Source organism: Scomber scombrus, chromosome 20, assembly GCF_963691925.1.
Source record: "Scomber scombrus chromosome 20, fScoSco1.1, whole genome shotgun sequence".
In the NCBI taxonomy this organism is placed as follows: Eukaryota; Metazoa; Chordata; class Actinopteri; order Scombriformes; family Scombridae; genus Scomber; species Scomber scombrus.
Window position 1 is genome coordinate 19,069,359 of NC_084989.1, and position 121,704 is coordinate 19,191,062.

A 121,704-nucleotide genomic window follows, 5' to 3' on the forward strand; every position below is an offset into this window, starting at 1 on the left:
GAAAGGATGGCCAAATGTCCAGAGGCAGATGCACACAATGGCCGTGGTGAAGTGTAGGGTTTGACAATGGCTTGGAGGCAGGAAGAAGCTGCTCTTCACTGCTCTGTGGGCAGGCACCCACAGAAGAAGAGTGTGGGAGAACTTGGAGAGGTTTAGCACCAGATGAGGCAGCAGCATCATGGTCCAGAGGCAATCCTGTCTCCTAAAATGTATGTTTCGAAGGAAACACAATGCCGGAAAAACATTTTCTATCAACATAATGAGAAAATGTTGAACATGTTTGTTACTAGTGCCTTTTTTTGTTGTTGTTGTTGTTGTTGTTGTTGTTATTTTAAAATCATGCTTCTCAGTGCACTTCCCCCCGAGCCTGATTGACCTAGTTGACTGTGAATCTTTACGGAATTAATGCAAATGCAGCTTTCCAAGATTATTTATCTATATTTATTCGTAAACTAGATATAGAAATCTGACATTATGACATTTTTTTTGCAGTGCAACATAATAATGAGATCAGAAACGTTCATGCCTCTCAGCTTCACCATCATCAATCATTTCAAAAAGAGAAATCAAAGTGCACTGATTGTTAAAAAAATGACCCGTACTCTGGAGTGTATGAACTTGACTAAGAGCCAAGGAAAGTCAAGCTACTATAAAGTTAGTGGAAGACTGGGACAAGAAATATAATAAAAATACTGACTAATATGGAAGGTAAACGTTTCCTTCAAAATCCCCTCATATTAATATTATGGACTATTCTTCAGTCTAATCCTGCAGATATAGAGCTTGTGTAAATCTGCCTCTGAAAATCGCTGACTCGGTGTTCCTCTGACCTCCTGATTGTTAGCAGAGATGAATCTACATATAGTGATGTATGCATGAGGCTCTTATATATCCAGTCACTTTTATTTTTGCTCTATTCTTTACTGTGTCTTCCTACTTTAGATCTTTGGTTAGACAAAATGTAAATACTACAAAAAAACGTTTGTTTCCACAAATTATTAAGTCTCATATTCAGCCTTCATGAATAACTTTGTGTCAAATCAATAAAACCAATGGATGAATAATTCCACTTTTAAAGTTACTCTTGTTAGAAGATTTTTTTTGGTGAGTCTCAGTGAAATATGACTGCTTTGATTCTTAGATGAATTTTTCTCAAAGAACAAATTTCTATCAGAAACAGATCTAATCTGAGCATCATTGCATGCTACATAACTAGAACGTCCTTGATTCAACTTTGCCTGGGGACCCTTGTTGCATGACATGCCCCTCTCTTCCTCCCCATTGTTTCCTGTCTGCTTATCTGTTGAATAAAAGCAAATATGCCACAACAAATATATATTTAAATAATAATTTACATTGAGGTGTTTGTCATTTGTTTCCTGACAGTAACATTAAATTATTTAAAATGAGATTCACGTCTTAACAGAAACCAACCAAATGTACCAATGTAAAGCATACATACATACATAGATATGTGACATTTCATGTATATTAAAATTGAGATTTTATTTTTTCTTATGTGTAAAAGTGTCTTTAGTGCCTTAAAAGCACAAGTCATACTCTTATATATGTCACTCATTACTTTTTAATACAGAAAAGATGCTTTGCTACTCATTTAATGCACTATTTTAAACAAGTATTACCCCTGCAACATCATTATCATCATGTTAAACTAAAATCAAATAAAACAAGTGAATTAATTTTTGATTTGAGTTTTCAGGGATTTATTGCCACATTGCTTTTGAAGGATGGGAGATGCCATATTTTTAAGGCTTCAGCAGGAAACCGTTGTGTACTCAGTTCTTGTCGTTGTGTATATGGATTATATTCACACCTGTTTTTAACACCCCTTCTGTCCATTATCTATTTAAATGTCCATTTGATTTGCTTTATGTTGCTTAGACAAACTTATTAATATAAATATTCCATTCTGAATCATAATAAGTCTCCTATAGTGAGCAGTTTGATTCAAAAAAGTTGCTACTTTTTATTTATAACCCTTATAATAATCTAATCTTTAATATCTTATTTTTGCTTTAATGACAACTGGCTTGAATTAAGGTTTTCTGTTCCTTTTTTTAATGAGTGTTGTTAATGATATGAGCCTTCTTACTGTTTTGTCTATATTGTTACACTTGTCACATCAATTCATATTCATCATGAAGCTCATCTGTGCTAAGTTGTCACACAGCTGCCTTTTTCCACACTGGCGAAGCATCTCCTCAGTGCAATGCATGAATAAACAATTTAAGTGGAATGCTTCTTAAGTGGAATGCTTCCCTACCTGAAGATTCAGCTCCCATCTATGCATGCTGGGATCGACGGTGTTCATTCATTAGCCTTTAAAAAATTACCACAATTTATAATAAAGGTGAGTTAGAACTGAATTTGGCAGAAGTTACTTTAATGGAAGTCACTGTAAAATTATTTATAACTAATATATGTTAGGTCTCTTTGAGGAAAGATTAAACTGATAAAAGAAGCCTTGAAGAAGTTTCATTGCTTTAAAAGGGCAATTATTCATCATATGTGACCTTTATCAACCTCTACTGCTGACCAAGTCACCACTAACATGCACAGATAATACAGTACATTTTGTTTCTGTGTGACGCGAATTATTTTCCTTTTTGACTTTTTTGAAGATTAAAGTGGATATACCAAACCTTTTCTCCTTCACTTCATGTCTTGTAAGCAATGACGTGCTGGAATATTCTTACACAACGAGACACTCAGTCAACTCGGCCTTTTAGCAAGACACCTGCTGAGTCTCTCTTTCACACCATTTTCCTCCCCTCCCCTTTCTCCTTTCTCCCCCATTCTCACCATCTTCTCTTCTGTCTTATTACCCTCTCTCCACCAATACCCCCCCCCCCCCCCCCCCCTCCCTTTTTTTCGTTGCTCATTCTTCCTTATCTGGACTCACTTCTTTTCTACTTTTTTCTATTTTGTAATTGGAAATACGAGCAGAAGTGGATCCCTGAGGGCTTCGTTCCTTCTTACCAGTTGCCAGCTCTGAAGAAAAGATGACAGAAGTAGCACCTTATTTTAGGTGATGCATCATGCTGACATACCATTACAGCTTGTGAATCATATCTTGCTGTCCATCATATGAATGATCTAGTCTTATAGGATTTCTCTTAAATTCTGTGGCAATTTAGTTACTAGAATCTATTTTCATTGTATTTTTAAGTGGCTAAAATTAAAGCTGTACCAATGATACCAACCTGACCTTGTTATGAGCTCCACTGAGGTGCAGTTTGACAAAAAAAAGTTCTGACAGGTTGACAGTTTTGGATCCTTTTTTAGAGCCATTTAGACAACAGAAATGTGGAAACTTTGGTTTGAGGAAGCCTCTTTATTTCATTTTAAATGTTTCCATCCACATTGCTGCTTTGTATTACATAAGAAATGAAGTGAAAACAAAACAAGACTAAAATCTTTCTCATTTCTGTCAGATCAGAGATCTATTTGTGTGCCGGCAGACATGGACCACATGATGAAGGAAAACTCAAGCCTACTGTGACCCTGTATTTTTCCCAAATTAAATTTTGGTATTAACTTTGATCACTGGCAGGAAACTGACTTGTAAAAAGCTGAACTCGAACAATTTAGATCTTATACCCTAAGTATCCCTTTGGTATTATTCAAAGTTTTACGATCAAACTGACTGGCTTAATAAACATGGATGAAAGTGATTTTTTGTCAGAGTTTACTGATGCCAGAATTCAAATAGAGACAATTCACATGCAAGAAAAGTACACTGAGTATTTAAGACAAGCTCCAAGCAACAAAGCGGGAAAAATGGCAGAGCTTCATTGTTGTTCTGATGGAAGCTGATGCGTAAAAATGTCAAGCTCAACATTAAAAAGCATTTATGAAACTAAAGGCCTTTTATAAAAGCCTGTTTCAAACAAAGGCCTGCTTCTGTCTGCACTGCACCACTGTTTGCAAATAGGGCTGCAACTGATGATGATATTCATTATCGATTAATCAACCATTTTCTTTATTGAGTGATAGTAAATGCACAGAGGAAGAGCACACACTGATGTATTTTGTTGTTTGTCTAACAGTTAAAAAAAAAACTTTAATATATTCGACTTTCTCTCATATGATAAAGAAAACCAGCAAAATCGTCACATTTGAGAAGCTGAAACCAAAGACCAGTTGTGCTCAAACTAAAAAATTAACCCATTATCAAAATATTACATGATAATCCTAATTTATACTTCACAAAAGTGCTTTAATGAAAACATAGTACTTAAATGTCTTAAATAATATAAAATACATTTTTAAAAAACAACAGCTTATCAGAGGACAGAAGTGTAGAGGACATGAAGTAATTAGCTTGACAGTGTAATCTATTGTTAGTCTTCGACAAAAAAATCAGCTTTTGAGTGTAGTTGACAGTGGCAGCAGTGACTGACATTCACCTCAACTCCACCCAAACGTCAGCAGCCACAAGGGGGAGTCCCAACTTTTTAATGTGCTGTGCTGTGCGTGTGTGTGTGTGTGTGTGTGTGTGTGTGTGTGTGTGTGTGTGTGTGTGTGTGTGTGTGTGTGTGTGTGTGTGTGTGTGTTTCAGACAGTGCAGGGGGTATGACTTTGTCAGCAGCTGGAGGCAAACTTACTCGGATATATTTAGGAGTGAGGATTTCTTTCTGTCACACACACACACACACACACACACACACACACACACACACACACACACACGCACACTAAGACACACACACACACACGCATACACAGATGAGACACTTGCCATCACTCACTTCTTCATCCACTTGGATGGAGATCGTCTCACGCTGTCTTCTCTTTGATTTACTCCTTTTTTACTGTCTTGTGCCCTGCAGGAGTCTGATCACAGGGGTAAAAACAGAGACCCCCCCCGACCCCCCACCCCACCCCAAAGCTTTTTCTTTTTACGGCGCTGTGTTCGTTTATTCTCTCTTTACAGTACTGTGTTTGAACCCTCTTTCTCTGACCCCTCCTTTAAAGGAAATGCAAGCCTAATCCATTTGTGCAAACACACATTTTAAACATCGTGACCACCATTAGTGTCATTGAATTTATCTTCATATGACGTTTTCTAAAGTTGTTACTGTAGTCTGGTCTAATTACAGCCTCATTATTCACAGTTTGCTTCTCACTGACTCTATGCTGCCCCTCAGTGTTGAATAGTGGACACAAAATGCCGTAATACAACAAGTTCAGGGTCACTTGAGCCAAATCACAGATGACTTTCTCATTTATCTCTCCAGTTTTTGAGTTGGAACATTATGTCAGAAATGTATTTTTTGGTTTGCTTTTTTCATTTATGGGTAGAAATCTCTAGAGTCTAATTATCAGTTCTTTCTGGTTGAGAACCGGTTCTTTGGTTTTGGAAACGCAAAGAACAGCTTCAAGATTAGGCCTTGACTCCACCTTGGTCGAAAAAGGGTAAGAGAGAGGTTGAAGATGTTGGTGAACACTTCTGCCAGTTGATCAGCGCCCTCCTTGAGAAGCCTGGCCTGAGATATGGATTGGTCCCAGAGATTTGCGGGTCCTTCTTTTGAAGGACTTTCTCACATTGACTATTTCTAGGCTCAACATGGCAGTCTCCCTGTGCTGTGTTGTCCAAATCAAACTGAGCCTAAACGATGTCGAGCTCCTCCGAGAGTGATGTGGTGGGCTGAACAATGTCCTGTTATTTCTCATTTCAGTGATGCAGCATTCACTCCACATGTAGCTGGGATCAGAGCTGTTGTAGTTGGACTCCCTGTAGACTCCTTTGAAATCCCTGATGGACTTCGGGGGTCATAACTGGCTGCTTTGTATGCGTCATGGTCCTCTGAGTAGAGGGCGGTGTCCACACTTTGAGTTTAATGTGGATCTCTTGGCTGATCCAGGGTTTGGGGTTGGGCCAGCTGCAGACGGTGACTTTTGGAACAACATTGTTGATGCACTCATTTATACAGTCTATAACAGAGTCTGTGTATTTACTGATGTTGCTATTGAATGCGTCCTCAACCATCTGCCAGTCAGTTGTCTCAAAGCAGTCACTTTCTTACATTTTCAAGATAAACCGCAGGCACTCGTGCTTTGTCAGATATCAGAAATGTAATTTCATAAAGACGCAATATCCTTTAGAACAAAAATAAAATCAGATAAAAGAAAGAGAAGAACAGAGACAATAACCAGCCCTGTGAACAAAAAGGGGGATAAATCAATAATGTGCCGTCATGAGTTCACTTGCAGTGGAAATTCTGTCAGGCCAAATCGACAGTTACTCCTTGGCATGAGGGGGTTTCCTACAAGAAAAAAAGCACAGTTCAAATGGAGCAACACAGTTCAAATGACCAGAGACATAATAACAACTTTGAAAACAAGAGCTACATTTAGTTTCTGCCCTTGCAGGTATATGATGAAAGAGCAGAATATAAACTGAAATCAACAATGACTCCACATTTCATGGGCATTTTGCCATCCACCACACAAACTGGCAAACCACTGACCATAAACCTGTTAACTAAATTTACTCCAACCAAACCTGCTCTTCAAACCTCCCTGGAACTGCTTTGCCTTAACATTAATTCTTAATATAAGTTATGACAAGTTGTTTCCTAACAAGTCTCATCTTTTCTGAATGATATAGCATTACTTAAATTACAAATGGAAGAGAAAATAAGTGTGGTCCATATGATTTGCTAAATGAATCATGACTTGAGCATGATTCATTTGAGTAAAACATGTGACTTGAGCGTCCACTTCTGTTTCTGCTCCACCAATGAGATGAAAAATAGCAGCGGATGAAAACATCAGTTCTGGGTGTAGCGATCAGGAGACTTTAACATTCCTCAAATGAATAATTACATGAAAAAACATATTCTCACCATAGTCATCTTGTTGAACCTTCATCTGCATTACTTTAATGGCCTCTGTCTTGACAGCAGTTCAAACATGCATTATTCAAATGTTCTTTCTTTTTTTTTACCACCAACATTTGGTTCATGTTGAATATTTTGTTATTGCAAATAGTGACCAGCATCTTTTATTTACTACTTAAATGTTATTTTTGAAGCATTATTTGTAGGTATTCTTTATTACATCTGTTTCTGTTACTTTTAACAAACTAACAAAGCTACAGTAGTTACAGTTACTGTTGATTTAGCAACTGTTTGGTGAATTGTCTTTTATTATGCTTTTATGAAGCCAGGTTTTTCGTTAATGTACTGATAAAGTTGGTAGTTTTTATAATGCCTTTTGTCTAACTATTGTTTATGGACTCATATTATTGTTCTCTACTGTGTCACTGAATTTTATCCAGTACTTTTTTCCTCAGGTTTTCAGTTGTTTTCAGTAAAAAGTTGAAAGACCAACTCCTCGTACTTGATTTTTTTTAGAAGTATGTTTACCACTTACATCCAGAGTGAGGACAGAAGACTGCAGGCTGCTGTGAGTGACGTGATGAGATAAGACAAACACAGAAAAACTAATATACACACAGACGATCAAATAAATCCTAACAAACACAGACAAAAATACACTTACTGGGAAATTTAGTTAATATTACTAAAAGCTAAAGCCTCATAAAAGGGGTTTGAAGTTTTATTTTGGAAATTAAAAGTATGCAGGAGTGACCATTACAAATCTATTACTGTTACTTCATGCTATTCTTTATAAAGGTGTCACTTTCAAAGAGTGAAGAGTTCCTGAAGGCTTTTATTAGACAATTGAAAAGCTAAATGTTTTTCCCATCTCCTAAAGGAAACTACCTCCAAAAAGAACGTATTGTTCCCATAAACTCAGAGCTTTTGTTTTTACCATTTTACCCATTTTTATTACCTGTCTAGGTGTGAAAACGTTTCTTTCTTGTTACAAACGTTGGTTATACTGTATTTTCAAGACACTAAAGAAAAGTTGGATCCCAGAATAAAATTAAAAAACCGTCCCTCTTATTATCAGTTGCTTAAAATATATTTTTTCATGTGTCAGATCTGACTTTTTTGAATTTCGTTATCTCAACTGCGTTAAAGGTTGGGCTGGCATTTGTGGGACTGAGCAAATTCTATCTCCAACATCGTAATAACCTCCAAATAGTTTTTACACTAACAAGTAAGACAAGAAAAAAAAAAGTTTGTTTATCAAGACACAAATAGGCCTTTTTTTGTAACAGTTGACATTTTAATTAAATTACATAAACTTATCTTTGGTAAAATTCCAGGTCTGACAGGCATTGAATAAGTTACCATTTTTTTTATCCGGCTTTGCAGAGTCCAATTTGATTATTAATTGTGTCCTTAAACAGCTTTCTATTATTTAGAGGAAAGTACCACACCCTACCTTATCTTCCCCTGTCTTATGTTTTTCTCCAGTACTGGTATATTCAAAAACCAATAAACAGTTTAAAGCTCAGCTTAGCTTTGGCAGAAATTACATTTTTATATAGATATTCACTGCTTTTTCCCTCTATTTTATCTCCTCTTTAACACCAATATGTAATGATACAAGAAGTATGAGGACATTTGAAACAACCAGCTGTCGATCTTTCAATAAACACATTTTTACACATTGCAATATTCAGTGAGATGGGAAATATCATATATCAATAATGTCCTCAGTAACCTCTCAAATTAAACCTAATCTAGAGACATATGTAGGCATCCTTCCATACCCAAATTAAATTCCAAACTTTAAATGAAAAAAGCTTCCCATCCTTACCTGTGTACCACATCATCACACTAATGTTCTTAAGGTGTTTTCAAAGTTGCATCTGGTTAAATTAACTTTAAATTAACTTTAATTTAACTGAGTTTGTTTTTCGTTCTTGGTACGATTCAGATTAGGCACATCTGAACACAGCAGTCCAAAACAACCACATCAAGCCCGGCTAGTTTAGTAGAGTGTATTTAGTGGGAGTGTCATCAGACCTCGATCTGACATGCAAGGCGTACTAAGCATTTTTCAAGCTAAATGGCTCCTGTAACTGGATGAACCTTGAATACATTGATACATTTTGATTCTCTTGAATTTTGTCTGTGTTAAAAGACACTGCACCAAGAGGAAAAAACAGCAAGTTTACCAACTCATCCACCGATTAAGAAGAGAGCAAACTACAGGTTTGAAAACACCCTTAATTACCAGTACCATCTGTTATCATTATAACTGAATTCTTTTTAAAGAAAACCAAAGTCCAAAGTTTTCAGTAACCATCTAAACACTAGAATAGCTTCCCTGTGGATGTCTGAATAGCTGCTGCTGTTAATGTGTCTGAGAGCTCTTGGATCAATAAGGTCGAGCCTCTGTTCTCTGTGTACCTCCTCATGCTGTGTATTTGAAGCTGGCTGAGAGAGCCAGCAGAGCTGAGGATCAAGTCAGAGGAGAGCAAAGAGAAACCCCTTTTAAAAACACTCACATTGCAGGCCTGTCCGTGGATGTTCAAATGTTTAAGATTTGGCTGACGGGCCAAGCTTAAACGTCTTGTTCCTGACATCACAATGTAAGAACTTTGAGATTAGACCTTAATATTGAATTGAGAAGAAGTTACTGCTGCATGGAGTTTCTGCTCTGGTTGCGTGCCAACTACTAGCTGCCAAGAAAAAGGGAGCGACCTCAACCCTAACCCTAACCCCCTGCGAAACAGCAAATTGTTTTGTTCTGTTTTTTTGTGTGTACACATTTTAATCAAATGGGATATAACACATTAAAGTTATCTATATGGAGGTGGTGGTATGCAGATTTATTTATTTTTTACCTTTGGAGAACAGCAGGCTAACTGTTACCATGCTAAGATAAGTTGCTGACTGCAGTCTTACATTTACTGCACAGATAGTAGTATTGATCTTCTAATCCTCCTTATCTGCTAAATGTCCTGTAAGAACCTGTAAGGACATGTTAATTTACCAGATAGGGCAGATCTATGAAGAAACAGGTTGATGGTTGCAATAGTAGGAAATCTAACCTGTCGCTTATGAATCGCTCAATAAGTATAATACCAACCAGCTGGATCTTTAATTACTGTCCTAAAAGTGGTGCTTCAACCAAAATCTGTCAGAAAGATATACCTTTTAACAAACCAATCATATTTTTATTATTGGAAGTAACCATTGTCTCACGTTGCTATAATGGATAATTGTGATTGTTGTGCCTAAATTAGGGGATTAAATAAATTAAATGCAAAAACAGCTTTCTAGAGCTTTTTATTAGAACATCCAAAATGAAAAAAAATATCTTTACATAATCCATCACAGACAAAAAGCAACAAACAAAGTAAAAAAAGGGGAGATGCATAGATACAGAAGCAAAGTTGAGGATTGAGAATTCATTACACTTTCGAGTGGTTTGAGGTGGAAACTGGAAAGCAATAGGCCAAAGCAACAGGTCTAAAGCAGCTAAAGAGATGAAAATATTGCTAGAACACACTCTTCTTTTTAAGCGTGCTCCTACAACTGGAAGTTAGGTATGAATGTAGGTGGAGAATTTAAAGACATCCTCTATGATTCGTTCATTGGGTCCATAGACTTATCCGGTCCCATATCTGGTCCAGTTTAGACTTTCTGTGCACTGCGTGAGATGATCAAGGGCTAAGCTACAAGAACGCACAGGACTGTGTATTCATGTCCATCTGCATGCATGTGTGTTAGCGTATTTATTTCTTGCGGTAGTCATCTCCATAAGCTCTTTGATCACCATGCTCAGGGAACTGGTCTCCATAGCGCCTCAGTATGTCCTGGATGCTGGGCATACCCTGTGAGAGTGGCTGGTAGGGCATGTGAGGCTCCTCCTGGCCACTCTGGAAGGGCTCCGCCTCATACTGCTCCTGTTCCTGCTGCTCTGGATGCTGCTGACTATCTGCTGCCCCCTGGTTGTGATCCTCCTCAGCATGATGCTCAGCCTGAGTCTCGGTACGACGCAGGCGGCAGTCGCGGTCATACTCGGGGTCGCAGTGTGGGTTGGAAGGCTCCATGACTCCATTGCGGGTGCCATCAGCATTCACATGGGGCTCATAGGCCTCTGCCTGGTAGGGAACACGGCGGTGAGCTCCAGAGCGAGGCTCGGTGGGTTTCACCGGGTAGCATTCACGATCGTAGCCGATGAAGCAGTCATAGCCTTCCTTGGTTTTACCTGGGGGACCCAGAGGGTGGCGCTCCTCTTGAGCAGGCTCCTCATAGTTGGGTTGGGAAAACGGGTACTGCTGCCTGGGGTTGGAAGGACCACGACGATGCATGGCAGCCACAGCCTCATGCATTGCAGAGAAAGGATCATTGGGGTTAGATTCTGGAGCAGCCTCCATGCGTGGAGTATGTGGGTCATTTTCTTGAGCTTGGGCAATGTATCGGCGCAGCATGGCATATGGATCATTAGCCGGAGGAGGAGTTGGAGCGCTAGCCTGGCGGTACATAGCATAAGGATCAGTAACTCTGTTAGCATTAGTATAAGCATCTCTAAACATGGCATAGGGGTCATTGTACTGTTGAGCATCTGAAGGGGCAGCACGAATGGCAGCAGCCTCCTCTTTTTCCTCAATTGTGTATGCCTCTGGGGGAGTGGAAAATCTGGTGGCTGTGAGAGGGTTGCAGTTATCCTCAAACAGAGGGTTGCAGGATCCAGGGCCAGCAGGGGCAGGGGGGTTAGGGGCACGGGGCGCCTGGAGGGACAGATTAAAATATACAGTCATGCCATAGATTCAAATAACATACAAAAAACAAGGATGCACATTTATTAGACTGAATCTATATAATAAATCAATCCTACCACAAGGGAGGCAGCATAGGCACAGAAGGGATCACGTGGATCACAGTTGGGGTACTGCAGGTAGACACCAGAGGGCGCTTTCTGCACCAGTTTGGGTTTGCAGTTGGGGTCTTTCTTTGGGTCACATCCGAGGTGGGCGTAGGAAGGGAGGGACCCGGCGGATGGTGCATGCCCGTAGGCAGCTCTCAGATGGTATTGCAGACACTCAGTGTCCTCAGAAGAGCAGATACGCAGCAGCTCAGCCTTCTGCTCCTGAAAAAGATTCCGAGATGGTACCATGGTGTCATTAAGGCTAGATACACAACTTTGCCTTGCAGTTTAAAGATACTTGTTTGAGACACATCTAGCCACCTAGAAGCAGCTGACACTCTACAATCCTCAGTAAAATATAGTAGCACATTATAAACCAATGCTGTCTAATGGCATACCTTGGAAAGGAAAGGTGCTGAAGATGGAGCGTAGTAGTGATACCCTGACTTTGGATCCTTTGCTGGAGCAGCAGAACGTACGTACATAGGGGCTGGGCCCTTAACTGGTGCAGGTGGGGGGGTGGCAACTGGGATTACCAGGGGCTGGTATGGGCTTTTGCCCTGGAGCAAAGCAGCATACAGGCAGTAAGGATCTTTGGTTGGGTCACAGGTTTTCACTGGTGCAGGTTTGGGTGGCTCAGGTTTAGGTTTGGGCCTGCTGGTGTATGATGACACGCAGTTGGGGTCATCAGAATCTGCGCAGGACTTGTAGATATCCCCCAGGTGGCTCAAGTAGGCTTTGTAGGAGCGACGTCCCTCAGCACGGTTCTTGTTCTGGAGGTAGGCCAGGTAGATGCGATCCATCTCCTGCACCTGAATTGTGGGGTTTTATTGGTGAGGCATTCAAATGAAGAATGGGCACATTTGGGAAACAAATAACAGAACAAAGACAAATATCCATTTTTGCCTTGAAAGGAGGTTGTTAAATATCTCCTTCTTAATGATGCCCAGCAGCTGTTGTCAGCTTGAATTCAGAGCTGTTAGTTGACTCCGATGATACGTTTTAGCAGCAGGATAAACATTGAAACATCTATAGTAACATTTAATGAAATTCCCGCTGCAATAATACTACAGAATAGCTAAAATACACTGCTTATTTGTCAAATACAATATTGCGGTGATTCCTTTGGGACATGCTAATAATAAAGATAGTGATTTGGGAAGTTCTAGAATCTTTACACCTGTACTAATTGATTCTTTGGGCACTTGGCAGGTGACATTGGCTGCTTAAAGTAGATAAAATGCTCTGTAGAGATTAGGGGAACTGTAAAATTGGGTGATGATTCTCTGCTGATTTGTCATATAAAAATAGAAAGGCATGATTTAAAAACTCATAACTGGAGTCAACTGTAACCTCTCTGAAAGGATCCAAGCCAATATGGTGAGTTTTTTTATACTACAAAGACAGATGTGAGGAGTGTCACTTTCAGACTTTCATTAGATAAAATAAGTAGTAAACTTAGTATTAATGAAAAAAATCCAAAGATAATAGTGTATACTCACTGCTTCCTGGTTGCCATTGTCAGTGAAGAATTTGTACCAGCCCCAGAAGTCAGAGTGCTGTTTGTACCAGCTGATGTTCCTGCGGTTGCGGATCAGCCTCCTGTGTAACTCTGCAGCCACCGCCCTCTCCTGGACATTTTCTCCCTCTAATGGTGGGAAAGAAAGGGAAGTCACTGCTGATCCTAAGGCTTCCAAACTTACTTCAACATCATATTCAAGGACTTTGGGGGCCATTTAAAGTTTATAACATTAAATTCAAGGACTTAAACTTATTAGGTTTTGAGGGTCAGACATTATTATATCACATTAGACACCTATCATAAGGTTAAGTGTTAATGCAACATTGAAGCAAGGTGAAGTGCAGTGATGAATGCAGGTGTTACTCTTGAATCAAAAAGTACTTTCATGGCTGTTGACACTCTTTTTTGAACAACAATACCAATGTGTTAAAAATCACATATTTACCTTTGGCCTTTTGTACAATTGGTCCAGCAGACAAAAATGCTACAAAAACAGACACAGAAAAACAAAAACAGATGTGAAAACTAAGTTGCTGAAGTTGGGGTAAAATCCTGGAAATTGCTTACTGACAATTCTGACTTTTTAAACGTGTCAGTAATACACAAGTGATAATATATGACATTAAACCTCAAACACTTTCAGGCAGATATCATTCATTAAATAGGGCAGGGGTAATTGGCTCTGCCTGAAGGGCTGGTGACTGCGGCTCTTTGTAGATTTTTATAGGAGCCTGTAACATCAAACCTCATGCTGTGTTTTCAAAGAGCTGTGTTTGCACTTGTATGTGTGTGTGTGTGTGTGTGTGTGTGTGTGTGTGTGTGTGTGCGTGTGTGTGTGTGTGTGTGTGTGTGTGTGTGTGTGTGTGTGTGTGTGTGTGTGTGTGTGTGTGTGTGTGTGTGTGTGTGTGTGTGTGTGTGTGTGTGCACAAATGTATGTGTACTGTTTGACCCCATGCGCTTGAGGGAACAGTGAATTCAGCTCTGCTCCCGGTTTCTTTCATCTCCACAGGGAAAAGGTGTTAATGCTTTAAAGAGGGAGAGGAAGAGGATGAGGAGGAGAAGGAGGAAGAATATGAGGGGGAACAGACGACAGGTTTAAAAAGAGAGATCCAGGGGGGATAATTCAGGGTTACGTGGCGCGTGTCGGAAGTGGGGGAAAAACATCAATCTCCTGATTTAAAAAAAAAAAGAGTTTTGATAAGCTTTGATGGAGTAATCAGAGAGTTGCTGGGTGCATTGGAGCGTTTAAGGTCACAGAGGAAGGATAACAAGCAAAGGTATGTATTTGCAGAGGAAGACAGAATTAAAAGAAAGCGGGAGAAGTGAAGGTGACCCGCGGTGATGGAGAGATGTGGAGGAGGAGGGTGGGCTAAATGATGCTGTCTCAGTGTATCCGCTGTTTTTACGAGCCTGTAAAAGGAAAGAAAAATCTGGCGGGCACATCTGGAAACAGCAGAGCTTTAAGAGGGCAAAGGAGGAGGTGATGCTGACAGGTACTAATTTTTTACAGAACCAGGAATGATGAAAGAAACTCCTCATCCTCCTCCTATTTTTTTTACCCACTAAGTGTCCTTTAGAAAACCATTTTTAAAGGAAAGGATGAGCCCTGCTCCTTTGTAAATATGCCAATCAAGTCTGAAGCAAACGGGAACCAGGTGGTGGAGGAGCAACCTGTCTTCACATTGCTGCATTAGATGATATATGACCATCACAGGCTGTGTCAGAAAGCCACATAATGATATATATGAAGCACATCTGAGTTACAACCACCTTTAGCAAGTGTGGCAATGACATGAGTCCATGTCCATGAACTAACATTGTGGCTAACCTTTAGCTTTAACAAACAAACCTTGAAAATGACTGCGAAGCTATAACTCAAGTCAAATTAGTTTTGAAAAAGCAGGTTCACAACGAGGATTTGAGCAAACAGAGGAGCAAATAAACAATGAAACTAAAGATTTTTTTTTAAAGTTGCTTGTAAGTTAAGTGACTAATTTTGTGGAAGATGAGGAAGAAACCCTGTTTGTGCATATGTAATAGAAATCTAATTATGTGTAGATATTATAAGATTTAATGGTTTCCCAAATGTATATAATTCAGCTTCGAAAAAGGAGAAAAGGAGACAGAAAACATACATGAATAGCTTCATCAAAATCATGATTACTGTCCACAAGGTTTGAATGATGTTTAATTACTTTTACGTAAGCTTTTTCATTATTCAGTGACTACAAAAATACCTTGTATCATTTTGCCATTTTATCAAATTGTAGCTATGTTGTCTTGGCATAAGAGCTCTAAATTATGACCATTAAAAAGAGGAAAATCACTGCTTTGTCTCCAGCTGACATTTTTCTTCAATGCATCCCTATAATAAGCAGGACTTGTGTGATTCATAGCTGGCCAAAGTAGAATGAGGTGATTTGGTATATTTCTCAACTTTTGTATGATTCATTCTCTATTCACTATGATCAAAACCTAACCAAAATGTATTTTCTTCTTTGATTTTGTTTCACAACAACTTACATCATTAGTTGTACTTTGATAAAAATGTTTTTTATTCCAACATAGTAACCACCTGGATCGCAGTAATGATATACTTAGACATGGCCTTGGTTATGTGATGAATGATCCATACCGATTCCCACATTGTACTCACCGGGCAGCAACATCACAGCCAGCAGAGTGGTGATGATCACACCAGAGAAACTGGTTCTCCGTCGTCCAGCCATGACTTCACCTCCTCTTCTACTGTCAATACCCAAAAAACTGGTGTCAAAAACAGCTTAAAATGACAACACAAAACATCTTTCTAACATTTTTATCTGCCACTGTGGCTAAATCAACACCTATTTTTTAAGTTTTACCATACAGTTGCATTTTATAACCGGATGCTCTTTTAAGAGGAGCTCCAAAATAGTTGGTTACCTGCAAGAGTGCTCAGCAGGCCTGAACATTTTTTTTTAAAAGGTGTTAAATTTCCACCCTGATCACAACCTGAGACCTGGAGAGCTGGAAGTGACCCCTGCAGCTTGGAAGTGAAGTCTGATTCTGAAGCTTTAAACAAACAAGTTGCCACAAGGCTCCCGGCTGTGTTGCAGCCACTGGTTTGTCATCATAAAACCAGAAACAGGTGTTTTTTGGTGGTCAAACTTGACTTCAACCTGAACTTGAATCCCTTGGTAAGTACCTAAATGTACCAAGCTGAACATGCAGGAGTGCAGATCTCACTGGTCACTTACCTGTGGTTAGTTTATCGGCGTGTTTGTCTGCGGATCCAAAGGGTGAATTTGCTGAAGCCGACTGGCCAGGTCCACCTGGGCTCAAACACTAAGTGTCTGTGTGTGTTTGTGTGTGTGTGTGTGTGTGTGTATGTGTGTTGTATAAAAGAGAATCCTGGTCCAACCTGTCCCTGCGGCCCTTCTGACAGACTGCCTTGATGAAGGGATCGGGCAAGGGTTTTAAACGGAACCCGTCATCTCTGACACGAAAACACACACCCAACAAGCATTCATTAACACTCACGCAGAAAAACGCAAGCAGAGACCACCTGAGGGGGTCAAGGGCCACATCAAGAAGACACCTGATTGGCTGAAAGTTTCTAAAAGATCGGACCAATTGGAGGCACCGTAATTAAAGGCAGGAAGAGAGGGAAGGTGGGAGGGTTTGAAGTAAATAGATGGAAACATGGAGAAATGGAGTGAGAGCAGTTTTTTTAATTTAAGAAATTTAATAATGGTAATTTATGCTTCAAGGTACATGTTTTAAATGAGTTTTTGTATCTGTTTTTGTGGATGTAACAATAACTCCTGAGCAGGTAAAAACCACGACAAAGCGGGAAAGATGAAGTAAAAACATAAGGAAATAATGAGGGGGAGCTGAGGTGCCACATAAGCATTTCTCAGAGACCACAACGAGGGCCAAACCACAGCTTCTGTCTTAATGTGAAAACCCACACACACACACACACACACACACAAAGGGACAGCTGGTCTACACATGAGGAATTTGATAATCTACAGTTTCCTCCTCAGTTTAACTGTGTTCAGGCATGCCAGCCTTCTAACACACACACACATGCACACATCGACAGCAGTTTCAGCAGGTCTCTGAAAAAGCTGTACAGTTGTGATAAATGTTGCAATATCAGTACATCTGACTGATTCTCTGTAACTCCTTTACGAGACTCAGTAGTCTTATGAGGTTCATGTCCAGGCCCCACTATATTAGATTAAGCAAAAAGTGAGATTTTGACTTTGAAAAACATCAGTTTTTATGCAATATAAATGATTTAACCCAAAATAAATCATGTTTTTTTAAGGGCCAAAATTACTTTTTAGACATAATTTCATTGCAGTTTAGACACATTTATTCTTTTATTTTTAGATGTATTGAATTCTGGATAATAACTGTAATCTGTGCAACGGCTCTTATGCAAGTGTTCATCTAAGCACACAAAAACACTGAGTAACCTTTATGTCCTTTATAAAAGTGAGGCACATTTTAAAGTATAGTTACTATACTTTTTGTGTGTGCCCCGCTACTGTCATGTGAAAAACCCACACACTAATCTATTACGTGAAACAACCAAAACTTTTCTAACTTCAGAAGAAAATGCTCTCCTCATGTAGGTTCCAGGTGCTCATACTACAAAGCCTTAAAGCTCTGTGGGTTCTGCTGCAAACTAAGGCTATTTCCTGTTTCAGTGTGACATTGCATGACTTGCTTATATCGCACATCGCAAAATAAAGACATGATTTTCCCAGTTTGGTGAGGAAAAACTGGACCCCAACTGCATCTGACACTTTTGAGATGAACACAGACTGCAAGCCAGGCTTTACCTCCCCCAACATCGTTAAATGTTGAGGCCATGAAATGTCAATTCTGTCACTGTGGTAAATGTTCCTTGCACAATTCTTCTATGTGTAGGCGGTATGTATGTCTACATGTATGTTAACTTTGTAGCTTTTAAGCCTACACATGCAGATGGTTTATGTGGGCCAGCATTATATAACAGAAAATGTAAAATGAATATATTAAAATGTGATTTGTTTTGATAGAAAAATCGTTCACATGACAGTTGATATAAACATCTGAGGTGCACAAGACGTGTTATAAACTAATAGTAGCATCAAATCACAGCTTTTCAAAGACTTCACTTGTTTATGAGAGCTGACTTCATCTCTGCAGACTTCGGATCAATTACTGCCGACCTGACAGCAAACTGTTTACCATCCAAACCTAAACGCTTCAATTGCTGTTTTTTTTTTTTTAAAAGCATTTCTACATCTTTGCAGTCCCCTTTTTTCCTGTCTCATCGTGCCCCAACTGAACATTTAGTGGTCATGTTAACACTGTATCTCATATGTAATTACGTTTGCTAACAGGTGTTTCGCACAGTCCACAAACCTACAATCCAGAGTCTGGAGCAGATTCAAACACGACAACGCCAAAACCATACTCATAATTTTCTCCAAAGCTGGAATGTAAATGATTCTCAGAATTCACAGACACCTGGTTCACCATGATGGGTTTTTTCGTTTTTTAAACAAAAAGGCTTTATTTTAACACAGTGTTGAGTGACATGTAGGGGTGGGGGAAGGAGGGGGGCTGTACAATAAAGAGAGAACTTAAAGTCAGAATACGGCGCCCAATTTTTATATGTACATGTTCACAGAAACGTTCACAGGTGTTTAAGGTGTTGTCATCACTGCAGGTCATCGTCATCAAACAGATCCTCGAAGTCTGCGGGTAGGAAAGAGAGAGAGAGAGGGGAAACGAAAAGAAAAAAGAAAGGAGATAAGAACAGAGAAAGCTTTATCTCAGCTGTTATTTATTTTTAATTATATATATTTCTTTCTTTTTGCCGCTGAGTAATCTTATCCTGATTAGTGGAGCATGTTTTGTGATTTTTTTCTATGTGCTGATATAAAAAAGATAAGTTTCTAAGCCTGCAGAATCCCATTAGAGAGCTCTGCGATGATGTACAAGAGTATTTCGGACACACTGTGTAAGTCTTTTTGACTACGTGTACTAGCTGTGCCCCACGGTGCACATCATATCAGTATGAAGAGCACTTGTGGATCTCAAATCCCACTTAGTGCCATGAGCTGGGATATGTCGTACGTGAGACGTGACTAACTCTGCTTGTGAAGTTACAGCCTGTCAGTCTTGCAGTGTTAACAACCCTAAGTGATCTAAATGAGAGTGTGTGTGTGTGTTTAAAGCAGCTGACTGGCGTGGTGTCCCGCTGCGTTTCCGTCTGACAGCAGCCATAAACTCACTTTACCAGCTTTTTTTTCTTTTTTTCTAGGTCATGTGCTGCTGAGCCAAAATTGTTTTTCCTGCAGCCAGCACTCCAAGACGGAAAACAGATTAGCTTGGTGCTTTTTTTTCTCTCTTTTTCGGCGTGTCCTCTGCATTTGTGTTCACGTGTACATAAATTGTTGTTTATAGGGGGACAACAGAGGGTTTTTGAGGGTTAATGTGAGAAGGCGATGTTGTTGACGTAAGAAACTGCACACACACAGTAAAGCTCCTCTCCTTCACTTAATTCAGATTAATAAAACAATATATTTTACATAAATTTAAGTTCATATGTTCCACAAGAAACCTTAATTTTTTAAATAGTTGGAGCATTTAGACTGACAACACAGTGAGAAGACAGGCTTTCATTTCACGTTTAATTATAGTCTATACAACCCTCTTACAGGGATATCGATCTGTGTTCATCAAGTTTCTGTTCATTCTTTAATTGTTAAGGGGGAACTGGTTTTCTCATTTAAATGATGTTGGATATATATCACATTACAGGAATGTTCAGATCACATAATGTAAGCAGGTAAACACAGCTATTCATGCCTAAAATCCCCTGTGTCTACTTCCAAGCAAATGGAAAGATGGAGACAAATTATAACGCAACTAGACACAAGAGGGCTTTTACTTCTTCTCGTAACACTTTTCTATCAGACGGGATAATTAAACGGACAATGTAGTGTTTGTAAGTGCCAGACTAAAGAAGATTACTGTTTCCTCTTAACTCTGCAAGCTTTCTTCCTCACCGCACACATTCCTGAATAGGTGCAAAGACCGACTCACCGTTAAAGAAATCAGAGTGCACCGCTTTTTCATTTGCTGCCAGGTCCATTAACAGGCCGCTGCTGCCCCCTGCCTGTCAACACACAACATTACAACCAGTTTAATGGCATGAGCAAAGAATACACGCATACACAAACACGGTATATCACATGTAATCAGTGTTGGGGAGTAAGTAGTTTCCTGTAAATTAATTACAAAATAAATGTAACTTTAATCTGTTAGTTACTGAGAAAAAAATGTGTCATTATATTACAGTTACTTGTGAAAATGTTGATGATTACAAAGAGGGTTACATCTGAATTCAGACCTTTAAGATTTTGCTACTGAACATGTTACTGAATACATATATTGCCTCTATTTCTTGTAATATTTACAGTTTATTTAGTAAATGAATCATGACGTGGGCTTATTTGGAGCACACATGGGCTTAAATGGTGTCACATTACCAATTAAGCCCATCCCAGACATTTGACTTTTTTCATACAATATCTTTATTTTATATTCCAAAATCTACATTAATTAATGAATATTTTCAAATGAGAGATGAATCTTGCTTTATAAGAAATTATCTCCCTTATAAATCATGTCAGTATCCATGAAAATAACCTGAACTTAGGTTTTGGTGCTTAATGGCTACACTTTCCCTAACAGTTGAAAACATTTGTTAAGAAATTAGAAAAGTAATGAAATGTAAAAAGTTACATTACTTTGATAAAGTAATTGAAATAGTTACATTACCTATTACATTTTAAGTAACTAGTAATCTGTAACCTATTATATTTCCAAAGTAACCTTCCCAACCCTGGATATGAATTAGTATAAGGCAGCATGAAATGGAAATACTGGAAATAAGTAAGGTACAAGTATCTTGAGTAAATGTACTTTAGTTTCACCACTGTTAAATGAAAACTACATATAAGACCAAGTTACATGGATAATACGGGAGTACTTAAACACACTGTAGGTGGATACAATATTTAATATTCATCATTCCTTTGTGTTGACAACATTTGACATCTTCAGGGGCTTTCAGTCTTAATTTGTGTTTTAAAAAATTGTGGAAATGTCATTTCAAAAGACCCAAACCAACAAGCTGCAATCAGAAAACTGGGACATTTATGTAACTCATAACGATTAAATTGATAATCAAAATTGTTGGCAATTAATTGATTAATCGATTAATCTGCAACTCCAGTATAAATTGGCTTGTAAATAAACATTTGAAAAAAACGTTAGGTGAGCTAGCTTGTTAGCATAAACCAGCATGTTAATAATTGAATATGGCTACTATTTTTTAATATAATCTGTAAACTGACCTCGTCCAGATCCACGTAGGGACCAGCTCCTTCAGGAAACATCTCGTCCACCGCAGGTTTCATGATGATTTAATATCAGCTGTGTAGTTTAAAAGATGTTGTAGTTTTTGAGGATGTGGCTAGCTGAAGTAGCTGTGCTCGTCTTGTAAACAAAACAGTGTGTGTGCAACATTAAACTGTGCCCGGGTAGACAACTTGTTTTCATAGGATGGCGAGGAAGTAATGACCAGCCCTACTCGTCTTCTGATTGGCTAGTACTAGCTGCCTTCACCGTCCTAGGTAAAGAATCCTCTACTTCGTTGGTTTTAGATTAGGTTTGCGCCCAAATTGCTGCATTACCGCCATCTACTGGGTTGAAATAAGATGATAATGAATTTATCGTTATGATACACTTTTCTGATTGCAGCTTCTTAAAGGTAAATATTTTCTGAGACCATGTCTGATTGTTTGTATATTCTTTGTTTATTCTATTGTATATTCTGTCCAACAAAGAATAAATAAATGTAATGGAATACAATTGTTCTAAATATTACATTTAATCTGGGGAATCATGTCAATCAGGAACAACTTCATTAAAAAAAAAGAAGTAATTATTTGTATATGTCCACTCAAATACACTGTAAGTGGATAACATATTTAATATTTATCATTATTTTGTGGTTACACCATTTGAAATTTTCAGGAGACTTCAGTCTTACTTTTGGTTAAAGAAATTGTGCAAATGTTATTTCAAATAAAAATACAAAATGTACATTTTAACAAACCTGTTGCTGCTTTTAAAAGATTTTTTTTAAAGATAGTTTTTAATTGTTCATGTTGCCAACCCTTATTTGTTACTGACCCACAGTGTAATATTGGTAGTTTTGTTTAATTATGAAATCACATTATAGACATAATTGCAAATTTGAAACATGTTTGATTTATTTATTACACATTACATGAAGATATGTTACATTCCTACAAAAAGGCTACCTCTATACTGGTTAAATTTGGCTATGCTATAATAACACACACAGTGTTATGCTTGAAAAGAAAAAAAACATCTTTCCTTTCCCTCATTTAATTTCCTGCTTTTTTAATTTTTTTTCAATTTAAGACATTTATTTACTTGAATATCTCTCCCTCAGCCCTTTTCCTCCCTCTACTGGCTCCTTCAACTCCCCTTTAGTGTTCATGCCCCATGTTGGTCTCGTATCCCAGGGTGTCTCCGAGGTGCTGGTGGGCGAAGAAGGCCCGGGCCATCTCGTTGATGTGGTTGTAGGCACCGATGGATTTGAAGTATTCAATGTAGTTCCAGAAGTCAGAGGTGGAGTAGGGCCAGTAGGGAACAGCTGGTGGTTCATCATATGGCACTAAATACACAGCAGTGAAGGGAAGGGAAGGTTAAATCCGCATTGAAACACTAGCACACTGTATTAGTATAACCTATCATCAGAGTGTGAGCTTCACTACATTCCGTGCATGATTTAATGATGTGTTACAATTTTTGATGCACTTATTTTCTCTAAATCTGCATGTGCTGCTTCATGTTAGTCAGCCTGTTGAATATTTCCCATACTGCCTTTACATAACCTTCAGTGAAAGGGTGTGAACTTGCAGCATATAGGAGAAAAGAGACTAGAAGCAGGTTTTTCCACTTAGAGTCACTCGTGCAGCTAAAAACACAACATGTACTGTGACTGCAGTACATACAACTCTACTGAAACCTTTGTTAAAGTATCTGTGTCTGTAACTATCGGCTTACGGCTCAGACAACAACCTTTATCTATATTGTTAAAATTAAACACACTGATGAGAAAATTAAAAAAATATGCAGTGCTTGAATTTTTGATAATATTATAATGTCTAATAGCAAAATAATGCCCTTGAAATTATCTTTGGGAACAATTTTGACTGTATTGTAATATCCATAAACAAGTTGAAAAAGCAGCACAGTTACTTTGAACTTTCATTTGATTACATTATGCATGTACTCACTGCTGATTAAGATCCTTTTCTGTATGTGCCCAGTATGATTAAAGCACTTTTTTTTTTTTTTTTTACGTGTAGCAGAAATTAAAGACTCAGCTAATCCATTTTTTAATGTTTTAAGGCTGTTTTTCTAATGAAAGGTTGTTCTGCCTTAAGGGTAGAATGACTAAGGAGTGGTTAAAAATTAAATAGTACAACAGTACAAAACACTATATGTGAAGCGTCTTTGGTTTTCTTTCAAAATATGAAGGTGTCTAAAAGGAGATGTGTTCATTTATATACTGTACCTCCCTCAGGGATGACTCTGGCCTCTGTGAGGTGGAGGAGGAGGAACGGAGAGAGGAAGAGAGAGAGAAAAAAAATTAGCATTCCCAAGCATTCCAAGGCCTCCTGTGTACAAAGACGGGATTCAGGTCCGGAAAACTGAGCTTTCTGCCAGGATACCTGCTCACTGCTCAAAATATTATTGCTGACCATTCATAAAGCGCACACACACACACTCACACACACACACACACACACACACACACACACACACAGTCCGAAGCAGAAGGAATTCATCATCGGACAGAGTCCCCTTTGTACACATGCAGTGGCCAAAAACAAATGCAGCACTGTCCCATCTTTGAGAATCAGACATGATTCACAGCTATTTTGATAAGCTCCTGTATATGCACATATAAAACTGGGTTCTATTACTTAACCAGTACATGTTTATACTATACAAACAAACTAAACATCTGTTAAGACGCATCAGCTGTTCCAATCAAGACAAACTAAAACTAAAATATGATTTACTGATTTAAACAAAAAAGAAAAACTCACCATTGCGATGACAAGCAAAGAGGCAAAGGAGAATACTGAGCCAGACCAAACACTTCATCTTGCCCTCCTAAACACACAAAAATACTCATAAACTCTAGATTGTAGTTCCGATAATCGTACAGTCTCCAGGTTTATGCAATATAATTGTTTCTAACTCTTAAAAAATGACTTTCTTTGTAACTAACTATACATTTGTGAGAGTAAAATTATATGAAGATAACTGAAATGTGCAATCTTATTTACCTGTAAATGGTTTGTGATGTCGTGCAGAGATGCTTCTGTTCATCTGCTGGTTCACTGTGGTCTGTGGTGTGTGGGGCTCAGTGGAGGAAGAGCCAGTGGACCTCCAGCACACACACACACACACACACACACACACACACACACACACACATACACACACACACACACACACACACACACACACACACACACACACATACATGCATATACACAGCCAAGCTCAGCCAAGCCTTGCCCAGTTTATACTGTATCAATACAGGAAAGTCCTTCCTTAAATCAGAACTTAATTTTCAGATGGTAAAAAGTAATTTTTTAAATGTCTGAGATAAAAGACGTTGCACATAGATGTAATTCTTTCAGTGACTTAAACTACACATTTCCTTCTATCTTCTTTTTCTCTCCTTAAGGCTCAATAAAGGATCATTAAGCTCATTTTTATTTCATTTGAGGCAGAGAGTAATTTAAAACATTTTACATAATGTGTAAAAAACTAATCTAAATCTAAATGTCAAAAGTGTTAAACCTAAATTAGTCATTGAGTGTAAATCTAAATATTTAGAAAATATACAAATAACCTCCACCAAGAGACTGTCAGCCAACATAAACCAGTCTACTCTACAGTAACTATCACATTTTCACTTCTTAAAAAAACGTTTTCCTCCTGCTTGCTGCATCAGTGAGGCACGCACCTACCGATCTAAGAGCAATATAATAGCCCCACCAAATAGGCCTATATTTATATGTTCTAATCACAATAAATAAATAAAAAATATATATATTTCGGTTCTTACACTAGTATAGGTCTCTACTAACCCTAACCCGGTGTGTCAATATATTCACAGGAGTGTGTGTGTGTGTGTGTGTGTGTTTGTGTGTGTGTGTGTGTGTGTGTGTGTGTGTGTGTGTGTGTGTGTGTGTGTGTGTGTGTGTGTGTGTGTGTGTGTGTGTGTGTGTGTGTGTGTGTGTGTGTGTGTGTGTGTGTGTGTGAGGTGAGAGGGGGCGGGAGGTGACGTCATAGAATATTATGACAGACACATAAAGCTTAATTCAGAGGCTTCAAGTGTAAAGAAAATGACGTTCTCTAGCCTAATACATGAAGGGTCAAAATGACCCTCTGTGGTGGTTCTAGTAGTTTTGGAATTCCGGTAGTTTAAGTGTTAAAAGGTTTGATTTGTGACATATGTATTTATCGTGAAGCTTAAGTTGAGTGTAAAAGCTTAAGCAAACAAATACTGATCATCTTGTTTGTTATCAGAGGAGATTTCACATACATTAACAATTAAAATACTATGGCTGAAACTCATTTTACAGAGACTCCATGTGTTCTCATAGTTCATCAAATAAAAACATATAAACCATCAGATCTGCTTATGAAAAAAGCTTTAATTTACATACTGAAAAACACACCTCCATGTTTTTTTCAATCACCAAGAATATGACGTTTAATGCAAGATAAAGTGTGGTATAACAATATGAAAAAAAGAAAATATTACATACTGTAATTGTAATATGTATTATTATATTACAACAATGAGAAACCTTAATTGAGCCCTTGTGTTGACCCCCCTCCATTTAAAGTATAGATCAGCTACTGCAGATAACATTAAAAAAATACATCAAAACAAAGACTGAGCTTGTTTTTGTGAATATTAACCTGTCAGAGATATGAGAAAGAGTTACAACATACAGATGATAATTAGATCATACTGTAAAAATTTAAAGCAAATTATACTGAGATTTGGTTATTAATGTAATTGCAGTATTGATTTAACACAAAATGAGTTACAAACACATTTTTATACCAAATAATCAAATATTCAGTGTGTTGATTTTATTAATATGATGAGTTTCCCTTCACATGATTTATCTTTTATCATCTGTAAAAATCAAAAAATTAAACCTTCTAATAGATATATTTTAAAAAATGAATGTGAGAAATTTCTGCAAGTTCCTGACCCAACTCTGCATCTTCTTGTACCAATATCAGGATAAAAACCCAATAAAACTGCACAATCAACTGCTCAGCCCTGTCACCTCTGCTGTGGCCAGTGGCTGAGAGTCTCCATAATCCCCTAGTTATCCTTACAGCCTGTCTGAACCGTGGCTTTCATCTTACACAGGTCGATTCCTTCGCTCTTCATCAGCTCTTTGGCGTACAGCACACTCTGTGTAGGCAGAAAGCGTGAGCGGCTGAGGATCCAGGCATAGTCAATGTGGAATATGCTGAGGATGTCAGTGCAGGAATACACAACGGCCATGCTGGTGTAGTCGGTGGTCAGAACCCAGTATGGGCTGTAGGGAGTAACTGGAAAATAAATTAAAATATTTTACTGTAAATCCTTTTTCTAAAGCAGAGTTGTAAATACATCAAAACATCACAGTAGTACACTACAGACACAGAAACAGAGGTATTATAAAGAAAGAAAAAGGAAAATTAGACTTGCATAAAGACTACCTTATGATTAATAAAATATGACAGATCACACTAAATTGTCTAACTTAATCTTAATCTAATTGTTTTCAGGTAAAACAGTCAAAATGCTCCTTGATTTTGTAATGATCCACTCATTGATTTCAAATATTCTACATTAAGTGTAATAAAGAACTATGCCAAAGTAGTATAGTATAGTATAGTAATCCAAAGTACCAAAAAGTCCAAAAAAACTGTATCAAACATTAAAGTAGGGTTATGAGTCTGTTTCCATGTTCTTTGACTTCTGAATGGAAATGTAAAAGCATTATTCTTCAACTGTTTATACTGTACATACTGTCAATGTTTTTAAGGCTATTTTAGGACTGAATATGTGTCATTGGTTTTATTTGTTGTTTATCTTACTTATTTTCTCTAGACAAGCAGCTACTGGGTTGCTTATAAGAAATCTCAAGTTGATGTAAATACATTCCACTCATGTTTTCACTCTGATGCTGTGATTTATTTTAGGGACATGTATTTCTGGTTTTTGCTGTTTGTCTTGTACTCATCATTGCTGCTGCCTTTCACAGCTGAAGACAATCTTGGAGGACTAAAACTTCTGCTGAGACATTCGAAGACCAGAAGAAATAATAATGATGATTCAAGGCTTTCACAGACACACAGACTTATTGTTATACACATTACAAATGCAGTGAGGCTGCTGCATCATGTGTCAGCCGTTATCATCATTCACGAGGTATGTGTCCCCTTGAATTACTTCAGCTATGTCCAATGCAAAGAAAGTTCATGTTGCTTTTCTGTCCAGTTTTCTGTCTCAATTCAACATTTTCGACAATAATTATTGGTGCTAAATGCTTGAAGCCAACTAATTTGAACAATAATAATCATAAGCACAAGAAGACTTTAAGGGAAAATTAAGAACAAGAACAGAAGTGAGGCAGTCGAAGGAGACAACAGTCAAAAAGGGCAAAGACTTACAATAGGAGAAGCTGACGCCCAGTTTAGCTGGTTCTCTTGGATCACGAATCACTGCCGTCCCTTCTGCCTTCCTTAGCTTGTCTTTACTGGGAGACACAGAGGAGGACAGACAATGAATAACAATTTTAAACACCCTTAACTGAACTGCTACAACCAAATCAGCAGAGGTACAGAGTCCATACAACTCAACTGCAACCAGAAGGACCAAATCAATTGTCTGTCTTCACCCAGAACACATGAATGTTTTTACTCCTGGCAGAGTCCAAAAAAATTCATAATTAAAAAAAGAAAAAAACTTGACAACAAACTTGATACGGTTTTTTTTTACCATCTTTTAGATTTTGTTACCTGCGGTCAGAGCCAGACTAGCTATTATTTCTAAGCTAAGCTAACTAGTTGCTGGTGCCAGTTTCATATATACCCTCCAGTGTCATCAATCTTCTAACCTAACTCTCGACATGAAAGCTTGAACTAGACAAGACAAAGAAGCTCTCACAAAAAGATAGCAAGATACGCTGAATTAAATTAAAACAATTAATAAATCAATAAAAAAAACAACTCAATACTCACTACAACTGAATGTTCAACACGTTGATGGTACCATCACCCCTAACGGCGTAGTTCGCCTCGATGCACTTTCCCCTCTCAAAGGAAGCAGGGAGCTTCTCAATCTCATACCACCTGCCCAGGTACTGTTGGCAGAAAGGGGAAATCATGCGAAAAGGTCAGGGGCCGACATGCTATGCAACTGCCTGGGGCCCCAACTAAATGGTTGATTTAATATAGCCCCCAAAACACTTTTTAAAAAAACGGTATACTCACTTCATAGGAAAACATTGTACTAGTACATTTATATGAAACTTAAATGTTACTGGTTATGTTATAGATTCAGAATTTAAGATATGGGGCATTACTAGTCATTAAAGTGTCCAGCATTATATAAAATACAATTAATAGTAGACTACTTCTTCTACCACTGACTGGGGCCCCTGAATCACTAAATCCGCCCCTGAAAGAGGTGACATTATGCTTGAATTGTGTAGTGTTTGTTTATGTGTTACCTGCTGAAGGTTGAAGCCGGGCTGCACCTTCGGAGTGGGACAGGGACCCCAGTGATAGGTCTGCGCTGAGACCAGAGGGAGCAGCAGGAAGAGGACGTATACGGCAGACATCTTTCCTTCTGGAGTGGAGGGCGGATTATAGAAACTGAAAATGACAGAAATTATAAGGTTGAACCTGTGAGGCAAATTAGTCAATGGCACAATCTTAAATCCTTTACTGTGTAATTGCAGTGTCAGAAGTAAGGGAGTAAAATGAAAATAATTTAGATTTTAAGTAAAGTTAGATGTAAATAGTTGAGTGTGGCAAGTAAAATTGCTGATTTAAAGTTCCCCTCTACTCAGAAATATGTTTTTCTTCTTGTTCCTTCAGTTGGATGTTTGAGCTTCACTGTGCAGAGTGATTTATGTTTGACACAACAAGGCTGTTTTCGCATTTATCTGCTGAAAGTGAAAAGTGTGCTGACCTTAAATCCATGATCTATGTGTACCTACGAGCATGATTTCTGACATCACAACTAGTTTGCAGCCAATCGTGGTTAACCCTTACATATTGTTCATATTCTGACTCATAATTAGCCTCTACACCAATTCACATTCATAAATTCCCTGTCAGTCATTAGTAAATGTTTGATTAATCCTTAATGAAGTGTATTCTATTCATTTATGAAAAAGGACATTCACAATAACTATTTTATGGTCCAGGAGAACATTTTATAGAATACGATGAATACAACAATGGTGTTTGTTGAATTTTGTACATTTGTATAATACAAAAATGTGTATCAGCTGCACACAAAAAAGAAAAAGAAAAAAAAGATGGATTTTATGTCCATTTCTGTATACTGTGGGCCACATTAGCACAAGTATGGGTAAAAGAAATGTGTATAGGGTGTTTTTACAGCTCTTAAATGTAAGAATGGATCAAATTTGACCTTTAATAGTATGTAAGGGTTAAGTATAAAGTGTAATGTGGAAACTTGAAGCCTTCAGTGCACAAACACTGAGAATGGACTTTTCATTAATTTAGGAGATATATTGTGTCGAGTAATTAAAGTTTAAACATATAATTACTCCACTAATGTAACCTTTTATTTCTTCACTTTTCACGAAGCTGTTGGACCTTTTTGTGGGGAAACATCGTTCCAATTGTATCAAATACAGTTGATTATTCCAAGCAGAGGATTTTTATTTGTTTATACATTTTGTTTATGATTTCAGAGGATTGTGAGGATTCTTGTCAAATGTTATGTATTGTGAAGATTTTCCCTAGAAAGTAATTTTTCATTTTGTAAAGTAAACTTTGAGATTTTTGAGTTTAAGTTTGATTTTTATTCGTGTGCAGGAACCAAATTAATAATTGCACATTTACATGGGTAGAGTTATTGATATTTTTAGGTGTTTTATTACATTTTCCAAAGGCCTGATTGTGGAGTGTGTTTTTGTTCACTTTGGAGGGTTAAACCTTAAAGCCCACATCATTCTTATCTAACTTAAATCCACGATAGGGGTTGAGGCGTTCCTATACATACCTGAAAGCATTTACATTTTAACTTCTATTGTCATGCAGACAGATGTAAAGAGGTTGACTGGGCGTAAATGGTTTTCACAAAACAAGATAATCGTGGAAAAACGTGACAGGAGAATCTTTCTTTCAGTGGGCATGCAGTCATCCTCTTTTTGTCTTGTGTAAATCACATGTCGTCACACCTGTTCTGCAGGTTTTACATAAGCTACTGCACCTGGACTCACATACCATTAGACTACTTCTTTAAACACATCAGCCTTCATACAGTAGATTTATTTGTCATTTGATTTCAGCATTTTGACGAAGAAAAAGCTGTTCAGTTACAATTTTATATTATTTTTTATTATTATAAAAATACAAATTTAGGAACACAGAACATAAACCCAACATGTATGTCCCCCTTAAAAAACTGCATAATATAATAAAAAACAATATATATTAATATTGCAATAAAACATAAACCAAAACATTTACCCCCAAATTATGTAATTCAGTCTAATTCCCATCAATATTAAGACAAAAAAAAAAACCTACCTCAGGTGTGTGAAGATGTCAGCTGAAGCAGGTCTTCACTCCTGCAGCTGTAGAAAAGAATCTGGCTCTGAGTCTTGAGCTCACCCGTCAAAATAAAGGCTGGGAGCTCGTTCATGTTACGTCACTCTGGCAGCACGAGGCAGCTCATTAGCCAAATTGTCATCATGAGCACATTCCCAACTTACCCAACTATTACCCATTGTAATTTGTGACTTAAATAATTTAAATATTTGTATATGAATTGCTTTCACATGGACATACAAATAATAATAATAGTTAATTAAAATAATGACAATAATAATGTTTTTAGATATGTTATGTCAGTATGCTGCATGTTTGGGAGCCACTTTAACTCATCTGGCTCGTATGGTCTCATAGAGCACACAGGTTATATGTATCATCTCAAAATTAGCCGAAACATTCAGAGTTTAACACTAAAAGTTTCACATTATGGTCTTATGTTACCTAAAACAGGAAAACTGAATTTTAACAGTTTGGGATAAATACAGGTCCAACTTAACCCAGAACACTCTCCACAAAATGTTTAAATATTTTAGTTTTTGCATTTTCTGGGTCAATTTAGGAACAGTTGTAAAATTCAGACTAAACAGGTGATGTTTGTGGTCATTTTGCTCTTCTTAAATGTAAACAAAAATTGGTGAAATTTGTAGTATTTAAGGTTTAATGTGTAACAGAAAAGGGTTATTTTATATACTTGTAATACTGTAAATTTTTGTGAGAAGCTGTAACCCACACTGTCCTAGATGTTTAACCTGCTGCCATCTAAGGTTGTCTACTAGCTCAGCGTATTATTAAAATCACCAGGAAAGAATACAGCAAGACCTTGACTGATGTATTCATTTGTTAATTAATACTCCAGTAAAAGCAGCAATACTACAATGTAAAAAAATGCTCAATTAAAAGTAACGATATGTATGTTGTGGTAAATTAAAGTTATATCATTTTATATTTGACATCACAAACAGCTGTCAACTTTCAGAGAGCCAACACTTTACTTGCATTTTAATTCAGGTTAATGTAGCAAGTAACTTACTTTGTGGCTCCTTATTAGTGAAAGGGAGAATATGTCATTAATACTTCTTCATTTTGGCATAAATTAGGAATAAATCATTTTGATGTCTATTATTCTTCTCAGCTGTGATTAGTAATATAAAACAATGAGACCAAACAGACACGACCATCTAATAAAGATTATTTATTTCCAGTGTTTGTTGAGGGAGGGCATTGCACCCATGTTCTGCTGTACACAGGCGAGATGTTGACTGTTCAGAAAACATTGTCTCGTGCAGTTTCAAAGACAAGTTTTTTTTGTCTCCCAGGTTTTAAGCGCCCATGCAGTTTACTGCACTTGTAAAATACAGATGGGGAGGGTAAAAATGACGTAAAACTACAATGAAAAAGACACTGATGTACATTTCAATGCTCTGATGTCGCGGTGAGAAACTAAAAAATAAAACAGAAAGGACCCCAAAACAAAGGGAAATCTCTGGAATGCCTGTGAGATTATGATCTTTGAAAAATGTATTTTTTTTATTTTTTATTTCCTTCTTATCTTGACAACTGTTGGTAAAAACAGTTTAAAAAAAGAAAAAAAAGAGGCACTTTTTTTCTATTTTGTGATAAAAACAATTCACACATATGTAAAAACTTACTTTTTTTGGACTATAACTGGACACAGTTTGGAAATAAAAACTACTGTACCAAGCATTACATACTATAGTATCAGCATTTCATTATGTTTTTCAGTCTTTATTTGATAAAACTATAATAATCCTCCAGTCCCTCAAGCTAATATCTGGCTGTTGTGACTGTGCTGTGAAAAAAAAACAAAAAAAACAACACAAACTTTCCACAGCACGCAGCTCAGAAAGCAGCCCTCGATTATATCAACATACTTCAAGTACAGGCAAAAAAACAAAATAAAACACATACATATTGTTTTGAAAATGACGAAACTGTCAACTAATGTTAGTCCAAATACGAAAGAGTTATACATTCTTCATACCGCTTATAATAGGAAGAACTGAATGATTCCTTTAAAAAAACAAAAGCTTCCTCCTGCAGAGTCGCTAACGGATTCTTCAGTAATAGTCAATTTATTAGTGCTGTAAAACATTCCACAGAGTTCATGTCTGTCCTATTAACATCGTCACATATCAACAGCAAAGTCACATTCTTGCATTAGGAGGAAGTCCCGTTGTTCTTTCCGTGTCTGTTCCAGTACGGCCGACAAGTCAGTGGAATTACATAAAACATCTCTTCAGCATTATTCCAGTAACAATCGAGTGAGCCTATACACAGTATGTACAGTAGATACATAAAGTATACTTTGTAGAAAAAATATTGTGCAGTAACCTTCGCTAAAATACCCACATTCGTACAATTACGCATTCATTCTCATGTTTATTCCCCCCACCCAAGCCCTCGCAGACATGCAAGACAAGACCGCTCTTGCCGTTTCACAGATACTGGTAGAACCGTGAGCGGACAACTTGTGTTCCAGAGAGTTTGTGTGGGTGCGCGTCCGCCCCGATGGAGGCTTTGCTTTTGCTTTGCAGCCCGCTACCATTAACGTGCTCCCCTGTTACCGGCTGAGCGCCCGGAGAGGCAGAGGGAGGGGGTCTTTCTCTTTCGGGAGGTACGTTCTGGGCTTCTGTGTGGTCGTCCTCTGGTACGGCTTTGGGAGCGACTTCGACGCTGGGCTCCGATCCTCCGCCCTTGCACCGCTCTCTGCTGATCCAGTCCCGGATGGAGAAGTCTTGAGAGGAGCATCTGGGCTTGAGTCGGTCCAGAGCCGACAGTTCGGCCGCCTGGTCCACTCCTCCTTGCTCTCTCCAGTCGTTGATGACCGCCAGCTCTGCGAAATCCCTCTGCCCGCCCATGGTGTGCCTCCGCCGGATGTTCTTCTTCTTGCCTCGAGCGTCAGGGGTTCGGCTCTTCTGGGTGAACATGTCGTCGGCAGATGTGCGTAACCTGAACTTGAGCCGCTCAGTGATCTTAAGGTGCCAGGCTGGTTCAGTACGCTCCGACTCGCTGCGTGAAGATGAGCTGAGGCTGCTTGTGGACCGCCCCTTCTTCATCACCTCCAGGACTCGAGACAGTCGGGTGGAAGACTCCGCCCTACCCTCAGTACGCTCCCCACTCGCAAGACCACCTTCCACCGATGATTCGCTGTCGGTTTTCTGTCTTAGGGACCACCGTCTGGAGAGGGTGTCGCACTCGATCATTCTGTGCGAGGGAAAAAGGCGCCTTGCTTCCAGTTTGGGTGTGGTGCTCGCCTCAGCTGCCCCACTCTTTGCTTCACTTTTTTCCTGACTCTGGTCTGGGCAGGGTGTGGACTGGCTGCTGCCACCTCCCGGGGCAAAAACCGGGAAGTCGCTCTCGCTGTCCGTCTCCATGGGTCGTCCCTCACTGATGAGCTCGCTGCGTTCGTCGTCTGCCTCCTCCCCACCCTGCAGCTCTGGGCTGAGCACGTTCGACTCCGCTCCGGTCAAGAAGGTGATGGAAGAAGTGGTGGAGTAGTCGGAGGTGATAGAGCTCACCTCCGCACCGGCCGACGCCCCCGCAGCTGCTCCCGGTCCCAAGCATGCTCCTGCTGGCAGGTCAGGGGAAACTCCTCCTGTCCACTTTTTCGGCCGTGACCTCTGCACTGATGCTCCGGAGCTCATGGTCCCGAGGTCTGAGGTGTTTTCATCCAGCTGGGACGGGGGATCCGATATGGAGGACTTCCCCCCTGTTGCTTTTTGGTATTTGATGTTGGGAGAGCAAGAGATTTTGGGGGATGGGGAGGGGGAAGGTGAGGGGTGTTTAGGCGGAGTTTTCTCCTTCAGGAATGAGGAGTTCCTATGATCTCTCTTGGCTTTAGGAGTCAGCTCAACAGTCCTTCCATTCTCTTTCCTCTCCTCTACTCGTACTTGCTGCTTCGGGTTGGGTTTTGTGTTGGGGCTAGGGCGAGTCTCGCTCTGCGCCTCGGTCTGCAGGCTGTGATGGTTCGGCTTCTGGCCAGGGATTTCCTTCTTGGAGAAAACTGAATCCAGATCATCATCTGAGCTGCTAGGCTGCGGCTTCTCCTTTGACTTCTTTCTTTTGCGGCTGGCTGCAGCAAAGATTGAGGAGACCAGGAGCTCTCGACTGCACTGGTCCTTCCCTGAGCCCCAGGAACCCTGCAGAGAGGGAGATTGAGATATACAAAAAGTACCAAAATGAGGATTTATGAAGCTGAGAGTCACAAATAGCACATCAGAGAAAAAAAGAACCCTTCACTGCTTTCTGAAAACTTAAGTCTGTACTCAACCTGCTCCCGAGAAGCACCACAAACCAGAAAAGTGGACAGAGAGAGGAACATTAAGAGGTGTGTCATTAACAGGGAGCACATTATTGAATCCATGCCAGCCTTAAAGCAGAAGCGAGAAGCAGTAGCACAGCATGAACTGATGAATCCCTGCAGGAGCCTGAGCTCTAAATAAAAAAAAAAGCAGCCAGACAGCAGCAGTGCAGTGATGTGAAGGCACCTGCTTTTGCTACTGACACATTCAGGTTTATTTATCCCTACATCTCATCACAAACAACTGTATAATCCTGAGCTTCTCAGCCACAAGTATTTAGTTTAATGTGTCACAAAGCAGCACTTCTGTGACAGATTTTTCAGAGTTTTAAAGGCATTAGTGACCTTTGACATGAAAGGCTGCGGCTCAATGGATGTACAGTAGGTTTTATTTTGTAGACTGTTCACAGCATAACCTCAGTTCACCCACATCACAAACAGATTGTCTCACTTAAACTCGAGTGCTTTGTAGCCATGCAGATAGTTTTATTTGTTTAGGAGATATCTGCTTCCACCCTAAAAAAATGTGTGTGAATGGATGTTTGTTTGTAGCATTCACAGCAATGAAAAATGAATCTTAATTACAATCAAACACAATAATCTGTTACTAGAAATAATGTACCTGTTAGTGGGAATAACCCACAGAACACACTATCAATAGTTTTTAGAGGGTTTTTTCTTCAATGAACAGTAATTTCAATTTCAATAAACACTGTTTTGATCTGATTTTGATGAGGATAAGGTTTGTCGTAGCAATGACATCATGAGAATTTGCTACTCAATATCTGACACACAGCTTATATTTGGGCGATCACTGTTTTGGTTTGAATGCTAAAAATTTCATCTAGTAAAGCCTAAAATCTCAAAGTGTATAAAGGGCTTTACTGGGACATTGTTTCTGAAAGGAGATAATGCTGCTGATTTCTTTTAAATGTACTTTATCAGTGCTGTGAGTACTACAATGCACCAACATTGTTTTGGGGTGGAAATAAACATCTCAAAATCTTAGCACATGTAACCGTAACTATCTGAAAGTTTACAGTATAGATACCACTAGAGGTTAATGAACAATTTTTCTTTAAAATTGTGTATTTAGGGTGAAACAACCTTTTAACTACGCGCTGTGATAAGTTCTCGATTGGAGGCTTCCTGCTGGTCACCTACCTCCTGTCATCCTACACTACCAGTGGCCCTGAGAGGGTTGACGCTTGGTGTGCACACTCACCTTTGACTTAGCTGAGTCACTAGTCGGTGAATCTGTAGGTAAAAGAGAAAAACAGGAGAACATGTTAGATGATTTTAAAGAAGACACACACATGAACACATCTACTACAGGAAGTGCAACACGGGAAAATGATTGGGGAGAAAAAAAGGAAAAGAGAACCATGTTGATGATTGTGAAAACACAGAGCAGACGAGACTGGCGACACACACACATACAGTACACGAACAGACAACAGGCCATGCTGCACACAAGGACAGATGAGCTCTATGTTACACTCAGGTCCACATCTACATCAAGGCATGGAGAGCGTTCTTTCCCAAACCTGACACCAACCAAAACATCTGAGTAAAATAAATGTATTGACAGGCTAAACAGAACCTGTGTAGTCGCAAAAACCCACGTCATTTCTTAAAGCTATTTGACACAAAAGATGTTATCAACAACTCCCAATCTTTCCGAGTGATACTGAGTGCAACTTTGGCAATGAACACACAAATGCATTTAACGGCAACGGCAGAGAGTGAGTAGTATGCCATGCAAAACAAGAACGGCAACTGACTAACTTTGTTTAAGTACAAGGATAAATATTTTTCTTATCGTCAACAAATGTCATGACAAGAGCCAGACTAGCAATTAACTGATTTTCTTACAATACTGTGTATGTATCCAAAGCCTGACATATTGTATTCCTCTGTGCCGTAGACCTCCGATGTTGCCCAAAAACGATTAAAAACAGTGAGCCAAACTATTGCACTGGTTGACATGTTTCTTCACCACTAAGTGTTTTGGGCTCCAAAGACTAATAACAGTAATCATGTTTTCGGTGTTGCAACATATCAAAACCTCCTAACTTTGTACTACATCTTAAATTTCTCAAAGAACTTACAAACTGTAAAAAGTACACTGGATCTCCTCATTGGCCGTCAACGTGACTCGATCCCAGCCAGATACTTTTGTTGAATGTCATACCAATCTTTCTCTCCCTTTGTTTCCTAACTGTCCACTATCCAATAAAGGCTAAAATGCCAGAAAGAAAACCCTTCAGAGGTTGTGTTATGTAGCACAGCAAGTCTTACACAGAACTAATCTCTAGAGAATGAAAATGTGAACATTATTAGTCTTTGGAGCTAATAATGTTTCGAAACAAACCATATTTGTAATATTCTTGTGAAGGAACATGTCAACCCAGTGCAGCTGTGTGGCTCACTGACATGTTTTTCATAGTTTTTGCACACAGATGTCTACGACACAGAGGAATAATAGCTTTGGAAACACACAGAATACTTGTTGGTTGGGATATTTTTCTTTGTAGACATGATCCCTGTGTCGAATGCTTAGTATTTTCTAATTTATAAATGAAATACAAATGCAGTTACATCTATATATAAAACAAAAAAGGCGAAGTTGGCTGGTTTTAATTTTTGTCAACTGTCAATATGATAACTCAGTTTTCTAACCAAAACTAAACATTTGACACTCAGATGTTCTTTTTTAATCAAGAAGTGTTTTTTTTATGTTACAAAAGATACCAACATACAATCAGTGGTAATCTGAAATAACACTGTCTGCAACATTTTTTATTTAAATCAGGAACCATCTGATTGAAGAAATTTCCATCTTCACCAGAAAAGTGAAATGTCCAGCCTCACAGATAGAGAAAAATCTAGATTTCTTTCTATATTGGACGATGCCGTTCAGCTGAACTGACGAAGCAGTGGCAACGTTGCAATATGTAGTGACATGAGCTGCCATGACAACAGTGACACGGTGATGACAGAAACGGCTATGGAGGAAAAAAAACAAAAAAAACAAAAGAGAAGTGACAGGGGAGTCACAGAGGGGCTAGCTATATGAAAAGAGAGGACACTACATGAGAAAGAGAAACACCTATAGTAAGTCCTCACCTGCTCTGTAAATCACATCTACTTCTATCATCCTTCGTTTCTAGCTAAAATTTGTTCTTGTCTGTTTGTGTGACATAGCCGAGCCCCCCTATACACCCCTTGCAATACAGATGATGGCACGATATGCAAGTGCACACTGACGGGTGACGTAGAAACCATACCATTGCTATCTCTCCTGTTGGCAAGCTTGCGAGACAGTGAGGAGAGACAGCGGAGAGCCTTTCAGACAGTAGCACCGGCCTGTGTAAGGTATGTTCTGATAGAAAACCCACAACACCGGACACCGTACAGTACCGTGCAGCCGCTTCACTTCCCTTTTTCGTCACGGTTTCTTTGTTTTACTGCTTTTTTTTTTTTCTTTCTCTTTGGCATTTCTTGCGCTTAAAAGAACTGCGGGTTCCTGCAGACTAGGCAGCTACACTGGGGGCAACAATCCTCCTTCTTCCTACAGTTCCAGCTGTCCATCACGGACATTATAGAGTCCATCAGTGACATCACGGTGTGATAGACTCCTCCCACCTGGCCTGTGTCAAGATCAGTATGTGTGAATGCTGGGAAAGCCTTTAGGACACCCGACAGAGCCTCACTAGAGACAGAGGAATCAGAGGTCGCCTTTCACTTTAAAAACATCTATTTTCTGATGTGGGAAAGAACATGCCGTATTAGTGCAACAGTAGGCAGGATAAAGGGGGAGAGTTTGATCAAAAAGGGGGTATTAAAAAGGGCAGAGGGATGATTAAAAAAGGAAAAGGGCATCTAAGTTTATCAAGTGTAATTAACATATACTGGGGGAGGGTAGATCTCTTAAGCAAATGAAGTAGCGTCACAATTTATTGCATCCCTTCAAGTTTCAGGGATGTAAATAAATTGCCCACTGAAACCCACACAGGCATTTGGAGTCATGGTTAGCCATAGACATTTCTATCTGATGGCAACAGCCAAAGAAGCAAAGGGGAAGCCTAGGGAAGAAGCAGCATTATCATCAACATTTGTTTCTAGTTCACACACACACACACACACACACACACACACACACACACACACACACACACATACATACATACATACACACACACACACACACACACACACACACACATACATACATACATACACACACACACACACACATCAGTCCTTCCTTGACCACAGTGCTCAGCAGCAGAAAGGTTAGAGAAAGGTTAACCCACCACAGAGCTGGTCTGCCAAAGGCAGCGTGTTACCTGATACTTCACCCTGCGATGTTCCCGTGCGACCGATGTTGGTGAGCAGGTGGTCGATGTTGGGAAGAGGCTGAGACTCCACCGCGCTCTCTTCATGGGACATAGTCTGTAGGAGCACAACGTTAACACATCAAGAGTCACTGAGACTGCATTTTGAAAGATAGCTTAAATACAATAACTTTGTTCAAAATACTGCAATTACAAAATGTCATGCCGGCCAGTGTACTCTGTGTCGTTTCATGTCGTATTCTGAAAGGTTTGTTTGTAGATGTGCATCGTAGCAGCAGTCACATTGAGAGAATTTGGTCTTACATTTCTGACACTGACACTAGAAGGCTGATTTTATATTCATCTGTTGAAAGTGGAAAGTTTCTCTGCTTCCCTTTTTCTCTGTTTCATAGATTCTGAATTTTTCTGTGAGGTAAAAGAAGGATTTTCAACTAGGTAATTAATCTTTTTTGTGGATAAAATAATTTAAGACACAAGCCTTTATTCCAAGAACACTTATTTTTTATGTCTTAAAGCCTGTCTGGAGGGCATCTTTAAGGTAAAATGTAAGACAGCAGAGAGCCAAATATAAAGAATTTTATGGCAGTGATGCCTGTACCCACCACTGGATCTCCGTTGCCAACTTCAGTGAAAAACCAGTCATACTGGAAAAACAGCAACAAAAAAAAAATTACGTTTTGTATTTTAATGGTTAAAAATTAGTTCAATTTTCAAGAAAACCCATGAAGGGAACACTTAAAAATCTGTTACTCACATTTTGAATGAGGGTCTCTACTATTTTGTACTGGTCGGGCATGTGAGTCACCATATGGGTCATGTTGTCCTCTGTGGTGCGCACCAGAGTTGGACCAAACACGATGGCCAGGTTCCTTGGTTCCATCTAAAACACAAGAAAACAAGTTTTAATTGTGCATTTGCAAAATACTCGAAACCAAAGTCTGATAAAAAAGAAAACATTACGTCACATACCTTATTCTTCTCTGAGCTGTCAGCGACAGTTTTAAGATGAGCTGACAGAAACTTGAGGGTTTCATAATGATGATCAGGTAACTCATGAAGCTGTAAGGAGATAGAACAGAAACAGACATTATATTACAAATGTAGACATGAAGGTTGGATTAACATGAAAAAGAAACGGCAAAGAAACTCACCAGCCTCTTGAGCACTTTCAGTCTCTCCACTGGATCATATATTCTGTTGGCCTCTATGAACTCTGTGTACTTATCTGCAGGTAACAATGAACAATTTAAAGCATAAGCTGGATGTAAAGCAAGCAACATGCTGCAAGGGTGTAGTTCTCATTTTTGGCCAGTAGATGGGGTCCAGGACCTTTGTAACAACAACTTACCATTTGTGAACAATGGCTCTGGAAGCTTTCTGAAGAAGGACTTCAGTAAACTGCTGATCACATTGAGATCCCTCCATTTCTGCAAAACATAATATTAGGGCATGATGAGAAAATGTGCAAAAAATGTGGACTTCTACTCAACATGTGTGACGATTTTGGGATCACAAGAACATTTTGTCACATTTCTAAGAGCGCTGTAGCTCTGATATATGGATTAAAAACGTTTAAAGATTGCTAAATGACAAATAAACAGGCTTTTATAGATCATTTAGCCTTGCACACACAGCTGCATTTATCCCAAACACATTAAAGGACAACACCTGAGAATGTGAAACTCCACCTCAGAGTTTAATTCAAGCAACAGTGGATCGATTAAGTGGCCACTCACATCATCCTGGATATCGATGTCATTCATGCCCTTGTTATTGAGCTCCTCCTGCATGTTAGAGATCGCTGCGTTGTTTCCAGGGACTCTGTAGATGCCTGTGTACTCCAGCCCTCTGTCCTCCACCAGCTTACAACACACCTCTACAATCAGAGGCACAAACTACAACACAGAAATACAAAAATGTTTAGCTCACAATGTTTGGACACAACAAAGGCCAAATCCAGAGCAAATAAAAAAACAGTCTCATAGCAGTAAAAATTAGCAGCAACATACATAAAACCCTGCTGGATTTTATATTTTATCTGCAGAAATCTACCTAATATTGTTTGTGTTTAATTACAAATCAAATCAGCACAAACCTTGTTATTGTGTGCAGGAGGACAGTCATCCAGTCTCACTCCAAACGTGACTCCAGGAGACGGCTTCTTCTCGAAAGGTTTCCTCATAAGCCCCGGGATGCCCTTCCTCCATGTCCCTTTATCCTTGGGAGGGCTGGTGTCATCTGTGCAGAGTGCAACATACCATGAGAATAATAAGAAAGATGTAATGCAATTCTTCATGCTCTGACAACTTTGAAGAGCTTTGAAGTAGCAAAATTGTATCAGACACATTTCTTTCCTCTTTCCTACCTTTGTGCATGTTCTTTCTCTCCTGCTCCGGTTTGGGCGAGTGTGGACTCACTGCTTTGGTCTCTCCTTTACCTCCCAGCAGCGTGTGTCTGATGCTTAGCGACTGCCGTGATGGTTTGGGCGACGGCTCTGTCTTGCTGCCCGTTGGGCTGGTAAAGACACACACGTAAGCAGAAAATGAACTTGAAGAAGAGCTGGAAGATATCCACTCAGATCTAACCTCTTTGCAGCACTGTGTCAAGTTGTCTAAAAGTGTGAGGGCCTTCCCCCCTCCTTTCTCCGCTTCACCCTTACCTCATTAAGGTGTTGTACTCCTTGATCTTCCGGCTGATGAGGTCATGGCTAGTAAAGGCTGCGTTCTAAAAAAAGAAAGGAAAACAAAGTGGGGGGAGGAAGGAAAGGGGAGCAGAGCAGAATGGACAGAAGACACAAAAGATTGGTGGTTAAAATATAAGATGCAGCAGCTACCCTCACCCCACCACACAGGCTATAACGGATCTTTATATAACCTGCTGCTATTAGGTGACACAGGTAAGACCATTGGAATGTCGTAGTATGAAAAAGAGAGGAAACACAGGATTCAATTACGAGTGGTAGGAGACCCGCCTAGGACACAGTCTAGAAAGCATATTCATATTGATACACCGACTATATTTTCTCATTATATGCTTAATAATGTTACATTTGTGATAGGTCTTAGTGTGAATAGTAATGGAAAATGCTAATCAATAGCAAATGAACTAAATCTAAACTTAATGCACCTAATGCAACATTTTAGTGCTCGTATCCTAAACTTTTCTTACTTTTTCTGTTAGGTGTTCCAGGTCAGATTCAGCAAAACCTCTATGGTGCACATTTTAACTTTATGAATGCATGAGTAGGTTGATCATTTGCACAATCAACACCCTTAAATTCATGTATGAGACAAGCTATAATCTGTTCTACTCCTTTAGTGGGTAATTTTCCTCCACAGAAAATGTTATCAAAAAGTAAAAAAGAAGAACGTCACACTGTGGAGCTTCAAGTCCTGCTGTTGGAAATCAGCAGATGATCACATAACACATTTAGCAGTGCCAGTAGTCGTATTAGGGGTATTAGGGGGATTCAAAACAATTAGGAAATATTAGTATTTCAGCTGCCAACAACTTGTCATCAGAGAAGTGCTGCACTGTGACAGAAATAAAATGGAAAGGGTTCAACATGAAACTAAAAAACATCTTGCTCAAGCAAAGTGGGCCATGACTTAAATGTGAGGAGGTCAAGAGGACGCACCAGTCAATGAAATGGACAATAGCCTATTGTACAGTAGGTGATGTTACACTATAACAGAGGATGTCCCTGAGGCTGAGCTGACAGAGTGAAATAATTTTTTCAAACAATTACTGAAATACATGAGGCTAAATATCTTGTGCCTATTTTCTGCCTCAACAGTAATGAATGTGTGATTCTTGCCTCCTCATCCAGGTTGCTGCTCTCCTGTATGACTCTGATCCAGGCCAGCATGTCCTCTCGGTCCTCAGCCTGGAACAGGTAGTCGCAGTCTGACGTGGTCAGCCGCAGCACGTTCTTTCGCTTCGTGTCGCTATAGGAGATGTCAATCAGACAGGCCTTGATGCTGATTGGCAGGGGCTCGTCTACTGCTTGACAGTTGGCATGAGCCTGCCCCTCCTTTTTGTCTTTATACAGACAGAGGTAGTGGCCTCGCAACACGGCGTACATCTGTTTCCAGGGGCGCATACCGCCTCCCACGCGCTGTGGAAACAGGTCACGAGGAACAAGTGAGTTTTGTAAAGCAAAATATGAGGAATTAACTGTGACTGTGACAACTGTCAGGTCAGAAATGTTTCTATTGTTGCCATCATAACACATAATCACTGCCTTGAGGACAATATGTGACCTCAAACAACAAAGTCAAACTGGTCAAAGTGAAACATACAGGAGGAAAATAAAACAAATTCTCTGCAAAACAAGGGCAGCCCTGCTAATGTTTAGAAAACCAAGTTAGTCAGTAGGTCACATTATACTTCCTTACTTCTATGAGTGTGGAAGCACTAAACCAATAAATCTGCTGTTATAAAGCTCTTTGTGGATATATCGGTGTATGTGTTGGCTAATCAGTAACAAGAAATTGCAGGTCTGGGATGCCAAATTAGGTTTCAGGTCATTTAGAAACACTGTCACAAGTACATAGTTTGCATTTTGGTCACAGTTCTTTGAAAACCACAAATCAAAGGGATCTGTGCTTAGACAATATCAATATTAGTATTCGCCTTAAAAATACATGATCTGTCAGGCTACAGTGTTTACACAGATGTTCAGGTGTGAGTTATATGTGAGGCTTTAGACACTACACACCTTGCCCTTGTCTGTGTTAAGATGCTTGAAATGCAGCAAACCCTCCTTGGTGGCGTCACAGAAGACGTCTGATGAAGAATCTCTCCTGGAGCCTGAGTCTTCTGACGACCTGTCTGTCGCCTGTGGCACATTAGAAAATGACACGAAACTTAGAAAACACTTGGAAAAGAAATTAAAATATTAAAAGAAATGGTGAATCTGTGAATATTTGGCACATTTTCTTTTCAATTATGGAAACCACACCCTTAAAAAATCAATTATTTACCAAAAAGACTGATTTTGTTAAAGTAAAGAGCCGCTCCTGTTTTCGATAATATATTCAAACTTCAAGAGGATGACTTTTTATCTTCTGGGTGTGAACTAATGAGCTGACAAACCTCAAAGTAGGAAATGCAGATAAACGAGGCATGTGGCAGGTGAGCACAGCTGGCACTGAGCTGGCAAGCATACTCATGTTTGATTAAAAATGCAGATTGTACTCACCTTCCTCAGACTTTTGAGACCAGGTATTAAGGACCTCCTAAATGAAAGAGACAAAATGTATTACAGTGCTGAAAAAGAGAGCAATGAAGTAGCTGAGAGATGAAAAGAAAAATACTTAAAAATTGCAGCTTCATTAATTTTTTAAGTGAGGAAATTGTTTTATCCCAAAAGCAAATATAAAGGGTTTTATACTTCCACTGCAATCACTCCACTGTGAGTACAACCTACCCTCTGCTTTCTTCCCGATAGTTATCCAGGCCTTCATCGTAGGACTTGGACCGCTCAGTTTTAGTACCAGAATCTGACTCAATAATTGTGAGACGGAGAGAATCTATTAAGAGAGGGTCATATCATTATTTGAAACTGTCCATCACCTGTAATGTATAATTCAGTTATTGACTTTACTGCCATAATATGAAAGAAAAAAAAAAAGAAAAACCTTGGTCATGTGACAGCTGGCGACGAATGAGAGGGCACGGAGAAGGGGGGCTGGGTGGGATGGTGGTGATGATAGGTGCTCCAGATATCACAGCTGAGGCAGGAATGTGTGCGATGTCCTGGTCAGTACTGGGACTAGATGGTTCATCTGAGGATAGAAACAGAAGAATTTAGATACAAAGCAGGAGAAGACGAGAATATTTTGGGTTACAACTGTGAATAAAGAATGAGAAGCTGAACAACTCCCAACTACTACACAAGTTTAGCCTTAAATGAGACGTATCGTTCACATTTGCAGGTGTTTATTTTTATTCTGGTGCATACTGGAATATCTGCATGAATTACACTTAAAAAAACCTCTTTATTTATCTTACATGGCCCTTTATTCAGTGCTTCAGTTCAGCCTCTGTCTGAAACAGGCAGTTTAAGCTCCTGTCTGTCTGTTTGTGAACGAACTATAATAGCAGGGTTTCACTTCTTTTTCTTGTTCTTTACTCAAAATGGAAACTTCACAAATACGTGTGATTACATTTGAGCCCAAATCCGATCTGAAACATGCGAGTGGATGGACCTTTTTGAGTGAGCTTGAACAATACGACGTCATCAGGTAGTTGAGGTAGCATTGCAAACAAAGCTTTGGACAATGATTAACACAGACATCTGAAAATTATGACAGAAAAACATGTCATGTCCCCTTTAGATCAGCTGTTGGCTACGTCAGGAAATTAATGTAAATGAAATCATCAAAAAAAACAACACCCAATTCATCTCTGCTATCTACACGTAAATAAGCATTTCAGCAAACAGCAATAAAACGCTGTGATAAAAGTGCATAGGCCTGAAGCAAAGTGGTGCAGACAGACATACAGTCACCCAGTCGATAAGTGTTTCTGTTCCCGTAGGCTGCTACACACCGTTCCCTTTAAATCAACATATGCATAGTCACCTAGCTAGCGTTACATCACCACAGACAAGTCTGTGTCATAACGTCTGATATGCAAGACGGCAAGCCCTAAAAACAAATTAAGAGAAACGTGCAATGAATCATATCTGCGACTGTGATGATGCAGGCATACAGGTGAGACCAAATGTGGTATTTGTAACATGAAGTCCCTTATCGCTGTTTTGACTATAAAGTAGAGCAACAACCAACTTGTCTAACACAGAACTTCATTTTTGCAGTTGTGTGATGCAATACCTTCATTGTAGTATGGTTTTAAATCACAATTGTAACAAATTAATATAAGTAAATATCATTTAACTTTAGGAAAAGCCCATATTCACCTTCATTTCCCATTACAAGGCAAAACGAATAATAGCAAAAAAAACATTTAAGCGATTAAATTCCTCAAGATGCCAATGCACTGATGCAAAACTTTTTCTTTCAATGGCACAACTTAATATGAACCATCTGACCTGCTTGTTAGTTGTGTAGAGATTACTGCTCTGAAATCCCCCCCACCCTTGCCCCCTCAAACCTCAAAAACATCTCCCATGGCAAATTCTTACCAAGCCAGGCATTTGTCTATTTCCCCCAATCATTTGTTTGTTTAACTCCATCCCAGTTGCTGGGAAAACAGCGGCAACCAGTGATGTCAGATAACTAACACCGTGCTGGAAATACACTTACTGTAATCCTTTATTTGAAGTTGAAGATTGCATTCTGACTAAATGTAAAACTTCAGCCGTCTTACATAACCAACATTCATGTTACAGAGACGATTACTGGCATTTACCGTAGAATAATGGGGCGTGGTAATGAATCTAATCCAACCTACAATCTAGATTCGGAGAACCAAAATGTGGGTAATGTTTGTGTATACACAGGGAAACTGTGCTGGAAAAGGTTATGACGAAACCCTGCAGGTTTTGGTGAAGTGAGAAACACATGAGCTGCTCTCATTGGTTGGTAATGAGTCACCAGTGAAGACACAACTAAGGATGGAAGGTCAAGTTCAAGCTTGTTAGGTTATGTCAGCTGATAAGTTGGCAGAGATGCGGAAAAACATACAAAAAGCTACTTAAAACAATTCTTAGCAACTTCACTCTCAACACTGCTAGTAAGTGAAGCACTCCTTTCTTCTCTTTTCTGAGAAAAACACACACACACACACACACACACACACACACACACACACACACACTTTCTTCTCATCATAAACAAGTGGGACGTGCCATTTTGCATGTACTTCAACAGTACCAGTTATATTCTCTTTCCAGCACAAAATGTTTTGGAGGCACTTAATATACAGCAGTTGTTCCACTTATTGTTTGGAACTGTACTATGAAATCTGATTGAAGCAAAATTCTACAGGAATGCTCTTATTTTCTCCATTATGTCACACTCCATTAGTACGATGTTCTTAAATTTCTCTTGCTGTACAGTGCCGAACACTGGGGGATATATGAGACATTTCAGGGAGTGGAGGTGGTGGGGGTGGAGGGGTGGAGGGTGTATTGAATTGGAGAGCAGCTCTGTGTGAGTGTGCATGTGTGTGTATCTAGTGACTGTATATTTCGGTGGTTTGAATACATCATGATTGCCTGCAGTGCAATGCCACGTAATCACACACCTGACACAATGTCATCCTGAGTTCAAAATAGCATAAAGAACCAATTTCTTTTACAGTTTAAATATCTCTATAACATGTCTGTTATGGCTGGAACCTGCGTCATGTACGGAGTGTATTAAATGACATCGTCTTCTTGACCTAAAACATGCGGTTTTACTGGGAATTACCCAGACGGATGACACCATTACCGTTACCTCTGATGACTGCCAGTATATACATGAATAGGCTTCCTTGTAGTTTCATTAGAGGGCAACAGTGGACATGCTTATACTTGATTTTAAATTACTTTTTTGTTATTGAATGCTCAAATGCTAGTCAGCATCAGTGTAGTTTTTGTTAAAGAGGCACTTCGGCAAATTAGCATTGCACTTCCATAATGAAGGTGGGACTTAAAAGCAACTGATCACACAAAGAGAAGCAGCAGAGGGTGAGATACCCTCACTTTTTAGTCCTTAGGTGTCATGACTTTTATATATCCTTACTTTCTGAGATACAGTATCTCAAATTTTAGTCAATAGAATGAGTTTAGCTCCAAAGGCATAGGATCCTACAACTCCCATTGTAAAACCAATATCATGTTTCATTAGATCTGCCTGGTGCTCATGTGTTTCAAACTCTAGTACAGTACCTAAGTTCATAACACAAGCTTAATTATCTATTAAAAAAAAAAAAAATCTTAAGCCCAGGTTGTGTTTTTTTCTCACTTAACAAAGCTCCTCCTTATCCACAGACATTATACGTCCCCACATACTGTAAGTAATATTGGATGATGGATAATTGTTGGAGACTACCTAACTGCCTCCAACCTGCTATACACACAGTATACACAGACACACACCCTTCACCTTTGCAATTGCAGCTAACTTACTCTTTCATATGACTGCTAAAACTATTAGAACATGTAAAACACCCCAATAAATTACAGAATTTCATATTATCTAACGATGGAAATGACACCCACTGGTCATATCTATCCAATGTATATAGAACTTTTTGGGGGGAACATTTTCATACTGGTGCCAATGACATGCTCTTTTATTTCCAATGTGTTAGTTTCAGGAACATAAATGTTGGATTAAAAACTTCTTAATGCATCAGCTATTCTTACCTTGGCACAAGGGGCCTGTAGGGAACTTCCCCTCAATAAAATAAAGACTAAAAATAGCCTACTTCCTGATATAGATAAGGAACTATCAGATCAAAAATCTATCCAAGCATTCAAAGTCTACTTCTGACTTTTGACTTTCTCTGGTACTGCTATAGACACATACTGTATTTATTTACTTTTTTTTTTTTTAAATAAAATGAACTGATACCCAGCCCCAATTGTATTTCAAAACATTAATTTATCAAGTGACCTGCCACAGTAAATTCAAAAGTGTGTATTTTATGCAATTTTTTATCTTGATGCCTCAAGAGTCAACCATGTTTTCATGCATAAACAGACACTACCCCCCTCACACAACAACATGCTGTGTCATTTGTTCAAAGCATCCACTCCCCACCCCTCCAATCACTGCTGTTGCTATAGAAACAGGCAAAGGTTCAAAGAAAGGTCATATAGAGATAAGGGAGGTCTTACCTATGAAGGGGATAGAATCCAGGGATTCATCCAAGTTGTCAGAGCCCGACTTATGTCGCGTGTCCCCCAGCCTCCTTACATGCATGTCCCTAAAGCTGTCATTCGACATCCAGCACATCGCTCCATCTTCAGAGCCGGCCTTCACCAGTGGTGGTGACTTATGAGTCACTCCTCCCCGGTTGTCATTGACGGCTAGAACGTAGGATGGAGGGCGAATGTGAAGGGGTGCAGAGTTTTTATCCCTTCTTAGGACCACTACTGTTGCATCAGGTCCTTCTACGCCCTCTGCAAGACCCCCATTAGTCCGTACGGGGGTGTTGGTGGAACTGGAGGCTTTTGGCTTTAGGGTCGTAGCTCCATTAGTGGTGGATGTACCAACTCCGCTTTGTAGTTGTCTCTGCGTGGGCAGTTTAGAGGAGGGACCAGAGCAAGAAGAGGATCTGGCTGCCAACCCAGCCTCTGACCTGCTCTCCATTTTCAGACTGTCAGCCCTGCCCCTGAGCTGCAAATGAAGAGGAGGGGTGTAGCCCAGGTGGTTGCCGATGATGTTAGCTCTTTGGTCTTTAAGAGGGTCTGTGGTTTTAGTGGCGGATAAGGCAGGTGAGGGGTCTGAGATGGCGTTTTTGACAGGCAGACGTGAAGGTCTCATAATGACACTGTCTGTCCTTAACGGTAGTGCAGAATCTGTCGTACCTTTAGTAAACACAGGAGCGGCTGAAGGTGAGTTATATAATCCTCGCCCTTCTTCCACCTGTCCAGTGAGACTCCTGTTCAGATGAGGTAAAGCTCTCAGGCCTGATCCCTGCCTGCTGGCTCTAGCTTCCTCTCCCCGGCACAGCATCAGGCTGTCATCCAACCCTGTCCTGTCTCCAGAGACAACACCACCCAGCTCTCCAGGCTGGTGGCCCAGGTAGTCACAAGACCGCGCCCGTGGTTTGGCGACCCCTGTGGGGGTAGAGAAAGGCAGAGCATCCTGGGAAGCACTCCGAGGCCAGTTCCTGGTTGGTGTCAGTCTCTCTGCACCACCTCCGAGCCTCTCCTGGGAGGCACTTCGTAGTGGAGTTACCACGGCAGTATCCTGGCTAATTGCATCAACCCCACGGTCATTGGATGTGCTCCTCCGTCTGACCTGAGAGCCCTCTGCCCCTCTCGGACTGGTACTAGGCAGAGGCGATGTACGTTGCTGGGTGTAGGCAGAGCTAGAACTGGCAGCGGCACGCAAGCTGTCCAAGCGCTCCTGAATGGTGCGGCAGCCGTAAGTGTGCAGCCTCTTAGCGTCAATGTAGTCCTTATAGGTGGTGTAGTTTCTCCAGTCAATGTTCTGGTGTGGAGAGGTGGAGGAAGCTGTTGGGGAGGGTGAGTAGTGGTTGGAGTTGGGGGAGACGGCAGTAGAGAATGCATCTGGTGAGGCAGGAGTGAGAGGTGTCCGTACAGGTGGAGTTAAGGTTTCAGGATAGATCCCGCCAGGTCTAGAACTTGAGGAGGGGGAGTAGACAGGGCTTTCTGTTGGGTGGGAAGAGGGATACTGCAACTGTGCACCCCCAGGTACTGATGGAATAAGGGGTCTTGGTCTAGCTGGACTTGCGTCTGCTTGAGGACTGTACCGGTTCTCCTCTGTCCTGTGGCTTGGGCCAGCCCGAGCCAACCGGGACCCCCTGTCTACTGGATCAGGGGGCATGGCTACTGTCCTCACATTCTCATTAAAGACACACACCACCGTCTGAGACTTTGACGTCTGTTGGGGTGGAGGAGACGGTGCAACAGGGATTTCCACCCGGTAGGTCTTTTCTGTTGAGCCCCCACGTATTCCTGGTCCCTGAGCCGGCCCTCGATGGGTCTCATCGACTGTGGCAGGCTCCGGTGACTGGGCCATGCCCGTAGCCTTGACTTCTATTCGAGGGTAGCATATGGGAGGGGGCTCGGGGATGTTCTGGGCATTTCCACTGTATGCCTCATTTCCCTTGAGGTATGCATCCTGGGAATAAGCCTGCAAGAGATAGGACATTATGTCACATTGGTTGCTGAGAGGTTGGCTCCCTAAAATCGTTCACCTGCGAGAACATCACATTCAACCAGGGACATTACACTTTTCTAAAAGACGTATGATGTATGAAACAGGCAGCGCTTCAGAGATGTTGTGAAATTTCAGACTTTAACAATGAAAACAACTGAAATTTCCCTGTTTGGAAACTACATTCGTCACCAGATGATGCATTTTCTCCCTCAGACATTACAACTATGAGTCTTACAATTCTAAAAATCCTCAACTGCATTGTTGCAATATTGTTGGTCACGTATTGAAAGTAGTGACACAGTGGTTATCCTTGGTGTCCTTTATTGACGACAGTCTTTGTGTGAGTTGATGAGATTATCAGCAAGGCAAACACTGTCATTGCATTCCCTCAAAGAACTGTAAGTGACAGATGGGCAGCTGGAATCAGCCCGTCTATAACAATAAAAACAACAGAAAGCTAAAAGTAGACACTTTCCCAGTATTATATCCCACAATCAAACACAACTCTGCTGACAGTTTCTCAAGCAAATGTTACAGTATGACATGATTCAATGAGAGGGGGAAAAAAAGGGAAAAGCAGGGAAGCAAATAAGTACAGAGAAGGCTGGGAAATCCGGAATAAACCCGCGGAGCCAGAAGAGAGGATTAAACGGGCAGGGATTTACCCACCTTTGGTACCGGAGAGTGTGCCCTGAGGCATGAAGAGAGGGTGAATGGGGGACGCCTCTTTCTGCCACTGGCAACTAACGCTACTTCAGTCAGCATGCCTCCACAACTCCACTCTTACTTTCACAACTATGATTCTTTCTTTGATTAAAACCTGGCAGGAAAATACTTATCCAAGTTGGTTATAACCCTGTTCGTTGTCCAGTAAATGATCTCCACGGACAGCTTTAGAGAAAACTCCTGTTTGCATATTGAACACGCCTCGTCCTTTCAGTGCGCGAGCTCTTGATGAAATGAAAGGGAGAGAGTTGTGGTGTAGGACTTAAATCGATAGCACTCTACCTAAGGTGTCAGGTTACAATTGCACTAGTAGCAGCAGCAGCAACACTTCTACAGCTTGGTGCCGCCCTCTAGATTTGCATACAGATAAATAGAAAACCAAACTCCTGAATTTTGGAAAGTACAGAGCAGAAATGTTTGAGTTGGAATCAAATATTTACCACTCATTTTTCTGTCTACCCGCCAATCAGGAAAAAAATAAAACAACAAACTGCGTAGGAAGTAGTTATGTTTGGGGATTTAAAGGGGTTTGCTGACTTCTAGATGTGCAAAAACAAGCTCTACACATCACAGTAATGCCAATAAGGAACAGAATTTAAAAGGAAAGAGATAAGTTAGTATAGTTTCCCTTCTTACCAGAGCAGTGATATCCCTGGAAAACTGCAGTCCACATGTTAAAGAAAGGCAAGCAGAGAGGAAAAAAAGGGGATAAAAGACAAGTAAACAGGTGATCATAAAGACACGAGCGGTACAACGCCACCGATGTAGTTGAGACAGGAAACTTCTATCACTTTAGCACAGACTAAAAATACATCTCGCTACAGGAGCGCTGAGCAGAGGCATCACAGGAGTCGGAATAGAAGAATAAAAGAAAGAACAGAAGAAAACTTCAGCAGTGTCCTTTTCAGAGCTGAACAGCTTCATGAGTTGCTGCTCATCCTTATTATTTCCTCCTCTTTCTCCTCATCTACCTCTAGTAATGCCACACACTGCTGTCAGAATACATTGTCAAATACACCCTGCTGGCTTTCTCTCTGTCTCTCTCTTGACATACTCAGTATTTCCTTCCTTTGCTCTGTCACTCTCACCTGCTCACTTTGGTCACTCCCCCTTTCTGTTTTTTCTCAAGCATGTCAATCACACTTGCCTACTCCTTTCCTCTCTCTCAGCCTTGCGCTCATCTGTTCAGACGCTGCTCTATCTTATGTTCCCTGTTGGACGAGCATAACAGCACGCCTGATCTGCACTGGCTTCCTCCCTCGCTCACTCCCGTAAATATACAGTGTACTGAAAGCAGTCAGCTGACTGCAGCTGCACTCCCTCTGGTAGTCTGTGGGCTCAATGTCTCCCAAAACAGAAAACACACAAACATGAGCGTGCTTAAAGAAACTGAAACACTATCTGTGTTTATGACCAACTCAATGCATGCCTCATTTCATTCTTATCAACCAATATAATGCAATTGTTTAATTTTGGACTCTGCCGTAATTATTTAATCATCGTTTTTGAACAGTGACACTAAAACCAAAATCTTCTGAATTTTCTTTATCTATGACGCAGATAAAAAAGGAGTTGTGGATAAAAATGTTCAAAGAGAGCAGGTACCTGGAGTATGGTAGATAAGGATTATGTGACTAAGTAATTATGTCATCTGATCATGTTGTTGTTCTTACATACAGTATGTGTCATCTGAGTATGCGGACAAATAGGACACATTAATGTACAAAGAAAAACATTTGTCAGTGAAATCACATCTCTACTATCCTTAAATTTACTTTGATGCACATATTCAGGAACATATTGCATCACGCCGCAGTTTGAACCCCTAAATCTGTCTCGCGGCACTGAGATTCTAAAGAGCCAAAACCAAAAAAAAACAACCCTTTAGCTGGAAAATCAAACAGAAATGAATTCTGACTCATGTTCCCTTCAATGGGAAGAAAGGGCTAATTGCTTCTTTCGAAAGCCGTCAGCCTTGTGAGCGCTCAGACTCATTCCAAAATGCCAAAAGCAAGTTTCTGTGGTTTTTCGTGAACTGCAGCCCAGCTAACTAGCTATGTGTGGAATTTAGCAACACAGTGGGAACTGACTCAGTTCTCTGCTTCAAGAGAGAATTTCCAAACGGAGGTGAATAACGTGTGGCAACTGGTTTTGACGTAGCCTGGCGCTGTTTTATCGTCTGTGGGGCTCTGGACCCTGACTGATGGCGTTAGCTGCTTGTTTGAATCTCTAAGCTCGTCGGTGTGACAGACAGAGGGGCTTTGGAGCTGTGGCATGAAGTCTGGGTCTGTGCCTCAGTTATTTTCACTGCCTGTAGAGGTTCACATTTTTGGCAGCGAGCCCCCACACTATAGTTAGATGATCAAGGCCGGGTCTCAATAGTCACGATTAGAAAAAGGGACATGACAGCGTCTCTATCCATCAGTCATATTCAAACTGTGCCCATCTTAACGATTAAATAAGTGTCTGCTCTTTTCAATGAACTCTTCATGGTTCACGTTCACTTATCAGTGAGCAGCTCATCTGTAAAGTGAAGGGACACTTTCTCTCTATCTTTATTGGGCAGGTGGTAGATATCTCTTAGTAAGAAGTTGTCTGGGCTGCTAGTGAAAAAAGTACTAGGGAAAATATGCTTATTTGCTTTCTTTCCTAGAGTGTCTTCAGAGGAAATGTCAGTCAAGCTCATGTCTAGGGCTGCAGCTAAAGATTATTTTCATTATGGATTCATCTGCTGATTATTTCCTAGATTAATCCTTTCGTCTATAAAATGTCAGAAAATATTGAAAAATGACTCTAGTCAAATTTGATGCTTTCAGACGTCTTGTACTGTTTGAACAACTGTCTCACACCTGAAGATATTCAGGTTCCTATCATTTGTGGCAAAGAAAATTATGATATCATCACATCTGAGAATCTGAAACCAATGATTACTTGATTATCAGAATAGTTGAAGGTTAATTTTGTGTTTCTTTTCAACTAATTGAATTTTTTTTGCAGCTCTACTCATGTCTGTGGAATAAGAACAAAACTGGAGTCATGATGTGTTTAACACGGTGAACTAGCTAGCCTGGCTCTGTCTGACTCCAATAAAGCTGATCAACTAACATGTTGTAACTTGTTTGTTTAACCTGTACACAAACAGAAATGTAAAAGTGACAATTTGTGGTTCTTAGGTGGCGTAGGGTGCAGCTGGGTGCAGTGAGGTTACCAGACTTGTTTGCATTGTGAAAACTAAAACCTGTGCTCACCAAACATATCTGACAACCTGCACTAATATAACAACAGACACTGCACAGATATACTGATGCTCACTGAGAAACAAATAAACCATGCAATTCCCCCTAATAACATAATTTGTGAATTTTCAATTTCCTGTTCTCATACAGGTTAAACAAACAAGATCTGCCCTTCATGGCCAGATAGAAAAGAGACATTTAATTCCAACGAGACCTGCTTTAAATAAACTACATTTTAAAAAAGGATATTCGTCCAGTGTTAAAACCAAAAACCAAAAAACTTTTAGGCGTGGTTTGCTTTGGATAAAAACAATGCATTTTTGAGAGCACTTGCAATATTTACTGATGAACGAATGCTTACCAGCTGCAAAATGTCCTCATCCTTTGGCATCACACAGAGTTCCAGTGAGGCATCACTGACGGATACAAGGGTGTCAGGGAAGAGAGAGAAAGTGAGAGAAAAAAAACAAGTGGACTCAAGTGTATAAAACATCATCAGATCATTAAATAGCTGCACTGTAATGGAGAGTGAAATAATGTTACATGCATGCTCGTCACTGATAAACAAACCAAATGTTTCTCCAGAAACGTTTCACAATGGCTTACTACTACTCTAATGACTTGGTCTCCATTATGTTGCTATTAGGATTGTTGGCAGGAAAGTGATTAGATGGAATCTCGGGCATTTGGGTCCAAATCAGTAGGGAATTTTTCACCCAACCGGAGCATATTTCTCTTAAAATGAAGCTTGAAATTACACGTAGAAAGCTGGCGGTCTCACCTGTTTTGGATCAAGGCTATGACCTGCGAGTAGGTCTTTCCGATGATGCTCTCTCCGTTCACCTTCACTATCCGATCCCCTGTGCAGAATTATAACATAAAAAAATGACCTCCCCTATGTTTATTTCTAACAGCAACATGATAAATCAACTATGCACAATTGTGTTTCTGCACCCAGCTGTTCTGAAAATAGGATCTGGAGTCCAGTCAATGTGGTTATTGAACAAGAAAACCACTTTGGAGCAACTGCTTCCAGCACAAACACATACCCGTGTTTAGATCAAAGAGGAAAAGTAACACCAATAGTTGTTTATTTGAAGGCCCCATGTTAGGACCTATCTCCATTCATGTTTTTTGGAGATCTTACAGGAAGAGAGGCGAGGTGACTTTAGGAGAGGAACTAGATAATTGTGGGAAAACAGTGTAGTCTCTTGTCCCAGGGGAGGAGAGGCGAGCGAACAGATAAAAGCAGACAGCTTTAGAGGGCTTGTCCAGGCCACTTAACATTTCCTGTAATACTGAGTGCTAACCTGGCAATAATGCTGACAGTGCATTGCACAAAGCTTCGTTTATCGCCTCAGTTTCGGGGAAATTCATAAGGAGCAGATTTTTTTTTTTTGTTCCAAGTATTTTTATCCTTGCGCTGCTTAAATTAGAAATGATTCACATGTTAATAAGAACAGAAATAAAGAGGGAGATTTGGAAATACAGGATCTCTGGCAGGTTGGAATAACAGTGTGCATATTACACTTTGTTCAACCTCCCACAAAGAGGCCATCTGTTATTTTGTAACTTGTATCTGTTTTGCCTGGCGGGTTACAAGGAAGTGGAATTACCTACAGACATGAAGAAATCTTGGCATCAAATGGCGCTCTTAAGGTCAGATGTGAAAGATGCAGAGTTAATCATAAGATCTATCAGTTATCAAAAGGAGTGCGGTGATCTTATCTGTGTGTGTGTGTGTGTGTGTGTGTGTGTGTGTGTTGGTGTATGTGTACCTGTACAGAGTCCAGCTCCGTGGGCGGGGCCTCCCTCCTTCACTTGCTTGACGAAAATGGTGTCCATTGGCTCCAGACGGTTGCGCTGTCTCCCTGGCAACGAGAGAGCACATGCACACAGGCGATTGGTCACACAGCGAGGAAGAGCAGAACTAGGCCATATTGCCCTGGAACGGCTGGGAAAAGTGCAACTGCAGCAACACTGTGCTGTCAGCGTATTTACTGAGTATTTTAATTGTGATGTGTGGGTTTGTATGGGCATGTTTCTCAATTTCTGTTGGTTGCACTGAAGCATTGATACAAAGGATTTTATTGGTTTTAAATAAGCAAAAATAGGCAATTTGAGGCTTATTTACATGATGTATCAAAAAAACCAACAACAATTGTATGCACAGTAAAGCTGCAACAATTGAATCTGTCTTTTATTCTCTCGATTGATCGATTAGTTGTTTGGTCTATAAAATGTCAAAAAACAGTGAAATGTGAATAACTGTTTCACAAAGTCCAAGATGACGTTCTTAAATGTCTTGTTTTACCCTGACCAAGAGCCCACAACCAAAAGATATTCAGTTTACCGTCAAGATTAAAGAAACCACAAAATATCCACAGAGAATTTGACAATTTTTAGTTGGCATAAAAGATCATGACAATCAACTAATCGTTGCAGCTGTATTTTATTTTGACCATACATGATAGTACATTAAATATTTATGTTTTGGGCTGTAAAAACCCACTTTTTTAAGGAGATCACTTTGGTTTCTGGGAAGTTGTGAAAGACGTTAGAACTTTTTTGATATTTTATAGACTAAACAATTAATCAAGACAATAATCGGCAGATTAAAAGATAATGACAATAATCATTAAATGCAGCCCTAATGCACAGCTATGCCCCTCTGAGCATGTAGTAAACATTTATTCATATGAGTAATCAGAGTAAAGCACAGGGGGAAAGTCATTATTTCCAGTAATTGAGAAAACGCAGGGAAAAAAAAGTTAGAACTGGAATTTGAATGAGCGGCAAACCTTTCTTATCTCATTTAGACTTACTATGCAGAGGATTTCTAATCATCACATTTGCTTTATTTTTAAATTGTTTGGATACTAAAAGAAAAAAAGTTGTTTATGAAACAGATGACACAAGAAAACAAATCCTTCCTGAAATACATCATTCAACTGTGGATGAGTCGTTTTCCTCTTTCTATCCCATCCCGTCCTTCCTGTCGCATCCTTCATCTGACTGTACTCTGCTGTCAGATGTGTCCTGAGCTCCAGAACAGCGAGGAGAGGTCACGGTGTGCTGACAGAGCTTCATGCGGCTGAACCACAAGGGGCTTCGATTTCATGTGGCAGAAAAAAGAGACGGCACGCCATGTTGTGTGAAGTGCACGGGGCTGGCTGGAGAACACCCACCAAATTAAGACAATGCTAAACTTAAATGCGTCAAATGTGTATTTAAAAATAGTGATTATGTGGAGCTACTGAGTCGGATTAAATTGAGAAATAGAGCAAAAACTGAAGATTTCAGGTAGTTTGAGCTGCCTCTTAGACGCCCCAGCTTGGAGGAAGTGCAATATCAGAGCATCCTTTCCTCAGGGAGTTGTGTACGCATGCTCTTTTCATGAATGCTCAATCTCACGTTTACACATCAGATTTGAGCATTTCAGACTCAGCTGTTTGTGTGTTCTGAAGAGCCTTTAACAGCTGGACTGCTGGAGCAGATGTGGGTTCAATGTGTTGTTGAAGACCAACTCAAAGGTGACTAGGGGAAAGAGCTTTTTAATCATCACTTTACTCAACAGTTACTGCTTACATTATAGCCTACAGCTGCTGTAAAGTACATATCAAATAAAAAAAATAAAATAAATCTCTCTATACTTTAAAATTAGTCAAACTATCAATAATCAGTTTTCCAGTGTCGGCTGTTGTACATTAAGCATGTCATTTGTCATTTTTCAGCATATCAAATACATTCACTAGTCCGGTCTACTAGCTCCCTCCTGTGGCTGAAAATGTTACTGCAAATGATTTTGAATTTATAAAACTACAATGTTTATACATATACAGATTAACTTTGCTTTAGGGCGTAATAGCTACAACATATCTAAAGGATGTGATATTAAATGATAAGTGATGCAATACTTTGATTCTCCTATTTGAACCTTACAGAACTGTTGTAATAACCCCTAAAAATGTAAGAAAAAATACTCTGAAAAGTGAAAGATGGCAGGTTTGATCCCCTCAAACAGCAAGTCTGTGCTTTTAAACTTGCTTTCTAACTTGCAGATTCATAGTTAAATCCACTACAGAGACAGCTGAGATGTCAACAAGACCTGCAGGCTTGTTTTTGATCCAGCAGAAGGCAGCACAGCACATTAAATGTCTGTTATCTCACTTACTGAGAAAAACTGTAAAAACGTGAAGGGCAGCACTGTATTTCCACTCATGCTCTTGCTGGTTATGATCTTACTGGATGCCCTGGTGGCCGATCACATGACAAGAAACATGACATATGAAAACAAGCCCAGAAATCTGGCTCTTCTGTAAACCTTTTCACAATTTGTACATAACATGTTGAGAAATTGGACTGATAGATTCATGTGTAAAAATGTAAAAACACCATGAACATGACCCTCCTCAGTGTGTGTGTGTGTGTGTGTGTGTGTGTGTGTGTGTGTGTGTGTGTGTGTGTGTGTGTGTGTGTGTGTGTGTGTGTGTGTGTGTGTGTGTATGTATGTGCACTGGGCAGATTCCCAATCCAAAGCCAATCTCACAGAGCTCCAACTCTGCAGCACAAATTGGATACTGAAAGTTTCCGTGCCCTGCAGCTGGATGAGCGGGATTAAATGTTTAAATCTAAAGCTTTGGATATTTTTAATGCTCCCAACTGTCTTACCAAAGCATAAACTACTGCGTGGATTAATGAAAATACATCAGACCGCCTCAAAATGATTTTAGTCGGTCCAAAACGCAGCGTTAAGAGTTGAGTAACCACAGCTCTTCCTGGGTGGTACTCACTGGGCAACATTTTACTAATGGACAAAACACTCAACACTCCATGTTTATAAGATTTTACACCACAGGAGAGGTTGTGCAACTAGAAAGTAAGGGCATGCTTGAGGCAGAACTTGGCATTGAAGTACATTGTGTTGGTGTTTTTTTGGATGGTTTACAGTTAACTATGTTTTGGTGGCTCTTTCAGCTGCTACATGAACTCATATGGCATATTTGATCCCATTCAAGCACCGACAGTACTCAAATAAACCAGAATGAGTATAATAATTTGGTTGTAATAACTGACACCTACCAACGTTTTAATGAGTGTAATGATTATTTTCAGAACCGACTCATCTGCCAATTATGTTGTAACCTTTTTGTTTTTAAATGTCAGAATATATATAATAATTTACCAGAGCTGAAAGGTAATATTCCCACATGTGTTGTTTCCTCCAACTATTAGCCCCAAACTCCCAGACTTTCAGATTATAAATGGCAAAATAAAGCACATCTGAGCAATTGTTTGGCTTGTGTATGAAAGATAATCGGTCAAAAATCTACATATCAGTATTGATAATAGAGCTGCAACGATAAGTTGATCAACAGAATATTAATTGCCAACTATTTTGATAACTGAATAATGATTTTAGTCATTTTTTAGCTAAAATGATTAAAGCTTTTCTGTATAATAGACAAAATGATTAATTGAGATAAAAATCTGCAGATTCATTAATAATAGAAACAATTATTGGGGCCTTAATTGGTAACTGCAGTTTCCAAGATGCAATGATAACACACTTAATTTCAATTTTGAGGCAGTTTTTCTAATCAAGTTTTTTTGCGGTTAATGAAAAAACAGCAGTCTTAAAAAACCACAAACTGACCAAATTTAAAGTATCTGTCAACTGCTCCCACATTTCTTTTATTTTACAGTCACAAAAATGTCTCAACTTATGTCAAATTACATATGAGGTAAAAAGACACTCTTCTTCTCCTTACTGTAAAGCCTGTGCACAATGAATGGCCATGTACCGCCGCGGCTGGGTGTCAGCACTGCTCTCTGGCCTCTATACAAGCTCTGGTTTGGCTGTGGTCCCTGGTTGCACAGCTGGGCCTGGTTGTGTGGGCCAGCTCCCCGCTCTCCCGTTGTTTTGGGTTAGATAATGTTATTCTACAGAGGGCTGGGCTCGCTGCCCACTGACTGCATTAACCCTGGCGTAATACCTCTCCATCCAACTCGCTGTTCTTTACCGTTTGTATCACTGTCACATTTACAAGCACCACGCCCACACACACATGTACGAGTATAACCTATGCAGATGTGTCGCTTGTTCTTCGTTCTCACGCGGACACAGAGGAAGTGGTGTTTTTCTACTACTTTCCCTCCAACTTTCCCAACACTTCAAACACTGTGTGTGTGTGTATTTAGATGGTTATCAATGTCAGGTCTGCTCCAGAAGAGAAAATATGAAAATGGGAGGCACATGATCCTGGCACAAGAAGATCCCCACAGAGTGTGGGAGGGTCAGAGCACAAGTACATTTTGCCTAAATCTATAAACTCCAACTTCCTTCAAAAGCACAGCGTGTTATATTGTCAAAATTCTGTTCAAAGCAACAGGATTGTGCTTGAAGATGGCATATGAAAATAAATACTTTAATTCTGTTTTTTTCCCCCTTTTCTATGAAGAACCACTGACTGTGTACAGGTTCACACACAAACTAGTCCAAACAAAACTTTGCTTTGAAAACCTAAACTCTGCTAGAACACCTGCGTCCCCCCGTCCTGACCTCCTCCAAACACTTTACAAACCCACATCCTTACGAACTGAGTCAATAGACTTTATCAGATGGTGGGAGGACTTGTAGGTAGGTGCCAGTCTCAGATGGACGGGTCTCATTTCAGTAATCGCTGCACTTTGCAAACAACTACAGCTTTATGTCAGAAGCCTCTGCACACACTGGGGGAGGGTATGTCAATACGCCTTAAAGCCCCTGTCATCACTTAATGTGTCGAAGTTCTAATTTTATACTTGAATGTAAGTAGATATCTTATATAACACTTCACTAAACAGTTATAACAAAGTGTTTCACAGAAACACTTCTGAACAAGCAGCTACTTCTGCTTCTGAAAAATGAAGCCAATGCTAAACTGCCAAAAAAACTGCAGTCCCTCCTCATAGATCTACATTATACACTATACTGAACTATGATAAACTATTCTAAATCGAGCAAGAACGTCCAAAACAAACAATCGTTTAGTGATTTTCTGGATTTTCATATGCCTATCCCAGTCTTTCTCAGGATGGACTTTGCTCAGTTGTCCTCGCATGACCCACAGAATGAAACTTCCAGTCACATCTGATGCCAAAAGCCGTCTCTGAACAAAGACGAGTATTACAGTCTCCACCCACACCACCACCTGTGATTGAAATTCCATACTCGGGTCACGTGATGAAGACGAGGCCAGCTTCTTTCTCCGTGGAAGAAATGTGCTTAAAAGCTTCAGGCTTTAAGTGGACCTGAAAGTAAAATCTATTGTTTTTCTGTATTAGCTCAAACATACTTCTGACATTTATGTACTGCTGTGTCTTTCTACTTACTGGCACGCAGATAGTGATAAAAACGTAGTAGGATATTTATCAGGCCGTAAAGAGGAAATAATAGAGACAGACAATACATAAAAACGTGGTGAGGTGTACAAATCACTAAAAAATGCCATGTGCATCTGTGTATGTGCTCGTAACACCCAGCAGGGCTAAATTCCTGAAGGACTGGGATCATTTTAAAGTCACTTCCATGTAGAAACACATGTCTGCCACCACTGCTACATCTGACCGCTCATCGCAGACAGACAACACACAGATACACACACAAACACAAAAACTCACACACACACATCTGGTGTTTTTTCCACCACAGACAGGAAGGTGATGAAGTACTTTCCATCACTTTTTTTTCCTTTAGGAATTTCAAATACCAAAATCCACCCAGGGGGAAAGAGGATATGTACTGACATTACTTTGACCACACAGCAAAAAAAAAAAATCTATGTTTTGTTATTTTTCTTCCTGTAAAACAAGCCAAACTTTTACCAGGGGAGGTTAACGGGACATTTGGGGACTTGGGGATTTAACCTGAAGCCTATTTTCCCATCGTTTTGTGTCAAAGTAACAAATGGGGACAACAATATTTGCAATCGTTCCAGTATTGACCGAGAGTGCTTCAGCTGACAGCCGTGAACAGGCTGCAAATGCGCCCTGTCAATGTACGTCCAATGAAAGTGCTTGTTTTTGCCACTTTCAGGCTCAGACTGTTATTGAACGACTTGAAATCTTCCGAGAGTTGAGTTGTTGTAGGAATGACGGAAACGTGATTGAGTTGGAAAGACGAGTGCAGGGAAGAATTTGTTGTGTTGGAGTAGAGAAAGTCGAGCCAGACATATACTGGTCAGCTGATGATGACCTATCACAGATATATCTTTATTAGCGTATCGTCGCATATGTGCCAATATTTCTTTAAATTTTGTATAGTTATATAGGCAGCATTTAAGCAGCATTGTAGCCTGAATGAGACAAAACAAGAGCAACAAGGTATTAAAACAACTAGATCTGGTGGTGGCTTTATTTGGTAGGGCATGTTGGTTAAAACATCAATCAGTTTCGACTTTACAAGGTCTTCATCAGCTCGGAGACCATTCCAAAGTATGCCGGAAGACATATTCTTTTCTGTAACCACTTTTTTCATCTATAAGAGCACATTAAGGTTTCCTGGTCTTAAGAGTTATTCACTGTGCGGCTGAGAATTAGGTGAGAACATTGAAACCATTCTCATATTTGTGGGGAAGATATGAAGCTACAGTCAGCAGCCAGTTAGCGTAGCTTAGCATACAGACTGGAAACAAGGGGAAACAGCTAGCCTGGCTCTGTTTAGAAGTGACATAATTGCCCTACCTGCACATCTGAAAGTAACCAATTAACACGTCATACCTCGTTTGTTTAATATGTGCAAAAATCAAAGTGTAACGATGTGTATCCATGCACTGGGGGTTATGGGCAGGACTATTTCTTAGGCGGACAGTAACTTCCTGAAGTTTTACCTTGTTTACATTTGAATACAGCAAGTCTAGTTATTTCTTCATGTTTCTAGTCTTTATACAAAGCAAATATATCTGTATCCTTAAAGAATAGACATACTCTCAGCAAAAAAAGTGAATAAGTGTATTTCTCAAATTGTCCAACTGTTGCTTTAAGAAGTCACAAAGTTGTTGTGGGTAGTTGGTAAACAGACACAGAGAGAAACAGAAAGAGGTGGACAGGGAGGGAAAGGATGTGAAATAGAGAAAGGATAAAAATCTAAATGAATATTTTGGGCACAGCTTTGTTAAAGAAGGTGTGGCGTTAAAAAGGCAGCTGGAGAATAGAGGGGAATTCTGTTTGTGCGTGCTTCATTCCCTTTGCAAACTTCATGGGAACAAACCAAAATGTCATTAGAAAAAAAAGAAGAGCTGGGAAATATAAAGCCGGTATCTGCAGAGAAAAGTGTTTCACGTTGAATGAAAAACAAATATTTGAACAGATGGAGACATTTTTTATGTTGCTTCTCTTGCAGCGCTGAGGTGCCGCAGCTTCATAAGCATAGCACAAAATGCCTCATTCGGATTTTACCCTTAAACAACTTGCTAAAATACACAACTGAAGAGAGACCGGAGACACTGAAAAAATAAAATAAAAAATGAAGACACAGACAGACAGACAGACAGACAGACAGACAGACAGACAGACAGACAGACAGACAGACAGACAGACAGACAGACAGACAGACAGACAGACAGACAGACAGACAGACAGACAGAAGAGGGAGGGAAGAAGAAGAAGAGAGGAAGTGAGATAGAGAGGAAGATTTGGGATAAAAGCTGCTTGGTATGTACACAACCGCTGTGAAAGGAAATAAACAGATCCATACTTGAGACACACACTGAGTAACTAATATCATGGTGTCTATGTTTCCACTGTGCATTTGTTTATCTGTGCATCGACGTCAGCGCATGCAGGACTGTCTGTATGTTTTCTGGAGGTTTGAAGTGTTTCCAGCGGCAACACCCAGCTAGTCAACATGCGGTCAGCAGCCCCCCACCTCCCCCCACCCCTTCACCTCCCTCCCTCGTCTCTCTCCAAACACCAACAGCCTCATCACACACTGGCCCTGAGTCAAACAAATAAACTGCAGTGCAGCGCGCTGGGGAGGCTGCACTGAACATCACAGACCTGACTGGGGCACTAAAAAGAAAGAAGAAAAAATGTAGAAAGCTGCAGAATGCAACTTTGTGTGTGTGTGTGTGTGTGTGTGTGTGTGTATGTGTGTGTGTCCACATTAAAATAACTCTGCACATGGGATGTATTATCTGTCTGTCAGTCTGAGACCCTGTGTGGTTTTTTCGATGATGTTATGAATGTTTTTTGGGGCGTGTGCCGTATGTGCTACACTTGAGAGTGGCGAGAGGCGAGTTCGGTTGTCACGTAGCAACAATAACAATTTGTAGACATGAGTACGAAATGTTAAATGTTAAAAAACACAGCTTAGATCTCTTTTATGCCTGTTTAACACCACTTTTTCTGTTGTTGGTTGCTTCAGTGTTTGTCTCTGTGCGATGTCATAACAGCATCTTCTCTCTCTCCCTCTCTTCTCTACAATCTTGTTTGTTCATTTGTCTTTGTTTTCACCCTCGCTGTAAAACATATTTTAAGAATGCAAGAAGTATGAATACTATCACATGTCAACCAAATGTACATCTATCTTGTGCATTCTTGTAATGAAGCATAATAAAACATAATGAAAGCCAGAGACAAAAAAAAGAAAGAAAAGCAAATACGGATGTCTTTCAAAAGGAGAAAAAAAAATAATTTGGTACTTGCTTTCCAGTAAAAAGGCTGCTTTTCATCAACTCAATGTCTGCTCGTGAAAGGAGGATGTTAACACGGAGAGAACAGAGCTATGTAACGCACATTTGCTTCTGCTTATACTCGAGTGAAAAATCCTACAGTAGTTCCAAGAAAATATTAAATAGGCCAGCAGGTACTACTTAGCTCACCTCCAATAACTACATTCACTAAATACTCCAAAAATAAACTAAATAAGATTATTTTTTATGCTTCATACTGTGTCACCTTCATTTCCAAGTGCAAAATATGCTTGAATATTTGAAATAACATCATCACATGGTGCTTATTAATATCATAATTTTGTGGCCCTTGTTTCAGCGCATTAGTTTTGGCCTTACAAGGAAATTCTTGCCGTTCCTGATATCCGTTTCTGACTGATGCCCGACTACCTGTTAGCGTCGTCACCACCGCTCGCTCTGAGCCTGCCGAGAAGCAAAGAAGGATTTATGATCAGCTGGAAGTGAGCCAAGTGACTTCCTGTGGCAGCCAGCAGCAGTGGGAGGGAGGTGGGCTTTGCTCTCCAGGCGAGGATCATTATTCACCTTCTACTCGAGTTTAGAGATGAATGCTTCTCATGCACTCACCACATACTATTTCATGACATCAGCGCAGATGAGTTTTACATGACTCCTCTCAGGCAGGGTCACATTAAGGAATTTGGAGTTCAGAAGAAGTGTAATAATGCCATGCAAGAATGTGTGGCCGCGAAAAATCCCCCTGAAGGGTTTTTCTCTTGCCGCAGCAGGAGCCCTGTGTGCGTTGTTTTATGTTCTGAGGCTTGTGTTGAATGAGGTTGGAGGACATGGAGGGGTTAAAAGGGGTAGGGGTGGAGGAGAGGAGGAGAGGAGTGAAGAGAGAGAGAGAGAAAGAGAGAGAGAGAGAGAGAGAGAGAGAGAGAGAGAGGGGAAGAAGAAGAAGAAGAGGGGGGGCAATCTGAGGAATGTGACACCAAGGGCCAAGAGGGATGATGATGATGAGGGACACTTACGGGAATCTCTCAATTTCCTGTTGAGAGCTGTTTAAGAGTCAAATTCATCACAAAGCGCTGCGTCCAGCCCTCCTTTAACACGGGATGCTTCACTTTCACTGTCCACTCATCCCATTACAATTCACTGAATCACAACTGGTAGGGGTTTGGGTGCATTTCAAGCCAAACATACAGCTTTCTCCATTCATTTCAAAACCAAAAGAAAAAGATGTTCATTTTGCTTTTTCACAGATAGATCCATGAAACACTGAGCTTCGATGAGAAACTAAAAAATCCTGCATGATGTAGTTTGACATCAACTTGAAAATGCATTTGATGGTCTTCCGAGACTTCGCTGTTGCTGTTTTTGGTTGCAATACGTCAAAAGGTGTTACCGTGTGTGTGTATGTATAAACAGACAATTAGATTGGCTGTTTGAGAAGGCTGCTGATGAAGCGCAGCAGCAGAGCGATCCTCCTGCATTCACGCTGGGCTGCAGACGTGAGCAGAATACTGAGGGCCTGGAACGACGAGCCGGATGCTCTGAGGAATGCTGAGGCCTCGCCAAGCTAACAGTGAGGCTCTGACTGCCACTCTGAAGAGCGAGGGCTAAAAGCTTAGAACCCACAGCAGACAGTATGCCTGACAGGCTGCAGAAAAGGCGATTTCACCTGCAACATGTGGTTTATACCACCGTTTATATCATCATTCTCAAAGCAAATCAGCTGGTGGATTCACACAGATGAACATTTAAGCCAATGAGAAAATATCCAGACACAAAGAATCATCAAAATGCATCTATTCCAATCTATAAGGAGTCAGAATAAATTAGAGTAATGGACTGTCAATTGTAATTTGATCTCTATTTTCTGTGCCAGTCTTTTTGCAATTCTCATCACACATCAACACCTGAGGTCCCAGCTCACAGTGCATGGCTCTAATGCATGCAGCAATTCAAACAAACGGTAAATGTTTCCACACTCACCTCGACTGCCATTGTCTTCATCCTAGAGGAGAAAAAGAGAAACAGTACATGTCAGAGGATTCGTTTCTTAGGATCATTTCTTTTTGCACGATGATATTTACAGGTAGATGCCAAACAGGTCACTTGAATATACCATGTCAAAATATGTTACATCACACTTTAAAAACCATCCCACTCCATCCTGCTCTCCAAAACCCATCCACTCCAAATGTAAGGATCGCTGCTTTTCCTTTTTTAATATCATTATTAATTGAATATTTTCAGGCTTTATTTCCACTTCACAGATCATTTCCTGCCATATTAAAAGCCGGACAAAAGCAGATTTTACTGAATAGTTCAAATTGATAACAGACATTGCCTCTTTTGAATCTCTAATGACAAGGGAAGTATTATTTTCTAATGCATATAAAGGAAAGAACCTAATAAGAAGTAATTATTCCTACAATGTACTTTTTTATTGTTTTTTGAAGGAAAATGTGCAATCCCATTTATTGATATATGATGCCCCATCATTTTTTTAAGTTTTTATTATAATACATGTATCTATGTCTGCCCAAATTTCCTTTCTTCTGTTTGTTCTGTCATCGTTTCACTGCAATAAATGGTCTTGTGTTTCATCATGTTGTGTATATATTGAAAAATGTCATTAAAAAAACTTCAATTACAAAACATATATGTACATTGGATGTTTTGGACTACTTTTGGCAAGTTAAAGATCACCTTGGGCTTTGAGACTTTGGGCTGTGACTTTTTAAACATTCTCTTTGCAATATTATTCTGTATTATTTACATTAAAACAAAACTAAATCATACAGAAAAGACACAATCGCGCCACAAATAAGAAAAGATACAATAAAAGAAGTAAGAGTCGCAAATTTCGGGCCCATGTCTACACTCAACCCTGCAACTTATTAGTGAAAACAGCAACCTGACAACAACAGCAACATGAGATAAATATAAAAGAACACTTCCATAACCATAAAAGGAAGAAGAACGTATCATTTATGCTATGACACTACAATCTGCTTATAATATGAACCTTCTATAAACACTTAATTATCTCAAAGAAACAAATTAAACATGTGTTATTGATACTCTAAGCCCTATTTTTAAAACTATTTTCTGACACTTTATAAACTGAACAATGAATCAATTCATTAAAACAAAAAGGAACAGATTAAATAAGTGTTAGTCACAGTCCTAAAATCATTTCTCAGCTTTGAAGGAGGTACAAGATGATCCACAGAGAAAAATAGTAGCCTCATTCTCATTAAACACATCTACATAATTGGAGCAGTTGTGGCAGAGGACAGATGGGGACAAGAGTGGTCCAGAGCGATCCCTGTGCCAATTTGGACAGAAAAAAGCCACTTCAAAGCCATGTTTGTGGGGGTTTTTTTCTACCCCGCCTCCACCCCATTTCCTCCACTCACAAAACCTTCATTTCCATCAGAGCTCCCCCGTTTAAAATCCACACTCCCGCTTTAATCCACACTCCCGTCAGTGACACATACTGCATGTTCTCCACGTATCCTTTAAGACTCCCTGCTCTCCCACTGCTTTCCTTAAGGCTGCCTGACCCTCTTCAGGCTAACCCCAATATCCTCAAACTGCGATTAGTCAAGAGCTTCAATCCAAGACCCTAAAAGTAATTACAATTGAATGTGATGATGAATGTACAAGGATTGAGGATTTCTCTTACCCTCCTGATGCCTGCCACGATTACGTAATGGGAGAACTGGTTAGGATCTACAGTGAGTGCGACCTGACTGATTTAATTCCAGGTTTTGAATATTTCCCAGAATCACGTCTTATGATAAGAAGGCAGCAGAAGAGCAAACACAGCCAGCTAAAAGCCAGACACACATTTTGCTGAGCAACAGCTTGTTTTAGTTGCGTAATTCTTTATATCAATGCCAACTGATAATGGCTAATGGATACAAAAAAAGGGACCTACCAGTTAATTAAGATGAATTTACTGCTTTAATTTTGTCTGGTATGCATCTTAAACCACTGAGCTCAGGTTTTTTTAAGATAACCAACTTGTCCACAAAACCTTCAAATCTCATTAAGTTACAGAGATCACAGAGGTGCATAGCGGTCCAAATTTACTTAAAAGTGTCCAAAACAACCCAAGAAGGCCTCTGGGAGAAAGTCTCTTTGGTTACACAAATATACACAAAAAGTTTAAACTGTCATGCCTTAGTTTGTCTTTCAACACGCAGAGCTAAAGCCAAAAGCTATAAACACAACGTACTATGCTAACTTTGAAGGAAAATCCTTCTGTGAAAACTGAAGAGGTTGTCAAAATACACTTCAGAGAAAAGTAAACTTAACTTATCCTGAATTATCACCTACAAAAACTAATACGAGGGAGGCCGTGATAAGCTTTTAGATTTAGACTCCAAACGCCAGCACATTTTCCTGTTTAAAAATATGATGTCGTATTTACCTAAAGCCCTTTAGTGTGTACTGCTCTGTGCCCATTAGGAGGCAGATGTGCTATAACGTCAGGATTAATACCAAAGGGCAGATCAGTGCAGATGTTATCCAGAGGACAGCTGGCAAACGTCCCAGGTGGGATCATAACCCGTTGCTGTAATAAAATTACTGTTGCATTACTGCTACAGGGTACTGCACCTCAGACTTGTTTCAATGATGGTCAGCAATAATTCTCATAAAATGTACTGTCTCAACTTCAAAGACATGCTTACATGATGTCTACAACAGTTACCGGTGAAATGACCTAAACTTTGTCCCAGTTCCACACAGGTTTTAGTATGTAAACACAAAATGACTTTTGAGTGAAACTTTTTTGATAATAGATTCATCTTTTATGTAGTTTTTTTTTTAGGAAAGATTAAAAATGTTACTGGTTCCAGCATCTCCAGCGTGAATATAAACAATTTTTCTATGATAGTAAATTGAATATTTCGAGGTTTTAAACAGTTTATCAGACAAAACAAGACATTTTAAGATGTTAAAAAGGGCTCTGGCAACTTCTCATCTGCATTTTCTAATTATTGACATTTAACAAACCTCACAATTAATCAATCAATCGGAAATAAGAAGTGAATTAAGCAAAAAATGAAAATAATGGTTAGCTGCAGCCCTAATGAACAGTACTATCTACAGTGGATTGTACAAAGCACAGTGAGGAGCTGCTCACAGCTGGAGAAAGTTAAAACTAAAAATGGATTGTGATGAAATAGCTCTACAATAAATCTTTTGGAAGAAGTGCTTCTTATTTGTTATGTTTAATTAGTAGTGACTTTCCAAAGCTGCAGTTTGATCAACGTCCATCAGCACACATACTGTATTGCATAATTTCCAGTTCTAAGTACATTGATTCCTTACATACTGTCATCTATAACAGTGTAGTATGAACATTTACTGTATGTGATTAGTAAATAGTGTGAAAACGGGATGCAACTGTAATTTCCCGAGGGCGGTGAATGCACCAGTGTTTGTGTAGTAGGTCGTGTTCGAACAGCAGCTGAGAGTCATCATTTTGATGATGTTTTTTTCCCCTGGTGTCATACAAATCTGATGTTTTCTAATCAGTGTGGACACTAAAAAGCTACACAGAGTCACATTTTAAGATTACAATCTGGAGCAATGACCAGTAGTTATAATTTCTGGGTCCTTGACAGCGAGGCCAGAGTTAGTGTGGAGGACAAGAATCAACAAAGAGAAGAGAGAGAGAGAGAGCAAAACAGTTCAAGTGGTATTTGGAGAAAGGCCTTCATTCAGTCCCAATTCAAGAGCAGATGTAGTAAAAAAACACATCACACATCAAAATTGAAAAATACTTAACAGCTCTCTTTAGGTTCTGATACTAACTCAGTAGAGAGGTATTTGTGAGCTTTACGATAATGCATTTCAACCCCAAAAGTCCATTTTACCTTAAACTGTGTCATAATCTTGTTTCATTTCCTAAAATAAATGTAAGAACCTGGCAGTGGTCTGGGATTATTTCATCTGTTTCTAATATAATGTCCCGGCTGACACAGATTTTTATGACAGTGTCTTAAATTAAAGTGGATCCTCCTTCTTGCCTCGAGCTTATTCCACTTGATTCAACAAAAGTTTATTTACTCTGGAAACATGAGTGTATTTTCTTACCCCAACTCTCTGACATTTTTTGCTTATTTAAAAAATTATTCAGCTCTAAATTGGATTAGACATGTTTTTGTATATGTAGGGCTCCAGCAACAGGATCGACGTTCTAACCTTCAGAGAGTTGTGGACGGCAGACTCAGGTGGGTAGACGATGAAGTGTCGCAGCGTGAAGCCGAAGCCTTGAGAGGTTCGGCGCAGGTGAAGCGTCTTGGGCCCCGGCCAGGAGAAAGGCTCCTCCTCCACACCTGGAGAGGCCATAGCCGAAGCCTCGCTCTGATCGCGTCCATCCTTCTGCTTGGCCTGAAGAAAGGGGGGGGCAAATAAACAGGAATGTCAATAGTGATTCTTGAAAAATACCCAGAAAGTAGAACATAGGCGATTTTAGTTGATACAGAACATAACTGAGAAAGGATGGAAACATTTTTTTAAAAGGGGGGAAATTACATGCACATTTCCAGGTCTGTGTTTATATTCTGGGGCTCAGCTGGAATATCTTTGCATGTTCAAAAAAACTATTTCCCCTCGGCGGACTTCCACCAGCTTCGGAGGCTACGAAAACAAACAGTAGTAGTCAGATGTCGCTTTTTTGTTGTTGTTGTTCTTTACTTGAAATATAAACTTCTCAAAAACATCCATACATATTCAAGCTCAAATCTGATCTGAAATACGCGAGTGGACAATGCAAACAACCATAGCAACAGAGGCGACCGTTTGTGGGCATGTGCGAACAACCTGATGTCATCACGAAGAGGAAGTACAAATAATATCGCAAATGGAGCGTTCAGAGCAAAGTGCCATTTTTTTACATATGTTCTCATCAAGTTTAGAACTTCTACCAGGTTTAACACAGACATCATAACCGTATAATGACAGAAAACCACACAAGTACATGTTATATCCCCTTTAAGTGTGAGTGTAAGAGTGACATTAACAAGTATTTAACAGTAAAATAAAAGCAAAACACTTGGCGAATGCTTGAAAAATAAACACAATATTAAGTAAGTGGAATGTATTTTTGCTTTCTTTTCAATTTAATCATTGTCATTCCTCTCAGATTAATATTTGGCTTGACACCCAGATTGGGAACCCCTGCTTTAAATGATGCACAATGAGGAAATCTAAAAAGCACTCAGTTCACCTCAACCCTGGTAATTACGTAGAGTTTTTTCGCTCTAAAATAAAGAAAAGTGTGTTTTCACAGATGAAACATCCCATGGCTAAGCATAGGTATTATTAATCAACTTGATTTAAAAAACACAAGAAATCCCCCGTTGGTGATTCTTCACAGTTATCAGAGTTGGGTAGATTGTTTCTGCTCAATAACAAGGTGTCATTTTGTGGTGAGGCTCCGAGCTTTCAGGAATAAGAAGGACAAAGTAAACAAGAGGGCTCGCTGTTAAAAGACAGATTTGTAGGGTTGTGCAGCGTTGAGTAATACCACATCAATTATTTAACATTTTGGTTCTTGACTGTGAACTTCTTCAGAAAAGGCTAAAACGTTTTTGTTTGAACATTCCTCTCAAGCAAAGTGCTCTGCTGTTGTTTCGAGCTCTCCAACTAAAATTTATTGACATTTACTGCTTATTTTTCTGTCAGCACAAACAATACAGCAGATCGCATTTACACAGTGGATTGTTTACAAGTGCTTAAGTGGTCTTGTCTCTTTAAACACAGAGAAGCTGTTTCCTTTCTGCAATCACACAAACTCACAACACTTGTATAGTACTTACTTACATGTACATAACAACACAAACAATTATTTTTACTTGATCAATCTTCCAATTACTTTCCAGATTAATTGATTAATCATGTTGTGAGTAAAACATCAGTAAATGACGAAAAAATGGCCATTACAACATCCTAGAGTCTACCTTGAGGCCTTCATATGTCTTATTATGTACAACTTATAGTTAAACAACCCAAAATATTACATTACACAGTAATGTAAGACCAAGAAAAGCAACTCATTTTCATATTGTGAGTGTTGGACCAGCAAATGTTTGGCTTTTTTGCATGAAAAAATACTTAAACGTTTCTTTTAACTATCATAGAGCTGCAACAATTACCTAGTAATTCAAAACAAAATTAATCAGCAACTATTTTAATAATCGCTTTATTGTTTCTGTCATTTTTCAAGCAAAATTTACAAAACTTTGCTCTAGATTATAAATCATGGGGATTTGCTGTTTGGTTTTTATTATATATGATATTAAATGAAATATTTTGAGTTTTTTGGACTTTGGGTCTGATGAAACAATTTCAGGACAGCACTTTGAGCCCTGGGATATTTTCCACCTCTTTTTATGGTTTAAACAATTAATTAATGGAGAAAATAATTTGCAGATTAATTTATAATAAAAAGTCCAACCTCTGCTGCTGTGATGTGTCTGAACTGTGAGAATTACATCACATCCACCAAAAGCTGCTGGTTAAGGCATCAGATGTGTTTCACCTTCCTTACATCAGGCTTTTATTTATATCTACAGTATAGCTTGTCTGCAAATACAGAAACAGTTCATTCCTGGTGTCCTTGGATGAAAACTGTTAAGATGTTGGTGAAAGGAGACAAAAATACAGTCATATTAAATGTGTTTTTGAATTGTGGTTGACGTCAGTGATTATAGTATCTGTCAAAATAATCAAGTTTGCCACTTAAATCATATTTGTACTGCCCCAAGCTTCACACAACTGTACATATGGCTTTAGTTATTGCACATTTGGGGCTTTGCAGGGCTATTTGGCATGTTTGCATGATGACAGACTTATCTTCTACACTCCTACTGTGACTAACACAGGATAAAAACAACCGTTAAACTCTGGCAGCTTTAGCTTGTGTAACATTACATTTATGCCTACATAACACAACACGTGCACGAGCGTCGACTGTGAAACGCTGATTTTAAAAGTTTCTACAACAAAAGCTGTTTATGATGGGGGGGGGGGGTGAGAAAAAAAAAGTGTTTTTGCTGACTCAGCCTCAAATGGCAACTGTAACTAAGCAGAAAATATAGTGAGTCATTTCAGTCCATGATGATTATTCTCCAGAAACACACACACTAACACGTACAAAGGAGAATGAGAGGTCAGCTCAGATGATGACAGAGTGATTAACATGATGTGATTTGTGTGTGACATAATCAGTTTTTTTGGTCGGTTGGTTTTTTTGTAAACATTGCGGTCAAAGCTGGCACCTGTACCCAGTAAAACTCTCCTCAGCTGTCTCCAAGAAGAGAATCTGGGACCAGCATGCAGGATTCAGAGAAGATCACTCACGCACAGACCACACAGTAAGACTACACATCATCATTGAATGGACCACGTCCCTCTACATTAACTTCATCCACTTTGAAAGAGCATTTGACAGCTTACACAGTAGAACACTATGCTGCCCTCATAACTATTGAGTTCCCACAAAGATCATAAACTTAATTAAGAACTTGTATGATGAAACCTCATGCAAGTCATGCATGCGGGCCAGCTCTTCCAGAGCTTTAATGTCATGATGAGCATTAATCAGGGACGTCTACTCTCACCATTCCTGTTCTTCCTGGCAGCTGACTGGAAAAAGAAACAGGATTCAGCGGACAATGTGGGAGTAGCTCGATGATTTTGGCTTTGTGGATGAAATAAATTTCCTTTCACACGCAGATACGAATGCAGGAGAAGGCGGACAGGTTGTGGCAAAACTTGGTCTTACGTGCAGCAAGTTTGGTGATGAAGATCCACTCCACAACCCAAGCCATGTAGGCAAGAGCGTTCTTGTTGACCCGTACAATTAAAAGGTGAAATAGTGACATGTTGAATACAGTCAGACTTAACAATCTCCATTAGGTTGGGCGTGTTCGTAGATGTGAAAACAACAACAGTGTCTGTCCTTCCCACTGCAAGAAATAACAAGATCTTCAAATTTATCGATGTAGCACTTTAATCCTTATGAAAGTAACACAGTGATTATTTGACCATAAGAATTTTGTCGGACGACCAACTAATCAACCAGTCAACCACAAGACTTAAGCCCTAGCATTCACATACCTATACAGTGTTGTGCACACCACCATAAGGACATATGTGGACATAAAAAGCAGGATCAATAAGGCTAGTCTGGTGTTTAACAACCTCAGGAAGATCAGGAGCTCAAAACACATCTCGATCAATATGGACCTGTAAAAAAGAACAAGCCAGGATCCCACTGATTTATGAATCCAAAGGAGAAAGTGGAGTTTGGATTGGACAAACCCTCAGAAAACCTGCCACAAACATCACCCAACAACCCTGAAACCCCCCCAGGAACAAGTAAAAGATGTCTCTCCAGGAACAGCTGGAGAAGTGGTGTCCAGGCAGAAACGTCTGAGAGTTGGCTCTACTGGCGACATTTCGAAAGAACTGCCAACAAACAAATGAGGTGAAAGACATTTGTCAGTGGCCTATGTTCCTCAGAGGAGCAAAGGGCTTAAGTCAAAGTAAATCACACAGCAGGAATTATTCTGTACAATAACTCCACATTGAGATGGACACTCAGCTTTCTCCCATTGCTGTGAGCTGTCTGAGAATCGAGACTTGTGTCACATCCATCATCAAAGTCACGATCAGGCTGAACCGCTGCACCGCAGGGCGTGCGTTAGCGGTTATTGCTAACATTACTATAGTGAATCCAGGCTACGAGAGCCTGCCAAGAGCCTCAGCCTCATCCCAGATCTCTCTGCAGGCTCATCTCCTACCAAAATACATCTTAGGTATGGATCCAAAGCAAAGACTCCACCACCCCTCTCTCTTTATCCTCCAGGCTTCTCTCTCTCTCCCTTCCTCTCTCTCCACACGTCTCCTCTGCTTGCCTGTCTGGGAGCAGCAGATGTAGAGGCCTCCAGAGAGTGGGATGGGTGTGGGCTTAATGGTATGACTGGTGAAATCACCACCAATACCCAGCGGTATGGGCCTGGAAGTGAGCAACAGTTCACAATGTAACAGAGAGCAGAGAGGAGGGGAGCTGACACAGTCCAACTCAGCTGTTTGTTTTGATTTCATGCTTTAAATCTAATGTATTATGCAATAGCTAAGCCGTTTGGCACAAATGTCCTATGACTGAGACACACACACTCATTTTCCAATCTCTCTCTCTCTCTCTCTCTCTCTATGTATATATCTCATATTGAATTATCCAATAAGAGAAGCAGCAGTATAGGACAGTGCTGCTATTGGTTCCCACAATGCCTCCCAGTCATATTCAATGGTATAATACTGTAAATCTGATCCAAACAAGCTCCCACAATTATTTGATAAAAACTACTCACTTATGCATGCAATCTGTTCATTAAAACATTGCCATTATGTGCATGCTGAGGGTTTGATCTGTGTGCTGCCATATGGTGCCACAGCCTGCAGGATGGTGCATTTGCATGCCAGCTCCTGCTTCTTTATGTATATGAGATCTGTACTTTGAGTGAATTTGAATGGCATTACTTGTTGACTCAGCTTTTCTCCACAGTATTGTTTTTTGTTTTGTTTGTTTGGTTTTTGCCTGTGAGTAACCCCTGGGCGACTGACCTCATGGTTCTACCTCTTTCACTCCCTCCCCTCTTGCTTTTTCTTTCCAAATCTCTCTCCCTGTCTGACCACAGGCTTTAACATTAGTCACCCTTTTCTTCCCTTAAACATAGGAAAATATGTCTTTAACGCCCTTTGGTCCAGTGCTGAACAATGACTGACTTCATGTGCTTCAGCCTCCACACTACACACAGTCAGTAAAGGATTGTGGTGATGTTTCTACACCATATAGACTCATATACGTACAGCTGGAAAAAACAACAATATAGTCGTCTGACAGCGTATGGCAAAGTGTCACCCTGAAACACTACCACAGGGGCCAACAATAAACGAAACCTAAAACCCCAACACACACAGACACACTCACATTACAAAAGATATCGGTCAGTGAAACAGGACTACCCTGCCGCTGGAGAGCAGGATGACGCACACAAAATTCCTTGCAGCACAACAAAGTGTAGCCGCCCTTAACCTCTTCTCCCCTGTCAGATGCTTCCCATGTAAACCTATACGTCTCTGCCAGACACTGATAGCGAGTCAGACTGTTCCTAAAAGCCTCAAAACTGCTACGCTTTTCCAGGAAGTTACCTTGCACCTCCTCAAAATGTCAAAAAAAATGCATGGATGCTCTCCATCTTTCATACATCATACATAACCATCCTTACCCTAGATCGGACACAGTTCTTTCTGGAGGCTTCTCGTAGCCGAGCCCAGGACACGCTGCGGTTGGGACTGGTGAGCCCCAGTTCCACTTCCCCCCAGTAGGCTCTGGCCAAAAGCTGGAACCAAAGACAGTACGGCTCCGACAAGCAGCCGTCCACCCCGGCCAGCCGAGCCCAGGGACAACCTCCAGATGATGAGGAAGGAGAGAGGGAGCAGCAGCCTTCGGCGCTAACGTCCACATCCCGCAAGTCAGGGTGGTCCTTCAGAGGAACCGGCTTACAGCCTGGAGGTAGCCCGTTCCTCTGGGCTAGCATGGCATAGCCAAGTCTGAGGTGGTAGAACCAGATGGCAGAAAGGATGACAACTATCCTCAAAAACCGTCCTGTTTCTGTGTCTTTTGGTTGCTCTGTCCTTCACCCAGGAAAGTCTACAGTAAGTTTCTGCTTGAGTCCATCTTGCTCCCTCTTTTTCCCTCAGTCTGCCTTTTACTGCTTGTTCTGGTCTCAGCTCGGAGAAACAGGGCTGTTCCTCTGGGCGTCCCACAGACACATGATGTTTCCACTCAGCCGAGAGGAGAGCACAGCGGCTGAGTGTGCTGCAGAGAGCCCAGGCCGACTGACTGACGCACCCACCCACTCACCACACAAAACTCTCTCTGAAGTATGCACACACACACACACACAAACCAGGCAGCCTTAAATGAATTTTCTTTCTCCCTTTCCTGTCTCTCCTCCATCTCCCTCTCTTTCTTGCTTACCTCTTTCGCTGCCAGTTGTTTTAAAAGCTGCCTGACACACGCTCACAACAACGCTCACGTGTCGAGGCTGATCAATCAAAAATGAGAACAAACGAAAGGGGAAGACAAGATATATACACACACACACACACACACACACACACACACACACACACACACACACACACACACACACACACACACACACACACACACACACACAAGGCAAAGTTAAATGTAAGGAATATTTAAGACGTTTTTAACTTAGAAAGCACAGGCAAGTTGTTATCTGCCAGGAGAGGCAGGAATAACCTGGATTGTTTTCACTACTGGAGGAACAAGTCAAGTGGGGCTCGTGCAGATAAGAAAGCATATGGGTTCCTTAAAATCTATAAGACACAAAAATGTAGCAGCAACCCACCCACCTCTGCATGCCTGCAGCTCATCTGGCATCTACAAAGAACTAATGTCTGGATGGCAGACATGGTGGTCCGAGAGAATACCAGCGGTTACATAAATGGATCCTGTATCCTAACTATCTGTAACATGTGACAGATATGACTAATTAAAAGACAGATGTTAGAGAAAAAAATATATAATTAAGTTACAATTTCATGGGCTACTTCCTTTGTTAGGTGATTGAAGATAGAACAAAGTGCAAAATGATATAATGAAACACTCTTAAGTAAGGTTTGGGGATATGATATTTATGGAGTGTTATTTTTAAAAGATGTGATTCAAATTCCTGCCATTGGTATCACACTGTTTTGTTGATCAACATTTGGCAGCAGAGCGGTCCATGTCATGTAACAGTGTGCCAATGAAAGCATGGAAAAAGAAGACTGCTAGCAAGCAAACATGTACTTAAATGTAGGATCTGATTCTGAGCTGTCAAAAAAATAACTCTGTAAATGTTTTATGAGCAGGGAAACACACTCATCCCGCTACACTTGGTGAGTAACACTAACAGTAAACATAACGTCATGCTGTATTTTTACTTGTAAAATATTTCAGGTCATTGTGCAAAATTTTGCAAAACAACGAGCAGAACAACTTTCAGGAATTATTGATTTTATAGAAGTTTTATATATTTGTCAGATTTGTCAGGTATTTAATTCATTAGTTTAGCAAAAACCACATATCTCAATTGGATTATTCAACTGAATTTATATAATGTTTTGATTTCACAAAATTCTATGGAAAATGTTCTGAAGGTGGACTAAAACACCTGTACCAAGAGCATTTGAGACTCTGGTCTCAGCTTGTTGGTGGGAATGTGATACGATCTTGATCCAACTCAACTGCAGGGCGTACCCTGCAAGTTTGAGCTAAACAGCTCCCGGAGCCAGGTGTACTTTACATTATGGGATGCAGATGAGTGAAATTAAGTTGCTAGCAGCTAGCCAGAGAACGAATCGAGCTCCGAACTGAACTAACACAGGATTACATTATTTTCTGTGTAAAAAGAAACAAAACCAAGGACACCAAGTTTTCAAATGTATCCACTGATTGATACCAGAGCAAACAAACTGTTGATTTGAAATACTGCTCACAACATCTTTTACTCACACAGCTGTTATCACCAATCTTGCCTACTTGATTGGCAGCGCCCTCAATCTTATGTTAGTTTTGTTGCACCTGTTAGGGCAGGACAAATAACCACCTTATCATTGTTATTACTTCATAGGTAATGCTTATTCACAAACACGGCCCCACCCGACTTAAACCTGATTTGACATTTAATCAGTCAGTTATTGAACATGACTGTGCAGGTGCGGCAGTGCAGGGCCTGTAAACACTGTAAAAAATTGTAAAAAACACACTAAAATTTAGACCAAACATGTCCCTCATAAAGTCAATGTGGAGTTTCATGTGGATAATCTACTTCTACAAAAGTTCTACTGCCTTTTCTTCTGTGATAAACAAGCTCTGACATCTGCGTACAGACACCAACAGGTATCATGTCAAGGAGAGGTGAAGTCTACTGGTACAAACTTAAATGTTTAATCCCTGGAACTGTCAGTGTGTCCAATAATAACAGTCGAAATCTTGAGTATGTCAGTGATACTTTACCTGCACCTTCAGGACAATGTGCATTGAACTAGAGCCTAAGCAAACATGCAAATCTAAACAGTGAAACCACCTGTAACCACCTGTCCTCCCTTCAGACTCACTGCAGTGTATTACATAAGAGGCTGGCTGTGTCACGAGGGAATACTTCCTCAACCTTTAGAGGTAAACAAACTCCACAGAAGCTTGGCAACTGCCTTTTATTTCAGGAGCAGTTGATGATGAGATGATGGGGAGCTGGATGGGCTCGGCGCTGATACCTTCCTCTCTCTCTGTTAGACAACGGGGCCAAAACATCAATTTAATATTTAATCAAATTTTCATCTCAGAACTCTCTGGAGCATTTGTGCTGCTCCAACAGCAACAGCAGGGATTTGTGCTGTTACATGGCCTGTTACTAAATGTTGAATAAATCCATGACAATGGATCCATCTTTAGTTCATTCTGCATTTCAACAGCTCACTATATCTCCAGGAAGTCGGACAGATTGTCCCGTAATCGTAAGTGTACTGGTTCGCTGCCAACATCAGCTAATGCACGTCCGTCAACAGCCGGCGTGGTTTGTAAAGTCGCTGTGGATCAGAGCGTCTGCTAAACAGAGCAAACGTAAATACCGGTCTATTTTGATTCTGAGGAATATTTGCCATCCGAGACAGCAAGCGACCGTGAAAACAACATCAGGAACCCAGTCGTGGAATGTTCTCTCTCAGCATTTGGTTATGAGCATCTTGTTACCACATTCACTCAGCTCGATATAGCATGTGGTATTCTGTATGGAAAAGACAGCAGAAATAGAAGCCAGTTGAGACACTTGACAAGAAGAAGCCAAAACAAGGATTAAACCTTACAAGCGTGGCTATATATGAGAACTGTACAGTCGGAGTGAATTTGTGTGTTGCTTCCTTTTTTTTCAAGCATTACAGGTACAATTTCCAGCCAAACTATACATATAATATTTCCCCTGTTAGATTTCAGACTGTTAGAGTGTTTCAAAACACATCATATATGTCTCTAAATTCCTGTAAATCTAAAACACATGATGAGAAAAATAAGATCCCGAGGCAGGAAGCTTGAATAGAATTCCTGTTGGCTAGGAAGTGGATTTGGTGCCATGCAGACAAAAACTAGACATGCTGCCCAGAAATATTATGCCGTTGTCGTGGCTACAAACTTGACCACAACAATGTCAGCCACTGGACTGGGGTGTTCTCTGTGGGCACTCATGTGATTTCATCGTTTCTGTGTCCGTGTGTGTGTGTGTGTGTGTGTGTGTGTGTGTGTGTGTGTGTGTGTGTGTGTGTGTGTAGAGATCAGTGTATATAGTGTGAAAAGGGTGTGATCTGAGACTTGTAACTGACCATCCATCTGACTTCCTCTGATTTCCTTTGATGGAACGCCATTATCCTGTAATACTGGTCACACACGTTGGCGTTAAGGATGCCTTGCTATGGCTCGATGTGCAAATACAGAAGCAAAAGTGAAAGGAAGGATTTGTTTGTGTGTGTGTGTGTGTGTGTGTGTGTGTGTGTGTGTGTGTGTGTGTGTGTGTGTATGTGTGTGTGTGTGTGTGTGTGTGTGTGTGTGTGTTCTGGATTTAGCTGCGCCCCGTTTGTTTTACTAGTGGAGAAACTGGGTTGTGTTTTAATGTGTGGGCAGGATTGATGAAGCTTTAGGAATTATTCAGGCCATCTATGGTACAGAAGTTGAAGAGTAAAGCAGAGAGGTCACGTTCTGGTATATTCATGAAATAACTGTAAACACAAGGATTTTGCCTGTTCATAGAGATGTATCATGACAATAGGCTTCAGAAGGTCTCTTTTGACACACACAAATACAAATATAGGACTGCAGCTGAAACTCAGCCTCTATTAATGATTATTATGATAAATGATTATTAGTAAGTCCATAAAGGGGACGTAACATGGACATTTCCAGGCCAACATTTTATTCTGTGGCTATACTGGAATATCTTTGTATGATTTACAATTTAAAAAACTCCTTATTTAACTCATACTGGTCCTTTATGCAGCCCCTCAGTTCAGCCTCTGTCCAAAATAGATCGTTTTAGCTCCTGTCTCTTTAAGGCCCCCCCTTGTTCTTTACCAAAAATATAAACATCTCAAATACATCTGTACATGTTCTGGCTGAAATACGATCTTAAATACGGACACAATGTAGATGCCAACAATTGTAAAAACAATGGCTACAGAAGGGATGGGCTGTTTTGGGTGATGGGTGAATTAGAGGTAACTTTGCAAGCATCCAGAGGAGACTGAAGATCATTTTACATCCATTCACCTCAAGTTTTGGAACTTTTAACATGTTTAACATAGACATCTGACATTATATAAATTAGACAATTATATAAAGACAGAAAATCAAAAAAGCATGTTATAGACCCGTCACATTTTCCAAGAGCCCGCAGTGATGTTCTCAAATTGCTTGTTTTGGCTGTCCAACTGTACAAAATCCAAATGTATTCAATTTACTCTCATATGAAACAGAGAAAAGCAGCAACAGGTTAACTGGGCTGACGGCCGTGTACAAACACACAGTAAAAAAAAACAGCCGCAGCTCTTTAACACCAGCTAGGAAAATGCTTTGAAGAACTTTATGAGGTAACACACAGGTGTAAATTGTAAGCATCGCTGCCCATCTCGAAAAAAACAAACAGCAATAACATAATACCAGTGTGATCCAGTTCAATAAAATGGACTCGAGTGTGTCCACACACGTCTGTGAGATTCGACCACTGGGTGTGGAGGGTGGTACTATGAATAACTGACCAGTAGACAGAGAGAGGGTTTTGCCTAAGTATGTGTTGTAACATTTAGGAGGTCTTTGTTGTCTCACTCTGCAGCGTTACCGCTCGTGGCTGGACCCGACACAGCGCAGTTTGGTCTTGGGAGTCCCCCTGCTGATAATTCTGCAAATGGCCTTGTGGCTTCACACAACATCTCATGCAGGGCCAAAGACAACATCTAAACTGCGGCTGTGGTGAAATAAAAGACAAGGATGGAGAAATCGACAAGCTTTTTAGGAACTGGAGCAGAGATTTTAAAGACCGCTCATGAGTCTTTAAGCTGAAATCACATTAGTGGTGTGTTAAACCCCCCCCCAATGGGTAGACACAAGTCCAGTTTGTGGATTTGGAAAAGCTTAATGTAGCAAAACTGGTAAGAAGTAAAAGTTTCTGTTCAGTGTTTTACATTTACATTTCAAGCAGAACGCCAAACTCTCACCGCAGCAAAAAAAATCCTTAAAAACCCCCAAAAGCTTAACAGCCAAAGTTGTGTTCCCCGAGTTGTGAAACGGGTCTCAGATGTTTACATTTCTGGAGAACACAACACAATGGAAACCAGGTTGTTTCATGATGCCGTTTCATTTTAATCCACTCAAAATCTTGGAGTCTAGGATTTATTAGATGATTATCTGCAGCTCTGATTTGTGTAACAATGGGGGGAGAAAAAAAAAAAGGCCTGCGGTCTGTAAGCAGCTGACAGGATCTCTGGATGGGGATTAAAGACACAAGGCACCGACAGGGCTCTGAAAACTACCATAAGTAATTTTGAAGTCTCCAATTGGTGCTCGTGTGTGACTAACTTGTATGTAACTGCGGCTGTGAATGTGTGTTTGTGTGTATGTATGTGTGTGGTGCAGAAGGCGAGAAGAAAAGAAAAAGTCTTGCAGGAGGATTAGGTTCGATTCATGGGTGGCTTTTCAGGACTCCTGGCGGGTGTAAGATCTAATCTGGACATGCTGCATCTGGGCTCCGCGAGGTATGGCTTACTGTAACAAAGGGCTGGCTAATGAGGGCCAGGGAACAGACTGCTCCCACTATACGCCCACACCGCTGCACACCCATAAAGGCCCTTCTTCATGCAGCCCTCAGGGGGTACCGAGGGGTCTGAACCCCATCATCGACTGCGGCGGGGAGGTAGCAGGCTGCTCACAAGCTCATCAGGCAGATACTAAAGCACACTGATCTTGTTTCAGACACCCAAATGCTTCAAACTGAGTCCAGGAGGCAAATGATGGAGTCAGGTACTGTATCTGAGAGGCTATAATATAATTTCACTGCACTCTCATCTGCCAGCACACTGGAAGAGGGAGGGAGGAAGGGAGGGAGGAAGGGTGTTTTGGTGTGCAGAGCCAAACTTTCGTTCCTGGAGGGAAGAAAATAAGACAGTAAAGGAGGAAAAATAAAGTGAATGAGAGAAGTTGTTTGCATTCGGGGGATATTACGAACAGGCTGCCTGACAGTGGAAAAAGAAAACTGAAGAGAAATTGCATTCACAGTTTCTTAGAGGTCTTTCAGGTCAGGCCAGCTCTTCAATTTCACTGTTTTGGTCCCACTAACAGTCTCAAGTAAGATAATCAATTGACCAGAAATTGAAGGAATTTTGCTTGAAAAACAGTTGAAATGATGATTACAATAGTTGCCAATCAATTTTCTGTCCTATAAACTAATCGATGAATCATTGCAGCTCCTATAATCAGCCCCCTAGTGTTTTGTAGTGTAGAGGTTGACTGTTCACTGGACTGTGGGTCTATTATAAGTAGAGATTAATGAGCACACTTCTTTCAACATGCATTACAAAGCTGACAAACACATTTATAACAACTAAGAGCAAATTTTTACCATATTTCTCTTCTCTAAATTTGCACATTTTCATTATCATTTAATCATAAACATACATTCAAAATATTGGACCTACAAAGGCTATGAATATATACAGTACTACAATTTTAATTCCAATACCCTATCTACAAAAAAAATATGTAATGTTGCAACAAATGTCAAATGACTTCAAGATTACAGTCCGATAACAATACACTGACAGTGTTTCCTCATGCATTTGGAGGACAACGCTGGCGCCAGCTTTGTTTTCATTTTAAAAAGTATCCAAATCAAACACAAAAGTCATGACGCAACAACTTCAAAAGCTACCAGCTTAACTGGCCGTGACTCATGCCCACCACGACATACAGTATTTATGAGCTAGTGCATCGCTTCTATTCCACTGGCAAAAACAACAGTCCAAAATTCACAGTTTGCTATGGAGACCATCTGTGTAGCAGCAAAGAAAGAAATACACTGTCAAACTTCTAGGAGAAAAAAGGAGAGAAAAAAAAATAGAGGGGATTTCCTTCAAGAAAAGGAGCTGTGGCCACAGTGAGGAGAGGTTGTGGGTTGGACTCTCACCCAAAAACTAACGGGGGGAACACAAAGGGGGGGGGGGTTGTTCGCAGGAGCTTGGTGTATTAGCGAGCTCCCCGGTGAAGGAGCCCTGCGTGATCTGGACAATTGTCTCCAAAGGTCCCCAGACACTTGCAGACAAATGCCTCTGCCAATCAAGCATTCAGTCGCCGGGCTCATTCACTCCTCAGCAGCTGCTCTCAGACAGCAGAAAAAGGAGCAAATATGTTTCTGATGACAGCCGTACCCCAATCCAACTCAAAATAAGCCTCTCTGTCGATGCTTAATTATTGCATCTCTCCTCTTGGCCCTGGTTCCCCTCAGGGAGATACCACATGGTTGAGGAGAGGTGATGGGAGAAAGAGGCTCCGCCGCAGCTCTTCGGTGCTTCATATCATCACAAAGCGCTAATGAAGACACAGTCATCCTCCTTTCAGACTGACAGTGATGTGAGATAAACCGGTTGTTTGAGGTCAATCTCAAAAGGTCAACGTGCTTTATCCAACACGGCTTTGAAACCCTGCTCCAGTACAACGCAGGTCCAACACTGCATGGCTTAGGTTTAAAAGGAGGAAAACATGCATTTGTGATGAATTGCTTTTAAATGATTAAAGGACTGATGTTAATGTTGAAATGATGAGTCAATATATTTGACACCAAACCATTTTACTGCTCCTACTTTTCAAAATGTTGCAACTTGCTTCTTTCACTCCTTTTTTAAGGCAACTGTGTTTAAGTGACTGTATTTGGATTTTAACCACTGGTCAGACAAAATAAGCAATATAAAAAATGTGATCTTGTGGCTGACATCTTTCATAATTTTCAGACATTTTCTAACTAACCAATAATTGATTGATCAAAAAACAAACAACTGGTTATTATTTCCTACAAGCATCAATCTCAGAGACACTTGAACATGATTTAGCATGTTGTTTATTACTTTAACTTTTTATAAGGTAATAAAATGGATAAAATGACACCATTTCGCTCCCACTCTTTGCTATGATTTATGTACAGTGCAGACATTACAGCAACAACTATTCTGTTTAGGAGATGTATTTATATCAGGCTTAGTATGATCATATGTTTAGCAGTGGTTTGAGTTACAGTAGCAGTAGCAGGTGTTGTGTGATTGGCCTGGGGTTAACCTGTGGTATGGAGGGGTCATGTTTAACACGTCTGACACAGAGTATGTGTGTTAAAGTGGTTTAGTTGAACCTACAGAAGGCAAAAAAAAAAACGCCAACTAAAGCAGGATTCACCACTATTCATTCAGATCTCACCCAGCACCACAACCCACTCGTGTCTGGAAACTCAGCAAAGACATCATCAATCAGATACTGAGACGTGCACACAAACACCTGATTCAATGCTCGAGGCGACTGAGCAGCGAGAATAAGAATATAGACTAACCCGTCCGCCCTGAATGTAAACTCAGGCTTTCCAGACCTCTGAAAGACTTCTTTAAGAAACTGTGACACTACTGTTAGCCAACGTGAGCTTCATAAAGAGCCCATATAGCAGCGCTGTAAGATGATCTTGGAATTCCCTGGGTTGAGGTTTGAGGTTGGGCTGCTGTAGACTCACAGGGAGGACAGGGCTGGAGGGTCAACTTATTCCAAGACGCATGCCTGACGGACGCATAATTACAGTGTGATGGGTGACAACACACATGAACATACTGAAGGCATGCTGAGGTGCTCGGCATGATAAAACCTCATTCATTAAGATGTTGATTTAGTAAAATAGGGATGAAATAGTCCAGATTTAAATGATTAATTAATACAAACAGAGCAGTATGATGAAAAGTAAACCAGTGTCAGTTATAATGTAAAAGTCTATAGTATATAATGTCAGTTTAATGAAGGAAGGCGTGGGTGCAATCCTGGTATGTAAACCAGTGAAGCTTTTTTAGTGTGAGAGTGGGATTCTCTGCTAAACACCCTTTTAAAACTGGATTAATGTTAGGATGAGATTACAGTGATTCTACATGTGATGCATACTGTATAATCATGCACTTAAAATGTAATCTACAAGGTTTAATTTGGCACCAAATCATATTTTGATAATTCACAATACATGTAATAATCTTGAAGTATAATAAGTGTATAATTATCAGTGCTTAAACACACATGTAGTGTTGAAATGATTAGTGGATTATTCGACTTAATTGGTTCATTTATCAAGCTAAACTGCCAAACATTTGACAGTTCAAGCTTTCTTGGTTTTTAAGAGTTCTTTTTAAAATGGCACTGCACATTTCCAGCTCTATATTTTTATTCTAGGTCTCTCCTTACCAGTAGTAGCAGGACTTCACTTATTTGTCTTGTTCTTTACTTACTCGACCTTTAAAATGGAAACTTCCCAAATACATCCAAACATATGTGAGCCTGAATCTGATCTGAAATGTGTGAACGGACAACGAGAATAACCTATTTCAAGGCTTTGAGGCATTGTTGTGTTTATTCACTATTAAGACAATATAGAAAGGTAGCAGAGGGAAAGCGATGGGGTGAAGCTTCCTCGAACGTTACATAGTATTTATCTTAAACCACATGTCTCATTTCCTTTGAAGCCCCCGATATCTGTTATCTATCATTATAAACTGAATAACTGATACAAGAAGCAACTTGAACTTGCAATTTAAGACTATTTCTAACGAATTAAGAAAATAATCCTCATCAACCCTAAAAACAGTAAAGAACTAAGAAGTAAAAAGGGCGCAATCTTCTAAGTCTGCCTCCACTCAGGAAATACCAAACATGTCAACTCTTCAGCTTCAGCTCAACTATTCTGGTCCACTTGTAAAATATTCAGAACTTCCATTTAAAATTCATAAGTGACTGGAGAGATGCTCCTTAACTCTAAAAATACTCTTTACAGCATGAGGGGAATATGAAATATTTATGTTGATATGAACCCTTTTGCCACGTCTGGCCATCCCATGTTCACCTCTCTCATGTAGGGAGGCTGTAAGCATGTGTGCAAGCTGCTCAGCGCCGCAGCCAAAGCAGCAGCTGTTATTCTCTTGATAGCAATTATTGTTATAGAGAGTCATCCCAAATAATAGAGGGTTGACACAAAGCTCTGCAGAGTAAAGACGGGTCTGCACGCAAGACTGCCTCACCACTTCTAAAGCTGCTGGAAATCTGATGTGACTTTTTCATGGCTTGTCTCTTGTACTGAAACCATTAGTCAATTAGTCAACCAGCAGAAAATTAATATGTCTTTTTGACTATCAATAAATCATCATTTACCTAGACAATTCTCAGCTTCTTAAATGTGAGGATTTCATGTTTTTTCTTTGTTTTAAATCATTTAAAATGGAGTATGTTGTAGTTTGAGGGAGTCACTTTGGTTTCTTGGTATGATGAGCATTTATTTTCTAACATTTTATACACTAAATGATTAAACAATGACTCAATTTGTGATGAAAATAAAGATAAGTTGAAGTCCTACTTTTCTCTTGTCTTACTATTTGCTGTTTTGGTCATTATAAGCCAACAGAAAAGACAGGCATTCATACATATAAACTTAATTCATTAAAATAATGTTGCAACTAATGCTTATTTCCATTATTAATTATACTATTAAACTCCACAAGGACGCCAGTGTCTTCGGCTGACATTACTGTCTTTCAGATGCTTCATTTTAAAGCTAGAGTGAAGATTTTAGCATTATAGGAAACTAGATGACCTAATGATCCCATCCACTGGTACCACTCAAGTTGGCTTGTCAGTAAGGAGGGCTGAATAACACTCTAACTACCTTTTGGAGAGGGAAAAACTGACATAAACATCCATCATAATGTTCTAATTCCTTATAAACTCTGAACATTCAAAGTTTGTATAGGCGCCCAACCAAAACTAAATGTTTATAACAGATTTATAACTTGATTAATAATGCAGAGAGATGCATCTCATATTAATCTTCAGGTCCCCAGCTTTCAGATGACATAAACCACTTCTATTTGGCATATATTACTGACCTCGCCCACTAAATATTCCTTAACCCACCCACAAAATTTGATCTGTGGTCAATCAAATTTTTTTTTTTTTTTTTTTTTTAAATGGCATTCACAATTTCACAAAGCCCACAGTGATGTCTTCATTTTGCCTGTTTTGTCTGACTAACAGTCTTAAACCAAATCCTAAGATATTCAATTGACTATCATATAAAACAAAGAAAACCTGCAAATCATCACATTTGAGAAGCTGGGAACAAACACATTTGGCATTTTTGCTTTAAAAAAAAAAAGAAGACTGAAACGGTTATTCGATGGTCAAAATAGCTGTGTATGAATTTTTTTTTTTAAATGGTGTGATCATTGCAGCGCTACATTATAGTCTGTAACATTAGTGCCATTGCGTTATTGTAAAGGCATTCAGTGGACTGTAACAGATTTGGTATGGGACAGATCTGGTATTGGTTATGAGGAGAGGCGCTTTGCACTGGAGCCAACACTGATGAGAGCTGTGGGACACACCCTTTAAACAACACACACACACACACACACACACACACACACACACACACTCTCAGCCCTGTCCTGACCAAAAGCTGTAAATTACACAGCTATTATGATCCAGCAGAATGAGGGAGTGTGAGGAAGGACGGAGGGGGGACAAAGACAGAGGACAGAATGAGAGGAACATACAGTAAAAGAGAGAAAGAGAAAGGTTAGAGTTTATGAAAATTGAGTCATTGTTGATGTCCGGAGTGTCTGAAAGAGGAATGATGGTCCTTGGAAAACACCATGGTGCTTTCCCTGTGTACACATGGTCCAAGCTGGAGCACATACAGTACTGTAGAGCTGCCCTCCCCCTTCCCCTCTTTCTTTCTCTGCTTCCCTTCATCCTTCACTTTCCTGCCAGTGGGTGTGTCCTCTGAACCCCCCCCCCCCCCCCTTGACTCTTTGCTGCACTTCATCAGACCTCCGAGTTTAGCTGCAGTGGCTTAAATTCATTCATCAATTAAGACGTTGACATGCGCCCACAGACTCGCTGGGTGACATCTTGTTACATGTTATCAAACGGACCACGATGGTGTGTGGTTGTCGTACGGTTGAGATCTTCCTTGTGCAGATAAGCCAACGTGTCAGCTATGATGTGGCAAGTAAAAAAAAAACCTAAAATGTCACTGCCAAGAAAATCCGACAAGATTCCTGAGATAGGAATGCAAGTTTAATTTCAAGGGGGGAGAAATCTATTGACATGTCAGTCAGCTGCTGTCATGTCCCTGCAGGAAAAAGGCGTTCCTTCTGAGCTCGTTTGGCAGCGTCTAGAGGAGAGAGGATACAGGTCTGATTTATGGCCCGCATAATTCTGAGAATCAACTCAGCTGTAATCAGATTTTGTTTGAAAACTTCATGTATGAGCTGCTGTCAGATGTCAGCTGGCACTTCTCGCTGAGGGCATGTGTCACTGTGAAAGCAGGAGGGTCTGAGGCTGAGCTGCATGAGCTTATCGCTAGGGTTGGGTAACAAACGTTGGTACTACTGAGTACCTACTCTGTGCCAAATGTCAGTACTTTGAGAGCAGGTCGTGTTGTGAATTCAAATAAATATTGATAAGAATTCTTGTGAGTCTTTCAAAAAGTCCCTCCTAGTTTACAGACACACCTGCACCTGAAATTTCTGTCCTGTGCTCCTGTTTGTACTTTCAGATTTCAGCTTTATTTTACTATTTCTGGCCAAACTGGAGCCTGTCCTTGTCCATGTCCTGCTGCTGCTTTTTCGATATTAAAAACTTTCCACCAACAAACCAACAGGAATCGTTTCTAGTTAAGAACAGGAAATAAAATGTGTTTATCGCTGATTTAGTGAAGCTTTGCTAGCGGTGCTATTCTTAAAATGAGAAAACAAACAAGGCGACACAACAAAATCTGGAGGTCTTTGGAGCTCTTTGTTCAGCAGATGAGTTTGAAATACTGCAGAGAGGAACATGAAAAGCAAAAACAGCCATTGTGATGATGAAGAGCTGCAGATGACAGGCACCTACTGCATTTTCAGCAAATTCTAAATCTCCAAACACTTCTTTTACCTTATTTATTGTTCTCCCCTCATCTTAAACAGGCTCTAAATTGTCTAATCTCTCTAATCTCTAATCAAGTCTAATCTAATACTAGGACTTCTTTGTTTAATGAATGAAACAGCACACAAGTTGAAGCAGTCTTGCTGTGTGTGTTTGACCAATCAGCAACAATCATACTTAAAAAAACCCTGCCCCCATTAAGGTGGTACTATTCGCAGTGGAAAATGAAATGCAGAGAAGTACCTGTGACCAAAAGTGAGCTGATTCGAGCTGGTAGCATGTAATGGAAACATGGCCACAATTACTGTGTCAGAGCACTTTCTTATTGCTGTTATTCATATAGGCTCAATGGTACAGTGTGTGCAGGTGGGAACAAAAATAGGGGATAAGACCATGAGGCAAGCAGCTGGGAAAAGAGACCACGATAGAGCAGAACTGGGAAGCTGAGGGTTAGTGTCCTCAAAAGAAAAAGGGGGCGCAGAAGAAGTGAGAATGAGTGAGATATGTGTTCCAGGGTGAAATAATGAAATAAAGATAAAGTGAGAGCCCCGAGAGATGACGGACTCAGTGGGAAAGATGATTGGACTGTTCTTGGCTAAGCTGCTAAAACATAAGGCAGGACTGCTGTTCAGGGTGGAGTTCAACAGAGTTCATGTGACCTGCTGCAGACATACAGACAGACATGGGGATTTATACAGGGCGGGGCAGGTGTGACCGAACAGTAATGTGCTGTATTAGCTGAGCAGACAAGAATGTCGTCTTTCAGCTGAGCGCTAACGTCACTTAGCGGAGGACAGATCGGCAGCTGATGTTACGGCGAAGAGAAGTCGTGCGAGGCTCGCCATTTGATGTCTGTCCGCGTGCTAATAAGGAGCCAGCCACATGTGATTTATTGACAGCAATCTTACATCCTGAGTGAAAAGTCTGTCTCATTTCATTCAATAAGAGTCCATCATTTAAATATCAAACTGGATCAAAGCATTCTTTCAGCTGCTGACTATTTACCCGAGCAGCATCTCCTTTTTAACAGCTGACATCGGAGGCTTCTTACAACTACAACACGTCTTTTGCTTTTCTTAAGCCTGTTCTCCGTGTCTCTGTCCAACAAAAGCCAGTTATGTAATAAGGACCTGGACCAGATGAGCTGGAGAAAAGGCTATTTAGCTCTCCACCTCTCTCCCTGCAGCGCGGAGCAGCTCAGCCATTATTCACTGGAATGTTTTCCTCCTCATGTTTGTGTCCGTGGGAGGGGGGGCAGGGGGGTTGAGATCCCCGAAGCCGCAGGACTGACAAATCAGTGCTCTGTGTTAGTGTGTGTTTATCTGCCTGTCTGAGGGTATTTTCTTAAACTAGGCTAAATGAGTCACCGTTTAGAGAAAGCACTTAAGTATAAACGTGGAACTAAAGAATAAGATGTTTTCTTCCGTAATCAATTTTCCTGTTACACACCCTTCAACTTGGCTGTTTGAGAGCCAAAAGCACCACTGTTGCATCAAGAACACATCTTTCCTCGCTTGTTTTTCGAAGGGAAGCGGAGGTAGATAGTTTAATCTTGGACAGCCAGCAACAACAACCATCTACAACGAAAAACTAATAAACCAATAGAGAGAGAGCACACTTCAAGTTACATTCTTCTACTTGTCCATCAATTAGCATGTGTCCAACTTGAGTGTCCTTAAATATGACACTGTCACTTGCTAAGTCACTGTCATTTCAGATTAATGCAACAACTCAATGCCTGAAGTGTATCTGCAGAGGCTTTTCATATTTTACAGCGCGCGTCCCTGAGGACATCCTGTAAAGACGCACCTCAACACTAATGGAGGAAAATAATCATATGTAAATAATAAGGCCATGTACCGTGTGATATTACACACATTACTGACTGTATGATAGCCTTAGTAGGTAATGTTATGTTAATGTTTAGTGTCAAAAAAACAATTCAATCTTACTAACTTGACTGTAATTCTAGCAACTAGAAAAATGATGACATAGGAAGCTCTTGAATTGGCCGTTGCTGCACTACACAGCTGATCATTTGCATTTTTAACCCCCCCACCCGTCGCCAAGTCAGTGACGTTGCTCTACTGAACGCTGCTCTGACGTCTGAGGCAAATCTCTTCTCCCACAACTCATCTGAAATGAATGAGTTCTTGTAGCTTTGCATGTTGTTGTCATGTTGCTGATGCAAACACATGGTCGGTGTGGATTAGAGACTCTGAACACGAGAGGGAAAAAACTGCAAAAAGGCTAAAATATTAACAATTTACGAGGCCTTTTCAAACAATCGTGTAGGTGCTTTATGTTGGAGGAAGTGCCAGAAATGGAGATGGACACTCATGTCTCTTAAGATGTCACGGACACCGACTGAGTAAGCTCCTTCCTAAAGGTGTCAATAAGGGAAATAATGCACTGTCAAGGTTTCAGATCCTCTTCAATGCACTTATCTGTCAATGTTCCCATATTCGTGAATACTAGAGACATTTTCTGCTGACATGAAAACCAACTAATTTCTAAGACACAATCTGAGAAGCTTAACAAACACCTCGATTTTTTTACTCTTCAACCAGAAAAGCAGGAAAACAACTGCATCAGCTCGTCATACATCATCTGACCACTGTTGCTTTTATTGTACGATCAGAACGAGCACCAATCAGTCAGCGCGTCTTTAAAAGAGCGCTAAATAAAGCCCATTACATGCACTGCTGCAACTACATCTATTAAAACAAATACAACATGTACCAGTTGAACAAAAGTTAAAGTCAGATCTCTGACTCAGCAGCTGTTGTTTATGCTGCGATGTGACACGCATGTGATGTGTTAATATGTTCCTGTAGGATATAGAGGGAGGGAGAGAAAGAAAGAGAAAAAAAGGGCTGTTGGGTGGTATGACGAGCCCAGATTGAGGGCCAGATGGCTTCACAGGCAACCTCCCCTGACTGCCACTGGCTCGTGTGGGAGGGAGGAGGGGCAGGAGTGTGTGTGTGTGTGTGTGTGTATGTAGTGTCATGTAGGAGAAGAAGTTAGTGATGGGGCTGTGCTAGAGCGACTGGTTAAGCATTAAATCTAATCTGTTGGCAGGAGAGTGGATGATTTTCTACTGAGGACAGACAGTACTCTTGAATGGTGTCCAGATAGAGCGATGCTAACTAGAAAACTGGTGGTGGTATAAACACTGACAAACACACACACACACTCTGAGCTTCCACTAGCGAGTAAAAAGGGATCAGGTTTCAAGGTTCGGGCTAAAGGTCAAGGGTTACGTGTGAGTAGCACCAGACAAGACACTTAACCTTAATGGAGACTTGGACAGAAGAAGCCACCAGTTCTTTATGTAATGTTGCACTGACTCAGACCAGGTGGGTGGATGAGTCTGGAGGCTCAGCAAACACCGCCTTTTATTTGAGAAACCTGCACTGTTTCTGCCACTACTTGGGCAAAAAAGAAAGAAATACCGCATGCCGTAAATCTACAACAGGCTCAAACCACATATTTGCTTTTTATACGCCTGGCTTTCTACAACTGTGAGAACTTGTTGGATCTATCCTAAATATCAGGACTTCTTTCTAGCTATAAATGCATCCTCCCAGAAAAGTAGTATTACATCAGAGTAAAGAGCTTCTTGCCTTTAACCGGGCTGATTCTCGAGCCAAGGCAACAGTAATGATAGAGTTGAATACAAGGTAAGGAGATAATTTAACAGTTTCAAATCCCATTAATGGTACGTCTATCGCCTGTGAAGTAGCCATCAGCCTGCTAAGTGGAACCGGTGAAGAGGGCTGGGGACGGGTGACCGGGCAACAAGTCATGATTAAATGGCTAGCAAGGTGAAAGTATAAGGAGACACAGAGAAGACGGCGCCTGGGGGGGGATCCAGAGCTCATTAGTTGAGCACCGTGCCAGTCTAAATTTGCAAGGACAAAGCAGGGATGAGGATGAGATTGCATGAGCACTGGGCAGCTTGGCTGATGTACAGTCACAACTTTAAGCTACCATGGCAACCATCAAGGGATGCCCAGCGTCTAAGCATCTACCCTTGAGGTACAACCACTCTAATCCTTTTAGCAGAGCCGAGATCAGCTGCTAAATTGAGCAAACCTTACTCAGTCAATCCCATTGACAGGACTGTGACAGGAATAGTGAATGGTGTCACTCTGTATCCTGGCTCTGTGGCTTGAGGCCTTCACTGCAGTGCATTGATTGAGAATACTCATGTGATACCTTTGCAACCAATAGGTCAAAACAGGAGCTCATACGGGCATAACTCTCTGTAGAGCTGTATCTGATTCATGATGTTCAGTTGATTCAGAGTTGGCACTTCAGGTCAACTTTGCAACTGTCTCCCAACTTTTATGAGAGTTGTTATTCATGTCTACAGTATAATCTGCAAAGCAAAGCAGCCGCTGTCAGAAGAGTCAGTCACACTGGATGGTAGAGGAGGTTTTACCAGAGTCTGCTTCAAAAGTAGTTTAGCCGACTATGCTGCTGACATTCAGAACTGGAGCTGAGAGCGTCAAAGTCAGGAAACATAGTCACTCAGTTCTGAATTGCGCCGTCCTCCATTTCAATCATATTTAGCTCATTTTAGGGCAAAACTCTGTACAAATATACAGCCAGTCATTGTATCACCCTGTCTTTTTAAATTCATATTATACAGCGATTAAACACTGCCAAAATATGAGTTGACTCAGGGGGCTTTTCAACAGATGCATGCAACCCTCAACGTTTAGAGGGGTTCTAGCTTATCGCCCACGGATATCACTGGCAAGTCTCTCCCTTGTTAATGTTTCCCCTCCTTTCTCTCTTCTTCTTCTGTCTTACTCTGCCTGCCAACCGAGCATGAGTGGGCAGCTGACGAGCTGCACGTCATGCTATATTTTTGGGAGTCTGAACCACACGCTCCACAGGGGGACTGAGGAAGAAGACAGCGTGGCGGTGAGGATGAGCTGAGGATGAGGAACGACTCAGGACTATGTTGAATCCAACTCCGCTCAGAGTATGTGAGACTATCCCAGACGTTTCCTGTAGCGCGGATGTGTTGTGACCTTCACCCAGGGCGTGCGCCCCTGCGAGTATTAACCCGACAGGCCTACGCTGAGAATGAGGCGACGTCAGCCCCCTGTAACGTGAGACCATAGCGGTGGGGAGGAGGGAGGCGATGAGGGGAGAGAGGAAAAGGGAGATTAGTACTACGGTATCCAGGTAACGGTTGTAAACACTGTCAAAGCAAGACTGAACACGGAGCGAATCAAAGCATGAGACTGTATAATGACAAGTTGACAAAGACCAGCTATTGTGGTGTGAAAACAACTGAAGGGATGAAATTACTCGGTGATGTTGTTGTTTGGGCTACTCGTGCTACACTTGCCAACAGATTCCTAGCCATTACTTCTTCTGGTCTTCTGGACAGGTTGCATTTTCTCATTAAGAGACATCTTTGCAATATCACCTCCTTCTCCCACAACTTCCTCCTCTTTCCCAGTCATAACTAGATAAGATGTGTGGGATGCTGATTAGACTGATGCTGACACCTCCATGACGACTGATACATGCTGCGCTAAAAGACTCCATACGCATTCTGCACATTTTTTTTGCCTTTTTGCCACATGTCCAAAAATCAAGACATTCTGTACTCGGTGAACTCAACACTGCAGACATCTGAGGAAAACACATTACCTCAGGTTTTTACTAAATTGCAACGCACACCTACATCTTTCTTCAGACTGTAAAAGCACATCCTGTGATGACGCTCTCCAAAAGCACACAGTGCTCTTTTCAAAACACTTGGAGCATGCAGTCTGACGATGGAAAATGTTAGCTAGTAAAACACTGGAAAAGTGAGAGCCTCAGAAATGCATGCGCCGACTACGGCAGGGCCAGTGTTAGCGCGAGGTCCAGCACGGGTCTCTGAGGAGGGTGACGCAATACAGGACGCGAGGGGAGGCTTGAGGATGGAGGAGAGAAAGAGGGGGGGCACAAATATGTTGACTATTACGAGCTCAAGCCCCCACCTCCTCCTCCTTCTCCACCTCCCTCTTCTCCTCCACCACCACCACGTCCGCGGCAGTCCCACCCAACGCTGAGGCCCATCTGGAGCGCCTCGTGACCCAACTGATTAAAAGCAGTTGGGGCCTTCGGTGAGATACGGCCAGTGGAATGTTGAGACTGTGGAAAGGCCCAGAATAAGTGTGTCTAAGAGGTGTGTGAATTTCAACAATGTGTATGTGATACTTTGCAAGCTGATGTGTGTGTGTGTGCATCTTTGTATCACATGTGTGCGCATGCAGCCACATGTCCGTTAGTGGCAGTCATAGGCAATCCATCAAATGTAAGAAGAAAAGCCCTGATCGCTTTTGATGGATGCCCCCCCTGGGACTGATGGGACGGCTGGACGGGAGCATCCCTGCACCTGAATCGAAGCACTTTACACTGCTGTTCCTTGACCCTATTAGCCTGCAACAATAACACACACTGTTTTAGAGCTGAAGATTATCGCCATGAACTTTTACAATAATCACAAGCAGTAGAAAAATGAATGCCCCCCCCCCTCCATCAGGCTGAAATGTCTTTTTCTTGCTCTGTATTTCCTTTTTCTACGAACCCATCCGTGCCTCGTCCGCCCCCGACCCAACAACTCTGCACTCCAAACCAGAAGGTATTTACTAGGTGCACCCGTCGAGTGGCATCATCCTCCTCCAGCGGTGGTCCAAATGGAAACCAGTCTGAGAGCCTCATCTCTGCTGATGGAGCGTGATATAAGAAGCCCACGGTTGATCTTTACTGCTTTTCGTCCCAATAGGGGATCCTCAGCGCAGTTAGCGTTAACCTTAACATGTGTTTACTGCTTAATTGAATAATGAAGCGATGAGAGAAGTGGAAAAACCACACGGCCGAGGACTGCACCAAAACGCTGCCAGGGGAGGATTGTGCGGTTAAAAAGCAAGAATCCTTTGGTTTTAAAAGCAGCGTTTTTATAAGCACTGTGGCTACATGTCTGTCAGCGACACTTTCATTATCTTTAATACATGCCAAAAGTAAATCCTGCAAAAGGGTAAAAAGAAAAGAAAAAAACAAACCCGACCACCCCACCTCTCTTTGTCACACTCTATCCATCAATGTGATCGCAAAAGCAACTGTTTTAAGTGTAGCATCATGTTTTGTAATTGAATCCATGCTGCATAATTTAGTTTAGCCAATTCAAGCCATGTTAACTGGCGTCTTTTCACTGATGCAGCTTTTTCACCGTCCCATCTGGCTGCCTGTTTTCTTCCCGTAACTGTTTCTTGGTTATTTGGCTGCGGTGCACGGGATGTCTTTGTTGCTTTTTTCTCCTCATCCTATTTGTGTTAAATTACATTCAAAATGTGGTACAACACAATAACGGGGATGTCCACATGAGAAATGCACTTCAAATATTCATAAATTTCCACAATATCAGAGGCTTATTTTCTCTTGTGTGAAAATATGTCATAGCAACAGCAACGTATCCTGTTGTCCTAGAAAGAGACGAGAGAGGACAATATGAATTTATAACGACTTGGACAGGAAGTGCTGATGAAGTTAATCTGCTGTCACCTAACCTCAGCTGTCCATCAGCAGGAAATAAAACTGCTTGTAGTCACAGCAAACAATAAAAAAAAACTGATGAACTGTCCAGTCTGATTCACAGCCTTCCACTTGCTGGGTATCCTGATAGTTTTGGAAATGGCACTGTTTGGATTCCTGCAACCTAACATCGCCTCTGCATACTCACAACCTGCCCAGAAACTCCCTATAAAATGTAAACATATAGATGTGAAACACTCAAAATAATCACACACCAAAACGATTAAAGCGCCATTAAGCAGAACACGTGCGGGACCATATGCAACAACAAAACAACACACAGAGAAGCCATTTGGCAGATGGGGTCGGAGACTGCGAAGGAGGACTCGGAGCAGAACTGAACACAGCGGGTCTCCAGGCCATGATGACCACACCCGGGCCCAGCTGGAAACAATAAAAAACACATACTCCTCATCTCTCCCTCCTTCGCTCCATCTCCTGTCCCCTCTTGTTGCTCCTTCTCTTGCACACTTTTAAACCCCTTATCTTCAACTTTAGGATCTCAATCTGGTGTCGCTCTCACCTTTTCTCCCTTTCTCTTTGCACCCCTCTTCCTTTTTTTGTATATCACACTGTTTTCTAATCATCCTTGGGCCCCATATAACACAGAGGGAGTGTCCACTGCATTCTCCATCACCACAATAAACACTCAGTGAGCCGTTCTCTCTGGCATGCACGCACAGGCCCCTTTAAAAAATAAAAAAGCCGAAAGGAAAACAGCGAAGGGAGAAACAGATGGATGTCATTGTGTTATAAAGACGCAAAATGGCAATGGAATAGATTTCCTGAGGCTGGTAAAGAAAGGAGAGGAGAGGTACACAGTTTTGTTTTGTTTTTGCAAAAATGGCAAATGTGCCAACGTCGTTCTGTGACGCTGTCAGATTGTTTTTTCTTGCAATTCATCACTGTCGATTAGAAGAAGGAGTACTTTAATGATTGATTCCCTGCATTTGACACATCCTATACACACTAGGAGCAGTGGGGAGCCACAGTGCAGCGCCCAGTGACAAACTCCACTTCTTTTGCAAGTGCTTTAGTCAGGGATACTGACAGGCTTATCTTTGATGGTGGGAGGGAACCAGAGCACCCATTGGACACCTACACAAACACAGGGAGAACATGCAAACTCTGCACAGAAAGGACCTGGGACTGCCAGTGTGCTGCACTGAGCCATCACACTGCCCAACTAATAAATCAGGGCTCACCCCATCTCTCTGTCACACTGTCAGAAGACTCCGAAGGCGTGGAGGTGCTCTGAATGCAAACACAGTGTTGTCTCATCAGCATCAGAACAAAGCAGTGTGTGCGCACTGACTGACAGAGGACATAGGGCATCATTATCACTGCCTGTGCCACTTTGAAGCCTCTGCGGCCAATCACGTGCTCTGGCACTGAGCAGGCAGCCAATTAACGCCTCTTTTACTGGGACGCCTCGAGGGCTGTGTGAGGAAAACAGGAAAATATGCGGTGATCGCCGTTTTATGGACGAGCTGGAGGGAGAGGAGAAGGGCACATGGAGTTTTTATGTTCGAGAGTTTCAGAAATGAGTTTTTTGCGAGGGGAACCGGTCTCTTAAAGTCACCGAGTCGTATGTCTCGGCTACATGTGACTGTGTGGGACGAGTCAGATAGCAGGAGTGGAGAGGGTTAGAGCACAGAGAGGGTGACCGACACACACCACTGATCTATAGATTCTCTGTCAGGGCTCTGCAGAGGGATTATTCATGCCCCCCTCTCCTCCCTCCCTCCCTCCTCCCTCCACCCGCTGACTGTCTTGCATGACGTAACTGCTCTTAGAAGGTTGACAGACCTTAGATGCAATGAGAAAAACAAACACACACACACACACACATACAAATACACACAAAAAGGATCACCATAGCAACCCTTTCCTCTTCCAGTGTGACATTTACAACTTCACCTTGAAAAAGCCTGAAGGGGGGTGGAGGAGCCAATGTGTAAACACTTCTACATGAAAAACAAAACAACACCTTTTTAACAAACACGGTCACTTGTGCCGTCTTGAACGCATGCTTGCATTGCACGTACAGCACCACCCTTGCTGGCGTAGGCTCCTCCCAGCTCTGTCTGCATTGCACCAAAGAGAAGCTGCATCTTTTCCTAACACAGTTTTTTTTTTTTTTTTTCATCATCCGGGGCAAAGTAGACTCAGCAGCATCCAGCTACTTCTTATTCACATCTTCTCTCACTCTCTCCTGCCCCCCCCAACCCCCCCCCCCCACACACACACACTTTTTTTTCTCCCCGTGGCTTAGAAGAATAGCCTACTTGAGAAAATGATAAAAGAAAGACGTCTTTATATGCCGGTTTTTTCTGTGTTGCCAAGGTTACGCTCCAAGGACAAGGTGCTTCTTTGGTTTTTGCTGGAGCCGAGCCTCTGGAGACGAGCTCCATCTCCCATCTTTTTTTTCGGCTTGTTTTTAATGTAATTTCGCCGTATGCAGACTAACCTACACAAGCAGCGTCACTGTATGTTTCCTGCAGCACTGTGCACATATGTCGGAGGGATTATGTGTCCGCGTAGATGGGCGGGGAGGAGGAAGAGGGGGAGGAGAGAGGGGTTACTGTGACAGTATGAGGTGAATCAGCATTCTGTTCACGCCGCTTTTCACTACAAGCTGAGCCGAAACACTGAGGGGCTGCGGTACGTCTCAAATTTACGGCCGCAGGCAGACATATCCTGAGTCTTCATAGTCTGCAGCTGTATGGAGTGACAATGACACAGCAATAGTGTTGAAAAGGAGAAGCTCGTGTATCAAATCTGATCTACTTTTGTAGGCGAGTGAAAACTACAAGCTGATTCGTCAAAAAGACGTTGATCACAGTCATCATTTTCATAATGATATTGATATTCTTCTACTCAGCCGTTTACTTTTCTTTTGATTTAAATTGTGATTCAAACTCTTGTTTATCCCATATTTCACGTTCAGCTGTTTCCCGTCTCCAGCTACTTTAAATAATTGTGAAACACAAATTAAACAAACTGCTGCCAGGAAGCTCCTGCTTGAAACAAGATCCTCAAGATGAAAAGTCAAAGGTTCAGGTGTCTCAAGATAATCTACTATGTCACAGAGCTTAAAACTGCCCTGTGTGTGTAAACATTAACCTGTCCCAGTGGGAGGTATTACTTCATGGTTTAATGCCTCAGTACATCCTTGCTCACTAGGACAACATGCATTTCACAGCTTGTCACACTAAGAGCTGAGTGAAACTGCTTCTTTCCCTCTCTGTTTCAGTAGAGACTAAGGTTTTCACAAAACTAAACAAAAAAATGACTTCACACACTTCCTTCACTTCCTTTTATGTAACTGCTCATTATGCGTGCCGTATATAGCACATCATATGATACAGGTGTTGCTATTGATCTATTTAGGTTTTCGTTTTCAGATATTGAGAGCATAAAACTTCAATCTGATCTCAAGCTTCCAAATCATAGCAAAATATGTGTACGCAGAGCAGTTTAACCTGCGTAGTGAAACTCAGCAAAGTAACCAGGTCAGTCCCACTGCTTCCAAATCATGAAAGGAATGCAAAATTAGTTAGTGAAAGAAAGATGACCTATAGTTGTCTTACGTTTGTTTTGATGTTTCAATGAAGACAACACAATTCAGAAAAAGGCCTGAAAATACTACAAGATGAGACATCAGTATGTTTCCACCTTATTACACTTATAATGCAATGTGGACAAGGCCTCATTTGGGACGACATTGAGTTCTCAAGACAGCAAAGCAAATCAGATTGATTGATTTTATGCCAGGGACTAAACGAAAAAGCTTGTCACTATGCGCTGACATCTGAAATTGTCAGGCGTAACAGTTCACTTCAAACAATGAACATGAATAAAAACCTCAGGAATAGAGCGGAGAAGACAAATGAATTAAGATAAGAATAAAAAGACTTTGCTAAGATGAAATATCTGCAACATAAGGGGCATGTGCTGCTAGCATGAGGCTGATTTAAGTTCTCAATCTGTTTGGGACTGATTTTGTAAGTTTTATGACTCTCCTTCCCTCCCTTTTTCCCGCCCTCACTCATTGCCCCTCGGCTGCTTTCATATGCTAATGCACGGGCAATTGTGCGGGCCAACAGCCTGGAATTCCTCTCCACAAAGGAGAAATGGAGATGGAAGAGAGAGAGGAGAGAAAGGGACGGACAGACAGAGAGGGAGAGACCAGACAACACCAGGCTGATGCACATCAGAGGCCCAGATTACTGTCCAAAGAGGTTTGCTAGTATAAGCAAGAGTATAAAAAGCCCAAGAATGGCTTTGTGTTTAAGTGTATGACAGTGTTGTGTTGTTTAGGGCTGCAGCTTTATTAAATTATCCAGTTCAGTCTATAAAATGTGAGAGTAGTAAAAGAAATTTCCCAAAGACCAAGATTTAATATACTAAATGATTTATATGTCTGTCAAACAGTTGAAAACCCCCAAAGATATTCAATTTGCTGTCATAGAGGAAAAACAGCAAATATTCACGTTTGAGAGGTTGAATTTTTGTTTTGTTTTTTACATTTTGGTTGTTACAATTCATTGATTATCAGGTTTCTTCACTGAGTGTTTTACCCGATGAAAGCCTGTGGATAGAATCCCAAACTTGAATAAAGTGTATTGCTTTTAAAAGGACATTGTGCAGGAATCCTTTTTTCTCTGGCCTGTGGACATTTCCACCAACACACCTGTCTACATGAAGCTGAAGGTGAGTGTTAGCATTACAGTCCAGATACTGAACAGTACTGAAACATTTAATCCATGAATTCATCATTTACCAACTATTTTGATAAATGATAAATAGTTTTGAGTCATTTTTTAAAAATATAAATATATTCTCTGATTCCAGCTTCTCAAATCGGAACATTTTCAAGTTTCTTTTGTCTTCTATGATTTTAAAACTGATTATCTTTGGGTTGTGGACTGTTGTGAGCAAAACAAGACATGTGAAGGTGTGTCACATTGAGCTCTGGGAAACAGTGCTAGACATGGTTCACTATTTTATCACATTTTATGGACCAAACAAGAAATTAATTAATCAATGAAATAATCTACAGATTAAGTTATTTGCAGGCCTACATCAGTCAACTAACTGAAAACTGATGGACTGCTGGACAGGACACATTTTTCACTGTTTTCTTGCAATTTACAGATTAACCAACTAATCTATAAATCAAAACTTAATCTACAAATTAAATGGTAATGAAAATAATAGATAGATAAAGCTTTATTATATATGTCATCATGCTTCACCATTGTCTTTTAACCTAAAAAAGCTAATGGTGGGCACACAGGGAGCCGTCCCCGTCATGTTGGGTGTGGTCCATCACTACAGGGATGTCAGCTGAGGTGGCTACCAGCGCACCACAGAGGAAGCCATCCCCCCACATTAAAGGCTCATCCGAACAAAGAAAAGAGGACATACACACCACCCCAACATCCAGCCACCTCATCCAGCCCTTCAGGGACTGAGAGCAGGTGGGCCAATTAGAGTCCCCGGAGTCCCCCCGCACCCACAACACCCACCCACCCACCCAGATGCGAGCAAAGGCCTGTATAATTGGTTTCCTCATCTATGAATTATTAATCCTGGTTGCTCTTTGAGGTTTTTGACAGAGTAGGGTCGTGACAGTGCGCCCTCTGACATACACGCTCTCCTGTTTCACCCCCCCAGTGTCGTGTTAAAACTCGTCAGGACAAAGTGGAGAGACTCAGACGCGTCCGTGAAAGCAACGTGACAACTAGAGGTGCAGCGGTGCCCTCTGAGCTTGTCTTATCTATAAGTGCCTTTCTCCATATTGTGTGCTCTCTATAAATGAGAAGTTAACATGACATTATTTAACTTTACACCTGTTAGCGCAAAGTGATGACACCATTTAAATCACACTGTTTTTAAGAGTTAACTGATGGTTTTGTGACTCGTTTCCTGGAGACATGAATGACTGCTACAGCTCATGAGAAGGCTAAAGATCAAACAATAATAAAGCAAATATTTTTAGCGGGCCGACGTATTAATAGAGTTGTGGTCTAGCTGTTATTGGCGGCAGTGTTGTTGTAGTTCCCTGGCTCCTCTCTCTCTGTCTCACACCAGGTGTTAGCCTGTAAATATTTCATGAGGCCTCAGCGCTGTGCTACTGTCGCACACAAAGGCCGTTTTCAGTGCCTGGGACAGCAGAGGCTCTCTGTAAAACAGAGGCCTATCAGTTCGACTTGGGACACAAACAATTTTCAGCACTGCTAAAATTAAATTAGGGGAAGGGGCAGGCCAGAGAGCAGCGCTGCCGCATTGCTGGACACGGCATGGCTTCTTTACTCCTCACATCAGGCATTCCATGGCAAAATGAAAAAGGGGAGAAGAGGGGGAAAAAAAGAGAAACAATGAGCTGTCTGTGTGAGTTTTCAGTGAAGTGAAGGGCCCAACCAGCGTGTCAGAGATATGAGTGTTAGTGAGGGTGCCAAGTTGACTTCTGTGCATAGAGACAAAAGACCACAAAGAGCGCTGCATGACAGAGAGGACATCCATATTAATATGCTCAAATGCACATACGTCATTTTCTGAACATAGAAAGGCTTTGACCTTTGCGCCCTTGTACTTAACATCCAACCCATATTAAAAGTGAAAAGCCTCCACTCAGTTTTACCAGTCAGTTTGATCTTAAAGTACAAGAAAATGTAGTTTTCCAGACTATTAAAAGGATGGATTATTTCACCAGTTTCTGCTTGCACTTGCTCCAACAAAGTACTGATATCTTAAGATGATAACTACTTTCTATTGAGATAAAATCATGAACTGAAAGAAAATCAAGAGAAAGAGAAATTCCAGTCCAAAAATCGCTTGTTAAATAACTTTCGTGAAATCAAATTTAGCGTCGAGGCACCTGAGGGTGCATGAGGCGCTCTGTCTGTCTGCATGAGCGAGGGACACTCAGAGGTCAGCATGCCAAGCACTCCACAGTCTCCAGTTCCACACTGCACTACTGAATGAATGCTGGCTATTAATACTTGAGATGTCAGGGATGCCTTTCCTAGAAAACTCCAGAGAGCAGTAGGGGACAGAGGGAGACAAACTTGTAATAAAAGGGTGAGTAAAATCTACAGGTAACATAAAAAATGCATTAATTCCTGCTGCATTAAAACATTACACCTGTAGTGTAGTATAGGCCATAATGTGATGTTCCCATTAACAAAAGGTCACAGCTTTGATTTAAAACATTTGCAAAACTGACCTGATTGTTCCAGGCGCAGTACAGATTGCAGATCAGATTCCAGTTGTTATTAATCATACAGTCGAGGACTTTAAGATGAGCCATGTCTGCACTGCACAGAAGAAACACAAGCTGCCCAGACACCTGCCCTCAGCTGTGTGTACCGAACCCTGCTGTGCCCAGCGGCGCCCTGCTGGCAGCGACGCTCCTCGATGCCACCTTGACAGAGAGGAAGGCGCGAGGAGGCGAAAGGGGAACCGTCAGAGGAAGGCGAAGGGTGCATCCCCGTGTCCATCTGCAAGCCCAGCGGGCGTCCTGTCAGCTGTGGCCATCGCCCCGTTCACGCTTCATTAGCGATATGTTAATGATTCATGCCGCACCAATACCCGAGGTATTATCAAGACATAACATAAAAAAAAAACAAAAAAAAAACAGCCTTCCTGTGAGAGGGAAGCAGCAGAAAAGAGTTGTCAGCAGTCCGGAGCAAATAAGTCCACCTGCTTATCAGCATGCAGGAGAGGCGTCGCCATGGTTACGCTGCAGACTGACCGGTGGAGGAGAAGCCTGCAAGACCGATGAAGCGGGCTGTACTTTTTCTTGTCATCTGCTGTTGCATTTTGGGAGCCCCCCACTGCTTTTCATTTCTCTCTCTGTAAGTGACGGCGTCTCGCCCCGGCTGGCTGTGCCTCCCCGTGCTCGTCTCCACAGCGGTGCCAGGCTGAGGCAGCAGCAGAGGCTCACTCTAAATCATCAATGAATCAGGCCGCATTGCAGAACTTAACCCTGGGACAGAATGATTTTCTCTCCCTCTTAAAAAAAGCCAAGGAAAGGTTTGATTCAGACATTCCTCCGGTTGTAACACATCACTGCAAAGAGGGCTCACTGCCTCTGCTGCCAACTGCAAACCTGACTGATTCTGCACTTTCCCGGCATGCAGTTATTTATTTCATTACTCTGCAAAAAAAAAAAAAATCTTCCCTCTACTTTGCAGGAGATGTCTCCCTTGCAAAAAAAAAGAAGAAGAGGAGCGCCGCAGCCCCCACCACTGCAGAGCAAATTCCCACATCGGAAGTCAGCTCTATTAAGTAAAATGAACATCAATTTAAAGACTTCCTCTTTAGTCTCCACCTCACCATGGGATGTCAGAGACATCAAGCTTTTGAGAGGGGAAAACATGCCGGAAATTCATTCTCGCATGCGAGAAGAGAGAATTAGCAAACTACTGGATGCCAGTAAATAGTTGTCTGGGATTGTTTATGTTCCCTCCAGCCTTTGATGCTGTATGACGTCCAGATGGTTGTGATTGTGACATTAGCTGTGAGGCAGCTTCATCAGTGAGATACTCTGAGCTAACTTCAAATGAGAAACGCCACAACCAATTAGCAGCCAGGAGTAGCCTGAGGTGGGCTTTAAGATATGAATACATTTATAAAAACTCTTTAGTGATACATGTCACTTTAAGCGTGGCTTTTTTTGTCTCTTCAGCGTTTCTCCTGTAATTGTACAGGATGTTAAATATTCATTCATTCGCAAATCAGTAGTAGAGTGTGGGAGCCTGTGTGCAGTGCTATTCCTAAACGTAAGTCAACCTCTGTGTCTTTGCCTGGGAAACTGTTGGTAGCAAAGCTCTTTTAAGGAATAGCTCAGTGCGTAATGTGTGTGGGTGTGTAGTGAACATGTGGTGGGGTGAGTGTGAGCGGCACAAAAGTGACAGTGAATGCGAGCGAAGCAGAGAAAAAGGTTAGCAGTAATTTATCAATCAGTACAGTACAGACCACTGTGTGTCAGCGGCTTCTCAAGAGAAAGAAAAGCCAAGTCTGTTGTTTCCCCAAATGCTAGAAAGTGGTTAGCCCCAAAGCAAGCAAAAATGGGTTAGCCTTAAGGTGGAATGACCAGCTATTCTCATTTTAGTGTCAATCTCTGCTGCTCTTACACAGAGAACAGAGAAATGCAAAGCAGTCTACTTAGAGGAAACACAGCTCCTCTAAATTACAGGGATACTCAGGATGTCAAGTTACCATGAAGTCTGAATGTCCAGTGTGGATATGTCCAGCAAACCACTGAGACAACTCTGGTAATGGTACAGGTTCAGCAACATGTCATTACTCAGTCACTGCTAGCTAATATTTATCTGCAGTAACACAGAGGCAAATGAAAAAGGTGGACTGACACTGACACTAACAGTAGTCAGTAGTTGTTTATCTGCTGTAAAATACATTAAATATGTAATAAAGGAAAGAAAGAGACAGAGTGTGTGGTAATACAGACACTAGAGCCTGAGTTAGGTCACGAGGCTACACACACAGTCGGGTGAGAAAGGTCAGCCAAGTCCCACAGGCCACACTCACTGATCAGACATGGCAACCCCGGGTCCCAAAACACTAACAACAAGCTCACTGCTTTCCCCTCTACATGCCCTTCATAACTCTTAACTCTCTTCATAACCTCCTCCAGTTCTCCATTTCCAACACGCTAATGTCACCAAGACACACTCAAATTGTTGCTTTTGTTTTTGCTTTCATCGCGCCAGTGGAAAAACAAAACACGTGAGACACAATATTGAGACTGTGATGTCAATCCAACTCGCCCAGCTGTCTCAAAATCGCCTGATTTGTCTCTGGAAAAATGAAATCCATCAAAATCCCTGTTTTGCTATCTTATACTTAAAACAAAACAAGACAAATGCTTAAGAAATCTAGGGGATTAATAAAAGAAAATCTGCTGTAGAGCTCCACAACAGCAACATACTGTTATATAAATAAATGCATATATTTATATAGGTCAAGAGACAAAGTAAACTAACTAAATGCAGGATAATATTCCAAGTGAAAATTCTCATCTAAATTATCTATAAAATACCCATGATACAGAGAAAAGTCTGTAGAACAGAACTTGAATTTGTAATGTCATTTGTTTTAAATTCGAGAAGCTATTTGGACATTTGAGTCCAAATTAGTTCATGTTTTGAGTCATTTAAACCTTCAAAGTTACAACTGTCACAATAACATCTACACAGTAAACAGCTGTGACATCATGCATCAACATGTGTACAAGCTGTGGCTGCAAAATCCCCCCTTCAACCCACCCTTCCACCCCCCTTTGTCACAAGCCAGAAATAGACCAGTAAAGAGTAAAAGCATGTGCCCTACCCCCCACACGGAAGCCAATATAATCCAATCAATTCTGATCTTATGGATCTTGTGTGGCACTCTCTCTCTCTCTCTCTGGACACACACACACACAAACACACAAACACACAAACACACCCTCCTATTCAAAACAACAGTGAGCGCATGCGTGTTTGCAGGATGGCATTTCACCGACAGAGAATAGATGAGAACGTCACATCAGGGAGAGAAATATAACTCGGTGAAAAGTCACTTTGAGTCCTGACGCCAGTGAAATGATTGACTGTCCAGTCAGGTTATTAAATGTAGTGAAGAGAGAGTTATTACATATTTAATCAGCAGCCTTATTCACTGAAGTCCAGTCTAATTTATTAAGCCTGCAGTGTGTCCATCGTGTGTAGTCTAGAAAAGAGTCCAAACATTACGAAAAAATATCCATCAAAAAGTTGCCAGAAAATGTCTCATCCAACCAATGTCCCAAAACAAAAAAATAATAAATATAAAAGATGCTCCAATGCTACAAATCATAATATTTGACAGCCAGACACTTGTGAATGTTCAGCATTTTTTTACTTGAGTGTTGACTATTTTCTGTCAAAAAAAATAATTGATAGATTGATCATTTGTTTCACCACTAGTAATATTCCAGCTAACATTAATAAACAGGGAAATTCCAGCAATACATGACAAACTAGACAGTGTTGATTTTAGGAGTAAAATGCTGTTCTCAGTGCTGAATGTGCTGCTGGAATTTCCTTTTCCACACCATTACTTGTCCATTATGTGTTGAATCCACTTTGTTCGCCTTGAAAACAATTCTCATTTACATGTTTAAGGCTCTGTTGTGCCCAACATGCATTGTTTTTGACTCACAGCTCGTTAGCCTTTTCTTGACTAAAATCTTGCAGCTTTTCCGCCACAAACAGCTGGTCCACAATTAAGCAGTTGTGGTCACTTTAGGGTATTATATTTACTGTGTGATTTCAGAGAAGCACTTGCTCCTGACACACAGTGGCTTCTCCGCTCTTCATTCATGGAATCATTCATTCATCATTGTGCCCTCGTTCATTTCCACTGCTGACGCTAACAGGAAATAATGTGGTTACCTGCCAAGACCTCAAAGCCCACACTAACACTGCAGGTTAAGATATGTCCTGATAACACCCTGTTATGTAAGGTTCGATTGAAAACAAACACGGCCTCACACACACACGTGGTTGAGTGTAGCTTCACATACAGAACATAAAACAAAAGTGAAAGTGCCAACAGTTTTAAAAAAAACCTTCTTATAGGAAGGGGCAGATATGAAATTGTGGTTAATCTGTGTCCATTTGTAGAGTTATGTGAAATATTTCTGATGGCTGCAGTCTATATAGTCATTATCTACCAGCAGCTACACAGTCCATTACATAATCTGCAGTTTATGAAGCCTTTAGGGTGTAAAATGACAGGATAAAGGGAGGAGTGTGAATACCACCATAAGAAATCAGCTATGCAGCTAAACTGAGCGCTTTATGCACTTCACACAAACACACACAGACAGACACACACACACACACCCGACTCGTGTCTTGTGTCATGTCTCGGAGGCAAAGACAGAGCCAGATAGGGGGCAAGTGTTGACGGAGATGCCTTGGGCATGTGTAACGGATAGCGTCTCAGCCTCACTGAGCATTAGACTGGTTGTGCTCTGCCTGTCTGCCTGCGTCTGCAAACCCTCCCCCCATAAACTCCTCTACCTCTCACCGTCTTTATTTCTGCCCTCCCTTTATCTTACGGAGGGACAGAGGCATCCAGACAGAAAAGGCGGTGATATTAAGCCAATTGGCAACACAGAGAACAAAAAAAAAAAAAAAAAAAATGAGGAGAAAAAGAAAAAAGGGTGGCATTTTTCCCCCCCAGTGGTTAAACCCTCGTCTGCCTCGACACCCCTTGCCCTCCTCCCGTTCCCTCCCTTCCTCTCTCTCTGCATATCCATCCATCAATCATCCATCCATGCTTGTAGCCAACAGAATGGCGTCTGGTGTGACCATGGCCGGTCTGAGCTTTTAGCACACTGAGGGATGACATGCAGTGTCCATGCTGAGCATGAACGTCAGCCCTCCACAAGAGGAAAAGATAAGGTAGCCTACACACACACACACACACACACACACACACACACACACACACACACACACACACACACACACACACACACACACACACACACACACACACACACACACACACACACAGTTTGGATGACCTTGAGTACGATGCAGCACGCGTACAGATTTCCCTTTTTGTCTGTTCCAGGAAAAAAATAGCAAATGGCTGGGAAGTTTAATTCCGATACGAGATGCCAAAATACACAGTCCATTTTCAGCTTTTTTGGGTTTGTTTTTTTTTTGTTTTGTTTTTTTGGTAATGGCGGTAAACTGTGAGGCAGATCTGGTGTTTCCAAACTGGGGAAACCCTTCATAGAGCACACGCCCTGTTATTCTCATGACATTCTCCATTCTCTCTCCCTCTCTCTCTCTCTTTCTATCTCTGTCTCTCTCTTTCTCTCTCTCTCTCTCTCTCTCTCTCTCTCTCTCTGTGTGTGTGTGTGAGTGTATGTGCTAAGACAGGAGCCAGGTCGTGTCCAGGTCAGTGTCTTGTTTGCTGAATAAGAAGAAAGAGGCGCGATGTGCTGCATGAGGCACATTTGCTTTTCAAATGTATGCAAATCAAAATTATTTTGTCGCTGCTCTGATTGATGAACTGCCATGACTGTAAAACACTGATAAATGTGGAGGTCATTTGCTTTTTGGAGGAACTCTGATCTGTTTTATGGAGTTTTTTTCTTATTCTTACAGTGACTAAAATAAACCACCAGGGCTTTTTTAAAAAGTGAGATCATAGTGAGATTAATTAGGGCTGGGATGTGACACTGGAAATTTGAGTTGTCTTTTGACACAAAGTGTGTCCAGCTGGGTGTGTGTGTGGAAAAATTGAAGAGAGCAAGATTGGGTCTTCCTTGTTTCCACTGAAACAAAAACAAGCTCTCATATGGCACAAACTGACCACTGTCACATTCCCCGACCCCTAAAATTATACTGTCCCGACCGACGTTCACATACTGACTGCTTGTAAGCTGCATTCAGGAGAAAAACGGACAGCGATTCCAGTACAGTGATTCCATTTTTCCCTCTTTCCAAACGGGTTAAATATAGCATCACTAAAAAACACGCGGGAATAGAGGACGGGTGAAAGACAAGCATGTGGATGGTGGAGGAAAAAAAAAAAAAAAGAGCAGGGGTTTATAGGGTAGGGAGGGGCTATATTTAGAGCAAAGCAAAGCATCACCAGCACTCTGAACACTGCCATGGGTCTCAACCACCATGAATGAGGGATGTGATCAATACACACAGAGGGGAGGGGCTCGGCATTGTGTGTAGTTGTTTTATCCAATATTCATCTTTCTGTATGCCTCAGCAGTACACATTTATTTTAAATGAGTGTCCAAAGTTATAAATGAAACTGAAAATTGGGCACTGAAGTGGCGTTAAGATGAGATAAAAGAGGAGGAGAGAGAATCAGTGATAGAGAAGAACCAACTGTTTACACTGGCATATATTGACTCCTATTTAGAACTGCAACTAACAATTATTTTCATGATTGATTAGCCTGTTTATTGTTTTTTCCGATTCATCGATTCAACATGTGGCCTTTCAAATGTCCCGTTTTGTCTGACCAACAGTCCCAAATCTAAAGACATTCAGTTTGCAAGTATGTAAAACTGACAAAAAAAAGAAGAAAAGATTGTTGCAAATTTTGCTAAAAAACAAAATGAATATAAGAGCTAAAATAGTTGCAGATTCATTTTCTTTTAATGAGGTTGGCAGCCACAATGCCACCCAATATGCTACCAACAAAAGTCACTCACCAATCTTTTTTTTTGTGTTAAATCATCTTCCTCTACGGGCCTCAGCTGCCTAACAACAAACCAGCTAATATCAGTGTGACAGCAGGTCGAGTGAGGTGGGGAGTGTGACTGAGGCCAAGACAGAGCGAGAGAGAGAGACAAGCAGACGTTATACACGTGGGGTGTTTTTCTCTTCGTGACTGGGGCAGCTGTGCCTAAATTACCCTGGCGTTGCTATCATAGCTTTGGCAGTGGTGCATGCTAGTTGGTAGGAGGGTGAGGTGGGGTGGAAGGAGTGGGGGAGATGAGCATGGGAGGAGGGGAAGGGGGGTTGGAGAAAACGCCCCTTTGCAATCTCCCTCATTAGTGAGGCAAGATGATGCAGGGGAGAGGAAGAGGGGAGCCAGGGGTCTCAACTCTCATTAGGTCTAAGGGAGGAAAAGCAGTTCATAAGCAGTGAAGCTTGAAAATTGAGCAAGGTTTGTGTGTTCGTGTGTGTTCATGTGTGTGTGTGTGTGTGTGTGTGTGTGTGTGTGTGTGTGTGTGTGTGTGTGTGTGTGTGTGTGTGTGTGTGTGTGTGTGTGTGTGTGTGTTGAAGAAGGCATCAGGTAGATAAAAAAAGACCTGCCTCTCTCACTCTCACTTTCTCATGTCGAGCCCTGGGCTGCAAACAATCAGGCTAAACACCGGCACTGACTCACAGGTGACTCGCATCTTCTGCAGCGATGTGGAGATGTGAAGCCAAATCCTTTCTGCTCTCCCGTTTATTCAGAAAAACAGATAAAATCAAATTTATCAGGACATCCTGGTTAACTCAGCAGGCAACCACATACACCCAAAATGTCCTGCTTTTTAAAAATCTGTTGTCCTTCAACTAACTTACAGAGATGTAATGCTTTGGCTGTGAGTGTCCTAAGCTGACTAAAGCTCAAGAGGACCAGAGTCTGAGAAGCTAGAGGAGAAGAGCCTTGTGATGTGAAGTAATTGATGGATTTTTATGATGTGTCCGCTCATCCATCGGAGGAGTTTACTAGGCTGTGGTGGTTGTAGATATAAGTGATGTTGCAGAAACTAATGCGAGGAAAACTGCAATGCACACTGACACTTCATGCAGCCAGAGAGAGGACAGGAAAACATTGTTATCTTTACATGTGAACCGTTCTCTTCTGTCTCTCTTTATCTCACTAGATAATATCTCACTTCCTTAGATTACGTGGTTAGTACAACACTGAGAGGAAAGCGATGCTAGTACCAAACCTCTAGAAACAACCACTTTAAATGATGCTCGCTCGCCTCTGATGAATGTTAATCTTGTTCAAACTTCTCATTAAGATTTTTATTTTTTAATGGAAAGAACGAGCAGACACCTGCGCCCTGAACTGCTCCATCCTCCATCAACCACTTGCCATCCTCAGCTAGTTCTGACATACTAAGAGGATTACAGCCACACGCAACACTGTTGCCATTTTTCTGATGATGGATTAATCCAAAACATACCACCACTGCAACACTGTTATGACATGCATCAAGCCTAGCAGGACCCTGATAATGATTAGGATGATGTAACCGCTGAAGCTACCGTGCATAAGAGGAAAAGGATGAACTCTACAATGTGCCATTTATCAGAGTTTGGCATGCAGACCAACAAAAGACCCAGTAAGATTAGCGCTGCAGATATAAAACTCTCTTTGTGCACTGTTTGCACTTAAACAGTTGTCAAGAGTGGGGAAAAAAATGAACCCTGTCACCCCGAACACTGGCAGATGTGATGTGCTGGGCGCTTGCAACACTTAGCTCGCACTCACTCGTTTTCTCTCTCTTTCTCTCTCTCTCTCTTTCTCTCACTCTCTTTCTTTCACTTTCTGACACACTTTGTAGCTTGTGCGGCACGTCACGAGTTTTCTGAAAGTGATGATACCTTTGAAAACACAGCTGATAAAGTTACAGTCCCTAAGTAGTCTGATGGCTTTCATGGATGCCTCACATGCATCCAGCTGACAGTTATAACCGGTGAATCCTCATGCAAGTGTTTTGCAATCTTGGTGAGATAGCAGAGAGCTTGCCTTGTGTTAAAAATAAATGTTGCATGAAAATTTTGGCAAATAATTTCAAGATTCTTCTCCGTCTCATTGCCACAGGACAATGTGGACCAGAACAGACCAACAAAACAAAGAATACAGAGCTGCACAAGCATGCATAATAAAAAAATGCTAAAGTCCACCCAAGACTCATCTCTCTCTCCAAGGTCCTACCTCGCAAGACGGAGTTATGGCTCTGTGTTTACTCTCTTCATTGTCCTGTGGTGAATCACTCCAACGTGCTGCCATCATTTCATTTCAAACCGCTGAGGAGGAAGAAGTCCTTTAGAGCCCACATTGAGGTGAGGAGGGTGGTGAAGCCCCAACAAAAAAAAGGAAAAAAAGAAGAAAAAGAAAAAGGAAAAAGATCCTAATCCACACCGTCCTCCTTCTTCATGTCAGTGGTGGAAATCTAAACACAAATTACACAAGTTAGAGAGATAATGCAGGTTACACAGTCAAAATCATGTGGAGAGATAACATTAAAGCCAAGGTTAATCTCTTTAAGTCCCTGAATTTATGATGAGTCTAGTCATCTGAGGGCAGTCTAGCATCTCCACAGACCTAACTCTAAATATTAGATGTTACATTCAAAGTTTAACTGTCTTGAGGTCCTTATAATGCTTTAAATCCTTATTTATCTGCAAATACTATAATAATATCAATGCTGCTTTAAAATAAACCACACTAGAGTCAATACAGAGCTCAAACAATGATATTAAAGTGATTATTCAAGGGTAAAAGTTCAATTAAAGGTAAACATTTACCTAATAGCCCATTTCTACGTAACTAATGGAGGTGTATTTGGCTATAAGTGAGTAATGGCAAGTGGAAATAAGGTTTTTTCTTTGTTATATGGATAAAAAAAACACCCAGCGACACCTGTGTAATAATGTGAGCACCATGAAGGGAGGAAGAAACGAGACATGCATGTCAAATATAAGCAGAATTCATGACTATCTATGAGGAGGAGGTGGGGGGGAGAGAAAGTGCACAACAAGACCATGAAGGACTGCCGTGTAAAAAGCGCCACACCAGCCATCATGAATCAAGCACACACGCTAAATATAAACAGCGAGGACAGGCTTACTAAATGCTGTCCTACGACATGGACACACATGTAGCAATAACCACCCTTTTCTCTTTTTTTTTGCCCCCAGTCGCTTTTAAAAAGGCAAGAAAAATCCCTTCTTCTTCTTTTTGTGGCTCCCACTATGCGTTGCTGTTGCTGGCTCAAGCAGGGTGGACGACAGGTTGTTGCTGTAGCTCTATCTAATTGTGAACAACACCATAAAAAATTTAAAATAAATGAAATAAATAAACCTACCTGTTACAAATTCAGGAAACTACTCCGATAAGACAACATGTTGTCCATATTTCTGGGAAAAGGTGGTGTGTTGTGTTTCTTGAAAGCCTCCGTGCATCCAAAGAGGAGTTGGATTTTTTTTAGGGGGAAAAAAAGGCTGTCAAAGAGATTACAAAGCGGGATATTCAGTCTCCTTTTAGAGCTACACTGACTGACCACTGAGGCTCACTACCTGTTAGTGAAAACACACTGGAAAAAACATGGTAAACGCCCTTCAGTGTGCATTTCTTCGCCAGACAGACCCGACGAAAATTATGCATCTGGTGTCCATTCATATCCTGTCATTTCAGAGCTTCAATTCGATGCAAAATGTAGTCAAAATAGATACAAAGTAGTAACATGTACTCCTACGTGGTCCCCGGTTGGCGGCGCGACAATCTGTACATAGATTGACGATTCTCCCGACTCTGCTTAAGCCCCGCCCCCAGCTTTTCCCCTCGAAGGGCGTCGACCAATCAGATCCTCAGTTTAAATTTGGAATTTTAAAGCGAGCCAATTGGAGATGTTGTTACAATAAAGAGTGGGGAGCTGGTAAGCACTGGACACTGGCTGAAAAATCACCATAGTACTCCCATAATATTCACGTAGTAACTTAAATGGTGATGAAAGTACTTGTACCTTACTTATCTCTAGTATTTCCATTTCATGCTGCTTTACACTAATACATATCCAGGGTTGGGAAGGTTACTTTGGAAATATAATAGGTTACAGATTACTAGTTACTCTATTTAAAATGTAAGTAATGTAACTATTTCAATTACTTCATCGAAATAATGTAATTTATTACATTTGATTACTTTTCTAACAAATGTTTTCAACTGTTAAAGTAAGTGTATTCATTAAGCTCACCAAAATCTAAGTTCAGGTGTGTTTTTATGGATACTGACATGATGTATAAGGGAGATTATTTCTTAAGTCAAAAGTCTTGCATGGGCTTAATTGGTACTGTGGCACCATTTAAGCCCATGTGTGCTCCAAATAAGCCCACATCATGATTTATTTACAAAATATATAAAAAATATTGATTTCAAAGAATTAAGAACAGCAATATATGTATTCAGTGACATGTTAAATATTAAAAATGAGAAAAAATACCCTCCTGAGCAAAATCTTAAAGGTCTGACTTCAACATTTTCATAATTTATGTACACATCTTTTGTCCAGTAACTGTAAAAGATTACAGTTACATTTATTTTGTAATTAAATTACCTAACGCCGTAACATATAGCTAGTTACTCCCCAACATTGTACATATATACTTCTTTACACTCTACATTTCTTATACAGGTGAAAATGTATTTTTTAACATTCTATATTTATTTGTCAACTATAGTTACTAGTTACTTTACAAAGATCTCACTCAAAATATGATCATCATAAAATATATTGCGCTTTAATAAATGAAAATGTCCAACAAAATATACTATACTTTAAATTTGTTCATGCTTGACAAGTTGCAAAATGCTGCTTCAATAATAATGATCAAATAATATAGTGTAGCTATAGCGCTACAATTAAGATTTATTACCAATATCGATTAATCTAATGATTATTTTCTCGATTTATTGTCTTCTAATGATAAATTGCCCATTATAATTTCCTAGAGTCAAAGGTGATGCCTTTGTGTGTCCTCTTTTGTTCGGCCAATGGTCCAAAACCCGAAGAAAATCTGATTTCCATCATGTTTAATAAAGAAAAGTGTGAAATCATCACATCAGAAAAGCTGAAATCAGTTAATGTTTGCTTTAAAAATTAGCAAAACAACTATTCCGTTACCAAAATAACTGCAGATGTGAATCGACTAGTGGTTGAAAATTAATATCATGTATTTATTTGGTTTGAAACTAATTAGTTGCTCAGTAGATTCAGGTTTGAGATCTACCCAGCAGTATATAAAGCAGGTTAAAGTGAGACCCACCTCAACCAGCCACCACAGCATCTGCTTACATGTCAATGCAGCAGTAATTACTCTATAATAATATACACAGTTTAAGTATATAACACTCTGAAACTGGTCATCCTCCATAATGAGTACTTTTACTTTTGATACATTTTCTATTAATACTTCTATATTTTTACTAGAGTAAGGTTTTGAGTCCACAGTTTACTTCTAACAGTATTTTTACAAAGTAATATTATAACTTTTTGCTCTAGACCTGAATACTCCCTCCTCCGCCACCACAGAGATAAACTCACACATTACAGTTAAGTAAACTGATAGCCATGGGCTGATAAACGCTTTATTCCCACTCTCAGTCATTAAGCCTTTCAGACTTTTAAAGTGAGCAAATGAAATCACAGGGACATCATTGTGAACTGCCAGGAAAGCCCTTGGGCCTGCACATATGCTGAGCTCTCCAATTTCCTAACGTTCAACTGGTGAAACATATTTGTCTATCCATTATCAACTGTAACAGCAGTGTCCTTAACTTTATTACGGTGACATGTAGGGCATGGCAGCCACATGGGACTCTGCAGAGCATGAAGAAAAGGGGTTGCACAGCTGATCTGGGCAAAGACAAAGGCTGACAGTGTTCTGTTTGCAGGCTACTCCAGCAGCACAATAGAAGATAGGACAATAGGACTCTTTTGACCCATACTGTGGCGAGGTTTCCCTGGTTTCAGAGAGGAGCTATTGTCTACAGAGCTGGTGCACCCTCATCCAGACAATGGAGAACTTAAACTGATGTAAACTGGACTCACCATTATGTATTGGTATGGTAAACATCAGGCTCATATTTATTTAATGCAATTTATTCATTGAAGCCTTACCACATTATTAATGCAGCAAGATATTGATTTGACATAAAGTGTGATTGTGCATCAGAGACTTAACTCATAATAGTAACTTCAGCTTTCACAGTGAAGCACTTGCCATGATAGCATAGGGAGGACTGCTGTTTTCCCACACAAACAGCTCACAATCTGCATTTCTCCGGATTAGATGTGTGTATAAAGAATCACAAGCAACCTATAAAAACGTTTTTACTGGTTTATCAAGTTAAGAGCCAACACTGATTATTTCTGAGGTACTTTCCCAAAAAAACACTTGGCCCACTTCAGTTAATACAACTCTCCTGTGTGAAGAACTCTGTTACAGCTTGAGGCACACTTGCAGCGTTGTGTTGTTTTTATGAATGTCAAACTGAAGACAATATCAGCTGAATGAACAGCAAACAAATCTCATGAAAAGATTGTAATCCATTTGTAGTCTGCTGTAATGACTGGATGCATGTCTACTGTAAGGGTGTTTCTAGATTTCAAGGTTGAAACTTTATTTCCCTTCTTGTGTTCCCAGATTTAGCCTTTACTTTACATCTTACATGTATGAAACTCAGTATGGACATTCACTGCTGATTGCTTTGTGCCAAACTGCATATAGCTTGCAGAGTCAGAGTGATTTAAACATTCAGGAGACGAGAGATTACGAGCTCTCTCGTGGCAGTAAAATTTTTGGCTGGATTAGCACATCACATGAAGCCCGAGTTCAAAGTCAGGCAGCGCCAGGATTAGGACAGGTAGAAATGACTCTGCAGTGCAGCATGCAGAGTGTGTGAAACAGGTTTTCAACATCCCTACATGCATCAGGTAAAAACACAACATATATACTTAATCCATTCACAGATTCTGTAAACTGCAGTTGAAACTTTA

At 40.7% G+C, this 121,704-nt stretch overlaps 5 protein-coding genes across 5 annotated transcripts; all 5 read right to left on the reverse strand.

The window, feature by feature from the left end:
• Positions 1–10,627: 10,627 nt before the first annotated feature.
• and1 (actinodin1) lies at positions 10,628–16,014 on the reverse strand. Its single transcript, XM_062441404.1, has 7 exons — positions 15,942–16,014; positions 13,731–13,769; positions 13,266–13,411; positions 12,162–12,575; positions 11,737–11,985; positions 11,399–11,626; positions 10,628–11,173 (listed from the first exon to the last, which is right to left on the reverse strand). The coding sequence occupies exons 1-7, from the start codon at positions 16,012–16,014 to the stop codon at positions 10,628–10,630; spliced, it is 1,695 nt and encodes a 564-aa protein (XP_062297388.1).
• Positions 16,015–18,816: 2,802 nt separating this feature from the next.
• cops9 (COP9 signalosome subunit 9) lies at positions 18,817–21,846 on the reverse strand. Its single transcript, XM_062441696.1, has 3 exons — positions 21,697–21,846; positions 20,381–20,453; positions 18,817–19,027 (listed from the first exon to the last, which is right to left on the reverse strand). The coding sequence occupies exons 1-3, from the start codon at positions 21,757–21,759 to the stop codon at positions 18,990–18,992; spliced, it is 174 nt and encodes a 57-aa protein (XP_062297680.1). The 5' UTR covers positions 21,760–21,846; the 3' UTR covers positions 18,817–18,989.
• Positions 21,847–22,853: 1,007 nt separating this feature from the next.
• otos (otospiralin) lies at positions 22,854–24,550 on the reverse strand. Its single transcript, XM_062441903.1, has 3 exons — positions 24,493–24,550; positions 23,955–23,978; positions 22,854–23,048 (listed from the first exon to the last, which is right to left on the reverse strand). The coding sequence occupies exons 1-3, from the start codon at positions 24,548–24,550 to the stop codon at positions 22,861–22,863; spliced, it is 270 nt and encodes an 89-aa protein (XP_062297887.1). The 3' UTR covers positions 22,854–22,860.
• Positions 24,551–26,807: 2,257 nt separating this feature from the next.
• apodb (apolipoprotein Db) lies at positions 26,808–29,319 on the reverse strand. Its single transcript, XM_062441789.1, has 4 exons — positions 29,209–29,319; positions 28,718–28,839; positions 28,148–28,233; positions 26,808–27,040 (listed from the first exon to the last, which is right to left on the reverse strand). Exons 1-4 carry the CDS (start codon positions 29,317–29,319, stop codon positions 26,808–26,810), a joined length of 552 nt encoding a protein of 183 aa, XP_062297773.1.
• A 3,174-nt stretch (positions 29,320–32,493) lies between these two features.
• Positions 32,494–79,302, reverse strand: LOC134001958 (rho GTPase-activating protein 21-like). Its single transcript, XM_062441167.1, has 24 exons — positions 78,739–79,302; positions 72,644–72,832; positions 68,411–68,432; positions 57,524–57,616; positions 56,527–56,605; positions 56,107–56,161; positions 49,770–51,756; positions 45,616–45,762; positions 45,405–45,507; positions 45,177–45,213; positions 44,694–44,813; positions 43,791–44,090; positions 42,633–42,697; positions 42,339–42,487; positions 42,069–42,211; positions 41,710–41,868; positions 41,322–41,400; positions 41,125–41,198; positions 40,943–41,032; positions 40,728–40,853; positions 40,576–40,617; positions 39,965–40,070; positions 36,838–36,869; positions 32,494–35,451 (listed from the first exon to the last, which is right to left on the reverse strand). Exons 1-24 carry the CDS (start codon positions 79,048–79,050, stop codon positions 33,748–33,750), a joined length of 6,213 nt encoding a protein of 2,070 aa, XP_062297151.1. The 5' UTR covers positions 79,051–79,302; the 3' UTR covers positions 32,494–33,747.
• Between the last annotated feature and the right edge of the window lie 42,402 nt (positions 79,303–121,704).

Excerpts from the sequence above, each read along its gene's own strand:
- and1 (XM_062441404.1), bottom strand. The coding sequence starts at position 16,014 with ATGGCTGGACGACGGAGAACCAGTTTCTCTGGTGTGATCATCACCACT. Across the intron at positions 13,770-15,941 it reads GGCTGTGATGTTGCTGCCCG|CATTTTTGTCTGCTGGACCA; the intron begins GTGAGTACAATG and ends CTGTTTTTGTAG. Across the intron at positions 13,412-13,730 it reads AATTGTACAAAAGGCCAAAG|AGGGAGAAAATGTCCAGGAG; the intron begins GTAAATATGTGA and ends TCCCACCATTAG.
- cops9 (XM_062441696.1), bottom strand. The coding sequence starts at position 21,759 with ATGAAACCTGCGGTGGACGAGATGTTTCCTGAAGGAGCTGGTCCCTAC. Across the intron at positions 20,454-21,696 it reads CCTACGTGGATCTGGACGAG|GCAGGGGGCAGCAGCGGCCT; the intron begins GTCAGTTTACAG and ends GTGTGTTGACAG. Across the intron at positions 19,028-20,380 it reads GCACTCTGATTTCTTTAACG|ACTTCGAGGATCTGTTTGAT; the intron begins GTGAGTCGGTCT and ends TCCTACCCGCAG.
- otos (XM_062441903.1), bottom strand. The coding sequence starts at position 24,550 with ATGAAGTGTTTGGTCTGGCTCAGTATTCTCCTTTGCCTCTTTGCTTGT. Across the intron at positions 23,979-24,492 it reads CTTTGCTTGTCATCGCAATG|AGGCCAGAGTCATCCCTGAG; the intron begins GTGAGTTTTTCT and ends TCCACCTCACAG. Across the intron at positions 23,049-23,954 it reads CAGAGTCATCCCTGAGGGAG|TGCCATATGATGAACCACCA; the intron begins GTACAGTATATA and ends CTGTGTATTTAG.
- apodb (XM_062441789.1), bottom strand. The coding sequence starts at position 29,319 with ATGTCTGCCGTATACGTCCTCTTCCTGCTGCTCCCTCTGGTCTCAGCG. Across the intron at positions 28,234-28,717 it reads GTGTTGAACATTCAGTTGTA|TAAAGACAAGCTAAGGAAGG; the intron begins GTGAGTATTGAG and ends TGTGTCTCCCAG. Across the intron at positions 27,041-28,147 it reads GGGCGTCAGCTTCTCCTATT|TTACTCCCTACAGCCCATAC; the intron begins GTAAGTCTTTGC and ends TTTATTTTCCAG.
- LOC134001958 (XM_062441167.1), bottom strand. The coding sequence starts at position 79,050 with ATGCTAGCCCAGAGGAACGGGCTACCTCCAGGCTGTAAGCCGGTTCCT. Across the intron at positions 41,869-42,068 it reads CTCCTGCACACAATAACAAG|TTTGTGCCTCTGATTGTAGA; the intron begins GTTTGTGCTGAT and ends TCTGTGTTGTAG. Across the intron at positions 41,033-41,124 it reads TGAAAGTGCTCAAGAGGCTG|CTTCATGAGTTACCTGATCA; the intron begins GTGAGTTTCTTT and ends ATCTCCTTACAG.